The 144,179-nt window shown below is 39.3% G+C and overlaps 3 protein-coding genes across 16 annotated transcripts; 2 read left to right on the top strand and 1 right to left on the bottom strand.

Moving 5' to 3' along the window:
* Nucleotides 1–45,712: 45,712 nt before the first annotated feature.
* Nucleotides 45,713–52,163, bottom strand: LOC127420926 (uncharacterized). 10 transcript variants are annotated; one of them, XM_051663562.1, is made up of 7 exons: nt 51,124–52,163; nt 50,188–50,493; nt 49,936–50,034; nt 48,963–48,988; nt 48,826–48,866; nt 48,605–48,645; nt 45,713–46,747 (listed from the first exon to the last, which is right to left on the bottom strand). In XM_051663562.1, the coding sequence occupies exons 1-6, from the start codon at nt 51,179–51,181 to the stop codon at nt 48,642–48,644; spliced, it is 534 nt and encodes a 177-aa protein (XP_051519522.1). In that variant the 5' UTR covers nt 51,182–52,163; the 3' UTR covers nt 45,713–46,747; nt 48,605–48,641. The 10 variants fall into 10 exon arrangements, 5 of the variants coding, with proteins under 5 accessions (XP_051519522.1, XP_051519520.1, XP_051519521.1 ...); XM_051663560.1 differs by having other exon boundaries at nt 48,826–48,988; XM_051663561.1 differs by having other exon boundaries at nt 45,713–48,645.
* Nucleotides 52,164–63,741: 11,578 nt separating this feature from the next.
* sema4ab (sema domain, immunoglobulin domain (Ig), transmembrane domain (TM) and short cytoplasmic domain, (semaphorin) 4Ab) lies at nt 63,742–113,287 on the top strand. 2 transcript variants are annotated; one of them, XM_051663533.1, is made up of 15 exons: nt 63,742–63,945; nt 77,526–77,772; nt 98,628–98,788; nt 98,976–99,035; nt 99,277–99,375; nt 101,222–101,327; nt 102,056–102,178; nt 102,328–102,455; nt 103,435–103,616; nt 103,769–103,913; nt 104,680–104,869; nt 106,815–106,930; nt 107,941–108,098; nt 109,561–109,649; nt 110,503–113,287. In XM_051663533.1, the coding sequence occupies exons 2-15, from the start codon at nt 77,682–77,684 to the stop codon at nt 111,354–111,356; spliced, it is 2,502 nt and encodes an 833-aa protein (XP_051519493.1). In that variant the 5' UTR covers nt 63,742–63,945; nt 77,526–77,681; the 3' UTR covers nt 111,357–113,287. The 2 variants fall into 2 exon arrangements, with proteins under 2 accessions (XP_051519493.1, XP_051519492.1); XM_051663532.1 differs by having other exon boundaries at nt 110,488–113,287.
* A 1,973-nt stretch (nt 113,288–115,260) lies between these two features.
* LOC127420925 (high affinity immunoglobulin epsilon receptor subunit beta-like) lies at nt 115,261–137,527 on the top strand. 4 transcript variants are annotated; one of them, XM_051663553.1, is made up of 9 exons: nt 115,261–115,518; nt 123,622–123,749; nt 124,107–124,223; nt 125,136–125,192; nt 125,934–126,071; nt 128,484–128,534; nt 136,520–136,633; nt 136,946–137,011; nt 137,393–137,527. In XM_051663553.1, exons 2-9 carry the CDS (start codon nt 123,654–123,656, stop codon nt 137,525–137,527), a joined length of 774 nt encoding a protein of 257 aa, XP_051519513.1. In that variant the 5' UTR covers nt 115,261–115,518; nt 123,622–123,653. The 4 variants fall into 4 exon arrangements, with proteins under 4 accessions (XP_051519513.1, XP_051519516.1, XP_051519514.1 ...); XM_051663554.1 differs by lacking the exon at nt 115,261–115,518 and adding an exon at nt 122,061–122,168; XM_051663555.1 differs by lacking the exon at nt 115,261–115,518 and adding an exon at nt 122,157–122,168 and having other exon boundaries at nt 123,627–123,749.
* The last annotated feature ends 6,652 nt before the right edge of the window (nt 137,528–144,179 follow it).

Genomic DNA, 144,179 nt, shown 5'->3' with positions numbered 1-144,179 from the left:
CCTGTCCAAACCTGTGCTAAATATCCACATCTGTGCTGCCTTGCTTACTCAACTATTGGCTTCACAGAGTTATGACTCTCCCTCTGTGTAACGATGCGGCTGCAGGCAATGACGAAAACGATGACGTGAAGAACCAAAGTGCAATTTTAGACAAACGTGATATCCAAAAAAACCTAATTACAAACATGAAACATAAACCTGGACTTGACTTAAAACTTGACTTAAAACTTGACTTAAAATAAACTGACAACATTACATTCACAATACCTGACCAACACAATGGGAAATAGGGTTTAAATACATGGACATGGGAGAACACATGACAAAGATAACCAATGAACAAACAGAACTGATAACAGGATAACAAGACAATAAACCAATGAAAACAAGACACATGAACATGGAGGGAAAACAGGACATCATTGACTAGGGACACATGACATGAAACAGGAAATAAACTTTTCAAAATAAAAGACATGAAAAAAATGAATCAACAAAATACACATGACACTCTGCCAGTTTCAGCAGAGCATTTGTGGCATAATGTTGATTACCAAAAAAATTTTTTTTTGACTCAAACCTCATTTTCTTAAAAAAAAAAAAAAAAAAAAAAAAAAAAGGCAAAAATTGAGGTTACAGTGAGGTACTTACAATGGAAGTGAATGAAGCTAAATTTTGGAGAGTTTAAAGGCAGAAATGTGAAGCTTATAATTTTATAAAAGCACTTACATTAATTCTTCTGTTAAAACTCATGTATTATTTGAGCTGTAAAATTATTTATATCGTCATTTTTACAGTAATTTTTGGGTTTTAGGGTTTGTTGACATTACATCGTCATGGCAACGAAGTTGTAAAATTGGATATAACTTTATACAGAAAAGGTTAGTAAATGATTTTATCACAGTAAATTATGTTAACACGTAAAATGTTTACGTCTTGTGGCTATACTTTTGAAACAGTGAGTATTTTAAAGTTTACGAATTGGCCCCATTCAGTTCCATTGTAAGTGCCTCACTGCAACCCAGATTTTTTACCTTTTTTAAAGAAAAGTTGAGAAGAGTCAAATGTAATTTTTGTGGTAATCAACATTATGCCACAAATGCTGTTGATTGAGCTTAACTTGAATTAAACACAGAATATTTCTTTAAGCACATTTTACCTCCCAATATTACCTTATAATATTACTTTTTACTTTTACTGTTCCCTTTGTTTTCAATGGGAATTCGCATTACTGTAAAGCAGTCAAGTTTTACTATATTACAATAAAAAAGATGCTGTTGTACAATTATTTTTAAAATTAAAATAACAGATTGTTAAAGACAGTACCAAGGGAGAACTACTATGATGTATAAATACAGTACTTTACGATTAAAAAAATGTATATCTTTTTTTTTTTCTTGTAGCGGTAATGAGAATATAATAATGACCATCTTTTTCACATTACGGTAATGAGAATTGGGGGCTAAAATTTGTGTAATTGTAATGAAAATAATGTTGCAATATCTTAATTGCCCTAAAAATAGGCTTCATTTTCAATAGGCATAATGTAATTTGTTATTTATTTATTTATTTATTGAGTAAAATAGGACCAGGACATTTTCTTGAGAATAATAATTCCTAACATAGCATTTTTCTAGGCACTCACAACACTGGGACATTAGGACCCCCTGCTGGTCTCCCTAATATCTCTTTCAGCAGCAACCATAGTTCCCTATCTGTCACTCACTCGATGTTGGTGTCGATGTAGTGACACTAGGGGTCACTCTTGGGAGCCCGAGACACCTCTGGTCTTTGATAAAAGGCCAATGAAAATTGGCGAGTGGTATTTGCATGCCACTCCCCCGGACATACGGGTATAAAGGAGCTGGTATGCAACCACTCATTCAGATTTTCTCTTCGGAGCCGAACGGTCATGCTCATTGAGATGAATAGCACTGTTCATTCACCTCTGCTGGATCTGACGGCGCATTTCAGTGGTTTCTCCCTCCTCTGCACTGGTGCACTGCAGAGAATGCCCCTGGGCGCTTCGGCAGAAAAACTAGAGAGTATATCTTCTGAAAGAGCGTTTTTCCCCTCTAAAAGAGTATATTTCTCTAAAAAAGCGCACACATGGAAAGTCTTTTTAAAGACGCGTCTTTCTAAAGATGCCTTTCTGATCGTGTGTTATTCCTGGTTGCGGTCGTTTTCTCTCAATTTCGGATGGTCGTGATCGCTGTCTTTCGTGTCTGGGCGCGACCCACACGGAGGCAGCGTTTATGAATGGTTCATGTTCTCACTGCGAGAACATGACCATGGCAACGTTGCGGTCACGGCTTGCTTTCGTAAGAAAGCAAGCCACCCCAGTGGCTCCCCGCCCCGGTCCTCCTACCTACAGGTATGAGGTCAGTGCGGCTAGCACTGGGGGTGATTTGGGGACCTCAATGGGATCGCCTCCGCCGGGTATCCCCCCACGGACCTCCCATTCCCCAGCACGCTCGTCTGCCCCAATCGGGCTTCCGGATGAGTTCGCCGGCTCGTCGCACGGCGAGTCTGGCTTCTTGTTCGGGGCCCGTGAAGATGATGAGCTCTCGAGTGCAGCATCAGAGAGCGGGCTTGTCCAGTCGGAAGCAGAAGCCTCAGCTGGGCTTCCCCCTTCGGCGATGGTCGCCCAGTTACTGGCCGATGTCGAGATGATGGACATGCTTTCCCGTGCGTCCTAGAGTGGAACCCTCCGCTCTCCCCTGAACCCTCGTGGCTTGACGATTGGTTTCTGGGCTCGCGGCGCCGCTCAAAACAGCCGCGCCCCGCTCCAGTGCCATTCTTCCCGGAGGTGCATGAGGAGCTGACGAAGTCATGGGAGGCACCTTTTACTGCCCGACCCCGACTCCGCTGTTCCCCCGCTCTCACTACCCTCGATGGCGGGCCGATTCCCCCGGTGGATAAGGCGCTCACGGTGCACTTATGTCCGCAGAGCGCCGCTACCTGGCGTGGACGCCCTAAGCTCCCGTCCAAGCCCTGTAGGCTCACGTCGTCCCTGACGGCTAAGGCCTACAGCACTGCTGGACAAGCCGCCTCTGCCCTGCACGCCATGGCTCTCCTGCAGGTCCACCAAGCCAAGGCGCTGAAAGAACTGCACGAGGGTAGTTCCACCCCAGATTTGATGCAGGAACTGCACTTGGCGACCGACCTCGCCCTCCGGGTGACGAAGGACACGGCGCGGTCTCTCGGGTGGACGATGGCCACCTGTGGCTCAACCTGGTTGAGATGGGCGAGGCCGACAAGACACGGTTCCTTGCTGCCCCTATTTCCCAGGCGGGCCTATTCGGCGACACCGTTGAGGACTTTGCCAGCAGTTCTCAACGGTAAAGCAGCAGACGGAAGCAATCCGGCACATCCTGCCCCTGTGCGGCTCAAGATCCCGCACCCCGTCTGCTCGTTGCCAAGGGCGTCCCCCTGCGGTGACTGCATCGGCTCCACCGCAGCCCGCCCCTCCGGCCTGGCCCCGGCGTGGAACCCACCGCAGGAAGCCGACGCCACCCGTCTCACAGCCGGCGCTGAAGAACCCACGGAGGTCCTCGAAGCACCCCTGAGACGGGCAACCCAGGGACGAGGGTACCCACTTACGTGGAGCTGGTACAAAGACCACTCCATCCCCCGGTGGAGGGCCGGGTGGAAAATCTTTTGTTGCCTTTTTGTTTGATTTTGCCGCATGCACAAGTGGCTGCGGTACCCAACAGTTCAGCAGAAGAGCGGCTTCCTTCCTCCCTGGGTCACATACCCGGTGTTTACGGTCGTCACCACGACTACCGTCCACGGGCTTTTTCTTTCAGGATTGGCGCTCCAGCGGAGCCCTTTCCGCCCCTGAGCGCCCAGCTGTGGCACACAGCCACCCCCGATGTGGCAGCCTCCACGGGTTATGAGGACAGGCCTCTTCCTCCCCCGTCTCAGGCTGTTCCGGGGTTGGTCACAAGGAGCCAGGTAAGTGCTTCGATGTCCCTAGACTCAGCACGGCCACGACGTGCTGTGGCACCTTGCGCTCCACCCCGCCATGAGGCCCCACCTGCCGGTACGTCCGACAACGTTGTCCCCTTGGTCCCCCTCGCGCGGAATTTGGACGCATGGCTTGCGCTTCCCAATCCATCGCGGTGGCTGGTCCGGACCGTCCGACTTGGCTATGCGATTCAGTTCACCAGGCACCCGCCCAGGTTCAGCGGTGTTCACTTCACCTTGGTCAAGGGCGAAAACGCTGTTACCCTGCGCGCGGAGATCGCTACCCTCCTACGGAAGGGCGCGATAGAACCTGTCCCTCCAGCCGAGATGAAGAAAGGGTTTTACAGCCCCTACTTCATCGTACCGAAAAAAGGCGGTGGGTTGCGGCCAATCTTGGACCTGCGAGTACTGAACCGGGCTTTACACAGACTCCCGTTCAAGATGCTGACGCAAAGACGTATTCTAGCGAGCGTCCGGCATCAAGATTGGTTCGCGGCGGTAGACCTGAAGGATGCGTACTTTCACGTCTCGATCCTTCCTCGACACAGACCCTTCCTTCGGTTCGCGTTCGAGGGTCAGGCGTATCAGTACAAAGTCCTCCCTTTCGGCCTGTCCCTGTCCCCTCGCATCTTTACGAAGATTGCAGAGGCTGCCCTTGCCCCGTTAAGGGAGGTGGGCATTCGCATTCTCAACTATCTCGACGACTGGCTAATCTTAGCTCCCTCTCGAGACGTGTTATGCGCACACAGGGACCTGGTGCTCTCACACCTCAGCCGACTAGGGCTTCGGGTCAACTGGGAAAAGAGCAAGCTCCTTCTGGCTCAGAGCATCTCTTTTCTCGGTTTGGAGTTGGCCTTACGAACGAGCGCGCCCAGTCGGTGCTGGCCTGTTTGAAGGCGTTCAAACAGAAAATAGCGGTTCCACTGAAACTTTTTCAGAGGCTCCTGGGGCATATGGCATCCTCGGTGGTGGCCACACCGCTCGGGTTGATGCATATGAGGCCGCTTCAGCACTGGCTCCAGACTCGAGTCCCGAGACGGGCATGGCGCCACAGGACACACCGCGTGGCTATTACGTCGGTCTGTCACCGTCTTTTCAGCCCTTGGACCGACCTCTCGTTTCTACGAGCAGATGTTCCTCTAGAACTGGTCTCCAGGCGCGTTGTGGTTACGACAGACGCCTCCAAAACGGGCTGGGGCACTGTTTGCAATGGGCACGCAGCCGCTGGCCTCTGGACGGGTCTGCGACTGCGTTGGCACATCAACTGCCTCGAGTTACTGGCAATTCTGCTCGCCCTGCGGAGGTTCTGGCCGTTGATCCAGGGCAAGCACGTGTTAATTCGGACAGACAGCACAGCAGCGGTAGCATATGTCATCCGCCAAGGCAGTCTGCGCTCTCGCTGTATGTCACAACTCGCCTGCCGTCTCCTCCTCCGGAGTCGGCAGCACCTCAAGTCGCTGTGAGCCACTCACATCCCGGGCAACCTCAACACTACAGCGGACGCGCTGTCATGGCAGGTTTCCCTCAGGGGACCCTCAGGTGGTCCAGCTGATTTGGAGTCGATTTGGTCGGGCACAGGTGGACCTGTTCGCCTCCCAAGAATCCTCCCACTGCCCGTTCTGGTACGCCCTCACCGAGGCTCCCCTCGGCATAGATGCGCTGGCACACAGCTGGCCCCCTGGCATTCGCAAATATGCGTTTCCCCCAGTGAGCCTGCTTGCACAGACCCTGTGTGAGGTCAGGGAGGACGAGGAGCAGGTCGTCCTGGTAGCACCCTACTGGCCCACCCAGACGTGGTTCTTGGACCTCACGCTCCTCGTGACAGCTCCCCCCGACAAAGGACCTTCTTTCTGAGGGATGGGGCACCCTCTGGCACCCGCGCCCAGACCTCTGGAATCTCCATGTCTGATCCCTGGACGGGACAAGGAAGACCTAAGTGGCCTACCACACGCGGTGGTAGACACGATCACTCAGGCTAGGGCCCCCTCTACGAGGTGCCTGTATGCCTTTAAGTGGCGTCTATTCGCTAAGTGGTGTTCTTCTCGACACAAAGACCCCCAGAGATGTGCAGTCGGATCAGTGCTTTCCTTCCTGCAGGAGAGGCTGGAAGGGAGGCTGTCCCCTTCCACCTTGAAGGTGTACATTGCTGCCATAGCAGCACACCACGACACAGTTGACGGTAAGTCCTTAGGGAAGCACGACCTGATCATCAGGTTCCTAAGAGGTGCCAGGAGGCTGAATCCCTCCAGACCACCCTTCGTTCCCTCATGGGATCTCTCCGTAGTTCTTCAGGGTCTACAGAGAGCCCCCTTTGAGCCTTTGCAGTCAGCCGAGCTTAAGGCACTCTCCTTGAAGACTGCCCTCCTGACTGCGCTCACTTCCATCAAGAGGGTAGGTGACCTGCAAGCGTTCTCTGTCAGCGAAACGTGCCTGGGGTTCGGTCCGGGCTATTCTCACGTGATCCTGAGACCCCGACCGGGCTATGTGCCCAAGGTTCCCACCACTCCTTTTAGGGACCAGGTGGTGAACCTGCAAGTGCTGCCCCAGGAGGAGGCAGACCCAGCCCTGTCGTTGCTGTGTCCGGGCGCACTTTACACATCTATTTGGATCGCACGCAGAGCTTTAGAGTCTCTGAGCAGGTCTTTGTCTGCTTTGGTGCACAGCGGAAAGGAAGCGCTGTCTCCAAGCAGAGGATCGCCCACTGGCTCGTTGATGCCATAACCATGGCATATCTCGCCCAAAACATGCCGCCCCCGGTAGGGCTACGAGCCCATTCTACCCGTGGTGTAGCGGCTTCTTGGGCCCTGGCCAGAGGTGCCTCTCTAACAGACATCTTCAGAGCAGCTGGCTGGGCAACACCCAACACCTTTGCAAGGTTCTACAACCTCCGGGTGGAACCGGTTTCGTCCCAGGTAGTGGCACGCAACACAAGCAGATAAGCCCGGGATAGCCGGCCGGGTGTATCGCTTGCACATAGCGCCTTCCACCTCCTTTTGAGCTGAAGACGTGCGCTGTTAATTCCCAGTAGTGTTCAAAAAATGTGTTCCCTGGTTGACTTCCTCCGAGCCCTGTGGCAGTCGAGTTTTCGGAGAGACTCACTGCCGGCCCAGTACACTGGGGTAGGTGCTCCGCATGTGTTGGTTCCCTGTAAGGCTAAACCCCATGCGATCTATATCTTCCGCTAGTTCGTTTCCCTGCTGGCAAACTGTGTCTTCCTTGGACAAAGCCCCTCTGCCCCAGTCTCCATGTTTGTAGTAACTCCTCCCCCATTGGGCAGGATCTACCTTGAAGTCTCTCCACTTGGTTGGAAAGACCATGTGATGTATTTTTCCACTTAAAAATATCCCCCCCTCTCTCGGGGCGAGGTGTGGTCTCCGCGGTGTCCTCCCCTTGGGAGGGACACCCCCCGACTAGACCTGGCGGCCCAGTCGGATAATCCCCCTTCTTTTTTAGGGAGTGGAAAAAGAGAAGGGGAAAAGAGGCCACGACTGGATTAAGCCTGTCTCTATCTTTGGGTAGTCAACTTGTCCCCAAAAAGGGCCGTTCGACACTCATAACTGTGTTGGGGGAGGTTACGTGTCGACCTGGTGTGCTGGCTATGAGGCACACAGCAAGTCTGCCCACCACACACCGCCAGTTCACGTAACACCGTTCAGCCTTGTGGCATTTTGTATAGGGACCCCTAGTGTCACTACATCGACACCAACGTCGAGTGAGTGACAGATAGGGAACGTCATGGTTACTGGTGTAACCTCCGTTCCCTGATGGAGGGAACGAGATGTTGGTCCCTCCTGCCACAACGCTGAACTACCCGCTGAAATGGCCGGACCTTATATCGGCTCCACAGCGTAAAACCTGAATGAGTGGTTGCCTACCAGCTCCTTTTATACCCGTATGTCTGTGGGAGTGGCATGCAAATACCACTCGCCAATTTTCATTGGCCTTTTATCAAAGACCAGAGGTGTCTCGGGCTCCCAAGAGTGACCCCTAGTGTCACTACATCGACACCAACGTCTCGTTCCCTCCATCAGGGAACGGAGGTTACACCAGTAACCATGACATTTTCCCCAGGAGGTCTCCCATCCAGGTACTATCCAGGCTCAACACTGCTTAGCTTTAGTGGGTAACCAGGCAAGAGCTGCAAAGTGGTATAATGCTGGCTATCACCCACATAGACTGGATATTTCTCTGTATTTGACACAATAAATGAATGGGTAATTTTCAGTTTCTTTAAATAACATGCACAATTCAATTTAATTTTAAGTTTTATTTGAATGTATCATTTTCTGCATTTCCCTGGATGTGACTTGCACTTTTAAAACCACTGATCTACAGTGACTATATACAGTAGAATAGCAACATAATGACCAGCACAAATCTTCAAAAAGTTTGAATTTCTTTAATGTTTAGTATTTAGTTTTCCCTAATCTATTTTCAGAACACACATGGTTCCCTCTTATCGAGATTCTTTCACCGTTGATTCAGAGCAGTCCTTTAGTTCCACTTCAGTGTGTTGTGACCGGGGTTGAGTCTTCTCAAGTGCACATGTTCTGGGTAATAGAAAGGAGGAAAGGGAAAGCACAGTCCATGTGGACACACAGGCATGTCAGTGCCATCCATTTCACTAGGAGCCAAATCCTATTAACTGCTGACGAATGGGAAAGGGAGGTACAGTGTGATTGCATGGTGGAGTTTGCAGGACAGCGCTACACTAAGACACTTCAGCGACATGGTAAAGTATAACATTAAAATCTAATACTTATATCATTATTTTTCTCTTGTTTGTTGATGAATTTGATGATGACTTTTGTATCCCCTGTTATGTTTCCTTAAACTTGCTCTTTCATATTTTCTCTCTCTGCAGGTGCATCAGACTTGTGCCATGCTGTAATATATATATATATCTCTCTCTCTGCTTCATTTTTGGTCTCTTGCTTGTGATAACATTGAGTGCCTATATACAGAGTCAAAAAAAGAAAAGAAAAAAGGCATGCATGTAAAAAATAGTGTCAAAGATCAGTCATCTATATTTAGCTTTGATCAATAACTTGGCTTATTTTGGTAATTCATGTTGCATTGCTGTACATGGGAGGAAAGATGAGAGCAATTTAGTGACATTTACTGATATTTTCGATATTCCATATCTATTTGAAATGTTAATTGATATAAAAGATTTCCATGTTCACTCACTGCTGTGAACTGATTATTCCACAGTAACATGTTTTAATATTCAGTAATTTTGCAAGAAACTGTTTGAAAAGGTCATCAATTACTTGCCTATTGTCGAATAAAATATATCCAAATGTGTTGTTTGATACACTTCTTTCTTAAAACTGTACCAGTGTACTCCAAGAATGAAGGATTGTGTCTTATGGGACAGTCTGTTATTTGTGGCAGAGTCACAGACAGGAAGTGATGTTTTTCTCTTTTTAAGGCAGAGTGTTGTTGTTTCAGTGTGCTCTTTAATGTGTGGTTGCATGCACCAAAATGGTGTTGTGGACCTTACCTCATGTTGGTTAATGTCCACACATTGCTTTGTCAGTGGAAAATCATCTGTTTCAAAAGTACCACCACCAGGAAAACTCAGAGATGAATCATTTCAACCCCTCGATGTCTTCGGAGGAAGAGCAAAACTGCTGATTTTGTGAAAATGAAATAGGACAGAGGCATGCCTTTGTGTCTGCTTTGTGCCTTTGTAGAACAGATTCACGTCTCTATTAATATTATTTTATGATGATAAATAAACGACAATTATCATGATGTCCTAGAATTTGTTCAGTTCTCATGTAAATAATTTCTTTCAGGTCTAACTCATGGTGCCCCTTTAAATATGACCGTGGTAACATACTGCACAGTTACTCCAAAAGTGTTTGGACGCTTAAGATACTCTTAAAGGTATGAATAACATTGCATTAGATTACAAAATACCAAACCAAATGTAATTCATTTTAAAGAAAGACTTTACTTTGCAAAACATTTAACTAAAACGTGTTAGATTTGAAATGACAATACAAAAGAAATGTAGTGTTCAAAATCAAGGCAAAAAAAGCATTTGGACACTTTCAGAATGTCAAATGTTAGTGGAACATGTCATAAGTAATTTCTACACTGCAAAGGTGGCACAGAAGTTGCATCTGATGTGGAATATACCAAAAAAGGTGTATTAACACAGATTGTTCAATGCTGCTCGGAGGTGGCATAAATGCATTTACACAGCAATTACAAATGCATAAATAATGTTATGAGATTCATGTTTAAAATATGAAATTATGAACAGAAATATGAAATTAATTAAATTTGAAATTATATTTTTAAATATGAAATGTATGCTCTATCATGAACCAAATCAGCATCAGAACTGCCTTTTTTGATACTAGGGGCTAAGGTGGATCAGACCAGCCTAATTTAATCTGGCTTTTATGCAACATTGTGTGTCTCACAGAATTTTGAGCAGGCACAGAGCAGCCTTAACTCAGCTGTGTAAAGACGACTATAATTAATGTGATGAAATACACATGTGGTTCTACATTTGTGTAAACTTGAGGAGAACTGACTCCATACATCCACTAAAAATCACTTTGACACTTGCTTAAATGTTTTGGTAAAAATGGCTCAGAAATGTGAAGTTAGTTCTGAAAAGTTATACATAGGTAAAAACAATAACTTTTGGAGTAAACTATGGATTTTAGACAAGGAACAGTGCATATAAAGTAAACCTATCCACATAAAATGAACAGATGCTCTATTTCAGATTCTGACAACAATATGTGAAAGTCTTGTCAACAACAACTGAAAGAGCAAACCAGGACAGCAGGAAACGGGGGGGGGGGGGGGGGGATTCATAACACACAGCACATTTTTCTGAGTTGCTTTGTCCTGTAAAGTCTGCAGACAACATGTATGAATTCCTCTGGCTTGTCCTGTACTGTGTAATATCACTAGAAGGTAGTTTCTCTTTAGTTTCTCATTTACATGACATATTATAGATGGAACACAAATGCATTGTGCAACCTGTACTGATTTGTTTAATTACTGTATAGAATGTAAATAGAAGATTGAATCTTTAGGCAGTGTCTCACTGACTGGACTTTATTTCACATGCACAACTGTTCGTGATAAATTAAAAGTTAAATACAAATTATGTTTATATTATAAAATGTATAAATGTTCTTACCTTTGAATGTTAAGTTCATTTTTTAACATTGTACTGAGTAAGGCCAGTTACAGAAGATGATTCAGAAGAGATTATTGACTCTCTTTCAAATCATGAATGTGAATTTGAATTGTACTGGCCACACCCTATGGGAAATTTAATTGGAATTTGAATTTGAATGACAGGAAGAGGAACTAACTGGACTGAAATTAAAATTTTACAAATAAATGTAAGTCATCCAATAGAGGTGACTTACAAATATAGTGAAATACTAATATAAATAAAAATGTCTTAAGGTGGAATTTTAAACATTGATTATCAGTATTGTCAAATGGAGCTTTTTCAAGAGTTATGTGCATTATAACCAGTGTTGGCTGTATTCTGATTACAAAGTAATTAGTTAATTACATTTTAGTCAAAAAGAAGTGTAACTTTAAGTTTTTAATTTTTGTTATCAGATTACAGTTACTGACCTTCAATTAAGGTAATTATTTTAACTACATTACTTGGGTTACACATAGCCTATTTTTAAAATAATACTATTTATGTATAATACATTTAAAATATGAATTCATATGTTCTATACGTAGGTACATCTGTTTGCGTTTCTGTGACTGCTGAAGGGTGTGCGACAATAAAGGAGGAAATATAGACATTATTTTGACTTTGCTGAGCAGAAAAAGTGTTTTAGAAAATAACTTATACGTACATTAAGTAAAGTAAATAGTTATGTGATTACCTTAGTATGGAAACAGAAATGTGATTCACTTTTCCTCGAATTAAAATTATAATTACACTTCTTCATCCTGTTTGCTATATCAATTCAAGTTCTGTTCGAATTCAGAAACTGAATTGGAATTTAAAAGACATTCTCAATTTAATTATCAATGGTGCACATCCCTGGCCAGTAATGTAGCATATATGAGATTGTTTTATTTTTCACGTGAGCATTTTGTGATTTGAATTCCTTTGCAGTGATGGCTGGAATGTTTTATTAGTTCCCCCTATCAGTACAGGTGAGATCGGGTAACATGGTGATCAGTCACTGCCAACTGAATGAGGTGCAGTAATGTTGCCACACACTGGCCTTGGTGAGAGTTCACCTGGTGAGTGGAATAATATATATTCTGAAGGACTCATCCATCCCTCTTCAGATCACAGATCAGGAGAAGAGCACTGTATGTCAGGCTTCTGTCTACAGTGCAGTGGTACAAGACTCTGGGACGTATTATTGCATCACTACAGACCGTGAGCATATGTACCTTGGGAATGGCACAACCATAACAGTACAAGGTATTATTAACTTACACTCCAAAAACACATTCAAAAGCAGTTTTCACAACTATCTACTCTGATGATGAGTCCTTTTCCCCCCTCATATTCTTAATCTAGGGGACTGTGACAGATCTCTAGTTGTCTTCTTAAGGAGGAAGCGAGGGCCGGGTAAATGTCCAACGTAAGACTTTATTTTAATAAACTTTTCAGTGTCACAACAAATAGTTTGCTTTTCAGCACAACAATTTAACACACAGCTCAACTATGCTGCATGCATCTCTCTCTCTCTCTCTCTCTCTCTCTCTCTCTCTCTCTCTCTCTCCCTCCGGCAGTTTGGATTGCCCTTTTATCCCTCCCCAGCTTTCACTGCAACACAAATCAGCAGTTAGAGATGATTTCCAACAGGTGTCAATCCTTACCTTTTTTCTCGTCACTACAGGGTAATTCTGTATATCCCTGTGCACACATCTTACCTTCACCTGCCGGCTCGTATCCAAAGCCTTGGATTGAACCAAGCTTTGGTGAATGGAGGTTTGATTACAACCTGCATCCACCAAGGCTTGGTATGTACCCCCCTTTATACTCACAGGTATCCGGTACGCTCCTGCTCAATCGGGGGTGGCCTGCGGCACGTCGGAGATCCAGACCAATGTCTCCACCTCCATCGCAGGGCATCGGTCCTGGAAGTGCCCAGGCTCCCTGCAGCTTCAGCAGACCAGTCCAGATTTCACACCCATGGCAGCAGATTCACCAGCCTGGGGGGGGGAAGCGGAGAGGTTTAGGGAAGACCAGTGGATTGAATGGCCCACGGGACAGGGGAACCGATTTTGGGGTAGGAATTCTCCGGATTCCGGGGAATAGGAGGGAGAGGGGGAGGGAGGAGAGAGAGAAGGAGCTGAACCGACTCATCCGAGGCATTGGGTACGCATCAAAATTAGACACCGCATTGACTTTTCTATAATCCACACAGAACCGGACCGAGCTGTCACTCTTCAGGACCAGCACCACCGGGCTGGCCCAGTCACTGTGGGATTCTTCTATTACTTCCATATCTAGCATGGCCTTTAATTCTTCCTAAACCATTTCTTTTTTGTGCTCAGGTAATAGGTAATGATGAATACGTACCACTACCCCTGGGGTTGTTTCGATATGGTGCTCTGCGACGCTGGTAGGTGGCACAGGACCCACTCCGCTTTCCCTTTCAGTAGCCAGGCGATGAACTGTTCCAGTACCACCGAAGTACCTCCTCTGCATCGCGATCTTCAGCTAGCAGCCATCTTCAGCAAGTGTCACAGAGCTGTTGGGTGAATGTGAATGGGTGTCAGTGAGCGGAAGTGTTGGCAATGTTGCTCTGGGCTTCAGCCAACCCGTTGCACGATGGCTTTCTTCAGGTCTTTGTACACCAGGAGGTTGGATGCAGAGAGCTGTTGGGCTGCGAGTTGGGCTTCCCCGGACAAAGCAGTAAACGGGCCGCCCACTGAGTACAAGGCAACTTCCATGCTCCAGCCTCCGGGTCATCCTGAGCTCCCATCTTTGTCAGTGTGTTGTGTGGCAAAGCCATAGGTGGATCCGGGGTCGCAGCTAAAGACCCCTCCTGGTGTACCAAGCTCTGTAGCACCTGTTGGTCCTCTGCTTGAGCTTGGATTAGCACCTGGAACCGCTGCTCCTGTTCCACACGCAGCTCAAGCAGAGCCTGATGTTGAGCTTGGTGGATGACAGCGAGGGTCTTGATTACTTCAGCAAGAGGCGAGGACTCCATGACGGTGTTTTCTTCCTCCTAATCCCGGGTTTCGGCACCACTGTGACAGATCTCTAGTTCTCTTGTTAAGGAGGAAGCGAGGGCCGGTAAATGTCCAACGTAAGACTTCATTTTTATACACTTTTCAATGTCACAACAAATAGTTTGCTTTTCAGCACAACAAATAAACACACAGCCCAATCTCTCTCTCTCTCCTCCGGCAGTTTGGATTGCCCCTTTATCCATCTCCAGATCTCACTGCAACACAAAACAGCTGTTAGAAGTGATTTCCCACAGGTTTCAATGCTTACCGTTCTTCCTCTCCCAGCCTCGCTCTCCACAGATGTGCACATCACCACAGGGACACTATAGGGGAGATGTCACACAAGTAAGTTGTAGCACGGGGTATATTTCAGGTACTATAAGATTTTGTCTCCAAATTCCTAAAAAAAAAAAAAAAAGTCCAATAATTTCTCTAGCAATAGTTTTGTATTCAAACATCAAGCTAAGGATAACTTTTAGGAATTCTATCCTCTGAAATAAAATTCCAGTATTCCAATATTTTTTGTCTTTTGGGTAAACAAGTGAATAAAATTAAGTCAAACTGGCACACATTGTGGAAAAGTCCAATGATATAATGAAGTTAGAATTCAGCTGAATGGTTGAACTGTGTTCTCAGTACAAGGGTCTTTTCTCATAAATGTCAGGCCAGGGCAGACTGTCAGATATTTATTTAAGTTGTCACACACAGTTAATATGCTATATGTTTTATTTTATGTACTTTATATTACCTTTTTAATTTTTTGCTGCAGTTTTGTGGTTCATAAGTTTTTTCTTTTTTTTTTTTACTGTTTAAACTTTGCTGAAAAGGTTACCCCTTATAGTGGGGCATGTTGTCACAAAAAGTCAACATGTGCTAAATTTATTGAACTGTATCTTTTCTCCTGGTCAGTATCGGTGTAAATGTTAAATTGCTTTTTTGATGCTAAGCCTTTATCCCTTAAATGCATACCTCTGGTCTTTAGTGTCCCGGGACCTCATTCCACCTCCTTTACCTCATCCACTTTTTGGAGTTATGCCCCCACCTCTTTAGTATTCCACAACTATTCTTTTCAGAATTCCTCAATGAACTTTTCTATGATTAAAAAAAATAAAAATTAATAATAATTATCAAAATAAAAAAATTATAATTATAATTATAATTGCTTGATTACCAAAAGTGTATATGTTCGTTAGTGAACCAAGATTCTGTTTGTAATAGTGTCAATATATATTTGTGCTTCCAAGAATCATATTGTTTTGATTATTTCATATCTATATAAGTTTACTATCACAGGAGATCTATTGCTGTTTTTATTACATTCAAATGATTAGGCCTACTATACATACAAATAACTATTATCATGTTGATTTCCTGTGCATGCACATATGCAGTACATATTATACATGCTGTTTGTTACTTAAGGAGGTGCTGTTGTTTTCAGTAATTGAGTTGATTACATTTGACAGTGCTATATGATGAAGAAGCAGCAGCATGGAAGTAAACTATAGCAAGTTCAATGCACAAACTGTATGGTATGCCAATTCATTTGCCATTTGGGTGTACTGAAATTTTGTAAGTTGGACACCTATTTTCACTAGTCTCAATAAGTGCTTGAGAAAATATATAATGTAGATAATGTTATATGTATCTCTGCTCAATAGCCTGTGTGTTTGACAGCCAGTTTATTCTCTTAAAATTGCAGTGTGTCTGTAATGAATCCCGTTCTATCATTTGTTGTATCATCTCTTTCATAAGGGGGAAATAAAACATCAAAATATAACAATATATATATTATACTCTATTATCTTCTAATTGTCTTAATTTTACTCTAAAATTACTTTCATTTTGTAAATCGTTTTGTGATAGATATATGTGCAGGGTTGCTAAATGCCCGAGGTGTGTAATAATGATGAAAAACACCCATGCATTTAAGGGTTAAGGTAAACTGACTTTCAAAAATAAACCTAACGTTAAAATATTCACTGAAGTTAAGCCCTGATCTACCCTGGCTGTAATCCCTATGCTGTTTTATCTCAACTTTATTAGTATTAGTATAAATGTTTTTTGCCAAAATGAAAAGTGCATCTATATTGGCTGTTCTTCTTTGCAGCCGTCAGCACAGATTCAGCACCATCTGCTGAAGTCATGGCATTTGCCAGCAGCAACAAACAGGACTCCACAGTCTTCAGTGTACGATTGCAGGATTTGCTCCATCACAAGTCTATGTGTACTGGCTCATAGGCAGTAGAAAGGAGAGTGGAAAAACTGGGTTTAACTGGGAGGAAATCAGAGAGAACTCCTTTGTGATAACTCAAAATCATATTGCAGTATCAGATGAGGAGTGGAGGAGAGTAGGAGAGTGCACCTGTTTTGTGAAGTTTGGTGGATGGACGTTCGACAAAACTCTACATTATTATGGTAAATAACTTTCCAAAGTCTACCCTCATCTAGCTATAAAAATGAAACATTCTGTTATCATTCGAAAATTAGGTTCAAGGTGATATCTTAACAGATCTTATATTCTAAAATCAGAATGTTAGGATAATGAATAGCACAACTGTATTTTGTTTTTACAAGAAATGTTTTTATTGTGCTTTTCTCACAGCACTTTCAATTGTTTTTCCCCTTTAGATATCCAGGACACTTGTTACACTGTCGCGAATATAACAAGAATTTGGGGACTTGTTACCACTCTCCTCTTTTTCATGACATCACTTATATTAGCTGAATGCTACTATACCACAGACTTTTATAATTTGACCATTTGACCTGAAAACATGCTTTGGATAAGCTAAATATTTCTTTATTTGGAACCAAAATTAGCTGTAATTAAACAATAAAGTATTTATTTATTTTTTTTAATCTTTTTTTGACCCAAGGCATGGGGACAACCTTGTAAATTTACATTACATTTAAATTTAATCATTTGGCTTTTATCCAAAGCGACTTACAAAAGAGGAAAACACAAGTGAATCATCTTAAGGAGAAAAGTGCTGTATTACAAAGTTTCACTAGCATCAGAATAGTATTCAGGAGACAGGTGTTTGACAGGGTGTGCTGCTGAGAATGTATTGCTGATGGTTGTAAACTTGTTAGCAAAGAATGTGGCGAAGACAAGTTTGGTAAGTATTTGTTCACACACAGAGTAGCAATGTTAAATACAAATAAATTAATTAGTACAATTTAATTGTTTATTGAAACAAGACTTAAAAACACATGAAAACATGGACATTATCAATAATGAAAAAGGTAACCTCATCTTCAAACAGTATGAGGATAAATAATATATTTTAATGCTTTAATTTACATTTTTGCATACTCTTTTGCGTAAAGTGCATCTCCATGACATCCAAAAAAGTAAAATGGGAATCTGATGGGAATGTGAGCTTGCTTTTATAAGGTGAATATCTGCTTTTCACATAATTTATATAATTTCAGCAGCCGTGGAGTGCAGAGAACACCCCTGGGCACTTCGGCAGAGGGAAAATAAGAGAGTATATATTAAAAGAGTATATTTTCATTCACAAAAAGAGCGGCACACACGGAACATCATTTTAAAGATGCCTTTCCGTTTGTATGTTATTCCCGGATCCGGTCGTTATCTCTCCGCTTCTGACGGCCACGATTGCTGTCTTAAGTGTCTGGGCACTGCCCAAGCGGAGACATCGTTCGTGGATGAGTCATGTCCTCATTGCGAGAACATGACCATGGCAACGTTGCGGTCGTGGCTTGCTTTTGTAAGAAAGCAAGCCACCCCAGTGGCTCCCTGCACCGGTCCTTCTACCTACGGGTTTGAGGTCACGTCGGTTAGAACTGAGGGCGATTTGGGGACATCAATGCAACCACCTCCACCGGGTATCTCCCCACGGACCTTCCATTCCCCAGCACGCTCGCTTGCCCCGGTCGGGCTCTCGGACGAGACCGCTGGCTCATCTCAGGGCGAGTTCGACCAATCATTCGAAGCTCGGGAAGACGATAAGTTATTCGTAAGAAAGCAAGCCACCCCAGTGGCTCCCCGCACCGGTCCTTCTACCTACGGGTTTGAGGCCGCGTCGGTTAGCACTGGGGGCGATTTGGGGACATCAATGGGACCACCTCTGCCGGGTATCCCCCCACGGATCTCCCATTCCCCAGCACGCTCGCTTGCCCCGGTTGGGCTCTAGGATGAGTCCGCTGGCTCGTCTCAGGGCGAGTTCGACCTATCGTTCGGAGCTTGGGATGACAATGAGTTATTCGTAAGAAAGCAAGCCACCCCAGCGGCTCCCCGCACCGGTCCTTCTACCTACGGGTTTGAGGCCACGTCGGTTAGCACTGGGGGTGATTTGGGGACATCAATGGGACCACCTCTGCTGGGTATCCCCCCACGGATCTCCCATTCCCCAGCACACTCACTTGCCCCGGTCGGGCTCTCGGACGAGACCGCTGCCTCGTCTCAGGGAAAGTCACCCCAGTGGCTCCCCGCACTGGTCCTTCTGCCTACGGGTTTGAGGCCGTGTCAGTTAGCACTAGAGGCGATTTGGGGATATCAATGGGACCACCTCCACCGGTATCCCCCCACGGACCTCCCATTCCCCAGCACGCTCGCTTGCCCCAGTCAGGCTCTCGGACGAGACCGCCAGCTTGTCTCAGGGCGAGTTCGACCTATCGTTCGGAGCTTGGGAAGATGATGAGTTATCCGCAGGAAGCAGACGCAACCCGTCTCGCAGCCGGACGCTAAGAACCCGAGGAAGGCTTCGAAGCACCCCCGAGACGGGTGACCCAGGGGCGAGGAGACCCGCTTCTCTGGAGCTGGTCGACAGACCACTCCATCCCCTGGTGGAGGGCCGGGAGGAGAATCTTTTGTCGCAGCATTCCCAGGAGGCTGCGGCACCCAAAAGCTTGACAAAAGAATGGTTTCCTCGTCTCCCGGGTCACATGTCTGGTGCACACGGCCATCTTCACGACCACCGTCCACCGCCCCATTTTGGCAGGTATGGCGCTCCAGTGGCGGACCCCCTGCTCCTGTGCGCCCAGCTGTGGTACAAACACGCCCACATGGGATTGGTTCTGGTGGACTACGGGGACGAGATTCCTCCTCCCCCCTCCTCGGCCAATCTTATGGTGGGCAGCAGGAGCCAGGTAAGTGCTTCGATGTCCCTGGACGTGGCACCTCAAGCTCCGCCCCGCCTCGAGGCCCCACCCGCCGGTACGTCTGACGTGATCATTCCCTCGGTCCCCCTTGCCCGGAGTTTGGGTGCGTGGCTCGCTCTTTCCAACCCATCGCGATAGCTGACCCGGACCGTCCGACTCAGCTATGCGATTCAGTTCGCCAGGCGCCCACCCAGGTTTAGCGCTGTCCGCTTCCACCTCGGTGAAGGGCGAGAATGCTGCTACCTTGCATGCGGAGATCACGACCCTTCTGCGCAAGGGCGTGATAGAGCCTGGCCCTCCAGCCGAGGTGAAGAAAGGGTTCTACAGCCCTTACTTCATCGTACCGAAGAAAGGCGGTGGGTTGCGTCCAATCCTGGACCTGCGTGTACCGAACCGGGCTTTGCACAGACTTCTGTTCAAGATGCTGATGCAAAAACGCATTCTAGCGAGCGTCCGTCATCGAGATTGGTGCGCGGCGGTAGATCTGAAGGACGTGTACTTCTGTGTCTTGGACTTACCTTGACACAGACCCTTCCTGCGGTTTGCCTTCGAAGGCCAGGCGTACCAGTACAAGGTCCTCACCTTCGGCCTGTCCTTGTCCCCTCATGTCTTCACGAAAGTCGCAGAGGCAGCCCTTGCCCCGCTAAGGGAAGTGGGCCTCCGCATCCCCAACTATCTCGACGACTGGCTAAACCTAGCTCACTCTCGAGAGTTGCTGTGCGCACACAGGGACCTCGTGCTCCGGCACCTCAGCTGACTGGGGCTTTGGGTCAACTAGGAAAAGAGCAATCTCTCCCCGGTTCAGAGCATCTCTTTTTTCAGTTTAGAGTTGGACTCAGTCTCGATGATGGGGGTGATTGGGGCCTCACAAACGAGTGTGCACAGTCGGTGCTGAACTGTCTGAAGGCGTTCAGACGGAGGACAGCGGTTCCACTGAAACTTTTTCAGAGGCTCCTGGGGCATATGGCATCCTCAGCGGTGGCCACACTGCTCGGATTGATGCATATGAGACCGCTTTAGCACTGGCTTCAGACTCAAGTCCCGAGATGGGCATGGCACCGTAGGACACATCACGTGGCCATCATGCCGATCTGTCGCCACCTCTTCAGTTCTTGGACCAACCTTGCATTTCTACGGGCAGGGGTTCCCCTAGAGCAGGTCTCCAGGTGCGTCGTGGTTACAACAGACGCCTCCAAGACGGGCTGGGGTGCCGTATGCAATGGGCACACAACCGCCGGCTCCTGGACTGGCCCGCGGCTGCGTTGGCACATCAACTGCCTAGAGTTGTTGGCAGTATTGCTTGCCCTGTGGAGGTTCCGGCCATTGATCCAGGGCAAGCACATGTTGGTCCGGATGGACAACAGAGTGACGGTAGCGTACATCAACCATCAAGGCGGTCTACGCTCCCGTTGCACGTCACAACTCGCCCGCTGTCTCCTCCTCTGGAGTCAGCAGCGCCTCAAGTCGCTACGAGCCACTCACATCCTGGGCGACCTCAACACTGCAGTGGACGTGCTGTCGCGTCAGGTTACCCTCAGGGGAGAGTGGAGACTCCACCCTCAGGTGTTCCAGCTGATTTGGAGTCGATTCGGTCGAGCACAGGTAGACCTGTTTGCTTCCCGGGAATCCTCCCATTGCCCGCTTTGGTACGCCCTGACCGAGGCACCCCTCGGTATAGATGCGCTGGCACACAGCTGGCCCCCTGGACTATGCAAATGCATGTTTCCCCCAGTGAGCCTACTTGTGCAAGGTCAGGGAGGACGAGGAGCAGATCATCCTAGTAGCCCCCTACTGGCCCACCCAGACGTGGTTCTCATATCTCACGCTCCTCGCGACAGCCCCTCTCACCCCCCCGGCGAATTCCCCTGGGGAATGACCTTCTTTCTCAGGGACAGGGCACCATCTGGCACCCATGACCAGACCTCTGGAATCTCCACATCTGGCCCTTGGATGGTACGCGGAAGACCTAAGTGGCCTACGACCCGCGGTGGTAGACACGATCACTCAGGCTAGGGCTCCCTCTACGAGGCGCCTGTATGCCTTGAAGTGGCGTCTGTTTGCTAAGTGGTGTTCTTCCCGACGCGAAGACCCCCAGAGATGTGCAGTCGGATCGGTGCTTTCCTTCCTGCAGGAGAGGCTGGAGGGGCGGCTGTCCCCCTCCACCTTGAAGGTGTTTGTAGCCGCTATTTCGGCTCATCACGATGCAGTAGATGGTAAATATTTGGGGAAGCACGACTTGATCATCAGGTTCCTGAGAGACGCCAGGAGGTTGAATCCCTCCAGACCACGCCTTGTCCCCTCGTGGGACCTCTCTGTAGTCCTTCGGGGTCTACGGGGAGCTCCCTTTGGGCCTTTGGATTCAGCTGAGCTTAAGGCACTCTCTTTAAAGACTGCCCTCCTGACTGCGCTCACTTCCATCAAGAAGGTAGGGTACCTGCAGGCATTCTCTGTCAGCAAATTGTGCCTGGAGTTTGGTCCGGGTTACTCTCACGTGATCCTGAGACCCTGACCGGGCTATGTGCCCAAGGTTCCCACGACCCCTTTTAGGGATCAGGTGGTGAACCTGCAAGCTGCAACCTGCAAGCGCATCTATTTTGATTGCACGCAGAGCTTTAGAAGCTCCGAGCAGCTCTTTGTCTGCTTTGGTGGACAGCGGAAAGGAAGCGCTGTCTCCAAACAGAGGATCGCCTACTGGGTCATTGACGCCATCGCGATGGCATATTAGGCTCAGGACGTGCCACCCCCTGCGGGGTTACGAGCCCACTCTACCAGGAGTGTGGCGGCCTCCTGTGCGACCTCATCACTGCAGCGGATGCCTCTTTGGCAGACATCTGCATAGCAGCGGGCTGGGCAGCACCCAACACCTTTGCAAGGTTCTACAATCTCCGGATTGAGCCGGTCTCGTCCCGTGTATTGGCAGGCACGAGCAGGTAAGTTCTGGGACAGCTGGCCGGGTGTACCGCTCCCTTGAGGTGAAGACGTGCGCTCTTGACTCCTTGTCGTGTTCACAGACTGTGATCCTTGGATGAATTTCCTCCTTAGCCCTCTTGCAGTTGAGTTTGTGGAGAAACTCGCTGCCGGCCCAGTATGTGCACTAATGAGACCCTGTACTGAGGTAGATGCTCCACATGTGCTGGTTCCCTGAAGGCGACCCCATGTGATATCTTCCGCAAGATCGTTTCCCTGTCAGTAAACTGCGTCTTCCTTTGGCGGAGGCCCCTCTGCCCCAGGTCACCATGCTTTGTAGAAACTCCTCCCCCTTCGGGTAGGACCAACCATGGGACCTCTCCACATGACAAACTTCCGACAAGACTCGGTAAGACCATGTGATGTATTCCACTCAAAATACCCCCCTCTTTTTGGGCGGGTGTGGTCTCCGCGGTGTCTTCCCCTTGGGAGGGACACCCCCCGACGTAGACACTTATGGCTCCCAGTCGGTTAACAAATTCCACTCTTTTTGGGGAGAAAAGAGAGGAAAACAGGCCTCGGCTGGGCTAGCCTGTCCCTATTGTTGGGCAGTCGACTTGTTCCTGAAGGACCGTTTGACACTCATAAGAGCATTGGGGAGGTTACGTGACAGCCTGGTGCACTGGCCACGAGGCACACAGCGGTCTGCCCGTCACGCACCGCCAGCTCACGTAACATGGTTCAGATAGTTGTGCCGTTTTGATAGGGACCCCTAGTGTCACTACATCGACACAACGTCGAGTGAGTGACAGATAGGGAATGTCATGGTTACTTTCGTAACCTCCGTTCCCTGATGGAGGGAACGAGACATTGTGTCCCTCTTGCCACAATGCTGAAATGGCCGGGACCTGGTCTCGGCTCCTCAGCACAAAACCTGAATGAGTGGTTGCATACCAGCTCCTTTTATACCCGTATGTCCGGGGGAGTGGCATGCAAATTCCACTCGCCAATTCTCATTGGCCTTTTTTCAAAAAAGCAGAGGTGTTTGGGGCTCCCAAGAGTGACCACTAGTGTCACTACATCGACACAACGTCTCGTTCCCTCCATCAGGGAACGGAGGTTACGAAAGTAACCATGACGTTATAACAGCATGCAATACCTGTCAAATGGTAAGCCGCGTTACCTCACATATAACAAATGCTTAATGAGACTTTTTCAATAGTAGTAACCTATGAAAATGTACCTTAAAGTAAAGTGGACACATATGAAATAAATAAATAAATAAATGATGGAGTTGCCAACATAAGAAACCTATGCAAGAAAGTACAGTATGATTTCATGGCTTTAGTACAGTATATGATGTATGATGTAAATGAGCATGAGGACCTGAAAAGTGTTTATGCAAAGGACTTTAGGTAACTAGCACTAGGTAAATCTATTCTTTTAGCATCAACATGTCAAGGAAAGTGACACAAGTGAGTCAAGACATTACAGTCATGAATATAAACACAAAGTTGACTGCAGCAAAATAAAAGAATATTTTTTAATCTCACTATATTAGTCTATTTTTGCGACATTGTGACATAAATCATGAATTAGGGCATAGTATGTTTATGAATAAATATGAACAAGAGTATTTATGAAGCATTTATAACATGTTAGTTAAAATGCTCACTATTTGGCAAGTATTGCATGAAAGTTGCCCTTTTTATACATGCTATTATAAATGCATATCACTGATTTAAAATGCATTTTTATATTATGTATTAGTCATTCATGAACCCCTTTATGAACCCTTTACAAAGGGAACATTAGTGTAAAGTCTTACTGAAATTCTTACTCTGCAGGGCAAATCGTCTGTAAACAGTCCAAGGTTTGTTACCACAGTTATTACAAATCCAAAATAACATTCAAAAACAGGCAATAAAAGAGCAAAGAAAGTGAAAAGAAAAATTACAGAGAACACTGATAGCCTATTTCAAGAAATGAGCACTCATGCGGTGAACCCGAAGAATTGACAAACATGGTTAAGATGGTGTTGAGATGGCACTTACTTGTGTCATATTGAATACAATGCAAAGCGACAACTACATCTATTTATAATTACACCTTATAATTGAAAAACATCCTGAACAGTAAAAAAAATCGTACAATTATAATAATCAGCAAAACTACTAATCTCAGTGATACAGCGTAAAGTTCAATACATGAAGATTGAAGATTAATAAATCTGCGATTACTCCTCTTTTCCACCATACTACATCCAAAATATCGATTACTCTATCCAGGTCCTCAATCATCTGTGCCATGACTTTTTGAATTACTTCAGATGCAGATGAAATTCTGAAGTGTTGACTTTATATATTGAAACAATAAATGATAAATAAATAAGCCTAAATAATTAGCTTATCTTTCAAAGCAACTGGTACTTTTGAAGGAGCATTTGAGGACTGCTACTGTTAAAACTGGAAGATCAGTCTGTATGATGTTGTCCTGGCATGCATACATTCAAGATCATCTTTAAAGTCTTTCAGTATTTTTAGTATGTCTTTGTCATATTTTCTATTCTCTTTTCCATGCTTAATTTTCACATGTGACTCCTGGTAGCATAGTGGATCTCTTTCCATTGTGTGCAGTTCAATTCTGTGCTTTTCCCCTTTGGTGCGCACATGTCAGCTATTTCATGGCCAATGGTGCCATCTGGTGACCAGAGTAGGTTAGGTTGCAGGTGGATCTTTTAAACTTTTGTGATCTGTTTTATTCAAATTCTGTCTCTGTCTCTTTTCTGTTGTTTTCTCAGTCCACTTATCTGTACAATTTTGCAATTGCGCAGTGACAGTTTCAGTGCACTGTAAACCCGATAAGTTCTACTAACTCAAAAAATCAGTTGCCTCTACTTTTTTAAGTTTCAAAATATAAAAGTCTCAAGTGTGTATAACTTATTTTTCTGAAGGACTATAAATGTAATTCTTGATTTTACACTAATCAAAATATGTATAATGAACTACAACTCAAAGTTTAAAGTACCACAAACTTAACTGAAACACTTACACAACTTTTAAAAATTATGTTTTAAAATCATGAATATACTTTGTATTAAGTTAATTATTTAAAGTCATTTTAACTTACTTAATACTTAAATTATATAATTTTCTGTAAACATTTTGTGGCAACTGATTTCCTTGTTGTTGTTGTTGTTGTTTTTTAAGTTTCCCTAATATTTTGCAACTTAAACATAATAATTTTTCAACAAAAAAGCAAACTACATACAGTAAACATATCCTGAAAATGTAATGTAAAAAGACAAGGAGTACAATATTGATAAAATATGAGGCAGAACATTAATATTTAAGACATTTGATAGTCAAGCAACCAGCTCAGTCATGCTGACAAGAGACATGTCATACACAGAAAAACACAAACTTAGCAGCAGTATAGTTACCTATAATAAATTGTCTACAGCTGCACAGGCTTTGCACTGCCTTTAACTTTAATCCTTTTAAAACCACCGGTCTTTTACACTTTACTTTAAAGGAATATTCCAGGATCAATACAAGTTATGCTCGACAGCATTAATAGCATAATGTTGATTACCACAAAAAATAATTTATTTTTGACCATCCTTTTTTATTGAAAACAATGAAAATTGAGGCTACAACGAGACATGTATAATGGAAGCCAATATGTCCAATTTTTGAAGGCTTTAAATATATTAAAATTAGAATTTTATAAAAAGCAATTAATTTATAAAAGCAACTTTTAATTATTCTTATTACTATACTAAGTTGAAATTTTTTTTTTTTTTTGTGGTCATCAACATTATGCAACAAATGTTGTCAATTAAGCTTAATTTGTATTGAATCCAGAATATTTCTTTAAACTCTGAAAATGACTTTGGTCTTAGAAACTCTAGCAGCTTCTAATTTAAGATTTCAAAAGTGTACTACACATAATTGGATACAGCAACTGCTACAAAAGAAACTGAGGAATAACTGTTTCACACTCCAGTCTCTTTGTGTAATTTCACATAACAAAAGCAGTGGCGAATTCTCAGGGCCAGCAAAGCCTTCTCTTCTGGCCTAACTCTTCCTTTTTCATCCTTTCATTCTCAAGCACCTTTTTGCCTATGTATTTTTAATCGCTTTCCACTCTTAATTAATCTACAAACAAATGTGACAAGTTTGAAAAGTGAACAAAATGAAAAGTTTATCCAGTCAGAATATATTCCTTGATGCTTACAAACAAAGTGTAACAACTGATTCACAAATCGCATGCCTGAAGCAGCGCGTGAGTCTGAGCTCCACCCCCTCAGGCCTTAAGAATTTCCACAGAATCCCTCAACAGTGCAAATGAATGAGCAACTAAAGTCAGATTGTCAGATTCATCAGCCAATCAGATTGATTTATTTGTTATTGGTGGGTGTGATCTTTAGGATATGTCCCGGTCGAGGCCTTCTAGCTGGCCTTGAGTGACGCAATCATGCTTTAAGTGATGTAATTTGAAAGCGAAGAGCACGAGATCTTGCTGACGAGTCGACTGTCATTACTGCCACTATCGCCTTTGAGAAAGAGATCCTTATGGATTTAAAAACACGAGATGTTCTGCATGACCGTGTGATTACTTAATTTATTAAACAGGAAAGGAGGACTGATTTTCACTTCAAGCAAATTGGTAAGTGCTTTTTGCATTGTTATAGCAACATCAGGAGTTTTCTAAATGTAAATTAGGCTGCTTGAGCATTCAGTGTCGGATCAAGTTTTGAAAAGTAGTGCTGCGTACCATTCAACTCGGAATGTCGGATTTTACAGCTTCCTACTAGGAAAAGTGCAATGGAATGCATCTTGAAGTCAGAAGTACAACTTGTAGGCTCATGCAGAAATTCTCAACTCCGATTTCACCGAGATGCAGGGGCGTGATGTCACACAAACATGTCCACACTCAGGGAGATATACAAAGTAAGTGATAAACATTCACTTTATTAAGTAATATCAATAAATGTGTTATAGACATTACGTGATATTAAAACTTGTTTAACAAACGCCTGCAGAAACAGGTGTATAAAACATTATAATGTCTTTTGATAATCGTACACCTGAAGCACAAATGCTAGCGCTGCAGCATTGTTTATCAGTTGGGTTGCTAGGAGACATCGCTAATGAGAGTCAAACCCCTGCTAAGCTAACAGGAGGGTTGCAGTTTTGTTTCCTTAAACGTCATCTTCCGAATATCGGGGAATGGAATGCATTTATGGTCGGAGATATCAAGTAGGAATATACCACATCCAACTTGAATGGAACGCAGCATAACCTTGTACCCTGATGAAACGAAATTTATTGCAAGCAACATTTAAATCGCAAATATTATTAGATAGATTTTTCCAGGTATTATAGACCTCCTTGGTAGATTCATATAAAAAATTATGATTTTTGAATGTCTGTTCGGGAGATGTTCATTACACAAAACAGTCATGCTGCAGTTAAAATTAGGCTTGCTTGAGCATTAATTGCATTTCAAGTTCTGGCTTTGGTGCGTGGATATGTTTTTAAAATGTCAATTGGTATTACTAGTTAGCTGCGACATAATGTATGATGCTCAAAGGCATAGGGTGTCTTATTCATTGTGAAACTGTGTTTTCTTAATGGCATGAATCACACTGAAGGCCTAGACTTTAAATGCACGGCCTGCCACTGAACAAGTGGTACTTATGCCTAATAATCTTCTGAATAAATTGAAAAAGACTGGCCATCTCTTTTGGGTAACTCATATCCTGGGCAGGTAGGTAATGACTTCATTTTTTGAGAACAACAAAAATTCTGGTAACACTTTATTTTAATGGCCGCAAATAGATATCTAACTGACTATAAGTGACTTATCAACTGGCTTGCTATAGCTAGTAAACAGTGTTTCAACAAACATTCAGTAGACTATCAATAGCCTGTATATAGATAATGTATATTCAAAAAGGACTAACTACATCTCCTCACCTGCACAAACAAGGACTTTTCAACCTCTGCTGCCTTGTGCTTCACAGAAACCTGGCTGAGTGAAGCCATTCCGGACAGCGCGTTACATCTGCTGGGTTTCCAGCTGTTCAGAGCAGATCGCATCGCGGAGTTAATGGGGAAAACAGGCGGTAGAACATGCTTTTTTTATCAGTGAAAGTTGGTGTACAGATGTAACAATGTTAAAGTTGTGGATGTGCTGTCCTAATTTGGAAGCGCTCTTTATTAACGTTAAGCCTTTCTACTAGCCACGAGAGTTTTCCTCGTTTATTCTGATGAGTGTGTATATTGCGCCAAATGCGTGTTTGTCATATCTGCCGCGTTGCAACAGCTGGCTGATCAAATCACAGACATGGAACAACAATACCTGGACTCAGTTATTATTATTCTTGGGGATTTTAACAAAGCAAATCTCACACGTGAACCGCCCAAATACAAACAGCACATTACATGCCCCACCAGAGACAGGAACATACTGGATCATTGCTACAAAACAATAAAGGATGCATATTGCTCTGTCCCTAGAGCAGCTTTGGGACTCTCTGATCACTGTCTGGTTCATCTTCTTCCAACCCACAGGCAGAAATTAAAATCAACCAAGCCAGTAGTAAGGACTGTAAAGAGATGGAGCAGAGTGGGAACTACAAGCCTGCTTCGATTGCATGGATTGGAGTGTTTTTGAGGCTGCAGCCACAGACCTGGATGAGCTCACAGATACTGTTACATCATATATCAGTTTCTGTGAGGATAAGTGCATTCCTACTAGGACTTATTTAAAGTTAAACAATGACAAACCGTGGTTTACAGCAGAGCTCGGGCAGCTTCGTCAGGCCAAAGAGGATGCTTACAGGGGTAGGGATAATGTCTTGTACAATCAGGCCAGGAACACACTGAACAAGGAAATCAGAGTGGCTAAAAGAAGATACTCTGAGAAGCTGAAAAACAAGTTTTCAGCTAACGATCCTGCATCAGTGTGGAGTGGCATGAAACAACTCACAAATTACAGGACTCTTACCCCCAACCCTGTGGTGGGCCAACAACTGGCTGACGACCTGAATGTGTTCTACTGCAGATTTGAAAGGCCCAATCTCATACCCCACACCCACTCTGACCTTCATTTCACACAAACACCAACACCTCCTGCAACCCCCTTCCTCCCCCCTCCTGCTACTCAACCTGCGCTTAAGATCTGTGAAGATGATGTGAGCCACGTCTTTCAGAAACAAAAGACAAGGAAAGCTTCAGGCCCAGATGGCGTCTCACCAGCGTGTCTTCGATCCTGTGCTAACCAGCTGGCCCCCATCTTCACACAGATCTTCAATAGATCACTGGAGCAGTGTGAAGTCCCATGCTGCTTCAAATGCTCAATCATTATTCCTGTCCCAAAGAAACCAAAAATCACAGGACTTAATGACTACAGACGTCTGTGGTCATGAAATCATTTGAGAGATTGGTGTTGGCCCACCTGAAGAACATCACTGGACCCTTTCAATTTGCTTATTGAGCAAACAGGTCTGTGGATGATGCAGTCAACATGGGATTGCTTCATATCCTGCAACATCTGGACATACCAGGGACATATGCAAGGATCCTTTTTGTGGACTTCAGTTCGGCTTTCAACACCTTCATCCCAGCTATACTCTCATTTACCAGCTTTCTGACGGACAGGCAGCAGCTTGTGAGACAGGGGAAACTCACTTCCAGCACCTGTACAAACAGCACTGGTGCCCCCCAGGGATGTGTGCTCTCCCCACTACTCTTCTCCCTCTACACCAATGACTGCATTGCCAAGGACCCCTCTGTCAAGCTCCTGAAGTTTGCAGATGACACCACTGTCATCGGCCTCATCTGAGATGACGATGAGTCTGCATACAGAAGGGAGGTTGAACAGCTGGCTGTCTGGTGCAGTCAAAACAACCTTGAGCTGAACACGCTCAAAACGGTGGAGATGATTGTGGAATTTAGGAGGAACACCCCAACACTGACCCCCCTCACCATTCTAAACAGTACTGTGGCAGCAGTGGAGTCATTCAGGTTCCTGGGCACTACCATCTCACAGGACCAGAAGTTGGAGACACACATTGACTCTATTGTGAAAAAGGCCCAGCAGAGGTTGTACTTCCTTCGCCAGCTGAGGAAGTTCAACCTGCCACAGTCGCTGCTGATACAGTTCTACTCAGCGGTCACTGAGTCTGTCCTCTACACTTCAATAACTGTCTGATTTGGTTCAGCTACGAAATCAGACATCAGAAGACAACAAAGGACAATTTGGACTGCTGAGAGGATTATTGGTTGCCCCCTGCCCCCCCTTCAAGATCTACACACTTCCGGAGTGAGGAAAAAGGCTGTAAAAATCACTCTGGACCCCACTCACCCTGCCCACTACCTTCTGGCCGACGCTTCAGAGCTCTGAGCACCAGAACCGTCAGGCACAGGAACAGTTTTTTCCCTCAGGCTATCCATCTCATGAACAATTAAATTGCCCCATTGAGCAATAACTATGTGCAATACACAGTTTAGTCTTTTTTTAAAATATTTATCCAACACATCCAACCTCTTCTGCCATTTAATTCCTCTGGAAAAACAAAACAAAAATATTTGCACTGTACATAACATATTTGTATTTGCACTGTACATAACAGATCTGTATTAGATTGTACTACATATGTGTATGTGTGTGTATGTATGTATGTATATAACAATTTTTTTTATTTTGTATTATTATCTACGTGGTGGGGCAGTGGTGGCTCAGCGGTTAAGGCTCTGGGTTACTGATCAGAAGGTTGGGGGTTCAAGCCCCAGCACTGCCAAGATGCCACTGTTGGGCCTTTGAGCAAGGCTCTTGACCCTATCTGCTCCAGGGGTGCTGTATCACAGCTGACCCTGCATTCTGACCCCAGCTTGGCTGCGATATGTGGAAAAAAAAAAAAAAAAAGAATTTTACTGTATATGTGCAAATGTATAATGTGTGATAAATTAAATATGTCTTGCTGCTGTATTTGTATTGTTTTTTTTCCATCCAATTTGGAATGCCCAATTCCCAGTGTGCTTTTAAGTCCTCAGTTGTGTAGTGATTCACCTCAATGCAGGTGGCAGAGGATGAATCCCAGTTGCCTCTGTGTCTGAGACTATCAACCCATGCATCTTATCACATGGCTTGTTGAGCACACCTCACGCCATCCAACACAGCATCTGCACCCAACTCACCATGCACCCCACCAAGAACAAACCACATTATAGCAACCATGTGACTCTACCCTCCCTAGTAACCAGGCCAATTTGGTTGCTTAGGAGACCTGGATGGAGTCACTCAGCACACCCTGGGATTCAAACTAGCAAGCTAGTGAACTCCAGGGGTGGTAGCCAGTGTATTTTACCACTGAGCTACCCACGTCCCAGGTCCCATGAGAAGGCCAAACGTAACAAAACATGATACACATAGACAACAGGACATTCTGAGGCTGCATGCAAAGTTGCATCAAATTTCATCCACCTTATTTTCAAACGCGGAAGTATATAATATGACGTACTTCCGTTGAATTCTGTTTCATTAGCTGGCAGGTGAGGAACAATGTTGTGGGAGCACATACAAAACACAATTACAAACCATGATGGTAAATATTTACCACACCTGCAGGGTATAACTAGTGGGAGGATGAAATGAAGAAGTGTTCTGACATATCGTATGAAGATATATTCAATTTGTTCTAAATTCCCTATGTGTAAACTGGGAGGACTTTTATTATAAAATAATTTTGTTGTGTATGACGCTATTCCGCTATTGCGGTTTCCTTTCACTTTCACTTTCGTTTGCTCTGACATTTCTTCAGGTGTTAATGTGCGTGATTGAATGTAAGTTTATTCAGTTATACACAGTTATTAGTGATGTATGCTCATTATGTTGTGTTTAAATACTAAACTTGTGTTATTGAAATTTATGTTGTTCATGATGATTGTAATATGCAAGTTATGTACGGTGATTCACGTGCATACATTCGCTGTTATTAACCCTTTCCTTGCCATGATGGTTCACATATATTGCTTCAGTAACAAGTTGTTGTTTATGTTTATGTTATCAGATATACACTGATGTATATTTTATTCCGTTTATTTCAGAAAGATCATACTTAATACCACATTTAATGCCACATTTGATATCACCTTTGTGATCATATCACCGCAGCTGTACCACATGCAGTCCAAATTGGATCATTGTTGAGGCATCCATCTAATGCTTCGTGCCACCATTTGCTCACATCTGTGCTAGATATCTCCTCTATGCACTACTCAAAGCCTCTGTGATGCCAACTGCTGTGTAACGTGTAGTACTGCTGTGCATTCAAAGTCTTCAATTAAAGAGTGGAACGTTTCTCTCTCTCCTGTCACACTTCTTACCAGAGCCCCGTAGTGGATTAGCATTCTACCCAACTACCTTCATAATAAACAATTACAGTCCCTTACACAATTATTTTGTGTTGTCGCTCTGAGCAGATGGGTCTTCGATGCGTATTCATAAAAGACTGAGGCCTATCAATGCCTGCTCAGTGGGAAAGTCGGTTGAGTGCTGGTCCATGAAATGGACAACGAATTTGTGTTTTTAAAAGCAGACGTGAATCCCAGTCGAAGTGGAGCAAATGTTCACTCTGCCTAGGTCCTTACTACAACTAACGGGAGAATTGAGACAGCTGGTTGCTCCTATATCACAGGACAGGGCAAGTCCTGTAGTCATGCAGCTGCGATCCTCTGGAAGATAAGTTTGCTTTAGTAGCTACTTTTTAACTGCTGCTAACATTATTATACTATTGTTTTGCATACGGTTTAGCTAGCTGTGCTAAAGGTGTTTGAATTATAATCTGACATTTTTTCTACATTAAGTGCCACTCCCCCCATAAATGTTTGCCTTTTTTGTACGATGTTTAGTAGAGTTATTATAGTTAAGTAGGTGTAGAAGAAAGTGCATCCAGTTGACTAAAATGACTCTAAACATTCTACGATGACCTGGATATCTAAGAATCTTCCATGACTTTAAGTAGGATTTTGAATCAGTCTGACATTTATGTACATCTTAGTTCCAAGTTCGTCCAATTTTAAATGAATTTGAAGGTTTAACTAACTTTTTTCTTGTTTTCTTATTCATCAGAATGGTAATTCTATCCAATCCAAGTAAGTACAATGTTTAATTGTGTGTTAAGGGGCATCTTGGACAAAGTTACGTAAGCTAATACTGGTAAAACTAATATGCCTTTCCATTATATTGTATTCCCTTAATGTGCACATCCAATTGCATCTGACATATTAAACTGATATTTCACCTACAATGAAAATTCTGTCATCATTCACTCACCTGCATGTTGTCCCAAACCCACGTGACTTCCTTTCTTCTGTGGAACACAAAAGGAGACTTTAGGCAGAATGTTAGCCTCAGTCACCATTCACTTTCATTTTATGGACAAAAGATGCAATGAAAGTGAATGGTAACTAAGGCTAACATTCTGGCTAAAGTCTCCTTTTGTGTTCCGCAGTAGAAAGTCACAAGAGGTTGAGTAACGGACGACAGAATTTTCATTTTTTGTGAATAAACCCTTATACTTAGTTTAGGTTAAACAGTTTTTGAATAGCAGTGATCCATTAAAATTCTGTCTCTGCAATGATGACTGACGGCTGTGTGCACCGGGCAATTTATTAAGTACATCGGTCAAATCTGAAATGGTGAGATGCAGTATCACGGTAAGTGCAGCATAGGAAATTAAACCCTGTCCATTCATGACCTGTTAAGAAATATCATGTAAAGTATATTAAAGCTGTTATTTACATGCATAACTATTATATTTACATTTTGTGGCAGGTTCAGAATGCAGTGTCAAAGGGACTAACTGGGATGTCGTGCACGAACAAGCAGCAGCACTGGAACTCAGGGATTCAGCGGAATTTAGCCCCAAAGGGGCTGGCCGAGATATGTTTTAAGCACCACAAATTTATGGATGACTTGCCTGAGACTTCAGCTGCTGTTTCTTCGTCATCACCACCAACTCCTGCATTCAACTCCCACAGCAAGCTGAGGAAAACCTTATCAGAGGTTCATATACCTGTAGGTAGCCTTCTGCACAAATGCATGTCAGCTGAACCAGAATTTGTAGCAGCAGGCACCACACAGCAATAGCAGCCTCATGGTGAGCATGGTCCTGATATGCAATGTCATAAATGTATGTCATTTTACCACACATATGTTAAACTTGATGAGGGTAAATTGACCAACTTGAAAGATGTAACTAAAACACAAAGTGCCTCTCATGTATGGTACGATGCACGAAAATTGCGAATAACTGCTTGCTCTGCAAAAAAGGTGCCTTTGCGTTTGTCCACCAAGCCAGACAATTTTGTACGAGAGCACCTTTTCCCTAGGTTCCATGGCAATAGTGCTACTAGGTATGGTCAGGAGAATGAGGAATTGGCTCGTGCATGGATTGAGAGCTCTGGGTATGCTGTTGAGAGGAGTGGAATGATGTTAGCTGTAAGTATCCGTGGCTTTCTGCAAGCCCAGATGGAATATTAAACTCCTCAGAGCTGCTGGAAATCAAGTGCCATTTTTTGAGCAGAAACTGCACACATCTAGCGGAACTGTTTTCTGGCAAGCTCACTTATTTAAAGATGGTGGATGGCATTCCTCAGCTACAACCCAAAGGACCCCGTGGGTACTACCTCCAAGTGCAACTAGGCATGTTTTGCACTGGCCTTGAGAAATGTAAGCTGCTTGTTTGGGCTCAAACTGAGCAATTTATTATTGATGTGCCATTTGATTTTCAGTTTTGCTCTGAGGTTATATATAAACTGAAATCCTTCATATTCTAATTACCAATGATTTAAATTGTAACTGTAGTGGAATACAGTTACTTATATATTGTATTTTAAATACATAATCCCGTTACGTATTCCATTACTCCCCAACCCTGACTATCAATATAACAAGTTAGCGAAAACACAACTTTACTTTGTCGCTTTATGTTAACTAAATAGCTCCCATTATATCAACGAGGTTGTCCACACTGAAAGCATCCTTTGCGTCACGTCACACCGCATCACTCCCAGGTGCGGAGCTAGGGGCCATGGCCATATGCCACCCCTCTCGCAATGACCTTTTGATCATTGAAAAGCTATTGTAAACTATTTCAGAGGATAAAATTAGTGTTGAAAAAAATCACAATGAAATCAATAGGCAGTCTCCGCAGTCAATGCTACCACCATGTTTTGATGCACTCATCTTATTTATGTGAAATCTTTGCTGATTTTGATAGAGTAAAATTAACAATAATGTTTATTTTTTTACTGATATTCCAAAATGAGTATTTATTGTTTTAAAGCAACATGTGTTTAAAATGTAATTATTTTGTAGAAAAATAGGTTTAAAAATATAATTTTCTGACTATTATTTCATATGTTAGGCTTATATGGTTAAGCTTTATTTTTTGTATAAAAGGGCTGTCGAACAAAAACATTTATTATACTATTCATTGCTATAACTGCATGTTTGCCCTACATTAAAAAAAACAAAAAAAAACTTGGTTTAGTTGGGAAAAATAAAATATCGATATTTAACTTTGTGTGGTTCAAAAGTACTGATTAAACTAGATACGTAAAGTTTGCAGAGACAAGCTATCATTTTGATCTGAAAAAAACCTTGTCTGAAAGTTTAAAATAGTTTTAAATGCTTTAAGTTAGATATTTACAGGTTTTACAGCAAGAAAGAAAGAAAGCAAGAAAGAAGAGAGCATCTTAAAGCAGATTAAAGGACTTGTGACAGCTGAAGTTTAAAATCACGAACGTTGAAAAACAGACTCTTAACTCATTTTAACATTCTGTCAATGTAATGCAGTGTTTCTCAAACTGGATTACGCGTACCCCTGGGGGTATGTGAGGTGACAATGGGTACGCCAATAAAATTCTGAGATTTACCGTTCTTTTAATTTCATCACATTCTAAAATAACTTACAAACCCAGTTCATGTATTTCTCACTGGCAAAAATAATTTAGTCTGCCCTCTAGTGTAGAAACACCAAAATGGTTGTGTCATAAAGGACAGATAAATATGCAATGAAATAACCCTAAAAAAATGCATCTACTCATGCGTCGTGCATCACATAAGTATCTTTTTTCGCCAGCCCAGCACACTGATAGGTGACGTAGCATGTGATAGCAAGTAAAATTGACACTTCGCTGTTTTGCCAGACCCACATGTCAGTCATCCACGATTTTAGTTTGTCTGTTTGTTTGTTTTTTCGCAGTTTAAAACGTAATTTGTATTTAAGGTCTAGATGCATAGGGAGTTTTGATTCTGATGGTATAAGTTCATAAGCTTTGATGACAGGTGTCAGACATCTTGTGCGGCCAAATAATTTTCCACATTCACACACAGCAATTTTCACTCACATTTGCTCACACACTAGAGACCTGTTTTTACATTGTTGCATGATGTTTTTTCAGCAAATGAGCTCAACCTTTCTAACAGTGTCAAATATGACATAAAAACCCCCACCTGGAACTGAATGTGCAATTGCACATATACTTACCCGCAATGCTCGAAGTCGGCCGGCAATGCCGTACCTGCAGTGATGCGTAATTCCAGGCACAGGAACGCTATTCTTGCGTACTGCGATGTGAGGAGGAGGGAGTTTCAAGTTATGCAGTTATATCATATCTAGCATACCCATCTAAATCGGTAAGCCATTTATTCAATATGTATATGATTAATATAACGTACAAAACATGTACAAATATAACATGTTTAATATAAGGGAGTTGTTTTACAAAGATAATTGTGTTAAATATACATATTTTCAAAATAAATTGTGTGAATGTTATCTATGCATTAGAGAGGGGGTACGCAAAAGGATGATGAATGTTTGGAGGGGTTTGCCACTGTAAAAAGTTTGGGAACCGCTGGTCTAAGGGGTTTTTGGACACTTTGAATATGCTTAAATGATTCCTTTGCAGGGCTTTTCGATGGAAGAATAATAATGGTAGCCAAGCTGTAGGATCGTTCCAAACAGAATTTCCCCCAAAAATTACCAAATGACCACTATTTTTGAGCCCCACACCTTTCAGCCCTTTGAAGCTCTCACAATGGAGGGTAAAGTCTTTGAAGGAAATAGGGTGTAGGGATGCTCACTTCTTAATAGAACACACCCCATCATTCAGATGAGTTGAAAAGATATTGCAGTGCAAGCCAGAATTGCCTGAATTCTTTGCTAAATTTCACCAAACCCTTGCAGAGATACTGTAGGAGCCTACTATATTTGTTAAATTCATCAATATTTAAAGTGTTTGAAGTTAAATATTTCAGAATTTATGGTGATCCCTTTAAATATACACATTTTGTATGCATAATCTGTAGTATTTACACTGAGTTTACATGATGTATAACAAACGTTAAAATGGTACTGTCTCTTTAAGAACAGTGGCTGTTCAGGGAATGTGTTTTTGTTGAGTGGTTTCTTAACCACATCCGTGCAGTGTGTTTGAATTAATCTGACTGTACATAACAGAACAGTTATTAAAAGAGACTTAAATCAATGAAAATAGATTGCATAGATCTCAACTTCAAAAGAAAATTGGCCCTGGGGCCCTTGCTAGACATAATGCACCCCTGCTTTTACCCCGGTATGAAACCTTTTTTTTTTTTATGAACTTTATTCAAAACAAATTTCTGTTGTCATTATTTTAACACAAATTATGTTTATATTCAATCAAAATTGTATTTCTTGATCTTGAGACACTTTGTGACAAGATTTTCCTTAAGGTGTGCCTTTAGCCCTGTTGTACCCTACAGTATGTTCACGTGCAGGACTCACATGCTTACTCACTAATGCAATTGTTCCAGGATCTGAAGCTGGACTCCTCTGCTTGTGCATTGAAAACACGTTGAAGATGGTAACTAGAAATTCTTGCGCCGTGGAAACTCTTGTGAGAGCGCATATGGCCCGCTTGTAGCTAAAATGAATCTTGTGGGGAAAATAACCGAAAACGCACGTTTAATTGGTGCGCGCACCTGAAAAGTCTTCCGCCTGTTCTGAAAGTAAAGAAATATATTTATCTCCAAGAAACGTACATTTTGCTTAAGAAATGATTGAAAAGGGCTGGGTTTCTCGATAACGTATCTTCTTAACTAACGTCGCTCGTTTCCCAAACCAGTACGTATATCGCTCATTATAAAGTTGAACTTAAGTTCTTTGTTATGGGAGCTGTCTGATCCAAATGTGCTGAAACTTTGGCCAATATGTCCAGGAATCTGTCTTCTCAACATGAAAATAATGTGGAAATACTGACAATCCATGGAAATTGTAGGTAACCTTTTTGTGGCGCCGAAATGTATTAACTATTACGTAATTTAATTAATGATTGAAATAATGATGGTAAGAATGTGTTTGAGATGTATATTAATGCTCAACTTCATAGAGATTAATGAAAGTGATGCAATAAATGCACATAACGTGCATGTATGCTATGTGAATCATAAGGGGCTCTCACATAACCTAAAGTTTTGTTACTTTGGCTTGAAACTGAACAGATACACACAGAACAGGATTAAAATGACGGGCATCAGTACTGAACTACTCATAGACCTATCTAAATATTAATAGATTGTCTGGTTAGAGTTAAAGGCACTGTGTACTTGTAGCCTTACTGCCATTAGGCATCATGCAATTTGTTACTGCCATGTAAAAAGACTATAGATGAGCTGATTTAAACCAGCCATTGGAGGAAGGAAGAAGAGGAGGAGGAAGAGAGAGAGAGAAAGAAAAAGAGAAGAGCATGGAAACTTTCACCAGGAGACTGCAGACTTCTCAAACACATCGTAATAACGATGTAGAGGCTTTAGAAAGTAATGTATCAAATATGATATGATATATGGTTAAAGAGTCGCTCAAATAATGTAATTAGAAACCGAAAGGCTAAAGCGTCCTATAAGAGTGCTGGAGGCCCTCTTAGTCACAGGGACCTGTTGAAGGGGCCTTGAATAAGCTGTGGAGCCCACATATTTACAACCTGGTCTCATAGTGAAAACGTGACTCTATATACTGTGGCAGGGTGAGTAGGTGACAGACACAGTGGGTGTGGCATCAAGCCTAGGAGAGGCATTTATTGGAAACAATAATAAACGTAAAATGTCCAAAAGGGGTAATAAAGTGTCTGAGGGGAAATGGTGTTCATAATAAAAGGGGGGATCTGGCATCCTTGCGTCCACTTGTCTGATCCCTCCCAGCTCTGGTCCTGGGCGTGCGAGGATGCCAGTGTGTGCACACATGGAGATTTGAAGCCTGCTCCCCGAGAAGAGGTGCGCACTGCGTTTTAAAGACAGCGGTGATGAAGCATTATCCCCATCAGGTGTGCTTCATTCACCGCTGACCAAATGAGGCTTATTAATTATGCACCTTTTCTCACTCTCTCGCCCAACTCCCGTCATGAGCCTGGCTGAAGGGCGGCCCTAAGAGGCGGGGTGACGATGACGAGCCAGGGGGCGGATCATTCCGCCACAATACATTGTTGCAAAACCTGTTAAACGTGTCTCCAGTTACAATTCCCTGCAGTTTCCATGTGAAATGAACACTAGAGACGTTACAACAACTGTGTGTTTTATTCACTTTCACTCAAATCATGACTTTAATGGCTGATTATGACTTTATATATACTTATTTTTCTCTCTATTACACAGACCATGCTATTTTATGATATTGACAAATTTTTAATCAAACACATCTTTTGAAAAACAACACGTTTTAATGATTTTATTACAGACTCATCTACATACAGTCTATACACTTATTCCAACACAGATAGCTTGTATGGTAGCCCACCTGTAAGGGTGTTGGTCCGTGGTTCAAGTCCAGCCATGAACTCAAGCTGACATGTGACAATACAGAGTCATAGAAGCAGCATGAAATGATGTGGTTGCTTCAGAAAATGAGCTTTTTCATTTTGCTTCTGCATTTTAAAACTCTAATGGATATGTTTAGGCATTGATAAGGTAAGGATGTCTTTTTAACATCTCATATATATTTTAAAACACTAATGGTTAAGTTTAGGCGTTGATTTGGTAAGGATGTATTTTTTAAATGTCTAATTTATATTTTAAAACACTATTGGTTAGGTTCAGGCAAAAGTGTTATGTTTGGGAATTCTCTATAAAACTATGTCTGAATATGACACAATTTTACTCGCTTTTGGAGCCCCCAGCTGGACATTTCACTGGAAAACTGCAGCCAAACATGATATACAGCACGTAAATTTTGAATTGAAAAATTTCATGAGACCAGGTTACATATTTAAGCATATGTAAACATTTGTTTTCAATGTTGATGGGTCACGATACCTTGCAGCCAAGGGGCCCGGCAGTCAAGGGCTGTCACCCCAGACACCCGTAGGTGAATTATGGCCTGGTCCATAATTCACCTGTGGGTAAAAGGCTCCCACACCTGGGGTAAAAGGCTCCTACACCTGGGGTAAAAGGCTCCCACACCTGGGGTAAAAGGCTCCCACACCTGGTGTTAAAGGCCCCCGGGGGGTATATAGTGATATTATGTAGATACCGGGGCAACAGCTATTGGGCACAATTTGTCAACTTAAGCAAATACTTTTAAGACAGCAAGATGTTTTTTTAGTAACAAATTAAGATAATGTTTATTTAAAATAAACACTTCAGAAAATTTGGGTGCATCATTTCTTATTAATTTCAATTGCATTTGTACAACTAAACAAGAGGATACGTACATCAGAGTTTCTCTAGTTTGAGAAATAGACACCTCACATGTCCTCAGCTGACAGCTTCATTGAATTCTACCCGCTCAACACCAGTTTCATGTACAACAGTAAAGAGAAGACTCAGGGGTGCAGGCCTTATGGGAAGAACTGCAAAGAAAAAGCCACTTTTGAAACAGATAAACAAAAAGAAAAGGTTAGAGTGGACAAAGAAACACAGACATTGGACAACAGATAATTGGAAAAGAGTGTTATGGATCTTAACCCCATTGAGCTTTTGTGGGATCAGCTAGACTGTAAGGTGCGCGAGAATTGCCCGACGAGACAGCCACATCTATTGCAAGTGCTACAGGAAGTGTGGGGTGAAATGTCACCTGAGTATCTGGACAAACTGACAGCTAGAATGTCAAGGATCTGCAAAGCTGTCATTGCTGCACGTGGAGGATTTTTTGATGAGAACTCTTTGAAGTAGTTTAAGAAGTTTAAAAAAAAAAAAAAAAAATTCAAATTGTAATAGTAATTTTTCACATTATTTATGTCCTGACTATACATTGTGATCAGCTGAATGCCACTTTGGTGAATAAAAGTACCAATTTCTTTCCAACATTTTACAGTCTACCATGGATCAGCAACTACTGAACCTTCTTCTTTTTGTTATTATTATATGAAATATTCTTTCCTTTAATAAACATGTTATTTTGTTCACCTAATAATAATTAATTAATAATTTTCTTTATTTATCACACATTATACATTTGCACATATACAGTGAAATTCTTCTTTCCACATATCCCAGCTAGGCTAGGGTCAGAGTGCAGGGTCAGCCATGATACAGCACCCCTGGAGCAGATAGGGTCAAGGGCCTTGCTCAAAGGCCCAACAGTGGCATTTTGGTGGTGCTGGGGCTTGAACCCCTGACCTTCTGATCAGTAACCCAGAGCCTTAACCACTTGAGCTACCACTACCTTCTTTAGTGTGTCCTCTCCTATTTTTGACAGCCTTGTATATTATAAATATTATGAATATTATACATATTGCCTAAATTAACATTCTATTCTTGATAATAAATTAGAAAAGTTTTTTATGTTAACATTTCGCTGTGGGGTCTCTTTAAATTATCAGTATGCCTTTTTTATGATGTTTATGCATTCTACCACAACCCTTCTGGCAAAATTGATTAAGGAGAAGAAAAGGAAGACAAGCAAAAGAGGCTAATTACAGACCCACACAGACAGTGTGGGTCTGTGTGGGTGTGGGTGTACAGACCCACACAGACACCCCCACCCACCCCGCAAGATGCCGCCCTGGTCAACTGGTCGCCCATGCCTAAATCCACCACTGACGGCTGTAACTGTAATACAATATGACAATAAATGTGATTTGGGATTTGTATCGGTCTTGCACATCCTGCGTTTTCATCACACGCACAACTGCATAGCAAACACTCCTGAGGTAAACAAAGCGAGATAAAAATACCAGAGCCTCAACTGCTTCTTGCCTCTTTCACTTACGCGTACCTGTTCATATTACGTAATGAATATGAAAGAATGCAGCAAAGATGGCAATATCTTATAAGAAGGCTTTTAGCCATTGCCTTTGAGCAAGTAATTTTAGCAGCTGGCCTCACCAGTTGGTCAGACTTGTAACTTGCTAGTTCATCCTAGTCTCTAGTTCAGCACAGTGGAAAAGAGCATTGTAATGTGATTTTTGTAAAATTAACTTCAACTGTATTTATCCACTATACCCTAGTCCATATTTCTAAACAATAAAGCCCATAAACATTACACTGAATAAACAATTAATTTATATATAACCATGTTAATACATGTAATGAACATTTCATAAAAAAGTATGACAGGGCTGGGCTATGTAGAGATATCATCGTAATGATTTCACTGGCGATATAAAAAGAAGCAATATCGTGAATAAAAAGAGTTTAATGCGCTTTTTATTTGGTCACTTGATTTCCTAAAGAGTGCATCATTAGACTAATTTCACGATCCTTCAGGGCTGCAGAATTTATCAAAATAATATAAAAGCTGTGATATTCGTATGTGATTATTAAACCACAAAAGGCAGTGATTAAATTAAATTTATACATGGTATGTGTGCATTTCAGTTCAGTTTTTTGCATGCAAAAAAATGAATAAATAATATGAATATTAATAATAATAATAATAATAATAATAAATAATTGTATGAATTATACAAAGGGTGTTTGCTAAATGGAAACTATTCTGTTAGGTATTAAAGTAGGCGGATTATGCGATCGGCTACAATTTTATTTCACATGGCCGGCGGAACTCTTGAAATTGGGAAAATGGGCGGAGAATTGAAGTCTCAAAATGTTCCCCCTTCAGAAATTCCAAATGCCCCCTCACATATTTCATCATGGCGCCGACTCTTTTGGAGCATCTCACTTTGGTTGCGTAGCATCATAAACACAGCGTTTTTAGGTCGCTGTGTCAAATAAAATGTAGTTTGAAACTTGGAAAAAACACGCCTTGAGATCACAGCATTCGGAACTGCGCTCCACCTGGCTGTGCTTGAACGCAATAGCACGTCCTTATCTTATGCCGTCGCTAGTATTAAGAAAGCCTGAGTGAGGTTTGTTCTCTGTACAGTTGCATGTTTCCTATACAGCTGGAGTCTAAGGTTAGGGAATGCAGATGTTTAAATGGGTGAGTTACCGGAATATCAACTCTGAATAGGGAGGTACTGGGGTTGGAGTCTGGTCCGCATCTGAGGCCAATGCTTTGAATTTCTGCTAGGATCTGAGCATGGAGGTAAGTGGAAACTGGTGAGGGACCCATGGCAACTGCGTGGGGGGGTGCTGGAAGAAAAGTTGATGCTATTGAAGCCAGGACAGGATTGGATGTAGGCTGGACAGGACGGGAGACAAATTGCTGAGCTCCATAGATGTTTTGGTTAGCAGTAACGGAAGAAAAAGTGTGAGGTGGAAAAGAAAGGGGTGGGGCTATTGCAGAGGCAGCCTCACGCTTCGGTCCACTCCATGAATGGTTTGGTTAGCAGTAATGGATGGGACAGAAAGAGGGGGAAAGGAAGGAGACGGGATCGATTGCGGAGGCAGCCTCATGCTTCGATCCGCTCCGGGGTTGGGTTGGTTTGATGTGGTAGAAGGAATGAAATTAGAGGAAGCTATTTGTGAGGATGATCTTGGATGTAAGTCTGCTCTGGAGATGAATGGATTTAAATAGAATGGGGAAACAGGAGAGAGGGCTGAAAATTATGTGGCCAGCACCTGTTGAGAAGCGGGAGGGGGGATTATTAGTGACGAAGTGGAGGCGGAACTATAGCGTGTGGCCACTGTGGTCTGCAGGCTGGTTAGAGGGGCAGATGAGGAAGTGCTGGCAGCTACCTCAAGTCCTACTGGATGATGAAGAGGTGGATTATGGGCTTTAGAAGATGGAGAGAGGCGCTTGGTTTGCTTGGAAGCCTAGTAGAGATTTCTTCATTTCGTTTGTTTATGGCATGAATAAAGCTTGTATAGTTGTGCTTTATTGGTTCTTCGTGAGAAATGGATGCAGGATTTAAACAGGGCTTGACGAAGATTGTTAATGGAGCAATTTGCCATGGGAGGAATTGCAAGGCTTTCGGTTGGAGAAAGAGATGATTGTGATGTTGATGGTGTTTGTAATGTGGGTGCCTGCGGAGCGCTTGTATTTTGAGGAGATCATGAAGGAGGCGGGGAGCGTGGTCTTCTTGAGCAGCATTTGTTTTGCTGGAATGGTATGTGATGAGTTAGTCGACTTGGATGTTCGGCTGGTGAAGGTGATCCTGCAATGAAGGAGGGGAAAACTAGTCTGGTTTGCAATGGATGCAAAGGTGTCTCTGGAGGATTCGAGAGTTCATCATCCGAAGGAAAGAGCTGGATTTCCAGTGTGTCGGACATGGTGCCGTTGCAGAAAGGTCGGTGCTGGGAGAGCTGACTTTATGAAGAGGTAAGAGGTCGCTTTTATATACTGGTAATTAATTAGAAGATTAGATGGCCGTGCTCCTCCCGAACTTATGTTTATTAACTTATTTATGTCCAGGGTTTATAAAACAAACTGCTGCATATAGAAAAGTGTTACCAAAAGAGATTTAAGACTTGACTTGGACTTGTGACAAAAGACTTGAGACTTGACTTGGACTTTGAGTCATAGACTTGTGAACATCTCTGCTTTTAATAGTTTAGTTAGTGTGGCTTTCTCTGTGCTGCATATGTAGAAAGGTCAATGCAGACTGAGCAGGTGTTCAGTTTTGTTGGTTAACTCTGTCTGACAATCTTGTTGACAACTGCTTGATTCGATCTAACCACACGGGAGTGAGATGAAAAGAGCACCATGTCAAGAGAAGGACAATGCTTAACATCCACACCTTCACTTACAAACCGACATTTTTTCTCCACCCAGCACTTAAAATACAGACAGGGGCACAGCTACCCATTTACGGGATGGTGGGTGGGGGTTGCAATATCAACATTGGTGCCCAAAGTGTTTAACCAAAATCAAATGATTTGTGTGACACAAGTATAATTCAGATTGGAAATACATGCAATGCATGATTAGAAGTACATAAATAATGCATTCTCTTTCTTAATTGACACAAGCACTTGTGCATCAGTGTATCATAAGGCCTGTGAATACTGCATCATACAAAAGAGGAAAACATCTTCAGTCAATGTGATTTTCACAGTTTTGCTCTAATTCATCAATTGGCATTAGAGCAATTTACAGTTTATTTAAAAAATGTTTATAGAATATGTGCCATCTAATTTCATGATCAACATATCATAGCATGCTCAATGTGGTTATTTAGGTTCTGTTGGAATGTCAAAGGAGAACATTATCTCAATACACTGGTAAAAGGTAATGTTGGTGGAGTTGTTGCAAATGGGCACTGAAAGCTGGTGTGCAGTTGTGTTTCATGAGACCCTCATCTCAAACATCCTGTTATGTTTCTGTATGCATCTCCTTTGATCTAACCAGGCAGCACTCAAGTAAAAATAGAAAGGCTGCAGCAAGACGACCATACTTTTTCTTGTTGGTATACACTGTGGTTTTTCAACCCTTCACAAAAAAGGTAAAAGCACATGCACACAATCTCAAACTTGAGCTTAAGTCTTATGTCATATATTTTTTTTAAGTATTACATTGCAGTCAAAGATGTCATCATATAATGGGACACTGATACAGAGGTATATATAGGTTTTGCTAAGAAAGAAAGAACAACTGAGAAACAGCTCTGCAATTCTGTGTTGCATAAATCTAATTCAAATTGGCTAATTTGTAGCTCCACCTGAAAAAATAGAAAAGGTGAAGTGCTGAACTGCCATTAAGAATGAGGTGCAGTCATTGTTTCATTCTTCCATGGAACAAAAAATATATATTAGGCAAAAGGGACCAACAGAAGGCATATCCAACATTTCCCACAATCATTTATGTATTGACTTACAGGCAAATACACAACTCTGGATATAAGTATATGATAGCCTATAGAGTGGCAATATTAAACCCAAAGTTAAGAAATTAACCAACAAAATTAAATTAGAACCAAATAAGTAAAAAAAAAAAACATTTTTAAATAAACAAAGATACATACAGGAAAACATGATAACACTAATAAATATTCATGAGCATGAATATTCTAAAAACATGAAAAAGTAATCTAAATGTAAAATAAAACTATTATTGTGTACTGAGATATACTGTATGTTTTATCTCTTAATTTTGATTTCTATCATTTTGGCATGCTCTAACTTTCCATGCACTGACACCCTGAAAAAAAAGAGCAAAGAAAATCTTAGCAACACGAGAAAGCTTTCTTTGCAAAGGTTACCATTTGCTGTTTTACAGAATTATTTTAATTTTTACACAATACAGTACTATGCAAATGTCTTAGGCACATAAGATGTTTCACAAAAACATTTGTCTTAAGATGGTTATTTTTTTATCTTCAGCTTTAGTGTGTCAATATGAAATATCAATTTTAGACTTCCAAAGATTCCTTTTGCAAATAGAATAGAATAGAATAGAATATAAGAGTCCTACAACAGATGTTATGGCCCCCACAGAGCCCGGATCTCAACATCATCAAGTCAGTCTGGGATTACATGAAGAGACAGAAACAGTTGAGACAGCCGAAATAGATAGAAGAACTGTGGTGAATTCTCCAAGAAACTTGGAACATCCTATCTGCCAACAACCAAGAAAAACTGTGTCCAGGTGTACCTATAAGAACTGGTGCTGTTTTGAAGGCGGAGGTTGTCACAACAAACATTGATTTAGCTTTTTTTTATGTTTACTGGACTTTGTATGACATTAATTGATAAATGAAAACTATTTATTTCATTATTTTTGAAGACATCCTCACTATGCTACATTTTTCACAAGTGCCTAAAACTTTTGCACAGTACTGTATATATATAATGTATATATAATATTCTGTTTTTACCATCATTCTTTTTATTGACTTAAACACTGTTCCACACTGAGACATGGATCCACAGAGGAACACTATATACAGTCATGGTTAAACGTTTGCAAAAGTTTGATACAAACAAATGTATATAATACATAATGTACATAATATATGCATAATAATAATAATACATAAACAATAATCTGCTATAGACAGTTGTATAGGTTTTGTGTTTGGCTAAAAAACATTATTTTTGTCAAATTTGATAGTTGAAATTGTAGTGAGAGCACGAACAACACCTCATGCAGTTTCACTACAACTCCACCTATATCATGTGCAAAATATTTATTCTTCTGTTAGGCTCCAAAAGTAACCATAAATTAAAAATTAAAAAATAAATAAAAGTACCATAAAAGTAATCCATTGGACTCTCGCACAATATTCCAAGTCTTTTGAAAGGAAATGTAGTTTGTTATTCACTGAAAATGAATTAGTATGGGCTAATTTTATGGTACTTTCATGGTGCCTTTTAAAGATTTTTGAAGCTTTAATGGTGCCATATAGAGCTTGAAGGACGTGGCCGCTATAAACTGTAATTGTATGGAAAAGAACTTCGTAAAGATTTTGTTTTATTATTCTTCTTCTTTTGTGTTTCAAGGATAAAATAACAAGGGTTTGAATGATGATGAGCATGATGGCGAGTAAATAATGACATAATTTAAATTTTTGAGTGAAGATTACTTTAAATTTATTTTGTTATTACATGACTTACGTATAGAATGTATACTGTATGTGCCTTGCTACAGAAGCTGCAGATGTTCAGGTGCTGAACTAAGTATAAAACTTTGTCCAGTATCAGCACTGAACATTATTAAATGTTACAAAAGTATACACTGAAGACAGTACTGGAAAAATAATAACTGCAATACGGTAGGACAGTATGCCATTCCAAACATGCTCTACATCTCTCAAGGTCTTGGAAACAAAGGGTGTATGTACATCATAACAGACTTTACAGGACAGTCAAAACCAATTTACTTGAGAAAATACTTAATCTCAGTGTAACTGATTTGTTATTGAACAAAATCATTTGCGGTTAGTTCTTTAACTTTTTCAATTTTTTGTATTTATTTTTTTGACAAAAAGTGCATAGTGGCGTATTTTCTGAACAAAGATTGCAAAAGACTACATATGCAGAAATGAATGCTTCTTACCATTACAGACGAACTGTCTGCTGTCAGTGTGCTCTGTTTACCTGTTGAAAGGCAAATAAAAAGAGACATTTATTATGTGTTGAACGTTTTTTCCCTATACATGTAGACATATCATTACTTGTATGTCATTACTGTACATAGGTTAATAGCTATTATTGCATACATTATAATACATAGAAAACATTAGGCTATGCAGTTTAATAGTAGAAAAGCCATGTTACCATATTTCAGAATTTTGCGGTGGGCATCTTTTCTTGAGAACCTGAAAAAAAAAAGGGTACATTTTGGTACTATTGCTTCTTATTTGAATCATACATTCATGGTACTGTTTTAAGTCTTGGGTATACAAAATACTTACCCTTTGGACGTTTTTTGCATGCATCTCTGAGAATTGGAATGTAGGAAATTACATTTATAATTGAACAGATTACAAAAAACATGCAAAAATCTCAACAACTAGACCATTTTAGCATTTGCTCCTTTTCCTTTTATTCTTCTAAAGTATTGATTTCTTCCCCCTTTTTTTAAATTCATACCCTAATAAACTTTTGTTCTAAATAATGCACATTTTCACCACATGTGATTAAACCAGCACATACATATTCCAAATTAGATATTGTTTTGGGTTTGTAATATCTAAGCCCATGAGGAAGCCTATGTATCTGAAAATTGCAGAAAAAATATGACTTTCTTGATTCAATATAACAAACCTGACACATGCGTTCAGTTCACCATCAATTGAATAAATAAATAGGTATATATAGGCATATAAATATATTCATATTTTTATTATTCCTCATGTCACAACTCCTGGTTTTAGGTGTTCAGAACTTGCCACTTTGTTGCATTTTAAAGGAATATTCCAGGTTCAATACAAGTTAAGCTCAATCCACAACATTTGTGGCATAAAGTTGAGTACCACAAAAATTTATTTTGACTTGGCCATTCTTTTCTTAAAATAAATAAATAAATAAATAGCTGGGTTACAGTGAGGCACTTACATTGGAAGTAAATGGGGCCAATCCTTAAATTTGATATACTCACTGTTTTTCAAAGTATATCCACAAGACGTAAACAATATGCATGTTACAGGAATATTTAGTGTGATTAAATAAAAATAAAACCTTTTTCAGTGTAAAGTTATATCCAATTTTTATCATTTCGTTGCCATGACGACACAATGCAGATAATTAAAAAAATAAAAAAGTTTTAACAGAATAATTCATGTAAGTGCTTTTAAATTATACAATTATAAGCTTTTACACTCTCAAAAAATTGGCCCCATTCACTTCCATTGGAAGTGCCTCAGTGATACCTCATTAAATTCTTACCTCGGTATAAACACACAGAGATAATGGCGGTTACAACCACGGTAAGGACTGCTGCCCCATAGCTGCCATATAGAAGCCAGGAGCATATCTGTTCAGACTCTAAATGAGCACAGCACAATTATTTTAGACTATGTAGTTTGATAAATAACTAATAGTGGACAATGTTCAAGACTTCTAACTAGAACAATGAGTGGACAAAAACATGTAGGACTAAAATCTTGCACCTTTCTTGCTCTGTCATCATTTACGTACCCCATCTCTTCAGAGTTTCTGAGGTGTTCTTGCCATTATATTCAACGACGCATTGAATTTCATCGCCTCTAGCCCACTCTTCAGCAGGTACAGAAATATGTGCATGTGTGAATTCAGTGGCTGAATCAGTGGAGTTTGTCCAGGCTGACTCGGTCCATCCTGTGTGCTCTTTCTGACCTATAATCCAGAATACCCGGACCTGAGACGGGACAACGCTGATCACAACACACTGCAGCGGTATAAGTGATTTGTTGGTTTCTTGTGGTGAGTATAGGATGGATAGTTCTAGTTCATTGGATATTTGATCTACAAACAGAGAACAATTTATAGAAATGTAATAGAGTTAAATCATCGAGTGAAAATGACATTAGTTTCAGTACGATAACTGTAACATGTACCTGTAACGATCACCTTGGTTCCATTGCCGATGATAGCTATTGAATTATGTTGGCCAGTACAATAGTAAAAGCCTGAATCTTTCAGAGTTGCTTTTTTAAGAGTGAAAAATCAAGTTTTATCATTAGGCAGAGGGTAAATATTAGACTCGCTGAACCTCGAGGGCACTAGTTTACCAATCCTGAGATTCACCTTGAACAAAGTAGCTGCAGAATAGCAATACTGAACTGTCTGGTCATATACACATCTTATTTCAATGGTTTCACCAACTGAGGCATATATGAGCCCCAGTGATTGAGTCACAATGAATGAGAGTGTAGCTGTAAACAGGAAAATAAAATTACAAGTTTAAAAACTAAAACAATGCATGATCTGGAAATATATTTAGAATACTGTTCATTAAAAGACACTTCATTACTTGATAGATGCTTTTGTATAGGCCTATTACAACTAGCCTCTCATTAAACAAATGAATACATTTAGATAATTGTGAAAAGAGGTTCTTAACTAAAAATGTAAGCAAAAAAGGCAGCTACTTACTGTGTAAAGCAGAAATGCAAAAACATAATAGCATCCAATAGCATTGCGCAGTACCCATGTCAACAAGATAATGCAATCTAAATGTCAAATGCCATCCAGTGAGTTTCACTGAAAATGGCCTGTAAGGAGAAAAGCAATCCTTTACAACTCTCCTGTGGATGGGCCATCCTTGTATATATAATTCACTGTTGCAAGGTGATAGGGGGAAAGACCTGTTTCACATCAGTCTTCCCAGTGGTACAGGGCTCAATACAATGGTATTAACTTATCATGCTGGTCATGATGCTTATGGGTAACATGCTGCAAAGATAAAGTAGCATCAACACTATGCTTTCATTTAATTTAGTGGTTCTTGAAATGGAGCCATAGCTTGATATTACCATATCTCACCACTTTTGACTGTTTGATGCAGTTCTTTGTTTCTGCATTTTATAGTTTTAAGCCTTGGAAATACACTTTCAGTCAATGTGTCAATCTTCTCAGAAGGCTATTGTTATCACTGGCACCGTAGAAAAAAAACACCTTTTGCTCACTCCCAGTGTGAAAAGCTCCAAAGGAATCCATTGTTTCTTTTCAAAATGCACATCCAGCTGAGAAATTGTGCCAAGAAATCACGTTGTAATAGGAACCAAGGCAGTCACACGGAGAATCGCACGATGTGAATCAGGAGTGTCAATCAAAAGATAATATTTGCAAAATGTGCAAATAATAAAAAAACAGTGTTTAAGAGTGTACATAAAACCAATGTCATTTAAAAAACAGACTAAAAGCTAGACGGTTTTTGGTACAAAAAGCAGAACCCACTCAACAATGGAGTCTGGAGTTTGTCACGTCAAGCAGCGCTAACAACCACATTGTAATTCTGCTCCAAACACAATCTGTCCACTAGTCTAGTGCCTCTAGTAGCAGAAGGCTTTTATATTTGCACTAAATTTTTCCCGCATATACTATTTGAAATGTTCCATTTATAGAAAATCAACTCTTGCCTTTTCAGTCACATTATACAGATAAATAATGATTAAGAACAAGAGTTCTGAAGAGAAACCCACATAGCAAACCCCCCCCCCCAAAAAAAAAATATTAAAAAGATGAGTAAAGCAATAAATAAGTTCTTTAAAATTCTGTGATGGGAGACTGACCCACGGGCTCACCATGACACACGTTAAGTATGAAAGGCCTATGAACTCATGAAGATTGACTCAGGGGCCAATAAGGACATTGTATTTTTGTAAAGCATCCTGTATAGCATACCCAGACAGGAGCTTCAAAATGATGGGCATTTGATATCCACAGGTTCATACTCAGCATAGAACCCACAAACACTGTCAGTATTGCTTTTACTGTAAATTAATTTGGTTGGCTTGCTCTATGTTGCACATTTAATACCGTTTTTATCCAGAAAGGACAATACTTAGCAGGTGTTCTTCTTGTCAGTTGCTCTTTTTAACAATGTGCAAGATAGATGCTACCATTTGTTTTGATCTAACCACACAGTGGTGAGAGAAAAAAAAAGAGCAGCATGGTAAGAGAAGAAGGCCAATGCTCAACGCCCTCACCTTTGCTTGGAATTAACAATATGGTAATATTGTAAAGTGTTACCAATGTTCCTTTCTGAATATGTGTTCTAAGCAATTCACCAAAATTCAAGTGATTTTCACAATCAAGGTTGTAAAGCACTACAGGCTGCTACATACTAAGGAACAAAACAAGACTGAATGCAATGTATCAACGATATGGGAATATAGTACTCAGTGTTACTGACTTTTTGCTGTAATTCAGTTCAATGTCTGACTCATATTGTTTACTATGTTACATTTAGAATACATATATTTTTGCAATTACATTCCTTAAAAAAATGTGAGCCCATTTATTGGTAAACAAATCATAACACCCACAAAAATGTAGTTATTTACATTGCAGTCTTTAGGAATGCATATAGATCAATGGTTATGGCATCCTCATCTCTAGCATCCTGCTATGTGTATGCATGACATTGTTTACTTTGGTCTAACCACATGGTGCTCAGAAGAAAACAGAAAGGCCATCATGATACCCACACATTTTATTGTTTACTGTGGTTTTTCAACCCTTCACAAAAATTACACTGTACATATGCAAAAAATCTCAAACAAAGTGTTGCATTACTGTTGAAGACAACTTGCATAAAGGTATCTCTGGGCCCATGGGCTTGCCGTTCCATGGATGCCCCCTTGTCAGTCGATCAGCTGTGGGGAGGGATGGGGGGAGGTTAAAATTGTTATATTAAGGAGATGTTGCTATCTGATCTAGGTAGCAAACTTAAAATTTGTTTTGTTGGTGTAACCTTTTATGTTAGGTTGATGTTAAATAATATTGTTGCCCTAATAAAACCAGTTAAAGTAAATGTTACCACATTAAGCAAACTTTTAAGAAAACATTTTTTTTTTCTTAAGTGCAATGGCACAATGGGTCACTGATGCAATGTTAACCGATTTACCTCTGCTTTACATACTGTACATACAATGGCACAGGATGACCTTATTTTGATTCTGCACAAAAAAGGACTTTGAATAATCTGAATAATCTTTTCCTTTTCACTTTTTTTTTTTTTTAACATTCAAACAAAACAAAAAAATAAAATTAGTTTTATTTTTTTGTTTTGTTTGAATGTTAAAAAAAAAAAAAGTGAAAAGGAAAAGATTATTAGTCATTGCCTAAATCATGTGAAAACAGAATGTTTACATTTGTAGACTTTCCTCTGATTTTAGGTGAATTTTTGCAGTTCTATGTTGCACAAATCTTATAGGGTCCATGTAAGGGGGTTCGAGGAAAAGAGGAGGCGAGAACCGGCTTGACAACTTAAATAATAATTTAATAAACAACTTAACCATAAACACATAGTACAGCTGCCTGCAATTCTCTCTCTCTCGAACTGTTGTCCCCGGCCGCCTTTATCCCTCGCGCGCCCCATCAGGCTGATTGGGGACCGGGCGTGCGTCATTCCAGCCCGGCCCCGCCCTCCTCGGCTCTACAGTCCAAAACTGCATAAACCACATCCTGTTAAGAAAGAAGGTAAAGATTACTGATATGTCATTATGAGTAAAAAATGAAAACTACCATAAACAATATGGTTTCTTCACAATCATTCAAGTAGAGATGCAAATGAATGCCTCAGTCTTTCTGCTCCATAAGTTTAAGTAAGAATGGTGACAATTTAATAGTTTAGGCTAAGGGTTTTCAGAGAAAGAAAAATGTGTTCATAAATGTAAAAAAACAAACAAACAAAAAAAAAAATGGTAGCACTTTACAATAAGGTTCCATTCATTAAAATTAGTTGACAATATTAGTTAACATGAACTAACAATGAACAATATCTTTTTTACAGCATTTATTAGACTTAGTTAATTTTAGTTAATAAAAACACAATTGTTCAATGTCAGATCATGTTAGTTCATATGTGAAAAATACAACTTTTGATTTTAAAAATGAATTAGTATACGTTGGAATTAACATTACCTAAGATTCATAAATGCTTGATATTGTTCATTGTTAGTTCATTTTAATTAATGTTGTTAACTAATGTTAACAAATGGAACCTTTGTAAAGAAAGATTTCACCTCTACTTTGCAGACTTTTGGAGATGGTCTGTCCATTACATTCAACAATGTATTTAATTTCAAGACCCCTACATTATTATGGAGGGTTTGGCATTGGGATCTACATGTGAAAATACAGTACAATTGCGTTGTTCAAATAAATATTGCAGTGATTAATACAAGTGAAGAAATAAATATTAATGATTGTAAGTTTCAACCTCTGGTTGTGCACGCACCCTTGATATTAACGACAGTGCCATTGCCAATGTAAGATAAAGAACCGTAAATTCCAGAGCAATAGTATGTGCCAGAGTCCTTCAGGGTGGCATTAGTGACGGTGCCAGTGCACCGTTGGCTGTTATGATTCTTGAGTTGCAACACAGTTGGGTCACTTTGATTATCCTTCTGTAGGGTTATAGCTTTCATCTCTGCTGTACTTCTTGATACTTTAAACCAAGAAATCCTGTTACAAGATATCAACAGACCCATTGTGTGGCAGGTGAGATTAATATTGGTACCAATCGGCACCTCCAATAACCCTGGAAACTGCTGTAAAAACTGTAAACAGCTGTAAAGGAAGCAAACATATGGATTAAACAGAAAACCCAAATACAATACCAACCTAATACCTGGCTGCTAACTGATACATTTACAGTTGGTAGCCTATATGATCTGCTACAGAATGTACCATATATATGATTATATATAACAAATACAGAAGCTGTTTTACGTTTATATATACTGTATGAATTCAGTCCGATTCCAGCCTTGCTGAAGCACCCCCAGATCATCACTGATCCTCCACCAAATTTCACAGTGGGTGTGAGACACTGTGGCTTGAAGACCTCTCCAGGTCTCTGTCTAACCATTAGACGACCAGGTGGAGGATCGGTGATGATCTGGGGGTGCTTCAGCAAGGCTGGAATTGGGCAGATTTGTCTTTGTGAAGGACGCATGAATCAAGCCTTGTACAAGGTTATCCTGGAAGAAAACTTGCTTCCTTCTGCTCTGACAATGTTCCCCAGCTTTGAGGATTGGTTTTTCCAGCAGGACAATGCTCCATGCCACACACCCAGGTCAATCAAGGTGTGGATGGAGGACCACCGGATCAAGACCCTGTCATGGCCAGCCCAATCTCCAGACCTGAACCCCACTGAAACTCTCTGGAATGTGATCAAGAGGAAGATGGATGACCACAAGCCATCAAACAAAGCCGAGCTGCTTTAATTTTCGCACCAGGAGTGGCATAAAGTCACCCAACAGCAATGTGAAAGATGGTAAAGAGCATGCCAAGACACATGAAAACTGTGATTGAAAATCAGGTGTTATTCCACCAAATATTGATTTCTGAACTCTTCCTAAGTTAAAACATTAGTATAGTGTTGTTTAAATATGAATATGAACTTGTTTTCTTTGCATTGTTCGAGGTCTGAAAACACTGCATCTTTTTTGTTATTTTGACCAGTTGTTATTTTCTGCAAATAAATGCTCTAAATGACAATATTTGTATTTGGAGTTTGGGAGAAATGTTGTCAGTACTATATAGAATAAAACAAAAATATTCATTTTACTCAAACATACCTATAAATAGTAAATCCAGTATACACCTGTTAAATACTGAATTTATATGGAATATTTCATAGCCATTGCTGGTTATTTTATTTTATGGAATTCATTTGGTTATTTTTGGGGAACCAATTCATAACGTTCTTGGAATGTTCTCCTAAGGTTCTATTTTTATAGCCATAAATGTACTTTCTCAGAACGTTGCTGGTAGGATTTTTGTTTGATAACCTAATTAGAACTTATACAGAACATTCTCTAATGGTTATTTTTAGGTTTTATTTTTAGAACCATAAACAAACTTTTCCAGAACAGTGCAGGAAGGTTTTTTTGTGTGTGACAACTTAATAAGAACGTATGTACGTTCTCCGTGTGTGTGTGTGTGTGTGTATGTGTGTGTATATATATATATATATATATATGATGATATATATATATATATATATATATATATATATATATATATATATTCATAATTTTTCATTATTATATAGGCTATTTATTTTTTTATAAACGTTGCAGAGAGGTTGACAACAATGACTGACTTTAATGCAATACGTCATTTAATTAAATGTAGAAATAATGATCAGTGTATTGAATTTGATGCATTGTAATAAACAGATGTAAAACGCATACAAGAATCATATAACACATCTAAATAAACTAGTTTTAAAATCATATAGCCTATATTTGAAACATCCGGAATCCATCGGTTTACACCAGTTAAAGTCATTTTAAGGGCATGATCGGGTAGCTTATTAAGGTAAAATAATAATAATAATAATAATAATAATAATAATAATAATAATAATAATAATAATAATAATAATAATAATAAATGGACACAACTTGTGTGTGCAAATATGTGTAAATGACAAAAATCTTTAATGACAAATTCACTTGTCATTAAATTACATGCACAGATTAGACCTAAATTCAAGTTAGACCTAAATACATTCTAATATAAAACATAAACACGACACAGGGCTTTACTATATTCAGGCACTCGTATTTAATATGTTAATTGTAATGCCCGTATTCTACAGACCAATGGACTGCAATTAAATACTACCGCAATCTACTACTGATGCTGACAATATCCGCGGGGTGTCTATTCCAGTGTCATTATAGCATGCTCTTTTTAAATATATATTTTCAAATTGGGACAGATTAAACTAAATTTACAAATACATAAATCGATAAATAATTATTAAAATCATTAAATGATTTCAGACTGCATCACACCCAAACATTGTTACACTTGCACTGGCCACTTTGATTGCGCACATTAGTCCTATATTTAAATCAGACAATGATATCATATACACACCATACAATTCATTCTAGTCTAACAGATAATGAGCAACATTGCAGTAACGCGCACAAGCAACAATTTGCGCGCAAAAGCCAGTTTCGAGGTCGGTGCTAAGCCTGAAATCTTCTTTGCTCTTATTAGTAATCTCACCGCCCGCTTGTCTGTGTTCGTTTGTGACCTACTGTACCTATAAGCCTGTGCCAGTCATACCGACGACAGTCTTGGTGATTATTGAATTCAATGACTTGCATAATAAGCGCAGTAAATGTCTGAATACAGCAGCGGGGACGGGATTTTGGAGAGCTGCCAAAGTAATCACCTGAGTGAATAACGAGATCGACATTTAGGCGGCTTAAATAAACACGGAATGCCAGGACAGTCGCGTTTCTCTTCGAAGTTCTTCTGAGGAACAAATTATGTTGCATTGTATCACTTCTGCACGGATGTGATATTAAGCGTTTGATTTGGTGAACTTGTGACTTCATGATAACACGTGTGGCCCTGCTGAATAGTGTAGCCTTCCTCTTTTATTTTAGATTACCACGAACGTTATATTGAGGTGTCAACCAATTATAGAAGCCTTTGCGTGGATCTTGGACAGAAGGAGAAATCGAGGTCAATGAAGTTACAATAGCCTAGTTTGTTGAGAAAGCCAGGTAAGTTTACTTTTTAATATTTTAAAATAGGTTGTGTAAATATGAATGCTATTAAACCACACAGCAAAATAAACAAATGAATAGCCTACTATCCATTAGGCCAATGCACATATTGAAAAGTGTGTGATACCGATTTTCAGATAAACCAATGTGCCTATGTAACGGGAGCCAGCTGGTACATGCTGTGCAGTGTGTAAACCTCACTCCCCTGGCCTCAAGAGGTGCACTAGCGATTGACTGTAGAGATTTTAGCCTTTAGCCTCCTTCTCAGCACGCCTGCCTCCCATGCCGGAGACGGCGGTTCGAATCCCGCTTGGAGCAGGTCGAGCAGGACAAATTACAGTGGTGCCGTGACCCGGATGGGAGTGAGGATATGGGGGGTGAGTGTAATAGTAGCCAGCTAGTATGTGCTGTGCAGTGTGTGTAAATCTCACCCCCCCTAGCCTCGAGAGGCGCACTAGTGACTGACATTAGAGGTTGTAGTCTTTTGCCGCCTTGTTAGCGCCCGCCTCCCACACCAGAGACTACGGTTCAATCCCGTTCGGAGCGGGTCGAGCAGGACCAGCTACACATATACAGTATTGCATAGTTTTAGATATGCCTTCTGTATTTTGACAGCATAATACATAATGCCTAAGCCTTTTTGAACAAACATGTCTCGTAGGGCTTTGGGCTATACGTGGAATATTTCTGTATATTGTTCAGACATGGTCAAGTAGTGACGGTTTGGTCTTTAGCACAAACCCCTCCCTCATATTTGCACCATGAACACTCCCATTTTTAATTAATGTGCAAGGCAGCACTGGGTTGATATTCCTCAAACACTGGGGTTTGTTTGTTTTAATCCTAAAGGAAATGGGTGTTTTTTTTAGTTTTGGTTTTTGTAAACGTTTCATTTTAAGAAATGTAAGGTTAATATTTGAAAATTATACATGTCCATATCGCAAATGACATCTACTGTATTTGCAAATGGAATTGTGATGTGGCTTTATTTTTATCTGTCTTACATCTACTTTGCATATTACAGTCAACATCTTTCTCCCATCTATATTCAGGTTTACAACTATTTCTACTTAATTTTTATTATTTCATTTGATTTAATTCATTATCATTTGACCTAAAACTAACACTATTATTTTGCTGTCTTGCAAGCAATGTAGCTATTTCTTCAGGAAATGCAATTCTTTTTAACTGATAAAGAAAAAAATATCTCTATCATCATTTCAAAAGGGAACAAGTTATCAAAAAGGAACTAACTGGTGAGGGGAAATGGGGGAAGATGCCCCCTTTATGAACAAGACACATTTACTTGATGATAAGAAATAAGATATTTAGAAATAAGTTTGGCATTTACAGGATGATGATGCATTCTCCAATATATTTTCACAGGAAATAAATGGAAACATTTGCTAATTTAGTTGTCTTAGAACAAAGATTTTAATTATGACAAAGGGCAATCTTACCACTTGGCCATCTTAAACTTGTCCCAGCTTGTCATCTGATTTTTACAGAATGTATTCCATAATAAACAACATTCTTTTATATTTTCACAGTTTAGTTGAATATTTGAATAACTGAATAATAACAGAATCCCAGTCAAAGAGAGAAAGGAAAACATAGTATATGCTTTACAGGCCTATGGATATGTACAAAATTAGAAGTCTATATATTTTTAATTGAGGGGATGCCATAATAGCAATACTGTTAATTTAGATTAAATGATTCCACTTGTTTAGCCTTTCCAGGCTATAATGATTAATTAGGGTATATGTTTGAAATGTAAATGTATTAAACAGTAACCCAATGAATTATAATAATTATTACATTAATAATAGCATCAGCATCAACATGCCACTAGTGGCCTTCTAACTTTAACTTTTCACCTCAAAATAAAAACTATATATATATATATATATATATATATATATATATATATATATATATACACACACACACACACACACACACACACACACACACACACACTGGCGGACAAAAGTTTGGAATAATGTACAGATTTTGCACTTATAGAAAGAAATTGGTACTTTTATTCACTAAAGTGGCATTCAACTGATCACAGTGTATAGTCAGGACATTAATAACATGAAAAATTACTATTATAATTTGAAAAAATAAAAAATAAATTCAGAACTTGTTAAACTACTTCAAAGAGTTCTCATCAAAAAATCCTCCACGTGCAGCAATGACAGCTTTGCAGATCCTTGTTATTCTAGCTGTCAGTTTGTCCAGATACTCAGGTGACATTTCATCCCACACTTCCTGTAGCACTTGACATAGATGTGGCTGTCTTGTCGGGCACTTCTCACACACCTTACAGTCTAGCTGATCCCACAAAAGCTCAATGGGGTTAAGATCCATAACACTCTTTTCCAATTATCTGTTGTCCAATGTCTGTGTTTCTTTGCCCACTCTAACCTTTTCTTTTTGTTTTTCGGTTTCAAAAGTGGCTTTTTCTTTGTAATTCTTCCCATAAGGCCTGCACCCCTGAGTCTTGTCTTTACTGTTGTACATGAAACTGGTGATGAGCGGGTAGAATTCAATGAAGCTGTCAGCTGAGGACATGTGAGGCGTCTATTTCTCAAACTAGAGACTCTGATGTACTTATCCTCTTGTTTAGTTGTACATCTGGCCTTCCACATCTCTTTCTGTCCTTGTTAGAGCCAGTTGTCCTTTATCTTTGAAGACTGTAGTGTACACCTTTGAATTAAATCTTCAGTTTCGTATAACCTTCATTCCTCAAAACAATGATTGACTGACGAGTTTCTAGAGAAATCTGTTTCTTTTTTTGCCATTTTTGACCTAATATTGACCTTAAGATATGCCAGTCGATTGCATACTGTGGCAACTCAAAAACAAACACAAAGACAATGTTAAGCTTCATTTAATGAACCAAATAGCTTTCAGCTGTGTTTGATATAATGTCAAGTGATTTTCTAGGACCAAGTGATCAATTTAGCATGATTACTCAAGGATAAGGTGTTGGAGTGATGGCTGCTGGAAATGGGGCCTGTCTAGATTTGATCAAAGACGACTTTTTTCAAATAGTGATGGTGCTGTTTTTTACATCAGTAATGTCCTGACTATACTTTGTGATCAGTTGAATGTCACTTTAGTGAATTAAAGTACCAATTTCTTTCCATAAGAGCAAAACCTGTACATTATTCCAAACTTTTGGCTGCCAGGGTATATATAGATATACAGTTGTGCTCAAAAGTTTGCATACCCTTGGAGAATTGGTAATATATGTACCATTTTTAAAGAAAACATGAGTGAGCAGGCAAAACACATTTCTTTTATTTCTTATGGGATTCATATTCAACTGTACGTTATAACAGAATGGCACAATCATAAAACAAAACATGGTAACAATGAAAAAAATGAAATGACCCCTGTTCAAAAGTCTGCATACCCTTAGTTCTTAATACTGTGTTTTGCCCCCTTTAGCATCAATGACAGCGTGCAGTCTTTTGTAATAGTTGTCTATGAGGCCCCAAATTCTTGCAAGTGGTATAGCTGCCCATTCGTCTTGGCAAAATGCCTCCAGGTCATGCAAAGTCTTTGGTTGTCTTGCATGAACCGCATGTTTGAGATCTCACGTCGAGTAGCTCGATGATATTAAGGTCAGGAGACTGTGATGGCCACTCCAGAACCTTCACCTTTTTCTGCTGTAACCACTGGAGGGTCAACTTGGCCTTGTGCTTAGGGTCATTGTCGTGCTGGAAAGTCCAAGAGCGTCTCATGCGCAGTTTCGTGCAGAAGAATGCAAATTGTCTGCCGGTATTTTCTGATAACATGCTGCATTTGTCTTCACTCCAAATTACAGTGTGCCAGAAGCTGCGAGGCGTGTCAAGGTGTTATCGGGCATATTGTAACCGGGCTTTTTTGTGGCATTGGTGCAGTAAAGGCTTCTTTCTGGCAACTCAACCATGCAGATCATTTTTGTACAAGTGTCGTCGTATTGTGCTCCTTGAAACAACCACACCATCTTTTTCCAGAGCAGCCTGTATTTCTCCTGAGGTTACCTGTGGGTTTTTCTTTGTATCCCGAACAATTCTTCTGGCAGTTGTGGCTGAAATCTTTCTTGGTCTACCTGACCTTGTCTTGGTATCAAGAGATCCCCGAATTTTCCACTTCTTAATAAGTGATTGAACAGTACTGACTGGCATTTTCAAGGCTTTGGATATCTTTTTATATCCTTTTCCATCTTTATAAAGTTCCATTACCTTGTTACGCAGGTCTTTTGACAGTTATTTTCTGCTCCCCATGGCTCAGTATCTAGCCTGCTCAGTGCATCCACGTGAGAGCTAACAAACTCATTGACTATTTATACACAGGCACTAATTGCAATTTAAAAAGCCACAGGTGTGGGAAATTAACCTTTAATTGCCATTTAAACATGTGTGTGTCACCTTCTGTGTCTGTAACAAGGCCAAACATTCAAGGGTATGTAAACTTTTGATCAGGGCCATTTGGGTGATTTCTGTTATCATTATGATTTAAAAAGGAGCCAGACAACTATGTGATAATAAATGGCTTCATATGATCACTATCCTAAAAATTTTATGTTTTTTTTTCTGCACGATCAGTCATATTTTCAAACTCAATGCCAAAATTACACAATTTCTGCCAGAGTATGCAAACTTTGAGCACAACTTTATTATACACACACACACACACACACACACACACACACCCTGCATTAACACATAGACTTAATATAAAACTTTGAATATCCAGCATAATTGAATGTCACAGATCACTATTTTCCATTGACACAAAATTACATCAGTTAACCTCAAAGCTGTTTTGATGGAATAGATCTCACAAATGTTGGTATTCAGATGAAATGTCAAGATTAAGAGGAGCATAGCTATTCAATAAATGTGTCGAGATGAGATTTAGTCTCAGATATTGTCAAGAGAAGGGGGCGTCTTCCCCCCTCTTTCCTAAGTAAGTCTGTAAGGTTTATAGTTCTTAGTGCATCCTGGAGTAAACAGTAAAACTATACATTTAAGATGATAAATGCGACTGCATTTTTAATTAAAAAAAAAAAAAAGAAAGACTCCACAATAATAGACAAACATTAACATGTAAGTGTAAATCACCTGAAAGTATCATTGTATCATTCTTCATTATCCTAACTGTTAAGGATCTAACATTGTAACAGGTTCAATTCTATAAAGGACCAAGAAATTCTTTTTTTTCTTCTATGTTAATAATATTTCACCAATTGTCCCTAAACGAGGCACAAATGGTAAAAAGTTACCGGTAGCTCGGGACTGCTACAGTTGTGTAGTTCCAGCAAAGGTTAGGCCTATAATGTACGTCACTTACATAAACTGTGACTGAGAATGGTGAATGATAAATTAATGTGTAAAACAGGCAGGAGGCGTCATGCTGCTCTGTGTCTGACCGCTAGATGGCGCCAGTGTAACGTGTGTGTGTTTCCCCCGTGAACATGACGATTACAGATCACAGCACGCACAGACACAAAGATACTGGCGGTCACATGAGGACGAGCTACTCTTGAAAATAACGAGTTTAAGACTAAACAGCGGCTTTATGCTTCAGGTTTTTTATTACATCGAGTGGTAACTCCGATTTTACTGCTTGTTTAAAAACAATACACATGGACGGAAGACAATCATAACATACACGAGCACAGTATAACAGAGGAGACGCACCTTTGGATGTGAGTACAATCATTAAATCATTGCACAACCTTATGAAAGTTAAAATGCATTGGTCAAATGTAGAATTTGACCCTACGGATAGTAAAGACTTTTACTGTTATGAGTAAAAACCTCACCTGTTGTTGTAGTGTTCAGTAAATGACAATAAAATGTGTTTGTGCTGAAAATGGACGGTTATTCACGTTATTAAAGCGCCATGCAGAGTTCAAGAGTTGAGTTGTATAACAATGTAAACTCTTGTGTGTGTGTGAATCATACAGATGATTTAGCATTTGAGTTGTGGTGAGATATGAAAGTATGTTGAACTTTGGAGAAAAGAGAGATGGCGGGAGAAAGAAAAACACATGCTTCTGTATGTCCATGTTTGCAGGATGTGTGTTTTAGTTTTGACTGGTGAGCTTGTTGGTTGATTCTCACATTTGTCCAGGTCTTGTCGGTTGCTCACAGTGAGAAATGGGCTATTAGTTCACCCAAAAATGATAATTCTTTCAAGGGCTGTCACGATTATGAAATTTGGCTGACGATTAATTGTCAAACAAATAACTGCTATTATGACGATTAATTGTCTGTCTGAGGGCTGTGACGATTAATTGTCTGTCTGAGGGCTGTGACGATTAATTGTCTGTCTGACGCTGTGACGATTAATTGTCTGTCTGACGCTGTGACGATTAATTGTCTGTCTGAGGGCTGTGACGATTAATTGTCTGTCTGACAGCTGTGATGATTAATTGTCATATAAATTGTCGTATTTCTATAGGCGCATGTGTGCTTCATCTTTCTAAAGGCGCATTTTTACATATTTAATTTAAAATATGTAAATCAAATAATACAATAGGGATATAACTAGGGATGGGCATTTTGGTCATTTTGTCTACTCAAGTACTCTGACTAATTACTTGAGTACTTGTTGAGTACTCGAGGGGAGATTACATCATAACTGTATATATAATAACACGTCTGACAAACGTCGTAGCGCTTTGCGTTCACTATCAACGTTTATCTTTGTTCATTTATATTGTCATGGGAGTTTGACGCGAGCCTCTGCTGACGGCGCTCACATCAGAGCGTTTGGGAAGCATTTCACACACTCTTCCAGACAGGAGCTGCTCTGGGTTCTTGGAGTTCTGTTGAATGACACACAAACGTGCGCTGTTCATGGCATTTATATATTTGCTTAAAATTAACTTATTTGGGAATTAAAATGTGATTGGAATTTAAAGTGCACAATAATCGCGGTTATCTCAAATAACCATGGTTAGAGCAAATAACCGTGATCAGACGGTTATTTAATAATCGCGACAGGCCTAATTCTTTTGTCATTTTCTTACTCTTATACTGAAGAATGTTTTAAGGATATATGATGTTTATATCTATGCAATGCAAGTCAATGTGTTCCAAAACTTTCAGCCTCTAAAAAGTACATAAAGGCAGCCTAAAGGAAATCCATACTTGAGCGGTTTGTCCTAATCTAAGTGTTCTGAAGTGATACGATTGATTTTGGGTAAGAAACAGACCAAAATGTATCTTCTTTAGCACCATAAATCATGACATCTGTAGTCTCCATTGCACATTCGTGAAATGCGCTCAATTAAGGCCAGGGTATACTTTGTTTTAAAGTGCAGTGATCTGTCTTGCGGACAGTTGAGAGCTCGGCATTTCAAAGTATGCTGTTTTGGCTGCGAGCGCATACGGACACGTTCGACGCATGCGCACTAGGGATGGGCACGAGTACTCGGGTACTCGCACATGGCAGCAGTAATCGATCATGTAAACAATGATCGATGGTGATTATGCATGAAGTAACTTCTCCCTTAATTGGAAATTCAGTGACAATTACCTGACAACTAAACACCATGAAGTAACACACACCTGCATCTCGATGAAATGGACGAAATTTCCTTACAAGTTTCCAAGTTAGAAGTCTGACATAGTGTCATTCCGTTGCACTTTCCCCAGTTGAAAGGTGGAAATTCTGACTCTCCGAGTTGAATGGAACATTTCATGAATCATCACAGCAACAACAATACGGAGCATCGCGACTTTCCGCAGAGGAGCAAACACTTGGGGAGACACACTCCAGGCGTGTGGCAGTGGACTCACCGCACTTGGAGTGTTTCCAACAACTAGACAGAGCGCATTTAGTGGATGCATCGTCTTCAAAACTGAACTTCAACTTAACGTGCGCATTAAAAATGCGATGGTTATGGCTTCTCCTGTTTAGCCAACCGCAATTTGAAAATAGACAGTTCAGACAGTCACTAAAAAAAAACTGGTGTGCGCTTACTAAGATTACTACTGTAACCTGAAGGAAGAACAGACAGACGCGCATTGTACACATCCTTTCATTGAGTTGGGCAGTGAATCTTCTCCTAATGTGATGCATTATATATTGATTATGCAATCTTTTGTACATTTTGTAACAGATTATTTTATAACAGTCTACAATAATGAATAGATGATACACTGGAACAACAAGACACAATGCAGCAGCCAAAGATATTTGTCAGACATGTTATTATATATACAGTTATGTACATGTAATTGCCCCTCAAGTACTCGACGAGTAATTAGTCTGAGTACTCGAGTAGACAGAATGACCAAAATGCCCATCCCTAATGCACACTACGAAGCTGTGAAACTATTTAGTACAGCCAACTGTTGTCAACACTGTTTGCGCAAACTCCGCGTTCAGCCCTGTTTTTTAGACCTGCTAACAGTCCGCATCTTTACTCGCTGTTGGCTAAAGAGTATCACAAAGCAGTCGTGCGCATGTGTCGAACGTGTCCGTATGGGCTTGTGGCCAAAAGAGCATGCTTTGAAATGCTGATCGCTCAACTGCGTGTGAGACGGAGCGGTAAGAGGAAAAACAAAGTATACCTGAGCGTTACACCTCCTTGCACTTGATGCATGCTCAGAGCTTATCTTTGGGTGAAGTAACTCTTTAAGAGCACATGTGCAACAACATTACAACTTGTTTTGAAAGGTGTTGATTCTGTATTATTTCACATTTCCACTTAACCCTCTATCAACTCTAGGGACTGATCAGTTGGTCTTAATGTGATTTCTACAAACAAGATAAATAATAACGTAAATAATATCCTGGTGCTTTGAGATAAAGTAAAATATCTAAAATGCCGCATTGAGAGTGGCAGCCTGTTGCAGCAGCTCCTGGAGTCTCACTGTTTCTTATCGCTTTTATCTAATTTTTTTTTATATATATTTATTTATTTTATTTTTTTATCTATTTGCTGATCTACCTGGGTTATCACTATGGTTCACGATGCTGAGCGGAGTGGTGTTGTGTTTGTGAACACACGCAACCAGCTATTAGTACTCTCTAAACCAGCGCTTCTGCCCAGATCTAGACCTGTGATCCTGGCAGAGCTCAGGAGGAGAAGCCGGGGTGTAGAGCTGGAGCAAAGCTGAGAGTGAGGAGGAGGAGATTTAAATCCTTGGTTCCGGCAATTGTCATGGGGAACGTGAGGTCTTTTGGAAATAAGATGGATGAGTTGTGTGTACTGATTCGGACCCAGAAGGAGTACCGGGAGAGCAGTATTTTGTGTTTTATGGATCACAGTGCCTCCATACCCGGCTTCAGGATTATTCGGGTGGACAGGGACGTTGCGCTGAGTGGTAAGAAGAAAGGTGGAGGGATTGCTGTTTTTGTGAATGAAAGGTGGTGCAATCCCAGACATATTACTTTGAAAGAACGCATCTGCTCTCCTGTCATTGAACTTTTAGCCGTGGGAATGCATCCATATTATTTGCCATGCGAATTCTCCTCCGCCATACTAATCAGTGTTTATGTTCCACCTTCAGCTGACGAGGCAGCAGCATGTGATGTAATACATGCCACTGTTGCTAAGTTACAGTCTCAACACCCTGAGGCTTTTGTTACCATTACTGGAGACTTTAACCATGTTAATTTGGACTTCATTCTCCCAACCTTCCATCAGTTTGTTGACTGCACTACACGGGAAAATAGAACACTGGACCTTTTGTATGCTAATGCTAAAGATGCATACAGAGCCACTGCAATACCCCCACTAGAGAGATCAGACCACAACCTCATTTTGTTAACACTCAAGTATGTTCCTGCAGTTCAAAGGCAGCCTGTTTCCACAAGGACTGTGAGGAGGTAGACTCAGGAGGCCAGTGAGGCCCTGCAGGACTGCTTTGAAACTACAGACTGGGAAGTGCTCTGCAAACCACATGGGGATGATATAAATAACGTTACTGACTGTATCACAGACTACATTAACTTCTGCAAGGATACCACCATTCCCATCAGGACTGTAAGCTGTTTTCCCAAAAATAAGCCTTGGATCACCAGTGACCTGAAATATCTGCTGAATAAAAAAAGAGAGCCTTTAGGTCTGGTGACAATGACGAGCTAAAAAGGGTACAGCATGACCTGAAGGTGGGACTAAGGGAGTGTAAGGACTCCTATAGACAGAAGCTGGAGAATAAACTCCAGCAAAATAACACCAGGAATGTGTGGAGGGGCATGAAGCAAATTACAGGCTTCAAAATCAAGAACCGTCAGCAGGGAGGCAGCCTGGAGAGAGCCAATGAGCTGAATGTGTTTTTTAATAGGTTCAGCACAGGACACCCAGCTGGGTCTTTCCACTGGACCAGCCTTCCCACCGTCTCAGACACCAAATCAACCCCTGCTTTGCCCCAATCACCCCTTGCGGAGCAAACATAATCGCAGCCCCCCAACTCCAACCTCCACAGTGATGGCCATGCCCCCCTGCATGACTGTGACGATCGGCCAGGTTAGGAGACAGCTGGAGAGACTTCATCAAGGCAAAGCTGCAGGCCCTGATCGTATTAGTCCCAGGGTCCTGAAGTCCTGTGCTACCTAGCTGTCTGATATCTTGTAATACATCTTTAACCTGAGTCTGATGCAGGAAAGGATACAGGTGCTATGGAAAACATCTTGTTTAGTACCTGTACCTGAGAAAGCTACTCCATCTGACCTCAATGACTTCAGACCAGTTGACCTAATGTCACATGTCATTAAAGTACTGGAAAGACTGGTTCTGGCTCACCTTGGACCACAGGTAAAACCTGTTTTAGACCCTCTTCAGTTTGCTTATCAGCCTTATGTGGGTGTGGACGTTGCTGTCATCTACTTGCTGCAGCATGCTCACTCTTGAATGGTTGTGGTGGCACTGTGAGAGTCATGTTTTTTGATTTCTCCAGTGCCTTTTAATACAGCGTGTATACTGTCTCCTGGATTGCTGACTATCTGTCGAATAGACCCCAGTTTGTGCGGCTGGGGAGCTCCTTGTCTGATGGTTAGTAACACTGGAGCGCCACAGGGGATTGTCCTGTCTCCATTTCTGTTCACTCTGTACACCTCAGATTTCCAGTATAACTCTGAATCATGACACCTGCAGAAGTTCTCTGATGACTCTGCGGTGGTGGGGTGTATTAAAGATGGACGGGAGTCGGAGTACAGGGAACTGGTGGATAACTTTATAGAGTAGAGCAGCAGGAATTATCTGCTCCTAAATGTAAACAAGATCAAGGAGATGGCGGTTGATTTTAGGAGGAAAAGAACTGTGACCAAGCCCATAGACATTATGGGTGGGGTGTTTAAATTGTTGAGCACTACAGGTACTTAGGTGTTTACTTGAACAACAGACTGGACTGGAGGACCAACACTGACGCTGTGTACAAGAAGGGGATGAGCGGCCTTTTTTTTTTGCGGAGGCTCAAATCATTCAATGTATGCACCAAGATGCTGGAGATCTTCTACCAATCTGTGGTTGCAAGTCTGGGCTGTGGTATGTTGGGGGTGTAGCATCAGTTCCAGAGATGCCAGCAGGATTAATAAACTCTTTCACAAGGCCGGATCTATCATTGGTCAAAACCTGGAGACGTTTGAGTCAGTGAGGAGCAGAAGGTCACTGAACAAACTGCTCTCCATCATGGAAAATCCATCCCATCCCCTCTATGAAACACTACAAAAACAGCAGAGCTCATTTTCTAACAGACTTATTCAGCTCTGCTGTCATAATGAACGTTATAGGAAAACATTCTTACCTTTCACCATAACACTTTATAATAGCTCACCTTTGTGTGACAGGTGAATACACTATTTTACTAGCTTCTGTACATATTGTTGTTATCATACCTATATTGTATTTATTATTATTACTGGTTTTAATGTATATGTTGCACAGATCTTTTATTTGATATTCAGTGTTCTTTATGTGGATCTGCAATCTGCTTTTAGTATTATTGTTATTCTTAATCTGTTGACTATGCTGCTGTAACATAACAATTTCCTCAGTGGGATCAATAAAGTATACAAAAAAAAAAAATTTGCCATAAAAAACTAAATGTATTCCTGGTCAAATCTGTCTGTTCTCTCAACATGATCCAGAGGCACAAATCACCCAAATTCCGCATGCGTGCCACCTCTTTTCTCTTGGTTTTGTTTTCATTTCTTGCTCGGTGCACAACAAACCTTACATCACAACCTGCCTGGAGCAGTATTGCCGGTTGTTTTGTTGGATAATATTCAGAAAACAAACATGCCAAAAAAATGTGCCATTCTTTCACCGCACCTTTGCACGTCAGCGTTAATCATGTTATAACATACATCAGCACACTAGCACACACATAACACCAGTGCTGCCTGGTAATCGTATCAGTTGTAGTCATGGAAACTGTGCATGGGGATCAAAGCTTTCAATGGGAGAGCAGTTTTCTTCCTCTTCACTGACTCATCGCTTTCCTCCACGGATCAAGACGAGTTACCTTGCACACAAATGCCACCACCGTTTTCCCCTCAGAGTATCATTGAATGCTGTTCAGGAGGCAGATTTTTCCGCATCATCTTGACGTAAGGCTCATGCTTGTTTGTTTTTTTTCCCCATCACATCATGTTTTGCAGCATCATAGGTTTGCTCAGTTTAGTTTATAGTTTTTTTCCCCCTATTTTAAACTCTTCTATTACAGCATTGGTTCTTTGCTACATCAAATGTGCTACATTTTTGTAACTTTATTTTTTTTTAACCTTTATAAGCATGATTTGACTATTTATTGGGTTAGATGACTACTTCAAACCTCATGAAATTTTAACGATCATATAAAGGAGTAGTTAGCCCAAAAATGAAAATTGTGTTTATTTTATCACCCTCATGTAGTTACAAACCCAAATGCAAAATTTTCGAAGAATTTTGATACGTGCCAGAAAATATTCCATAGGACTTGTCGCTATATTCCTAGTGTGCTGCATTCATGCAGCTCTTTACCATGCAGTGACAGTTCATAGTGATCAGGGTAATCTTCCACTAATCTTCAAAAAAGTTGTTTGAACTCATTGACGCCAAATGCTGTTGGTGCTTATGTGTTGTAACTGAAAATAGATGCCATTTTGAATATGCAGAATGGAGAATGAGATTTGAAAGCTGCTGCATATGGGAAGCTTTTCAGTAAAAAAACTTAAAAATCTTCAGTCTGTTGCTCACACAAAGTTATTGTATGGTTTCAGAAGACTTGAAATTTAATGCCTAAATCATATGGACTACTTTAATGGGGTTTTTTGGTCCCTTTTGGAGCTTGATAGACATGGTCATTATGAACTGTCGTGGGGTTCTTGATATATTGCTGGCCGATAATTGGGCATGAAATATTATCACGCCAGTAGTGAAATTATCCCCAATTGTTTTGACCATACTTATTTATGATAGCCTATATTTGCTTGTGCCAGTTAGTGTTAATGTATCGTCTCATTTATTACATTATTACATGTTTCTCTTTGTTTAACCTTGTGATTTTTCAGATTACCATAATACTCACATAAATGGACATGATACAAAGTTTACCGTTAATACTCATAAATGGGCATGATGCAAGTGTAATATCATTTATTTCTCATTCAAATCATCATACATACATAGCCTCTTACGCTCTGCAGGATTTTTGGGCTGCCGCCTAAAAATTTTCACATTCAAATTTAAAAGCTCCCCTTTTACACATACAGTGAACTAATTACATCAAATTTTTCTCATTTTACAGATAACCCCCTACATTTTAAGAAATTATTGCAATAATAAATAACATTGTATATGTTTGCAATTTTATGATAAACAATTCATTTTTTTAAAAATATTTATTTTTATTTCTAAAGTTTAAAAGCATGCCATTTCAGTTCTGTGTCCTCTATTTTCAAGCAAAAAGTCTTATTTTATTCCACTGGATGTCAGCAAGTACGAGAATTCTTTCTAATTTTTTATCACCTCTATCACCTTCCATCACATTCCACTGATCTGAAATGTAGGTGGTGCTCTGACGCGTTTTAGCGCTCACCCATAGCGAACAAGTCTTTTTTTGAAGTGCTAAGAGTTTCCACACTGTTTTGTTGATTATCTTGACTTCTGAGAAGCCCATTCTAGGTGTCATTGGAAAACAGAGAATCCCAGCTTTAAAGTGATGTGCAACATTTCATTTTCTATAGATGGGAACCTATTTTGCTGATGATTTGTTTCTCATACTATTTCTACCGAACTTCATATTTGGGGGGGGGGAAGGCTTGTAGACATATTGGATCAAATGGACACAGAATAAAGCCCCGTTTACACGACGTATTAAGATTAGAGATGTCCTGTTACCATTTTTTTAAGAATACTCGCTTTTTTTGATACTCCCTTTTCAGTACTCGCCAATACCGATACCTGTTTTTTTTTTTTAGGAATTCCATAACAGATCAAAATCATGTCTAAATAAATGAATTCCTTTAAACTCTAATCAAATGTAAATACTGTTGAACAACTAATTTTCAACATAATATTGTATTATTTTTTATCAAATGAAATAAAGTGCTTTTATACAGAACTTCTCAGCATAATCCAAAATACAACATTGGAGTTATTTTTGGTCAAATAAAGTACTGCATAACAGAGCATCACAGTTGTGAGATATTGCTGAAATATAATACAAGTACAATTAATTTTTATTATTAGTAGTAGTAGTAGTAGTAGTAGTAGTATTACAGTGAATATTACATAAAGTGATATATTTGTGTTGTACTTTTTCCATTTAAATTGAGCTTTTATTTTTGGTGTAGCTTTTTGAAGTGTTTCTGTGTTGTTTTGACGGTCGCTTCTCACTTCCAGAAATGCAGGTCGCTTCGTGACCCATGCTCTGTCTCGTTTTGAAAGCTGTGTGCTCCAGAGGTTGCATTTGTCTCGTAGCTGGTGTAAACAGGACCAAAGTTATGGCCACAGGTAAAGTGGGACTACATCATGGAAATCAGGAAAAACACACACAAATTCTCTACAGTTGTAATTGTACATACAGAAATGCATGTAATGGCTTTCCCTTATTAGACTGTGGCATGGATGTTTTGGCTCAACAAACAGCTCTGTGGTTAAACCTATTAAAGAGACTTGTCCAGGAATGGACAATGGCAAAGATTTTGCACCTTGGGCTCTGACCTGTAAGCAATACTTCCAGGCACCTATCAGTCTCAATTAGAAGAGGCTACTTGATGGACGCCTGTCTGTGGGTATTGAGTAGTGAGTAGTTTTTAAAATGACAGCTCTCAGTACATGTTCAAGAGGTACTTGTTGTTTTTTATTTTAGTTTTTTGGAAATCAGAGCAGGTGGCAGTGCAAATCCAAAGTGTTTAAGTGAAATCTCTGTCGTAATCAGATGTTGATGTTATATTCTTCTGCATATGGGACCACCTAGTGGCAACACATTTTTTGAAGCTCATGTTGACAGCAGTAACTGTCCTCCCATAGAGTTAAATTGGATACTCAAATTTCCATGTAAAGTTTTTATTTGTTTTCATTTAATATAACTGTTTATTTTCTTTAGATAAAAAGAAGAATATGGAAAACATAACAATAAATGTCCTTCATCTGCCACCGTCACTATCCGATGCATCCGGGTAATTTTATACTTGTGTTTTTGAGAATTGCAATCGAACTCCGGCCGTGGAAGATGATGTCGAACGAGTCCACGAGAACACAAGAACACAAAGAACGCACATTGAGGAACAGCCAAGGTTGTTGGTTATTCAGAAACATACAAACATTTTGATATCCTACCCTAAATTCTTGTTTCAGTACAAAATGCATCAAAACAGGAATGGAAATTGCATTTGCCAGACTATTTCATGGGGTGTTTTACATCTCTAAGATCTTCTTATAAACTGAAGAACCCTGCTGAATGATCACTGAAAAGGTGGAATAGAAACCCTGTCTGGTGCTGTCACACTAGACGATTGCATACGTCTCTAGAATTTTACACTTCTCAGTAGATTGTGTAGCACTCATCTGACCTGTTCTCACCCATGTGATTACTATCTGTTGGTTACTAGCATCTGGGTCTCATGCTTTATCAGATGTGAATGCCTCTATTGCAGTTATCTGGATCTGCTGTCATATGACAGGAAGTCAAGAAATCCCATTCAGCTCTGTCAGGTGGCTGACTAGTGCATCAGGATTGTACTAGCACTTCTTTTAGTTTCAAACATGCATCCCGCTAGAAACATCACAAGCATATTGAAAATGTACACCCCCATTCAAACATTTGGAGACTTTAATTGTAGAATTATTTTCCACATTTTAATAGTTTTGTCATTAAAGATAAAGTATGGAAATTATGGCCGAAAATGACCAACAAATGGTCATAGCATTTCCAAATTAAATCAAAACTGCATTAAATCCATCCAAATATATATCCATCCATTTCAAAAAAATATTTTGTAGCTTAATTTTGTAGCTTTTGTAAAGCAATTCATATAGGCAAGTTTTATATTTGTTTACAAACTAATTTAATGATTTAAGCCTTTAGAATAAAATTGTAAGACCATGAGAAACATAAATTCATGAATTCAAGTGTGTCCAAACTTTGGCTGGTAGTTTATAGTTTGTTTTGTGCTTCAGTGCATCATAGGAGATAGTTCAACCGAGGATAGATTTTTGGGCCTGGATCAAGAGTTTTATACTGTTTCAAAATAACCTGATACTGCTACATGAATCATGTTTCCAACATGAGCAAACCTGATAAAATGCAACCACTGGTAGTAACCAACCAATGAGTAAATGTTCAAGGAACTAATGGTGTATTGGGCAATTGTTATATGACTGTTCTGGTTACTGCTAATGGGTGGATATACCAGTGGAAATAGAGACTTGTGACAAATGTGTGCTAATCCCACAACCTAAATTATGAATGAGTAAATTGGGTTTGTATGATGACAGGGCGGTTCTTTGGTCAGGAAGGTTGCAGAATGTCATTGTAATGCGCAAGAAATAAGAATGGCTAGTGTGTTGTGTAGGTGTGTAGTTGTTGAAACAAGTAGCCCTCAAACCAATGGATCAAAGTAGTGGCAAAACTTCAGTTTCCATCCTCTCTTTTCACAATGACAGCTACTCATGTCTCTTGGTATTGTGCAGACACGTCATTACTATGGCAACTGATGTCAATATAGCAGATATTGACTACACTGTCTGAACACTGTCTTGATTTCATAACATGCAAAATGATTTAAAAATTGGATTTGTGTGTGAACCGAGCCATAGAGACTAGGTGGTGGGCTGTTTTGACATGAGCCAGTAATCAACCTCCTAGCAACTGCCCTGAAAACCCTAGCAACAGCACAGCAGTGTGTAAAAACAGCTGCGTCCCCAATTGCATACTTCTGCACTAATATATGCCATTTTGTAGTGGAGTGAATAGTTTATTCACACTGAAAAATGCAGTGTATAGTGTGTCATTTTAGACAGCCTCAGAACACCTTATCAACCATATCGCAGCACCCTGACAACCACCCTAAAAACCCTAGTATTTTTATTAACTGAAAACAAAGTTCATGTGATTCTCTTCCAAACAGATGGAACGGTGTTCTTTTTTGTTTTCTTTTTCTTTCATGTTAGTCTTTTATAGTCATAGTTAGGCATGTGACTGTATCAAATTTTCAGTCACGATAATTGCTGAAGCTTTTATCATGGTATACAGTATTATCACGGTATTGAGTTACATTACAAAAAAAAAAAAGAAAAACAAAACAGGTTGAATAATTAACAAACTTTATTGTTGTTCTCTCAATGAAAAGTTTAATTACTTTTTCATTACCAAACTGCCCTTTAAATTAACAGATAACAAAGATCTTTGAAAAGAACCCTGAACATTTAAAAAACTACTATCAACACCATAGACACATAGCCAAATATAACATTTAGTTGATGTCTTAATATTTAAATTGTCATTATGCCATTGGGCCACTGATCATTACAGATCAGGACAGACCTTGTCCTGTTGAGGCTATTGATAAATTAAGGCTAAACTAATGTTATCCAGCCAGCTACTAAGCTACAACAATAGTATGCATGTTTTTTCAGGATAACAAGCCAGTTGCTAATATATAGCTAGGCGCTAGCTACACATTTATAACCGCAAGGTCACTCTCACTGTATGGCAACGTACGATTGCGTTGCGTTTCAACTTGAAATTAATGTTGAAATCGTCATTGTGCCACATTTTCATTATTAATTACAGAACTTAGTATTATCTGATTCCAGCTGTATTTTAGTTGTTACTACTAGACGCAAATATTACTGTGTAGCTTGCGGAGTTTTAGTGAACTATTTTTCGGGCACTTGAAAGCAAGCGAAACATTATCTGCAAATGGCAACAACAGTTCACTTTCCTTGTCATCTTAGTTGTCACTTAGCTAGGTGTCTCTTAAAATGTTGTCTCTCAGTTTTCAAAAACAGTTTGGAAAAACAAGCAGAACTGTCACAACTTTCCTTTATCTCGCTGAGTTGCACGTAATGATTGTCCTGCAAATGTGCGAGGCGTTCCCGCATTTCGCTGCCTCTTTTCTGCCACATGTTTTACACAAAGGGAAACTATCTTCCACCACTCTGCATTTTTATGGAACCCAAAATACTTCCACTCTACCAACTTAACCCTGTTAAAAGGCGGATAAAGTGTCGGCTGCGTTCCTCCTTCAGCCATGCTTCTAGTCCATGCTGGTTTGTTTACATCAGAGTGCGCATGTGTTATTTGTGCCACATACATGCAGTGTTGTGAATCTTAAATTGATGGGATAAAATCTACTGTGCGATCAGAAAAATCTAAACAATTTTGCTAAAAGGTTATCTAGAATTATTTATGGTATTTTGACGTGCCAACAATAACAATATTGTGCATATTAATTACCGTGATATACCGTATAACTGAATACCATCACATGCCTAGTCATAGTATGACGTTGTTAGTCCATTATAGTCTAGAGAGCACTCCACATCAATAAGTGCTGAGTAAATCTTGGTTTGCCCAAGGCAAAGGATATGAGTCAATATGTGTTTTGTTCTTGAGTTACAGGGATTTTCATCATACAGCCATTAGATTGGCAGCAAAATCACAGCTAATGGCACGACGGCAATCATGTACTTTTAGATGTCGTCCATTGACTGCTCTTCTTAAATGAATGCAAAATACTGAAAGAGGAAGAGGCTGCTGTGTCTTTAGAGGAAGTAATAACTTAAGTAACCTGTTGCCTTCCCCTATAGAGTCTAACATGCTCTCATTTGTTCCTGTGTAGATGAGATGACGGCAGACTACTTTTGCTGTTGGAAGGGGTGTTGCTGTGGGTTACTAGGAGCTGAAAGGTCAGGAACAGAAGAACCCAACACTGACCGATAGACCAGTCTCTGGGATTTGGCTGTTCTGCTCAGCGGCCTCCTGATTTACCAACAGGATGGTGTATTTAGTGTCGCTCTGTGCCTGTTTGTCCTTTCTGATTGTCCTCGGCACATGTCATGTCATCCCCCGCCTCTCTTTTCCCATGGGTAAGTTTATAGAAGTCTTTTTATATATATATATATATATATATATATATATATATATATATATATATATATATATATATATACACTTTAAAAGATTTTAAGCTGACGTCAGAGCAAGACATGCAAGTTCATTCATGTGCCAATAATATGTAAATAAAATAACTTGCAGACAGTTAACTGCTGTTTTCCTTGTTTGCGTTCGTCTGTAGTAGTAACTAGGTTAAATAGATTAATGGAAGGTCTTTTGTACAACTGTGGTGCAAAAATGCTGCCGCTCAATTAGCTAGAAAGCAAGGAGCCTTGCAAGTATTTTAATTCATATGTATATTTACTGTATGTATATGTTTGGCCTAACATGCTTCACATCATCATATCATCAACATTTGCTGCTACTTCAAATAAAATATAGAGTCTGTAAAAATACTCAATGTGTTAAATGTTGTTAAACATTTAATTATGTGAAATGCAGTAAATATGAGTAGTTTAAAGATATTATACACTGCCCGTGCTAATTTTTTCACAGTTTTTTAAGTCATTGTTTGTCTTTTGATGAAATTTCCTTTAAAAATAGTCTTACTCTGACAAAAATGACATATATTTTTAGACAACGAAAATAATAACTTTAGTTGATGATGATGTGCAAAATGGACAAAAAGTGTCAAACTGTAACAGACCAAACTTTAATCAAATATTCAAACAATTAGAAAAAAAACAAAAAAACATATGAACATTTTCTAATGTAAACATGTATCAAACATATAACTATGCATATTGTCCTTGTTGTGAAACCTGAGCTCCAGAAATAATAGTGAATAGACTGAAGTATAGCTTTTTAGAAGTTAGCCTGTATTCTGAATTCTTCATGCTTTAAGACTAATTTTCCATGAAAGGATATTACATTGCGTGTAGCATGTTTCTTACGGAAACAGCATATTCACAACGCATTACGCAACGCAAATTACACATTCTAAATAGCGCATCATTTAGTTCAAGTTCACCTGTTCATTCGCTTCACTGTGCAGATGTTAGTTGTTATATTACATATACTGTATGTTGTGGATATATTGATTAAACTCATGTATAAATAGGATGTGTTTTAATTAAGTATTTACCGCGTTTTGAAGCAGTTCATTCAGCATGCTCAGCCCAAGCAGAAAAATCCCCAACATACTAGATTAATGTATTAGATGAATCCATATCTAATATCTTCTTCTACAATACACTATAAAAAAAAATCCTGTTGTTTTTACAAAAAAAAATCTGACAGCTGTGGTTGCCAGAATAAAATACAGTAAAAATGTAAACAACTTTACAGAACAACCTGTAAATTTTACAGTTTAAAACTGTTGTAATTTACATGACCACACTGGCACTGAAAAAAATAAAATAAATAAATTCTGTTAAATTAACAGTAAAATAACTCATAAACTTTATTAACCTTCTGAAACTGTAAAAATCTGCTTTTCACTTTATAATGTATTGTTAATCACCGTAAAAATTACTGAAGAGCACATGATGACTTGATGTTCATCAATAGTGGCTCTTCAGGAGTAATGACCAATAAACATGTAGAGACAGAACTCAGTGTCACTCACACAAACACTAAACACCATCAGAGTAACACATGTGAAATTAAAATAATGCAGTAAACATTAACTAAACGACATCAGATATAACACAGAACACCCCAATGTACATAACTGATATTAAAAATAAGAAGAAACATAACTATTCCCATAAAATATAATGAAATGAAATGGGTCATGCAGGGAATTCTGGGAACGTCCGATTATTTGTTTTACTGTAATTTTAACAATAATTGACTGTAAAAAGTACATGTAATCTCTTGTTAAACAATGTCAATTTTTATCATTAATTACAATGGAAAATCACACTTTTTACATCTAAAAATGTTTATTGTAAAAACTACTGTATTGTTTTTAAAAATATATTACAATATTTTACTGTATGTTTTACAGTTAATACTCAAAGTTTTTTCTGTCGAATTTTTACAGTCTTTTACCGTTAAAATTACAGACATTTTTTACAGTGTATATACAGATTCTCAAGACGTTTCTTCTTCTGTTTACATCTTGCACTTTTAATATCTTGCAGTATCATTTCATCTTGTCATATTTTTGTTAATAAATATGCTTTAATAAAATGGTTTAATTATCATCATGATGCGCCTTTTTTGTCTCGTCTTCATTATTGTTGACGAAATCAAAACACCTTCATCAACGAATGTTTTCGTCAGTGATTTTGTTTTGACTAGATTAACACTACACTGCAAAAATAATTGAAAAATGTATTTAATTGAGTGTAGATGAATGCACATGAATGATAGAATGTAGAATTACTATATTTAAAAAAAAGTTTAAATCTGATTATAATAATGATAACAAATTATTAAAAAAAAAATATACACTTTCACATACTTGACAGGTTCTGTTTAGTTCTATTGCTTGTTCTGGCCACTATTTTTGAAGGCTTATTTGTTTGTGATCTTTTCTTAGAGAAAGGTATCCGAGTCCCTTTTTTTTTCATTTAAACTTTGAGGATTTATATTATGTATTAAAGAACTTTATTTAAAAATAAACAATTTTCTGCCACACTTTGTCATTTAAGTGTTATTACATTGAATCGAGATTATATCGAATTGTAAACCTCATTATCATGTATCGAACCGAATCGTGAGATAATCATATCGTCCCATACCTAGTATTCACTTTCTACAGAGATTGACAAATAAATAAAAGTTAGAATCACTTCAGCTTTCAAATCAACAATAAAACAGCAGAATATAAGGACGTACTGCAAATGGACTATGCCCCACATTGTGCCGGACAGTTGAGTAAAAAAACATCTCCCCAAACAAACTGTTAACAATTGAAAGTAAACAGATACTTTACATACAGAGATACAACTTAACCGATTTATAACTCAAACTGTTATATTTAACTAAACCATAATTTTGAACAGTATGCACAAAACGTTTCATTGTTTATCTTTAAATATCAAGAGGCCTAGATAAATTCACTTGAAGCAAACAAAGCTCTACTTTTTCACTGTCAAGAAAAGATAACAAGCATAGAGCTAAAGAGAGATCATAACAAATATGTTTTGATGTAAATCATATTTATTGCTCTGGTTAGAAAGCATAGGGTGGAAGTGGAATGAAAGACCTCGTTGTTTTTCTTTTTGTCATCAAATTGCAGCAGTCCACTTAAGAGGAAGGATCTATCCTTCACCTCAATGGGTGCTTTGATAAGTTCTTCTGAAACTTAAGGTTTCATTTCTCCTGTGGCCTTTCCTTTTATTCACTAACTTAAAAAAAAAAAACAAGGTTCTTCTCTCAGGTTGTCATTGATTTTGCACTTTTTGTTTTTTTACAACAAATGAATGCCTTGCAGCCTATCTGTCAACTAATTTGACCATGTAAATCATACATTGATTAGTGTGATTTTTACTGTGACTGATTTAGCCTCATGAAAATTATGGTCACAGAGAAGGAAGTAAAAATGGCTTACTTTGGAGAAACGAAGTAAGCAAGTAAATGAATGCGCTGATGTAGGTGAAAACAGTTGTTTTGTTTCTTTGTGGCTTTTTTTTTTATTTTTTATGAATAGAGGCCCTTGTTCTCTGAACCACAGTTATTTGATAATAGGCCAGTCTGCGGGTTTTTAAAGCAAAGCTCAGTGAGGCTGACCTGGCATGACTTTTCTGTGAGAATAATGAGAATCAGTTGCAATGAGCTGCTTCTTAGCGGAAGTAACCATCCGGAACGCATCAAGAACAGAGAGACAGGGCTGCAGATGCTTACTCATGATGGTTTGCTGATTCAGAATCAGTCATTTGACATGTGAATGTTTGCTGCAACTTCACATGCAGCTGGTTGTAAGTTTGTGAGGGTTAAAGGGTTTATTTGAGGCTTGTGGAGTCCCTGTGGCCCTGCAGTACCAATTACAGCCAATGCCAGGATGAATCAGGTCACACTTAAGCAGGCTACTGAGGATGATTTGATGCTGACTGAGTTCTAAACTTACAGGATGCTCATAGTACAGTGAACTACATGTCAAAAGATAATGAAAAATTGGATTCTTCATGATAAACGAATCTTACATAACTAATCATGAACTAGATGATTTTGTAAATCCAATCAGTTAGAAAAGACTTGGAGCAATATTCCAGGACAGTCTGGAGGTCTGCGCTGAGTTTGGTGCATGTAGTTTGAAATTTTGGCCTTGGTTTAGGAATTTTGAAAAAACCCTGAACAAAGTTTGTAGAATAACAGTATGTTCGCTTTGTCAAGCCAACATAATTAGGAAGCAGGAAGCAACAGATGAACAGATAGGTAGCCAAACGAACTTCCTCTACACTGCTGTTTTGTCACATTTATGCTTTTTTTAAAAATGATTATTATTAGTAGTAGTAGTAGTGTTGTCTGGTGAAATTTACAGTTGATGTAACTAAGACGTAAATGGTTCCACCCCCTGGATGTACTCTATTTGGGAAGTCTGACAGAATGAATGAATTGGAATGAGAATGAAATGAATTGGCATGAATGGCCCATCGATGTTTTGGAACTTGTGGGTCTTTATCAATGAACTAAAGCACTTAATCAATTTCTCTGGTCTCGACTGAGAGAAGGTAGCCTGGGGTTGCATAATTTCACAGCCTTGTGCTGACTGTCACATCCATATTCTTTACATGCCTCATAGATGAGAGAGCTTCCCATATGAGAAATGATTATTATTTAAATTCTTTGAAACATTTTTGAGACCAAAACCACTATTATGTGTCTCTGAGAAGCCAAGCTTTCCTTCTAAATTCTGTTTCCTTCTCTCTCATTCGCTGGAGAGAATAAGGTTTAATACACTAAAAAAACGTGATTAGAGCCACTATTACATTTAGAACAAATAGTTATTTCATTAAGGGTGTTTATTGCATTTACAACTAAGTCATTACATTACATAGTCCTTACTAAAGCAGTAAAGGGTCTATATAAAAGAACCAGTGGGCATAAAAAACTGTAAATGTATAACTTTTGATCCTAAATGTAATAATATACTTTACAATAACATTTTTTAAGGGGTTACAAGTAGGTGTACTGATGGCTAATAATTCATTTATGCATTAGAAATCACTGATAATGCAGATAAAACAAAATGAAGAGGAGTAATAAGGCCAACTGGCATGCAATATTTGTCAAATAGTGATTTTATTTTTTTTACTCATTTGTAACTTATTTTTAACTCATTTTATGTTTAATAAACAATTATCAGATTTAAATCAAAAACATCAAATGTCGTAATTTATGATGCAGCAACAATAGGCTATTATAATTAGAATAAAAGTGCCACAGGTGTCAAAAGAACAGTGCAGATTCATGTGCTAAAAGTCTGTGCTAAAAACAATTTTCTCCGATAACTGACAGAAGGTGGTTTGGTATATTTTAGGAAAACTAGTTTAAGCTTGCATTTACATTTTATATAATGTATGCATTATTAAAACTGTAAAACAAGGCAAGCATGTATTTTTTTCCTTGTAAGGTCCAGTTAGGAAACTCATTCAATATTTGTCTTTTGTTTTATGAGCTTGTTTATTTTTCCATTGTTACTTGATTTTAGCACATCAATTATGACCAGGCCCAACAAAATCTGCGGAATTCTGTGGAATGGATTTAAACGTGGTGAAATGTGTTTGCTAGAGCTGAGAGTACTATATTCGTATTGGTAGATTAAAGCATATTCACATTAGCAAAAATATTTAATGTGAATTTTGTGAATGGAACTTTGTGAATGACGAGCGTTCCAGTTTTGTGGAATTCTGCGGATCTTTCAGTGAAGTTCTGTTGGCGGAGATTCTGTGTGGGCCTGCTTATTACTGGATTAAGTTACAATTACATAGACATTGTCATGTGAATGCTGAAGTGTAGTAAAAAATAGGAGGAGGAGGGAAAAGTGCTGATGTCCTGCTCACTCGGAAGGGTGCTTGGAGAAGACAGCTGGTATGCCATGACTTAGGCCTGGGGACTAGCATCCCTATAGAGCAGAATTATTTCTTCCCCGGGTTATGACAACTAACAGAGAAGGCATTCACATGTTCTCAGCCAAATAAGAACTGCATTTGGGGCTGAACCGTGTTGATTTTGATGTGACTTAGCAGTCGATAAACTTTGATGTCAGAAAGCTCGCTTCCTTGACTTCACTATCCTTGCCGTCAGCACTTTCCCAAACACTCAGCGAAGGCCCTGATAGCGGATTGTTTCTGCAAGCATTGGCTGGAATTTTTGAGATGCTCATTACTGAATAGTTTTGTTGCATAACGCCACCTCTGTCCATCTCCCCCAGAGTGCTGTATGAAAAACTTTGGATGAGTTTTTAGAGTTTGTTGAATACACCGTTGAATATACAGTTCTGGCATCTGTCTATCTGTCCTATTTATTTTGACTCTTAAACTGCGCAGACCTTTGTTCAATTACGTTTTAAGCCGTGTGAAATGTATTTACCCAGTCCCATGCTTACAAAATTATTGAAAGGGATTGGTGTCAAATTAGAATGAAAATGTATGCAATATCTTCAGATTTACATTATTATATTTAAAGAACCAATTTAATATTGGTCGTGTTTCGTTAAAAACTAAGATTTAACTTGTTAAAAAAATGTATGGCAACATTCTACAGCCTGCAGTATGATGTACTAGATGTATTCACTAACTTCATGTAGTTTCTTGTGGTTTGACATTTTATTTGGATATTTAAATGGTTTTAGACTTTCAGGAAGTGTGTAGCTATTAATGAATGCGATAATGAACACTTTCTCACAGTGAGCAATTTGTTTTTGAACTGTGGCTTGGTGTTCTCGGTTCAAATACGGCAAAGTTTTTTATATATATATACACACACACACACACACACACACTACCGGTCAAAAGTTTTGAAACACTTGACTGAAATGTTTCTCATGATCTTAAAAATCTTTTGATCTGAAGGTGTATGCTTAAATGTTTGAAATTAGTTTTGTAGACAAAAATATAATTGTGCCACCATAATAATTTATTTCATTATAAATCTAAAATTTAATAAAAAATAAAAAAAGTTTTTGAAATTGATGACTTGAACCGAATAATAAAGAAAAGCAGCCAATAAGTGCAATACTACTTCAATACTGTTTAAAAAGCATCCCAGGGTGATACCTCAAGAAGTTGGTTGAGAAAATGTCAAGAGTACATGTCTGCAAATTCTAGGCAAAGGATGAGTACTTTGAAGATGCTAAAATATAACACAGTTTTGATTTATTTTGGATTTTGTTTAGTCACAACATAATTCCCACAGTTCCATTTATGTTATTCCATAGTTTTGATGACTTTACTATTATTCTAAAATGTGAAAAAAATGATAATAAAGAATGAGTAAATGTTTCAAAACTTTTGACCGGTAGTGTGTGTGTGTGTGTGTGTGTGTGTCTATAAACTGTGTATGAATATATATATATATATATATATATATATATATATATATATATATACACACACAATTACTTGAATATGTGTCCTATTGTGTATTTCCATATATATTTTCTATTCACTTTTATTTTTATTCTATATTTTACTATTATCTCTATCTTGTTGCTGTATTGTTTGTGGACTGGAAGCTTCTGTCACCAAGACAAATTCCTTGTAGGGGTAAGCATACTTGTCAATAAAGCTCATTCTGATTCTGATTCTCTACAGTGCACAATATAGTTAAAAAATTCAAGGAATCTGTTCAAATCTCGGTGTGTAAGACAAAAAACACTTCTGAATGCACGTGATCTCTGATCCCTCAGACGTCATTGTCTTAAAGTCATTCATCTGTAATGAATATCATGAACATGGGCTTGGGATAACTTTAGTAAACCTTTGTTAGTTAACACCACTCGCCGCTGCATCCACAGATGTAAGTTAAGGCTTTACTATGCAAAGCAGAAGCCCTACATCAACACTGTCCAGAAGCACTGCCGATTTCTCTGGGCTCGGTCTCATCTTAGATGGAAAGTATATCAGTTGAATCATGTTTTGTTGTCGACGAGTCCACATTTCAAAAAGTTTTTGAAAAAAACAGCCGTCGTGTTCTCTGGGCCAAAGAGGAAAAGGAACATCAAAGCTGTTATTAGCGTCAGGTCCAAAAGCCAGTGTCTGTATGTGCCAGGGGTGTGTCAGTGCCCATGGCATGGGTAACTTGCACATTTGTGAGGTCACCATTAATACAGATATGTAAAAATTTTAGAGCAACATATTCTGCCATCCAGCACTGTCTTTTACAGGAACGTCCCTGCATTTTCCAGCAGAACAACAGCAAACCACATACTGCCCGGATTACAAGTGAATGGCTGTGTGAGCAGAGAGTGTGGGTGCTAGATTGGCCTGACTGCAGTCCTGACCTGTACCAACTGAGAATGTGTGGTGCATTATGAAGCACACCATACGGCAACGAAGACCTCGTACAATTGTACAGCTAAAGACCTACATAATGGATGATTGGGGGAAAATTCCACTTTCTAAACTTAATAAACTTGTGTCTTCAGTGCCCAAGTGCTTAATAAGTGTTATTAGAAGAAATGGTGATGTTTCACTGTAGTAAACACTCGACAGTCTCAACTTTTTTGGAGCATGTTGCAGTCATCTGATTTGAAATTAATGTGCATTTCCAGAAAAAAACAATGAAATTCACAAGGTAAAACATCATATAATGTGTAGCTGTAGTGCTTTCAATATAGCAAAGGGTGAATATAATTTACATTCACTCCTTTTTGTTTTTATTAGCATTTTCCATACTGTCCCAACAGAATTGGGGTTGTATTATTTTGTGGTTGTCTGTATTATCACCAACCATGATGCATTATTTTATTTAATTTTTTGGCACTTTATCAAGATAAAATTTGTATGTGATCAGACAAAATGGAAGCAAAATTTTTGCATGACTATTTTTCATAACTGGTTATACAAGGAAAGATGTAATAATTTGCAGAAACTGTTGCGCATTTACAATTAAACATGCAACTGCATTAGGTGGGCACACTACTTCAGGTAGATTAGGATGAAACTAGTATATTGTATTGTGGGTTTTGTATTTGTATTTTGGGCGAAATGACCAAAATCTTATATCACGTTATCACTAATTATATATCACGATATTGTGATAAAAAAAAAAGAAATCAATAAAAATTGGTTTATATATTAAATGACCATATTGTAAAGCCTATTTTTTTTTTTATCCAGTCATTGAAAGAAATACTTAAAGGTGCTGTATGTAAGATTGACAACAAGCATTTGAAATGGGTGCTGCAGTTCAAATTCAAAATATTGGATAGTTGTCTGCCCCGCCCCAGACTCGAAGCTCATGCGGGTTGCCAGAATGAGGACACGGCTGTGTCTTGCTGCTTTAAAACCAGGCTGCACATGAAACACAGAGTATGAATGCAACTTCTCAAAAGTTGAATTTGCTCAAAATGTCCATGGAGGTGGAGTGGTGTAGTGGACTAAAGCACTGAACTGGTAAGCAGAAGATTGTTGGTTCAATTCCCACAGCCACCACCATTGTGTCCTTGAGCAAGGCACTTAACTCCAAGTTGCTCCAGGGGGATTGTCCCTGTAATCAGGGCACTGTAAGTCGCTTTGGATAAAAGTATCTGCCTAAATGTAAAATAGATAGCTAATTTTAGGTGATGCTCAATGCTTACCTGTTAAGGAGAAAATTAGCCAACTCAGCATCCGTTTTAAAGGATTTCTGAGCTTTAAGCTGTCTCCATCTTCCGAAGGCATCACCAATATTTATCCTTATTTTACTACGCCTCTGGTTATGGTAGTTTTTAGATGGATGGCGAGGCTTTTTAGGTTGTGTGGAATCTGTTATCTCTGATCCAGTTCGTTTGCTGGCTTCCATGGCTGCAGCACACAGTGTTGTTTGCCTGCAAACTTGTTCAAATCTGGCAACCCGGCAGTGTCGAAATACTATTGGTGAGAGGGCAGTGGGCGGGATCACACAGGCCAAAACAGAAACAGAAATTCCGGCTGGAATGGAAACTTCAAAGTAGAATATACTGGCTGTAGCATTGTTATCGGAGAAGCCAGTATTTCATCAATGACATATTATGGTCATTTTATGATTTAGTACAGTAAAAATATTACAAAATAGTACCTTTTAAATACATAAAGGAAAATTACTTCCTCTTGTATAATTTTCTCTTTATTTGGAACTTGACAAACATAGAGTAAAAAAAAGAAAAATCAATTGGTGGTATCCAAAAAGTGGTAATCAACCTTACCACTATGCTAAATTTCACATTTCAGTCTGATGTTGTTGACAAGTATTATTATTAATATAAAACTTTCCTCAAGAAACTCGACATCTTCTGAAATCAATGCAACAAAGGAAATAATCCAGAAGTAAAAAAGAAAAAAGAAAAAAACACTTCATTAAGCTCTTAAGTAATCTCTGTAGACAATATTTAAATATCTGAAAGCAAAGCCGGTTGTAATATCTAACATCATTCAAACTGAAAACTCAATTCAAATGGGTCATGAAGTTTGTGCCACGACAGAGAGAAACCAGATTGAGTAGTGCAAATGATCACAAACTCTGCGTTCTTCTGTCTGTGGAGCCCAATCTGGAAGCCTGCTGGACTTGCGTGCACTTTCATGCTTCAGAGATAGCACGCTCGACAATCATGTGAAACACAGCTGTGAGATGTGAAGCATATTTAGATCACGAGAAGAATGCCATTGAATTTGCTCAGTCTCACGTGAAGCCGCTCCGCCTTCCATCTTCATTTGTCCGACAGAATGTGTACCACTTACGTGTTACATGAATAGAATGAGGTGCACGTTTCTTGCCACGCAGTGCCGATTTTCGTAACTGCGATATATATGATAATCAAAAATGTATATTGTAGACAAATTTCTACCAGTTTATCGTGTCTACTGGTATATCGCCCACCCCATATTGTATAATGGTGAAAGTCTGTTTCACATTTCAAGTCTTCAGAACATTTTGAGCACCTTGCGAGTGTAGGTGACAAATCACACATCATTAGTTATTCATTTGCTTTCATTTTGCCACTGATAGCATTTTATCAGCTTTTTACCATGTGGCACAATTACTTTTAGTCTGAACCAAGGAGACCTAATGCTTGGAGTGAGCTTTTCACTAAAAGAGTAGTTCACCCAAAAATACAATTCTGTCAGTATTTACTCACCCTTGTGTTATTCCAAAACCACATGACCCATATGACTTTTCATCTTCTGTGGAACACAAAAGGTAAAAGATACATTTAAAAGGTAAAAGTCTCAAGAGTGTTTTTTACCATGCTGTAAGTGAAGAGTGACTAATTTCAAAGTCTTCTGAAGAAATATGATTTAAGTCGTTATTCACTCTCAAATCAAATCTTATCATTAATAAAGCGCAAAAGTCAAGTATGGCAGCTAACGTGTCAATAACAGTTCATATTTTTATGTTGTTTACAAAAAGTTTGTTTAGAATTAGGACTGGCGATTTAGCACGTTAATTCAGCGTGATTAATTAGGGTCAATGACATGATGCTAATTTTTTGGTGCTGTTCTGTTGAATTATTCAAAAACAAAACAATTACTTGAATACACCTCTTCTATAATGAACATGTTTTCAATTGCTGAGTTTAAAGTCATTTTGATATTTTTTCTGAGGCTTAATGTAAAATAAAGTAGTGGAACCATCTGTAGACGGTAAAAAAAAAAGTCTCATTAAAATCTGAAATTCTTCATAAAAGAAGCACTGACATGAGTAGTGCAGAACAATCTTTCATTATTATTTCTTAAAGAACTAAGCAGTGAAACAATTTTATTTTAAAATGATTAATTTTTGAAAAAAGTTTTTGTACCAAATCAGACTATTGTCTGATGAACCTTAGAAAAATAACATGCTAAAAAATTAACACAATCATGCCACAGGAATGTAATATGGAATTTTCTTACCATCTTAGAAATTCAAGCTTGAAGTACCACTTTTATATTTTTATAAATCCCAGTCATCAGGGGGCAGTAAGCGCAACTCCAGCTGAACAGGCAAAGTGCCGCTGTACAGACAACAAACCACACTCACTGACAGCAGACTGATCAAGATGAGGATGTGTTCTTGCATTCCAGCACAGCCGGACGGAGTGCAACTCCGAATGCAAGGATCTCGAGATATGTTTTTGTAAGTTTCAAACTAAACAGCGTCCTAAAAATGCTGTGTTTATGACGCGACACAACCAAAGTGTGACACTCCCAAAGGCGTCCATCTGATGCATGTGTATATCTATGCATCCTTAGAATACCCCTGATAATAAGTCTGCTTTACCATGGACAGATTGACGAATTCAATTGCAACATAGAGATTTGCCAATGATAGGCTTAGTGTATGTTCAATGATATGAAAAAAACAAAACAATACATTGCCTTCTAAAGCCACTTTTTGTATTGACTAATCAATGCTATACTTGTCTGCCACAATAATGAAATGCATTTTAATTATCTGAATTATTATATTTATTTAACATATATTAATAATTATGTAAATATAATTGTTTATAATTATTCAATCAGCAAATATCAAAATGTTTTTTTATTTGGGGGCCTTTCTTGGAAACATATGCAACTAATTTGATTAATCATATATAATGCAATTAATTAAATAAAAAAAATATATATATAAATATATATATATATATATTGTTTGACAGCCCTACTTTTGAATGGCTGTCAATGGATACTTTTTGCCCTCAGAATGATGTAGTTATGGAGGGGCTTACTGGCCCATGCCAACCAACCAAACCTTGACGTCTTATCCCCAAACCAACACAAACTGTTCAACCGCTCGACACGCAACCCACGAACAACATTACTGCTTGCGTTAATGCCTGCCTACTGTGCCTAGCATGCTCGTTTCTGAATGTAGATCCTGGGCTTGGGTTATTAGATATATCACCAATGGCAATAATAGTGCTGACAGGCGCCGTCCACCCCTCACGGCATGGTGCTTAGATGTATGCATTGTTTAGTTGTCAACAGAAAAATCAATCAACAATTCATGTAGCCACCTATGTTTGTTGATCCCATTGTTCTCATTGTTCTGTGTTGACAAAGGCTTGTATTGTGGTTTAGTTATCAGCTTTACAGTAGAATTTTTGCATGCTTGCACACGTGTATGTTTTTAAAGGATTAGTGGCCTTGAATCAGCGGTTTCACTCACAAAAGCTCAACGTGAGGTGGATGTCTCCATGTGTCTTTATTGCCTTTTCAACCTAAAGGAATAGTTCACCCACAAAGTTCACCCTCATGTTGTTCTAAAGCCCTTTGACTTCTCTTGGAACACAAAAGGAGATATTTTGAAAAATGTTCTGGTCTTTTTTTTTTCATGCAATTGCTAAGAGTAGGGACTGTAGCTTTCAAGCATCAAAAACGATGCAAAAGCATCGCAAAGTAGTTCATATGACTTAGTAGTCATAAGTAGTTCATAGTACATTAAATATAAGTTTCTGAAGCCATTCAATAGCATTATGTGAGGAACAAAGCAAATTTTAAGTCTTGATTCAATGGATATCTTACATTGGGCGAATGAGACAAGTAACAATTTCTGATTTGTGAAGGAATCTTTTGAGTCGGCTCTTTTCAATGAATTGGTAGATTTGATTCACAAAACCTGTCTGAATAATTCATTCATGACTGATCCGGTTCTCGTGCAGTGTTGGGCAAGTTAATAAAAAAAGCAATCTGCTACAAATTAAGTACTTCACCCAAATTGTATTAAGATTACTGACTACCTAATCGATAATCATATTTCTAATTACTTTTAAGTTACGTTCCAGAACACTTCTTCACATAAGTTTGTTTTACCATTCAACAAATGTAAAATTATGTCTATATTTCTGCCTTGTTCATTATTGCACGCAGGTCATTCGCTCAGCACCACACGTTTCTCCATTGACTCGTTAGTGACTCTTCTGTTGTCACAGAAATGCAAACAGACATCCTCGTGTTTTAAAAGTATTCTACATACATAATATTTTAGAAACGTGTAAGTAGTGCACTTAAAAGTGATGAACGTAATTGAAAGTCTGTAACTGTAATCTGATTGCATGAATTTATAAAACAATGCATTACACTTCTTTTAAACTAAAAAAGCAATTAGATTACAGCAATAAATTCCTTTTGTAATCAGATTACACCCAACACTGTTCTCAAGTTCAACTCTGAATTTCGTTATCTTAATTTAAAGGAGCATTTTGGGTGATCTGTTTGAAACAGAGCGACGCTAAAGGCAGCTATACAGTGCGTGCACAATTATTAGGCAAATTGTATTCCTCAGGATTAATTTTATTGTTGAACAAACACAGTGCTCTCAGTCAATCCAAAATGTTATTGAACCTCAAACCTGAATGTTTAACAAAGGAAAAGTGAGTTTTGTCTTTCTCAGGGGAATATATAAGTGTGCACAATTATTAGGCAACTAAATTAAAAAATAATTTCTCCCTACTCAATTGTTTATTCTCAATTTTTAGAGTAAGCGCAACAAATAAGTAACACAAAATGACAATTAAATAACATTTTTGGCCTTTCAAAAATATTCATGGACCAATATAGCCACCCTTTTCAATAACTGCCATGAGCCTTCCGTCCATGGAGTCTGTCAGTTTCTTGATCTGTTCACGATCAACTTTCGCTGAAGCAACTACCACAGCCTCCCAAATGCTGTTCAAAGAGGTGTATTGTCTTCCCTCACTGTAAATCTCATGTTTGAGAAGGGCCCACAAGTTCTCAGTAGGATTTAAGTCAGGTGAGGAAGGGGGTCACGTCATTATTTGGGCATCTTTGAGGCCCTTGCTGGCTAGCCAAGCAGTGGAGTACTTGGATGCATGTGATGGAGCATTGTCCTGCATAAAGATCATGACCTTCTTGAATGCTGAGGAATTCTTCCTGTACCACAGCTTGAAGAAAGTACTTTCCAGAAACTGGCAGTAGGTTTGAGAGTTGAGTTTCAGTCCATCTTCAACCTCATCCTTAATGATAGCAGCCCACATCAGTACCCCTCCTCCACCTTGCTGGCGCCTGACTCGAAGTGGTGCCCTGTGTCCATTAGTGATCCAGCCACGGGCCCATCCGTCTGGTCCATTAAGAGTCACTCTCATTTAATCTGTCCATAAAACCTTTGAAGAATCTGTCTTCATGTATTTCTTTGCCCAATCTTGACGCTTCAGCTTGTGAATATATTCAGTGGTGGTCGTGTTTCAGCCTTCTTGACCATGGCCAAGTCTCTGAGCACTTGACACCTTGTACTTCTGGACACTCCAGGTAGGTTGCAGTTCTGGAATATGGTAGCACTGGAGGATAATGGGTTCCTGGTAGCTTCACGTTTAATTCTTCTCAAGTCTTTTGCAGTTCATTTGTGCCTTTTCTTCTCCATGCGTTTTTTGCACCCCAGTTGATTATTCGCAACAAAACGTTTGGTTGTCCGGTGGTCACGCGTTAATAGTTTAGCTATTTCAAGAGTGTTGCATCTGTCTGAAAGGCATTTTACAATATTTGACTTTTCAGTGTAAGTTAAATCTCTTTTTTGGCCCATTTTACCTGAGGTAATGAAGCTGCCTAATAATTATGCACACCTTGATATAAGGTGTTAGTCACTTTCGCCACACCCTCCCTCATTACACAAATATATATCACCTGGAAATTATTGAATCCAATAAGCATTCAAGTTTATATGTTTTGGAGTTGGAAAATTTGCATGGAAATAATGATAAGATCAGAATACTCACTTGCCTAACAATTGTGCACGCAGTGTAACGGCTGGTTTTTCACTGGTAACTTGTGGATTTAAAGGGAAATAAGCATACGATTGGAAAATTTAATAAAGCAAATGCATGGACATGCACAATAGGGAAACAATTATGAGCAGCATGCACACTAGAATCTCAGTTACAGATACTGCACTAAAATAATTCTGCTCTAAACGTCATGTTTACGAATAATTAAAAGAAACTGTGTGTCAGTTTTTACTTTTTTGCACTTTCTTATAATTCTGTAATACACAGACTTAATGATTGATGTGTGTCTAGGGCTGGGAATCATGAGGAATTTAACAATTCTTGTTCCGATTCCTCTTAATGATTCAGGTTCCTTAACAGTTCCAGTAACGATTCCAGTAATTCTTTTAGTACCATTTTTTTTTTTAAGAATTTTTTTTGGAAATGAGAAATACAATTCTTATTGTATTTACTACCCTCTGCTGTCTGTTACCAAAGAATGAGATCATTTTGTTTATCTACCTCTTATGAACATTTTCACTTTATTAACAATAATCATTTTCCAGAGAGATAAGGAATTATATCACTAAAACAATATTCATTCAAATAAGTTGATGCTCTCTGTACAAAGCTAACTTATGTTGATATGTTGATGTTGACTATGATATACAAATGGTCTCCTTTCCATACTTGAACACTCATGAAAATTCATTACAGACATGAAAACCATCAACGCTCCTTTTACTATGATTATTCTGATAGATGACTGACTATTGCTTTGGTCTGTGACTTGTTTCAAGCTACTGCATTTATAGCCAGCATTTGAGAAGGGACCATTTTAACAAACTTTGTGATTTGAACTGTAATATGATAAACATAATTGCTGCGCTACTCTGCGTGTTTCCGCTTTTACTCCCGTCAGGGCGCCACTTGCTCACACAGCGCTTTCTGACAGGGTCAGTTCAGACTATATTTTTAAAAATGCAGCCCATAGCGGCATTGTGTTTGTGCAAGAACATATCGCAATTTTAATCTTATTAAATCCATCATCAGACATGTCTAAACAAATCGAGAATAAACTTGATTGTTCCAATATAAACTCAGCAAAAAAAGTTCAGTACACTGTATTTTAAAGATAATTTTGTAAAAATCCAAATAACTACAGATCTTTATTGTGAAGGGTTTAAACAATGTTTTCCATGCTTGTTCAATGAACCATAAACAATTAATGAACATGCACCAGTGGAACGGTCTTTAAGACACTGACAGCTTACAGACGGTAGGCAAGTAAGGTCACAGTTATAAAAACTTAGGACACTAAAGAGACCTTGGATTGAGAGTTTGTAGGCATGTTGTAAGGCAGGTCCTTAGCAGACATCACTGGCAACAACGTCGCCTATTGGCATAAACCCACATTTGCTGGGCCAGACAGGACTGGCAAAAAGTGCTCTTCACTGACGAGTCGCGGTTTTTGTTTCACCAGGGGTGATGGTCAGACTCGCGTTTAACGTCGAAGGAATGAGCGTTACACCGAGGCCTGTACTCTGGAGCGGGATCGATTTGGAGATGGAGGGTCCGTCATGGTCTGGGGCGGTGTGTCACAGCATCATTGGACTGAGCTTGTTGTCATTGCAGGCAATCTCAACGCTGAGCGTTACAGGGAAGATATCCTCCTCCCTCATGTGGTACCCTTCCTGCAGGCTGATCCTGACATGACCCTCCAGCATGATGATGTCTCCAGCCATACTGCTAGTTCTGTGCATGATTTCCTGCATGACAGGAATGTCAGTGTTCTGCCATGGCCAGCGAAGAGCCCGGATCTCAATCCCATTGAGCACATCTGGGACCTGTTGGATCGGAGGGTGAGGGCTAGGGCCATTCCCCCCAGAAATGTCAGAGAACTTGCAAGTGCCTTGGTGGAAGAGTGGGGTAACATCTCACAGCAAGAACTGGCAAATCTGGTGCAGTCCATGAGGAGGAGATACACTGCAGTACTTAATGCAGCTGGTGGCCACACCAGATACTGACTGTTACTTTTGATTTTGACCCCCCCCCCCTTTGTTCAGGGACACATTATTCCATTTCTGTTAGTCACATGTCTGTGAAACTTGTTCAGTTTATGTCTTAGTTGTTGAATCTTTATGTTCATACAGATATTTACACATGTTAAGTTTGCTGAAAATAAAAGCAGTTGAAAATGAGAGGACGTTTCTTTTTTTGCTGAGTTTATATATCTACTGTGGTTTTTGAGGGAAGACTGTGTAACAGAAGCCAGTCATGGGCTGCTTTAGCAAGTGTTTGTTCTGAGCAAGCAACACCAACCACATTCACTTTTACACACAAACGTCAAAATTGAGATGAGCAATTCATACATTGCAGACACCACCGTGACAATTAAATCTAATTATACGTCGACCAAAAGTACAAGAGGCATGCATGACAACAAAGAACGTAAAGAGTCTCGACTATAAAGAATTAACTGGAAATTACATTTTCCAAACGCTTCAAGAATAGGCTTCTCTGAAATGCCGTAGTGCCTGTCATCTCAAGAGAGAGACTTCACACCTCTCTGCTTCCTCAAACTGCTCCGTTGTATAGTAAGATAAACTTGTGTCAGATATGTCTGTGAAAAGCACATTCTGAGCTTTGATAAGCATTGAAGAAGCAATAGCCAAATATCCTGCTTGTTCAGGGCAGGGTTAAATTAATGTTATCTTGAAAAGCCAGCTCATGAGGTCCAGCTGTAGCTCTGCCAGTCAGTACACTTAATGCGGGTAATATTATTGGTGTTCACTAAGCAGAATTACCATTGCTCATGCTGGGGTCAGGGATTTAAACAAACCCCTTACCCTAAATATTACAAATTGGCACACTGGACATGAATGACACCTCAAATTGTGCTGCTTGAAGAGCTGTCTATGCTTTCTACAACTGATGTTTGCATGGCAGATGATAAAATATGCAAAAAGATCCCATAGAAAAATGTAAGTCTGGTTTCAAGTATTATCGCCCATTGACTCAGAGGATTCACTCTAATCGAAACATCTGCCTGTGACATTCTTTGTCAGATTTTGGCTTCTGTTTACAATTAATAAGCACTTATAGGTTCACTTAGTGTTCTTGTAGTGGTTTGGCTGCCCCCTGGTGTTCCTTGAGTATTTGATCCCATTTTATGCCCTACTTTTTCCCCTCTAGTTCTGTGTACTAGAAAATAATTTCCTTGAGTGTTTATTTATAATACACATCTCGATGGCTCGCTTTATAGGAGAGCAGCAGGTTTGACATAAATCTAATGCAACACCTGTAATAATATTTTACATATCAGCTGATGTCAATGGCAAATAAATGTGCTTGGAGTAATGTAACAGTTCAGTGATAAAGCCACAGTACATTTATCTAATGTAGCTCTTGGGATCACTGTATTATAACAACATTGAGCAATTGCGCTTGCCTGCTTTCATTAACTCATGTAGTGACCAGAGGTTGAGCTAGAAAAATCTTTATCCATCACTCTGAAGGACTGAGTTGAAAAATTTCCGTCATGGTCTTTTTTTTTTTTTTTTTATCCGTACTTCTTATCCATACTTTTCATTTCATAAAAAATGAAGCTACATTCAGGGGGGTAGCATCCATTTATAATGGAATATACAGTACATATCAGATAAAGGCTAATAGATTTATGACTAAAGCATGAGTATTTTGAATCAGGAGTTCTAGGGTGGAAATTCTAGCTGTCAATCAACTGCTGCGATAAAACAATTTAACCTTGTAACAATTTTGAGTTTGAGATTCCACTGGTTACAGAGCTAGGGCTAGTAGAAATCTGGTGGAAAGCCTACTTTATTCATGCATTTTGAGAAATGAACAGATCAGTTTTTGTTCCAAGAAGCTAGGACCATCCTGAGCCGAGATATTGAGGTTCCCGTAAGTCACTGTATAACCAAAATGTGTCGTGTGCATGACACAAAGATAGCCGTCGAGGTTAAACCAGGTAAAATAAAAATAAAAAACTGGTGGTTTTGCAATACCAATACATAGAGGTAATTACTCAAAGTTTTTTTTAGGAATAAGAAAAATGGTCAAGCATCCAACTTTACAATTATTGGACCACTTGAGATGGACTAACCCTATAGTAATTAAAGGGATAGTTCACCCAAAAATGAAAATTCTCTAATCATTTACTAACCCTCATGCCATCCCAGATGGGTATGACTTTTTTCTTCTTCTGCAGAACACAAATGAAGATTTTTAGCTCTGTAGATCCTCAAAATGCAAATTAATGGTGACCAGAACTGAGCAACATAGGCAACAAAAGGAAATATAAAAGTAATCCATGCGACTTCAGTGGTTAAATCCATGTCTTCTATCATATCGCTTCTGAAGGTGTGGATTTATACACTGAAGTCGTATGGATTACTTCTATGCTGCTTTGATGTGCTTTTCGGACTTTCAAAGGTCTGAGCTCCACTCACTTGCGTTGTGAGGACCTACAGAGATTACATATTCTTCACATAGCTGAAATATTCTTCTAAAAATCTTCGTTTATGTTCTTCAGAAGAAAGAAAGTCATACACATCTGGGATGGCCTGAGGGTGAGTAAATGATGAGATCATTTTCATTTTTGGTTGAACTAAAGCTCATTCTATCCCTTTAAAAGCTATGAAAGATAGTAAATTAGAGTAATTTAGATTAAATGCTCCCCGTTCTCTGCTTTATATTGATATTTAAATATTGTACATTTAAAATATTTTTTTCCGCTTTACAGTAATTCGAAAAACATTTTTTTTACATTTATTTCATTAATTTTTTTATTCATATTGTTTATTTTTTAATAAAAATTATAATACAGTTTTAAAGTTTTCATTTTCTTAATGGAAAGAAATTAACCTTTTTTTTTTTTTTATTTAGTGGAAATATGACATTCCTAGACAGGTTTTGAGATTTACCCATCAATGACTTGAAAATAGTGGTAATTAGTGGAAAGTCTGAGAAAAAACCATCCATCTGTAATATGGATTATTAATAGTGATCATTGTTTTTTCCTCTGTGTTGCAGGTAGTCCAGGTCGTTCTCTCACTGTCTTCACAAATCCTGATGTTTACAACACCACCACGCTGTTGCTTAGCAACAATGAGGACACCTTATTTGTCGGAGCACGAGACACCGTTCTCTCTATAGATGTCAGTCACACTGACACTATGACCATGAAGAAGAAGGTCAGTGTGGTTTTCTGTGGTACTTGGTACATGAATGGCTGAAGGATATTACATGTATGACATATATATTTCAGCAATCAGAGATTTAACATAATAATCCAAATAACTATGTGATAAGCTTTGTTTGAGTGTGATGAGTGCACAAGCTTACCCCATTTGCTTATTTCTTTTTACGTTCCTATTTAAGATGGACTGGTCGCCCTCAGAAAAAGACCTAGCTGATTGTTCCATGAAAGGAAAAATGAAGGTATGGAAATACATGTTAAAGATAAATTCCTATGCTTATATTCCTGTATGGAGAAAGATTTGAGAGGTAAAGTAATACAGTCTGTAAATGAAGCAGTCAGTGATGGCTTTAAATGAATCATTATCACTAGGTTTGACAACCACTTTCATTTAGTCATTTTTCATTTTTTTATTTTATTTTATGTGAAATAAACTGGGAAAATGTCTTTGTTTCTTAACCGAACACCCCTCTCCACCCCTAGCCGGATTGTTACAACTTTGTGAGGGTTCTGCAAGTGCTCAACTCCACCCATATGTACACCTGTGGAACGTTTGCCTTCAGCCCACGCTGCATCTACATCGTAAGACACACTACATCCATCTTTTTAGCTTTCTTTTATTAGCTTTTTTTTTTTTTTTTTTTGGTCCTGCTTGTCTTTCTATTAACTAAAGTCAGCATGAAATCTTAATTGACGCTGCTCACTTTCCCAGTACATGTTACTCATCTTATTGTGCACTGTTTATCAATGCTCGTTATTGCACGGAGTAAAAAGACTTTGTAATTTTTCAACAAAATAGAGTAACTTGCTCCGCCTCTGAAATGACTTTCCCTGTTGGCTGACATCAACTGGGCCGTGATTACTTTTGGTTAACCAATAGAAAACAGAAGTAGAAAAATGCTACAGTTGGGATACGCTGAGATGCTCTTAAAGGGTGACGTCCTGGTCAAAAGGCCTCCTCAAAAGTTGGTGCCGGCAAACTCGCATTCAGATCTTACTTAATTCTGGTATGGAACAACCACTTTTCACAATCCAGTCAACTCATGAAGGATAAAATCAAGTTTTACTCAGAAATACGTCACGTTACGGAAGTTAAATGGGTTGCATATGTTTCATGTTGACTTGACGTGTTCATGGATCCATGTTTGTGTCGGGATATTACATAACCCTGCTGTGTTTTAAATATGTTAATATAACATGCTTCATAGACACTTATTAGTAAGTTATTAGAAGTTGTTTTAATTGTTAAACGCTTTTGTGGTAAAAATGTACCTTTGAGAAACTTGCATGCTTGTCCCTCACCATTGACCAGTCTGTAATCCTTTCATGGGAACACAGCAGTCTTGAGTGCTGGTCCCTCACTCTGCGTGTGTGTGTGTGTGTGTGTGTGTGTGTGTGTGTGTGTGTGTGTGTGTGTGTGTGTGTGTGTGTGTGTGTGTCAGTGTCAGTAGAGAGATGTGCAGGCCACATAATCAGCCTTGTATGAGAAACCATCTCAGCCTTTGAAGGATTTTGTTAATGTTCTCACCATCTATTTGACACACAAAATTGTGCAGGGCAAAAGTGTAATGTGTGTATATGGTTGGATATCAAGAACTGGTTCTTATTTATAATTGGATTTGTTTAAAAAATAAATTAAGTTCTAAACCAAATTATTTTTATAATGTTTGGTTCCATTTAAGGAATATTCCGGATTCAATACAAGTTGAGCTCAATCGACAGCATTTGTGGCATAATATTGATTGCCCCCCAAAAAAATTCGACACATACAATGGAAGTGAATGGGGCAATTTTTGGAGGGTTTAAAGTCAGAAACGTGAAGCTTATAATTTTATAAAAGCACTTACATTTATTCATGTATTATTTGAGCTGTAAAGTTGTTTAAATCGTCATTTTTACAGTCGTTTTAGGGTTTGTTGACATTACATTGGCCCCATTCACTTCCATTGTAAGTGCCTCACTGAAACCTCGATTTTTGCTTTTTTTAAAGAAAAGTAGGGGCAAGTCAAAACGTATTTTTGTGGTAATCAATATTATGCCACAAATAATGTTGTTTGAGCTTAACTTGTATTGAACCCGGAATATTCCTTTAAGAGTTCTTGACCATGTGTACAGATCCCTGCGTTAAAATGCTAGCTATTAATATTATTTTAAAAATGCCGGTGTTTCTTGTTCAACTATTCAGCGTGACCAGTGTAGTTTGATTCACAATAAACGACTCTTTTAAATGAACTGGTTGAAAAGACTCATCTTTCTCAAACTCAAAAGTTACCAGTTCATGTGTACTTAAGGCTTAAATCAGTGTAATTACTGACTGGTTGTTAATATAATACAAACTTTTAATAAATGTTGTAATAATATGTAGTTTGATTCTAAACAAAATTAATCATTTTAATGGTCATTTTATAAATGTGCTCCCCTCCCACAGAATATAAAGACGTTCTCTATGGCCACAGGCCCCAGCGGTAAGCCCGAAGAAGGCAGAGGTCGCTGCCCTTACGACCCGTACCAGAAGAACACAGCCATCACTGTAGGTAAGAATCCCTCCACTGCCTGGAGCACGTCAATCAGACATGAAAGAGAGAGAAAGGGAAAAGCAAAGAAAGAAACGGTGAACAGACACCCTTAATCCTCTTGCTCTTACGTCCTAACCCTGATCTACTTATCTTTGGGTGGTGTGACTTCAGAAGCCTGAGAATATTTACTTCACATTTACCACTTCAGCTGTGACACAACAATAAACAATCATTCAGTTAATCCAATCAGGCTTACAGTCTAATTAAAGTCTAGGTGAATCCCAATTGGCACACTGTCCATCCTTTTTTTAATGTCCTAAATAAGGATTAACACGTACTTAATAATAGTGCATTGAAAGTAGTATCCATAAGGTGCCTGGATGGTGCAGCGTTTGGAAGTATGCATTTGTGCATGCTTATTTGGCTAATATTGCTCCATAATAAAGTATCATAACAGTAGTCTATACATGCACCTCATTACAAGTCTTTTGAAGTCATACGACAGCATATGACTATTTACGTCATAACTTCATCAATGGCAAACATTGGTATTCATGTGTCACATGACCTGTCGTGACACGGCATGTTTGAAAATAGGTGACTGCACATGATTAATCTTTTAGGGTAACACGTTTAGCTAGAAGCTGACGACTGAAAGTATGAATGCTTAGGAATGATTGATGCATGTTTTTATTTGTACAGTATGTGATTTCACACAATATAATAAGTTTCATTGTGTGTTTCAGATGGAGAGCTGTACACAGGAACAGTAGCAGACTATAGAGGGAATCGACCAGTCATCTCACGACACTTGAGTGAGGGCAGCCATGTTGATCTCAAACTGGATGATACACTTGGGTGGCTAGAAGGTATGAAAACATTTTTTAATGCTGTCTTATTGCTGCCTAAAAAGCAAAGTAAAAGCAAATGAGATTAGACTGAACAAGAGGGCTGTGTTTTCCTGACTACTCACAATTTATGCATCATTTATCTTTTTTTCACGATAATGAAATTCTAGATCCTACATTCATCAGCTCCACCTATATTCCCAGTGAGGAGAAGGTTTATTTCTTCTTCAGTGAGACTGGAAGAGAGTACGACTTCATTGACAAGTTTACTGTGTCTCGCATCGCCCAAGTTTGCACTGTAAGTGTTTCATAAAGTAATACATTTCTAGTATGTGCGTGTAAATTCACTGAGCACTTCATTAGGAACGCTATGGCCCTAACAAAGTTCCCGATGTGGTCTTCTGCTGTTGTAGCCCACCTGCCTCAAGGTTCGACATGTTGTGCATTCTGAGATGATATTCTTCTCACCACAATTATACAGAGGGGTTATCTGAGTTACTGTAGCCTTTCTGTCAGTTCGAACCAGTCTGGCCATTCTCTGTTGACCTCTTTCAAGGTGTTTCCATCAGCAGAACTGCCCCTCACTGGATGTTTTTTGTTTTTGGCTCCATTCGGAGTAAATTCTAGAGACTGTTGTGTGTGAAAATCCCAGGAGATCAGCAGTTACAGAAATACTCAAACCAGCCCATCTGGCACCAACAATCATGCCACAGTCAAAATCACTGAGATCACATTTTTTTCCCCATTCTGATAGTTGATGTGAACATTAACTGAAGCTCCTGACCCATATCTGAATGATTTTATGCATTGCACTGCTACCACACAATTGGCTGATTAGATAATCACATGAATAAGTAGGTGTACAGGTGTTCCTAATAAAGTGCTCAGTGAGTGTATACTTGTGTGTGTGTGTGTGTGTGTGTGTGTGTGTGTGTGTGTGTGTGAGCTTGTTTGTAAAAATAGTTTGAAAATACAAACAGAAAAACAGCTTGACAATTATGCACTTATGATTCCCCATATAGTGCACAGTAGTCTAGTTCCGGAACAAAAAAATCCCATAAATGTTTCCCTTTTTTTTTTTTTTTTTTTTTTTTTTTGTTGGGCTTGCACTGTTGCACTCTGTATATACTATACATCTTGCACTCTATATCATTTATAAAAAAAATATATATTTTTTTTTTTACAAACTTGGGTGACTCAAAAAACAAATGTCTAGAGTGAAAGGTTTTAATCTGGAACATTCCTTTAAAATGTCATTGGTGTTCATTTCTGTTTAGAGTGATGTGGGTGGGCAGCGAACTCTGCAAAGACGCTGGACCACCTTTGCCAAGGCTCAGCTACTGTGTCAAGCTGACCAAGAACTGCCATACAACGTCCTGCAGGATATTGTCACCCTTCCACCACCAGAGGGCACTTCTGAGGACGAAACGCTGTTCTATGGGATTTTTAGTTCTCAGTGGTGAGGAAACATGCTTAGATTTATTATAAGAGCTTTTTTTATTCCTATGAAATTAGGAAGGGTTTATTTGTTTTGTTTAAATAAAAGTAACCCAATCTTTTTCTCTATATGTATTTATTTATTTTTTTGCTTTTTTGTTTTGGTGTTCGTAGGCGGGTGAATTTGGGTCGTTCAGCGGTGTGTGCTTTCAGCCTCAGAAGCATTAAAGAGGTGTTTGCAGGAAACTACAAGGTTTTGAATCGGGACACTCTAAAATGGAGCACACGGGTGCAGGAGAAAATGGCAAACCCTGGAGAGGTTAGTGTCATAGCACCCTGTGAGTGAAGCTGCATTCAATGAGTTCAGTCTCATGAAATATATCACAACATTTGTCTGTTTTGGAGAACAAACAAAAAATTATTGACGAGCATAAATATGTAATGCTTAGTCAGGAGAACAGGGATGGATCAGGACCTAACTCCTCCTCGATCAACTTTTCTTAAAGTGTTCTCAGGGGTTTAATGCTTGTCTCAGTTCATACTCCAAAGTTTTCCACTCCTCGTAACCAGTGAACTAATGCTCGTGGAAGGGTTGAGTCCAATACTTGGTCTACACGTGGGAGAAGAACTATCTGGGCTTTCCAATGTTTTTTTGTTTTATTTTGGTTTGGTTTTTGTTTTATTTTTTTGTTTTTGATTGTTTTGTTTTTTTGGTTTGGCTGTGTGTGTGTGTGTGTGGGGGGGGGGGGGGGGGGGGGGCTTTTTGGTTGCATTTATTTTATTTTTTGGTTTTGTTTCCATTTGGTTTTGTTGGTTTGTTTTTTGTTTTGGCTTGTTTATATATATATATATATATGTTTTTGTTTGAAAAAGTTTGGGTTTTGTTGGTTTGGTTTTTCTTTTGTTTTGGTTTGATTTGTCTTTTTGTTTCATTTGGATTGTTTTTTGTTTTGTCTTTTTGTCTTGGTTTGTTTCGTTTTGTTCCTTTATAGTTCTGTGTTGATCTAAACAAATTCTCTGGTTCTGTTAGAAGGTTGTCCTTAACTCTATCAAGCTGGTCAAAGTTTTGCTCTTTATCTCCACAGTGTGGCCTCCATAATGCATCAGACAACACACTTCGCTTTGTTAAGGAGAACTTCCTAGCTGACAAAAGTGTTCCGCCAGTCAATCAGGGCCTGTCAATGGTGTCTCCTGATCAGAGATACAGCAATATCGCAGCTCAGAGAGTGCGGGGAGCCCGCGGCAGAGATTACACTGTGCTCTACTTGCTCACAGGTAAATATTGGTGTATCATAGTCTGTCGGTGTTCAGTTAGACTGCATGATAATGCAAGAGTTTAAACCTTTGTCAGTAGGTTTATTGAAATATCTGTAAAAATTGGCAAAGATAGCAAGGCCAAATGCATTGCTAATCCATTCTGTTATACATCTAAGGACTGCACAGTTTTTTGCAGATAGTATTTCATACAGCTCCCATTTATTGGCATAGCCTCAACATTTTTTTTAGCTTATCAAAAGGGAGTGCGGCTTAAACAAGCAGAAGTATGTTATACTGTCTTCCTGTTGACTACTTAAGACTAAAACAGAGTTTTAGTTACAATTCTAATTTGCTGTTTAGTAGACCTTAAAGCAACACCAGTTGCATGAACAGTCCTCTTTAAAGGGATAGTTCACCCAAAAATGAAAATTATTTCATTATTTACTCACCCTCATGATATCCCAGGTGTGTATGACTTTCTTTCTTCACCAGAACACATTTGAAGAAAATCAGTAGGTCCTTAAAATGCAAGTGAATGGTGATTTCTCTTTTGAAGCTACAAAAATCACAGACAGTCAACATAAACGTTATCGATATGACTCCATCAGTTAAATTAATGTCTTCTAAAGTGATAAGATTGCTGTTGGTGCAAAAAAAGATCAATATTTAAGTACTTTTTAACTATAATCCAACGCTTCACGAGAGGGTGGAGTCCAAGCTGTCTCTCGTGTGACGTATTCGTGTTGCCATGATACAGATGTAATCTCACATTCTCCACTCAGTTGAGACATCCAAGATGAGCACACAAGTGCATATTGTGAGTAAAGAAACAGATAAATACAGATCTAAACCAAAACCAACCAAGCTACTGTACAGCATTCCTCCTCATTGTAAACAGTGCTGCTCTTCAGTTCTCATGTGATTCAAACGGCAATGTGATTACGTCACACCCGCGTACCACTGCTCACCAGAAGCATGCTTTAGAGTTAAAAAAACAAAACCTACTTAGATATTGATCTTTTTCGCACCAAAAGCGATCTTATCGCTTTAGAAGACGTTCATTTAACCACTGGAGGTGTATGGATGAAGTTTATGATGACTGTCAGTGATTTTTGGAGCTTCAAAAGACATCTCCATTCACTTGCATTTTAAGGACCTACTGAGCTAAGATATTTTGGTAACACTTTACAGTAGGGTTCCATTTGTTAACATTAGTTAACAACATTAGTTAACATGAACTTACAATGAACAATACTTATTAAGCTTTTATTAATCTTAGTTAATGTTGCTTTCAACATATACTAATACATATTTAAAATCAAAGGTTGTATTAGTTAACATCAGTTAATGCATTATGAACTAACATGAACTAACAATAAACAATTATATTTTTATTAACTAACATTAGCAAAGATTGATAAATGATGTAACAAATATGTTGTTAATTGTTTGTTCATGATACCTAATGCAATGCATTAACTAATGGTAACAAATGGAACATTTTTGTAGTGTTACCGATATTTTCTGTTTTTCTTCAAATGTGTTCTGCAGAAGAAAGAAAGTCAAACACATCTGGGATGTCATGAGGGTGAGTAAATGATTAGAGAATTTTCATTTTTGGGTGAACTGTCCCTTTAAGTAACATTTTTAAGGGCACAACAGTGATCTTGTAAAGGTTTACCTTATGTTTGGACCCCCAACCTTTTGACTAACGTCCCTTAAACTAACCGCCACTACCCATTTTAGTTGGTGCAATACCTATACTCATATACCGCAATGTAATAGACTGTGAGCAAGCCGAACCACTCACGTTTTCCTAAACATCAAAGAACTGAGTTTGATTTTGTGCCTTGTTTTCTTTACTATTGTTCATTTTAGTTGTCTTCCTTTAGAGGTATCCTTTTTGTGCATTTTAATTAATCATAGTATTGTCTTAACCCTGTTTCCTTTGTTCCCCTGTTAGACTCAGGCTACCTGCACAAAGCTGTGGTTCTGGAGAAAGGAGCCCACATCATTGAAGAGATCCAGGTGTTCCATCAACCTCAGCTAGTGAAAAACCTCCTGATTTCAATCTCGAAGGTACCTGTCTCTTCACGTGTCATTTACTGGCTTTACTCAGAGACTAACTGTCAATGTGTGTCTGTATTTATACATACTCTAACACAGGGCATGTTACAATCAATTCATACACAATATCTGACTCTTCTACCAGTCTGTTAAAGACAGTTCTCTTTTAGCTCTGCACACGCTTAACTAACTGCATGACAGTTTTAACCTCCTGAGACCCCCGCGTGACTGCTGTGTTCTTTTTGCATTTCCCTTTTTGAGTTGCAACTAGTAGCACCTAATAAACAAGCAAAAAAATAAATTCTAGAGCAAATAGAATTGTTGTCCACATATGTGGACAGCGGGACTAAGTTGTGAAATTTTAAGTAATACCAAGCTATAGAAAATCTGATTTTCATCAAATAGTTTATTATATGTCCAGGAGTGTTAGTTAGTCATGTTTTTGAGACGTTACAGACATTACAGCTGATTTTCTGTAAAGCTGCGCCCTTAGGAGCGCTTCATGGAAATCGACATCATGCTGTTGTGCCACGTGACGCGATGCGCCAGAAGTTTGACCCTTAAATGACAGTGGAGAGTCTTGTGAACAGTATTCAGTCTGTTTTAATTCATTTAAATTATGCGTTGCATATAGCGAAGCCAAAATAAAACGTCCACACATATGGACGTGGGCTCGCACGAGGTTAAAGGAGATGTATGCTGGACACTTGTTGGCTGCTTTTCCTTCACTGTCCGTCACAGGTCATCAATTAAAAAGATTTTTTTACCCAAACTTTATGACTGACATTCAGGTTATTTTCAAAATAAAACCACTAGTGATTTGATTTTTTTTTAAATCCGGTCCAAAGTGCCAAGAGTTACAGCATTGTGTAATATTCTTTTACTCATAATACCTGCATAATATAGTTGCTACACAACGTTACTCATTGCCTAATTCATGTCACACCCAAGTCCTTACATTACATTGGTAAGAGGGAATCTGCTACTCAAATGAAATGTAAGTGTTCTCCTCTCTCCTTCAGGGTGTAGTGTTGATAGGCTCTTCAGAAGGAGTGGTTTCAGTACCTGTGTCCAACTGCTCATACTACTGGAGTTGTGCTGAGTGTATTCTGGCCAGAGACCCCTTCTGCGGCTGGGACCCTGTGATGAAAGTCTGCACAGAATTAAGTCAGAACCAGCTGTAAGTGTAGTTATGCGATGGTATTTTTAAAATGGTCTTAGGTCTGTTTTTATTTTTTGTGGTTATTTGAGATTTTCATTATCATTAATCAGGTATAAATTATTGTCCAGAGTTCCAGACCACTACTGAAACAGCATGTAGATAGCGTTTTTACGTGGTAACTGTTATTTTTCTCAGCGCTGACCAGGATGGGCCAATCACAGTTGTTAAATATAGCAGGATGTGGATTTTAAAAATACTCTTATAGAGACTGCTGAGGCAGATTTCCATTCAAAGTTATGAATCCTTGCAGATATCAGTTTTTAGTCAAAATAACTTTCCTGTGTAAAAATGTCTCTAATGAGATTTAAAATGTTTTTAAATTTAAATGCTGATTAGTGGGGAATTCGGTCTTCTGAGACGTCAAGTGCCCTGTGGAGGAAAAACAAAGTCTCATATGACAGTCAGTGGCTGACAACATTTGCAATTTGTTCAGTTATCACTTTTTATTCATTTTTTATGTTTTAAAAGTATATAGGCATAATAAAAAATTGTATATATTGATTTAACACAGAAAGTTACACAAAGTAACAGAACAATGTATGCCTAGTAACAGGTTTCATTGTATATTGAAATAAACATTTCGTGACATAAGGGTTGAAAGTAAATTAAGTTAATCTTTTCGATCAAATTATTGGGTGGCGCGAAAGTTTTTTTTTTTTTTTTTTTTTCAAAAGGGGGGCGTGACCGAAACTATTTGAGAACCACTGGTTTAATGTGTTCCGGTTCCAGATTTTTTTATGCGTTAACATGAATAGCCTCATCATTTCAGTTCCGATAAAACTGTTATGTCCACAATACACATTTTTCAAGATAGGAAAACACAAGAGTGTGTTCTGGCCCCCAAAAAGTATTCGGACACTTAAGCTACACTTTAATGCCTGGATATCAGTGTATTTGATAACACAGTGTCAAACCAAGATAGAACAATCAAAAAAGAAAGATGGCATGCACTTTTCAAGCAAGTAACTTCACAAAAATAAGTTTGAAGTTTCTAAATAATATACTGTTCAAAAGATAAAATATTCAGTGACTTTCTGGTTGTCAAATGTCAGTGGAATATGTTCATAGTTTATGTGATGAAATACACCTGTGGTTACTCTGCTAGGACACCTGTGTAAACATGAGGGGAACTGACTTGAAATATCCAATGAAAAGAATCACCTTGACACCAGTTGATTAAAAATAATAGAAAAATGGCTCAGGCAATTGAAGTTAGTTCTGAAAAAAGGTCTAGCATCATTCGTTTGCAGATGCCAGTTGATTTGATATATAATGAAACTCATACATTTTTAGATGTGGCTTCGGTGTCCAAATAACTTTGGGGCCACAGTAAGAGTTAAAAACAGTTTGAAGTTGGCTTAAGCACTGCATAGTTGGGCTTAAACTGATCGTTCTGCCACTTTTCATTGTCCTTTCACAGTGTCCAGGATGTAGATGGGGGTAATGTATCGGATCAGTGTAAATCTGTGACCCCCAGGTCGCGCTCGGGCCAGGGCCGATCCCCCTCAGGTGAGCAGAATTGATGTGTAAATGTTTCCATGTTTAGACATCAATACATGAATATGTCTGTTATGGGGATTTATAACTTTAAGGTCTAAATTTCAGTCCTTGTTTTAATTATACATGATAATTTCAGTTCGTACCATTTAATAAGTATACTTAGATCTTTGAGTGAGTTTTGTACTGTTTATGGCACTTTCCTTGAAATTTAGATTTACCTCAGTGGTCTTGACCATCTTGACTTTATCCAGCAATTAAAATCATACAACAGAGACATTTTTAACTATTGTTTTTCATTAGAAAAATCTATTTTAATATTATTTAAAGTAATATTCATTACATGTTAAGCTCAATCAACAGCATTTGTGGCACAATGTTGATTACCACAAAAAAATGTTTTGACTTGTCCCTCCTTTTCCTAAAAAAAGCAAACATCTGGGTTACAGTGAGACACTTACAATGGAAGTGAATAGGGGCCAATCTGTAAATGTTAAAATACTCACTGTTTTAAAAGTATAGCCAAAAGACATAAACAAAATGCATGTTAACATGATTTTACTGTGATAAAAATCACTTACTAACCTTTTCTGTATGAAGTTAGAACCAATTTTAAAAATTCGTTACCATGACGACGGTAACTCTGTAATCTGGGAAACTCCGTAATGTCAGTAAATCCCTGATTTTATCACACTAAAATCATGTTAACACATATAATGTTTATGTCATGTGGCAATGCTTTTGAAGTGAGTATTTTAACGTTTACAGATTCATGAAAGTGCCATAAAAGACGTCTGTGTCGCTGTTGTGGTGTCCTGTTTATGCTGACTTTTGCCCCTGACCTCCTCAGCTTTTTGTCCTCCAGGTGAGGTGGTCTCTGTGTCTTTAAACGAGGTGGTACACCTGCTGTGTCCCGAAGCGTCACACCTCGCCAAGCGCCACTGGGAGCGTCTGAATAGTCAGCTCTCATCCAAAATTTACATTCAACCAGACAACGGCAGCCTCAGTTTTGTTGCAACTCCATCCACCCTGGGACATTACCTGTGCCAGTCTGAGGAAAACGGCTACACCCAAATCCTCATCGTCTACCACGTTAAACAGAAAAGCAACCCCACCATTCAACCAGTCGCCCCGAGCCGCCCACAGAGTACCCCGGCCGCTGATGCAGGCAATAAAGCCCCGGTCTCCACAAACAGGTGGACGACACCCACACGGACCGAGTCGAAGCCTAAAACTGAAGAGCCTGAGCCCACTGTTGCTCACAATGATGCGCCGGCTGTCACCACACGGAAAAGCAGGAACTTTACTCGCTGGTTTGAATCAGAAGAGGAGAAATCTCGCATGATCGAGCCTGGTGGAAACCTCCAGCTCGCTGACAAGCCCAGCTACCTGCAGGAACTAGTTGTGGTGTCCGTTTTGTTAGCTCTGTGTGTCAGCGCCTTGCTAACTATCGCCCTCTACAGATTTCGGCAACCGTGTCACAGCAGGACGGTCCCACAGACGCTCTCCTCTCGCATGGATGCTGAGAGGGGCGGAGCTGCAACGCCCCAGGAAAGAGAGACTCTCCGAGGGCACTCGCCACGTGGGGAAAAGCGGAATGGACAAGCACCCAACGGACAGTCACATAACGGTCAGACGCACAATGGCAAATCTCCCATTACACTGAGCAACAGTATGCTGACCGGCTCGAATGGCCATCTACCCAACACACCCATTTGAGGGCAGATACCCTGTGTTTAAATGATATTCCTTTTTCTGAGCCATATTTGTGTGTTTGTGCTGTGTCGGACCTTGAGCTTTGTTCCTTTACCACTTAACTGGCATGATCACTTTGCACTGGGAAAGAAAAGAAAACTGGTAAAAAAAAAAAAAAAAAAGCACATTGCAACCTTTAACAAACCTTTGGAGCTGTAAGATTCAAAGATCTGCTCTCAGACCTTTCTAGAAGTTGGTACAATTGTAAATTTTCCAGTTTGTAAATATTTAAGCTGTAATTTATGTGACAACTGTTTCTTTCAGTGTAAATTGTATCATAGATCTTATACCTCTCTCAAACCACTTTCAGACAAACTCAAAATGAGATCAAATTTCATGTTTTTTAATTACGCTCAACTTACATTTTTTAAAACTGATATTTTAGTCTAATCAGTTCAGTTAAATAAACCTATATTTCAAATTTACTTTTGATGGACCTCAATGATAAGACATGTTTAGAGAGATGGCATAACTAATTAAATTATCATACGTCTTTTATTAACAGGTTGCTGAAAAGTGAAAGTACTTTGGTTTACTTTGTCAGCTATTTTAGTCTATGTGGGTGATTCTCACGAAGCCAGTCAAGAAAATGTCCTGGTCTTATTTTACTCCAAAATCAAAAGAAACAAGTAAGAAAATATTTAGCATATAGAAAATGAAGCCATTTTTTTTTTTTTTTTTTACCATTATTATTTATTATATTGTGACATTATTTTAATGACGGATGCGCACATTTTAGCCCCAAATTCTCTTTACTGCAGTGGGGAAAAAAACTGATTTAATATTTAAAGTACTTACACATCATAGTAGTGCTGACTTGGTATTGTCTTTTATTTTTTGCTGATTTTATAAACAAAACAAAACAAAAAACTGTGTACATCATTGTGCATCATTTTTACTGTAATACAGTGAAAAAGTGACTGTTACGGTAATTAAAATAATCACTGAAATAATTAGGAATAGTACAAGTAAAATGTCCAGATGCGTATTGAGAATTTTGGGGGGTAAATGTGCTTAAGTATCCTGAAAATAATGTCACAATGCAAAATATCTTAAATGTAGGCTTCATTTTATTTATGCAAAATATGATTTCATATTATTATTGTTATTATTATTATTATTATTATTATTATTGATTAGGGGTTAAATATGACCAGGACATTTTGTTGATGGGTTTCATGAGAATCACCTATGCCTTTATTCTATTTTCTTGTCTAATTCCTAATTTTGAACGTTAAGACAGCATTCTTCTGTTTAACACAGATTTTGTAATTTTATTTTATTTTTTATTTTTTTCAAAGTCTTGGCACCAGTTGAAAAAAAAATGTAAGCTTTCCAAGACAAAGTGGTTTAATTTAATTGCTGAGAATTTTGTATGTTTATTGTGTAAAGAGTTGTGCAGAATCAAGTATGTGCAAATACGGGTACTTGTTGATTTGTTCATTCAGTTTGGATATTTCTCTATCATTTATTTCTTAAAATATCCTAATATAGAAATGATACTCAAAGTATTATTATGGTACTCTGGACCTGATACAGAAGTGTGTAGCCTGGTTACCTCTGTCGAATATTTGGGCTGACTGCAACCAGTTCCACTGTAGTGAAAGGGACTGAACCATTCACTTGTCTCTTAGTTTGTTTTCCCCGGGCTGCGATGTAACGCTGAATGGTACAGAGTTGAAATCCTCATTATGGGGAAATCACTTGTAAATTGCCAAATGTTAATTTTATAAACCATTGATGGATAACATGTTTTGTTGCTAGACAGTTCTTTCTGTGGTTCAAAGAACAATTACATTTTTGTCTTTAGCTGGATAACAGTCCACTATGCCCAATATGTGAAGCCTTTCAAAGGAATAAATGCATACACGTGCACACCACTGTTTTTACACAATTATTTGATCTTTATTTTGTATTTAAAAGTAATAGACAGTTTGAAAATAAAAGATTTTTAAATAGTTTGGCTGCAACACGTTTTCTTAAAATTGACAGTCTCTATAACGTTTACTTTTTGCTATCACTAGGTTGCACCAAAGGATGCCAGCAAAAGTTTAAAAATAAATCTGTAGTGACAGATCTGTTTAGAGATTATAGTTCTGACCTACATTAAATTATATTAAAAGAAAATCTTGAAGATAATAACTAGGCTTGGTGTAAGGTCACTATTCCATCATGCTGGGATCACCCTTACAAACATTTACCATTAAAACAGTTTTCACCAAAATGCCATAGCAAGTTATATTGTTACTTCAATTAAACTGTTACATTTTTTATAGGGAACCTATACATTATTATATTATAGTAATATCTACCACTGTTATAAAAAGAAGAAAATAAATTACAGAATGAACATAAATCAATTACAGCTAAATTACAGAAATATTTTGAAAACCACTTACACTGTTTGAAAGAGATCCCATGTTTATTTATTATGATTTCAAAGTATGGCATGGTTTAGTAACTATTGTATTTTGGCAGAGATTATGGTTATATTAAATATTTTTAAGGGCTGACAGGCCAGTGCAGTCCTTTTTGTTGCTGGCATTTATTCTACAGATTGTATATAATATAAATGTATATCAAATTGAAATGAAATAGGCTAGTATTGAATTTTGGCAGGGACCATATAGTCACACTACAAATGTGTATATATAAAAGCATTCTTCTTGATTCTTTACAGTTTTGTACCACTGTATGTTTGTGGGCAACAAGGCTTTTTGAACACAGTCATGGATTTCATTTACTTACCCTCATGTTGTTCCAAACCTGTTTGACTTTCTTTCCTGGAGCACAAAAAGAAATGTTTGGGGACACTGTTTGGGAGTAGGGATGACGGCCTCAGTCACCATTCACTTTTATTGTATCACCCCCACCCCCCATATAAGGAAAGTGAACGGTGACTGAGGCTTACATTCAGGAAAGCATGCCATTTTGTGTTCCATGAGAGACATTCTTACAGGTTTGGAACAACATGAGGGTGAGTAAATGATGACAGGATTTTTATTCCGGGGGTGAACTATTCCTTGAACAAAACAAGCTTAATATTTTTCCATTTTTAAAGCAGACGTTTGTCATTTCTGCACCACTAGCATCACCAAACAAAATTGCAAAAAATAAATGTTCCTTTCAAACAGCTTTTTCCCTGTCTGTCATAGGTCGCACAAACAGATAGTCCTGCCCTCAATGGCCGCCATTGGTTGAGTCAACATAGTTGTGTAAGGCTGGACAGGCCGCTCAAAACAAACATTTCTATAGCAAATTGTATAGCCGCAAACAGGGCCGTATCAAAGTATTCAGGGCCCCCTTACTGTAAATTGCTCTGGGCCCCTTTCCTATTAAAAAATACAGTTTAGAATTTGATGTGGGCCCCCCTGGACCTGTGGGCCCCTAGAATCATTACTACATTTCACCCCACCAGCTACAGCCCTGGCCACAAACACCAGAGACACAATGTTTACATTTTATGAGGAAATTAACCTAGGAATGGCTTACTTATAGTTGTCTGATCATATTAGGGCGGGATAGGAGAAAGCAGGGGCATAGATTCCAGGGGGGATGGTGGGGAGGTAACCACCCCAATAATCAAAACAAGCAAGTACTTAGTCCTAAGTGCATTACTGCTTAGTCCTAAGTGCATTACTGGAAATGGGATTTCTGTTCTTTTTGAGAAAAATAGAGTGTTAAAATGTTGATGATAATAATTACATATGATTTTACAAGATTTATCTTCATCTCAACAACTCAAAAAAAAAAAAAAAAAAAAAAAAAAGGTTCAAATTGTGAGCGAAGGACACCAGTGGAGCATCTGATGCTTTTATCAACTGTGTCTATGCGCAACACGCGTGCTTCGTTGATTATCAGAAGCAAAGCGTTTTCATTCATCACGTCACTAGTAGTGTCTTTGAGGAGTGAGTTCTGGAAGTTGCCATAGTGCCGCATCACTTACAGTCTGCCTCCATCACACACACACCTCACTGCGGTACTGCACGCGAGCGGTTTGTCACACACACACACTGAATTAACTAGTTCTTTCCCTTTACCCGCATCGCAGATGGAATAACTGAATGCCGTTCTTCATTTAAAGAGCAAAAGATAAGGCAACGCATTTTAACTGAGCCGAGGAGAGGTAAGCTTCATCACAAACTGAAACACACGCGTGTTTGAATGAATCTCTATTTGGGACAGGGCACATGTTCTCGGCCCCACCTATGACGGTGCTCAAGGTTACAGTCCGTGTCAATCTGGAAACGCGTTAGAAAGATTATTAATCGGACACCCGTTCTGTTTATAAACGTTATTCATGTCGCAGTTATTAACATACTGGGAACTAAAGTTGCATGTTGTGTCATAGTGCGGGCCACTGCAGATGTGCATGATGCTGCACGTTTTTTGTCTTATTGCGTCTATATTTGGCTCCTCTCGAATCTATATCAAATCTCTGCAGCCGCAAACATCTAATATCAACTGATCATGTGAAATGTCCAGCGCTCACTTAGTAATATAAAGTCTTAATACAAAGACTATTTTTTTGCACTTTAGAAATGTGCAAGGATTTTCTCTCAAATCGATTAAAAATGCAAATGATGTCTCTGGACGTTCTACGGATTTAGTGGAACAGAATATATAATATTAGTGCTATAATATTGACTAATGTTACACAATGGGTTGACTTGCATCATACTAGAAACCTAGAAAGAAATGAATGTTGTCCTGTGGTGGGGCCCCCACAAAGGTCCTCTATGTTGTAGCCTATTCATGGAAGGGGCTTTTCAGTTTTTTAAATGTTTAAATAAATATTGTTTTCACTCTAAAGTTTATTTTCATGTTGCATTAATGGCAAAGGCCTACACTTAAAGGAATAGTTCCCCCCCCCAAAATGAAAACGATCTCATTATTTGGGATACGCTCTTATGCTATCTCATGCCATTGTAACAGGTGTTATATTTATTTATTAATTTCACACAAAATCTCTCTTTTTGTTATTATCATTTGTTATATTTATATAATTATTTTGTATTCTGGAAATTCTTTTAATATTGATTTCTTTTATTTGAGATGTCATGTTTCTATGGTTATATGGTACTTTTTCAGTATTGTTAAAAATGGCGCGTGGCTCCTTTAAGACTTATGTTCCGGTTCCGGTTGCTCTCCTTCAGTTCGCGGTAAGCGCGACTGAAGAGAGGTTAGTTGTTCCAGCTGTGAGAGAAGGCCACAGATTCGAGCTTATTTTGATAAATTTGTTTCTTTATTCATGCAGAATAAAATCTGGCCTGAGTAATTCCTGTTGCCCGGTCTTGTTCATTTATCCACACAACGCAGAGCTAAACGAAGGCCGGTCACATTGGTGCCGTGACTTTTATTTGATGCAAGTCATCGTAGATCCTCCTTGATCAACGTCAGCTTGGTCGCTGGGGTTTGCTGCATTCAAACGTCCTAATTCTGCCTGTACCTGTGTGTAAAAAAAAAAAAAAGGTTGGACATTAGACTGTACATAATTCAAAAAAAAGGTTGAAAGTTCATATTTACAGAAGAGAGAAAAGAAAAAGAAAAGGTTGAATTTGTAATACCATTTTGTTTGATTATTTGGTTGCTATGATCATTATCTGTTCTAATTTACTTTTGTTGATCTGTAAAACTCAAAATGTCAAAAAATAGTGAGAAGACAAGTTACTCTCCTAATGATGGGTTTGAATTGGGTTTTGCCAGGGGGCGTATCTTTGGTGAACTTGAACAGACACCACTCAGAAGGACAGTTAATATTGGTTCTCCTGATTTCTGTTCTACCCGTAACCCCGGTAGAGTACATAATACTGAATCAGAAAAGTGTGAAGGTGCTGCTTCAGACAACCGAGACTACAGTAACACTGACTTAAGTAGTTTAATCACACAGCTTGCTCAACAAATAGGGCAGTCAATATCTGATCAGCTGAAAAAAAGCAGTGAAATAAATGAGTGTCCTGATATTCAAACGCAGAGCATAGGGACGAGCCAGGTTCTCGTGGAGTCACCTTCTCTAAATTTGACTGGTATGAAGTTGGTGATGAAGCCTGATGTTAAGGCACCTCCCTGTTTCAGAGGGGATGGATCTGACAAATTATCAGTACACGAATGGGAAGAATTCATGGATGTTTATTTGAGGAAGAAAGGTGTTCCTTTAGCTGAACAATCCGATGAGATCATGTCGAATTTAATGGGGAGAGCTAAAGATGTAATCAAGATAGCACTACGCAGCAATCCATCACTGAAGCCTAAAACAAACCCAAGGATTGTCACAGACATACTCAAACAGCACTTCAGCGAATTGTCATATTCATCTATGCCGCTTGCTGACTTCTATGGCACTTTACCTGTAGCAGGAGAGAATGCAATGGAATATTGGATTCGGCTTAATAAAGCTGTTGATGTAGCTGACGAGTGTTTGAGAAGACAGGGCAGAAGTATTGAAGATCCTACCCGTGAGGTGACACAAATGTTTGTTAAGCATTGCCCTGACCAATCTCTTTCTGCTATCTTGAAGTTCAAGTCTGCTGATAGGTGGACGGCGGCTGAAATACAAGAACGTCTTGATGAATATCAAGCTGAGAAAAGAGCACAAATGAAGGCACAGTCTAACCATTCTGCCTTTACGAAGACTGTAGCTACCAATGCCCAAATGTCAAATTTAGATGATGGAACATCTGGGAATGTGCCGAAAGTATCAGCAGGTCAAGGTGGGCTGTCAGTTACACCATCAGTTCAGACAAGTGACAGCTGTACTCAGTCCCTTATCAGTTTGCTCGATCGTGTGCTGAAGCATAACATGCAAACCCCCTCTGTACCTGTAGATTCATTTAGGCATGGGAATGCGAGCAGGAAGTTTTGCAAAGTGTGCAGAGGCATGGACCATTCTACAGTTGCACATTGTAGAAGAGATGGTTTATGCTTGTTTTGTTTTGAACATGGACACAGAAAAAGAGAGTGTCCGAAGTGGAGTAGTCATGACAGTCTGGAGGTAAACTACTCGCCACGAGGAGCTGGTCCTTTAAACCATTAGACCCACATTTGGAGAGGGGATGTGTGGGTGAGGATCAAACCCTCATAAGTGATCTGGAACAGCAGTATGAGAATGCATGTCATACAGCATCTGATGGTACTTGCGTGATATACGCACAAAACATGCAGAAAATAAAGGCTTTTGATGATCTTTTCTATACTTCTGTGATTGTAAATGACCAGTTCCACATGAGAGGAATGCTTGACACTGGCTCTATGTCTTGTACTCTTAGTGAGACAGCTGAACAAAAGTTGTTGGCTGAAAATGTTGTCTTGGACAAAAGATCACTACCTGAGAATATCATTCTTGTCGGTATTGGGGGTAAGACCGCACAGCCAAAATGTTTGTACGAAGTTAGTATGAAAGTGTATGGCATCAGCTGTCGAGTTCCAATTCTTGTTGTTCCAGGACAACATGATGATTTAATTCTTGGCACCAACTTGATCAAGCATATTGTGAATCAAATGAAGAACACAGATGAGTATTGGGACTTCATATCGCAAAGCGCTACACAGTTATCACCGGATGGTGAACACTTTTTGGATGTGATGTCAAATCTCACTCGCTGGCGACATGATGAGATCCCTAGCAAAATCGGAACAATAAAGCTTCATCATGCTGTCACTCTTGCTGCTAGACAAGAACATTTAGTGTGGGGAAGATTGCCCAGCGACACTTTATTGTCCCTCGGGAGTACCATTCTTGTTGAACCAACTACCTCCAAGACTATGCCAAGAAACATCATGGTAGCTCGTGTGATAACATCTATGTGGGGTGATAGGTGGGTACCTATGAAAATAACCAATTTGTCAGACCAACCTGTCACGCTAAGAAAGAATCGGAAATTGGCAGATGTTTCACCTTGTTTGGCTGTTGAAGATTTCCCAGTTTTGCAGGGCACTGGAAAGATAAAGGAGGTTAGTTCAGAGATGCAAGCTTCTCCAAATTATACTTCAAATTTGAGACTGCAAGATGTTGGGTTAAGTGAAATTGACATTGATCTCTGCAAAGTTACTGATGCATCCAAAGAGAAACTTGTACAGTTATTGGTGAATTACAATTGGTGAAACACAAATTACAATGTGTTTTCAAAGCATCCCTTAGACTGTGGTGAGGCTAAGGAGTTTGAACACCGTATCCGACTTACAGATGAGAGGCCTTTCCAGTTGCCATATCGGAGGATCCCTCCTGCTCATTACCAGAAGCTGCGTCAGGTGTTAACTGAGATGGAGGAGCAAGGGATAATTAGAAAATCGGTAAGCGAATATGCATCGCCTTTGGTGCTTGTGTGGAAAAAGGATGGAAGCCTCCGCATCTGTACGGACTTCAGGTGGCTTAATGCGAGGACACTCAAGGATGCTCACCCACTCCCTCATCAGTCCGACTGTCTCGCTGCTTTAGGAGGTAACAATTACTTCAGCACCTTGGACTTAACCTCCGGATTCTACAATTTGCCTATGCATGAACAAGACAAAAAATACACCGCGTTCATTACTCCTATGGGACTACATGAGTATAACCGCATGCCACAAGGCTTGTGCAACAGCCCAGCTTCGTTCATGCGGATGATGCTTAGCATTTTTGGGGATATGAACTTTAGCAGTCTGCTCTGCTATTTGGATGATTTACTTGTGTTTGCACCCACGGAGCAAGAGGCTTTAAGCAGGTTGGAAATGGTTTTTCAGCGGCTTAGGTTATATCACCTGAAACTGAGTCCCAAAAAATGTCATTTCTTGCGTGATTCAGTGAGATTCTTGGGTCATATTATTTCTGGCCATGGCATCTCAGTGGACTTCACGAAGGTGGATGTTATATCCAAAATGTCCAAGTTGCAACTTATGGAGGAAGATGGTTGCACTCCATCAGCGCGAAGAATCAAGTCATTTCTAGGAATGATTTTCTACTATCAACACTTCATCCATAATTGTTCTTCGATCGCCAAGCCTCTCTTTGCTCTAACTGCGGGTCAGAAGAGACGAGGTAAAGAGAAAGTTAGTAAGCCTGTTGGCACATTCAGAAAGCTGAATCCAAGTGATTGGACGGAGGACTGTGACATTGCTTTCAATACACTCAAGGAGAGGTTGTCGAACTGTGCTGTGCTAGCACATCCTGATTTCTCTAGGCCTTTGATTCTCTCAATTGACGCATCTTTAGATGGGTTAGGTGCTGTGCTATCCCAAGTTCCAGCAGGGGAAGAAATAGCTCGGCCTATTGCCTTCGCCAGCAAGACCCTAACCGTGTCACAGAGGAAGTACCCTGCGCACAGGCTCGAGTTTTTGGCTTTGAAATGGAGTGTGTGCGAAAAGTTCAGCCACTGGCTCAAGGGGCACAGCTTCACAGTTTGGACTGACAACAATCCACTTACACACATTATGACTAAGCCAAAACTCGATGCCTGTGAACAAAGGTGGGTTTCAAAATTAGCCTCTTATTCTTTTGACATAAAACATATTGCAGGAGTCAAGAACATTGTGGCTGATACCTTAAGCAGAGATCCATTTGCAAGGTCAATTAGTCATAGGCTCATGAATGAGAGTTACAACCGCTTACTTACCGAAGTTGATGCTGTAGGAGAAGAAGGAATACAGGATGTGTTTCGTCTGAAGGTTGAGTGTCACAAGATGAGTGATCAGGTTGGATGTCAGTCAAGTTGTCATGTGCAGTCATGTGATCCAGTAGCCGTCAAGACACTTTGCCATGTCCAAGATGACTGGGAAATGGCGACAGTGACGCGAGCAGTTCAGTTGGTGCAGTTAGTTCAGCAGATTGCAGCTACTAGCCAAGGTGAACAGCCTCTACCCATGTTCTCTCATGATGAGTTGGAAAGAAGTCAAGAGCTCGACCTTACCATTTCCAAGGTTCTCCCTTTTGTACTTCGTAAAAGACGCCCTTCAAGAAGAGAGAAAGAAAAGCTCGACTACAGAGCTTTAGCCCTTGTCAAGCAATGGGATCACCTAAAAGTGTGTGATGGGATTCTGTACAGGTTAACTAAGGACCCAATAAGCAGACAGAGAAGACATCAGTATGTTCTGCCTCATAGCATGGTAGAAAAAGTTCTACACGGTCTTCACGATCTTGCCGGTCACCAAGGACAGGCTAGAACAGTTCATTTGGCAAGACAGCGCTTCTTCTGGCCCAAGATGGAGAGCGAGATCAGAGAATATGTGAAGTGTTGCAAGAGGTGTATTCTGGCAAAAACACCTGAACCAGCTGCTCGAGCTCCATTGGAAAGTATTCAAACTTCTGCACCTATGGAGTTGGTTTGTCTTGACTTTTGGAGTGCAGAGGATAACAAGCAGCGTTCAGTGGATGTGTTGGTCTTGACAGATCACTTGACAGGTGTGTTCTCTTTCATGCTTTTGATAATATTGTTTTGAATTTATGTAAAATGCTTTATTTTATTTAGTTTTATTTTTCTATTTTTTAATGAAATATGTTGAACACAATTGATTTTGATTTACATGAAAAGTGTAAAATGTGTTCAGTTCGCGGTAAGCGCGACTGAAGAGAGGCTGGTGTTCCAGTTGTGAGAGAAGGCCACAGATTCGAGCTTATTTTGATTAATTTGTTTCTTTATTCATGCAGAATAAAATCTGGCCTGAGTAATTCCTGTTGCCCGGTCTTGTTCATTTATCCACACAACGCAGAGCTAAACGAAGGCCGGTCACACCATCTTCTTTCTTCTGCGGAACACAAACGAAGATTTTTTAAAGGATGCGTGAAGTGTTTTTTGCCCATACACTGTAAGTCAATGGTATCCAAAACATTCAAGCTCCAAAAAGGACATAAATGTAGCATAAAATTAATCCATAAGACTGAAATCACTTGGGTTGGAAACAAACTAATATTAAGTCTCTTTGGCGGGTTCATTAGAGATGCTCTTTCACCCACGTTGTTGTTCTTGATGCAGGTGCAGAGCTAATACATAGCCAGATACTGTGTTGCCAGGTTTGCGGTTTTCACTCCCATTTGGACTATTGGGAAAATGCAGACATGAATTAAAATGTTTAAGTTGCAGGTTGAGTTTTTTTAATTTATTTATTTATTTTATTGTGCCACAGTCGCCAAAAAGTTGATGATAAACACTATGAAAATTCAACTTTGGGCCGGACGTCAAGATTTATAGTGAATAAGGGCAAAGGGATATTTCACCCAAAAATGAAAATTTTCTCATAATTTACTCACCCTCATGCCATCCCAGATGTATATGACATTCTTTCTTTAGCAGAACACAAATTAAGATTTTTAGAAAAATATCTCAGCTCTGTGAATGGTGAATGGTGATCAGACCTTTGTAGCTCCAAATATCACACAAAGGATACATAAAAGTAATCCATATAATTAAAAGTAATCCATATCCAGTGTTTAAATCCATATCTTCAGAAGCAATATAATAGAAGTGGGTGAGAAACAGATAAAAATGTAAGTCCTTTTGTTACTCTAAATCTCCACTTTCACTTTTACATCTGAAAGTCACATGTGGTGCCTGTTTAGTTTCACTTTCACATATGAAAATGAAAGTTAAAGTGGATATTTAGAGTAAAAAAGGATTAAATATTGTTCTGTTTCTCACCCACACCTATTACCTGTATATTGCTTCAGAAGAAATGGATTTAACCACTGGAGTTGTATGGATTACATCTGTTTCCTTTATGTGATTTTTGGAGCTACAAATGTCTTATCACCATTCACTTGCATTGTATGGACCAATAGAGCTGAGAAATTTTTCTAAAAATCTTAATTTGTGTTCAGCAGAAGAAAGAAAGTCATACACATCTGGGATGGCATGAGGGTGAGTAAATGATGAGAGAATTGTTATTTTTGGGTGAACAATCCATTTAAAACACCCAAAGCAATCATGTCTCTTCAGAAGACATGAATTAAACCACTCAAGTCGAATAGAGTACTTTTATGCTGCCTTTATGTACTTTTTGTACCCCATTCACTTGCATTGTATGGACAAAAACAGCTCATACATTCTACAGAAAACTTTGTGTTCGGCAGAAGAAAGTCATGTTAGTTTGAGATGGCATGAGAGTGAGTAAATAACAAGCAAATTATAATTTTTAGGTGAATTATCCTTTTAACGTCTGTATTGATTCTGTCTTCATCTCTTTGTTTACCCTCTTAAGTTTAGTTCCCTTTCATATAACCTGTTCTTTCACTCATAAACACAAACCATATTTCTGATATTAGCATAGACACGCCTCAAACTGACTGACATCAGCATGGGCATCGAGAGTCAGGGCCCCACCCGGCCTGCAGGAAATCTCTTACCAAATCAAATGAGGACATTTCAGAATGTGGAGCCAAAAGCCCTTGGGGTGAGTGTCAAATTCAACAGTGCAACAAACCAAGAAATGCATTGAATGCAGAGAAAGTAGGCTATTTATTAGTTTAGGTCCAATAATATCGTATGAACAATTTTATGCTCATTTCCACAATATGAATGGTTAAATTAAAGAAGAAATAAAAAACAACAACTTTAAATTCTAGAACGGCTCTTTAATAAATGTATCATGACCAATTAATGTAACATAAAAATAGATGTCACACGTCCATAAAAATACATTATAGGTTATTTGATAAATTATTCGACTTGTTTTTCAGTTATTAAACCTTCACCTTCTCAGCTGCATATAATAAATTCATTAATGTCACTGTTCTGTTGTTTCTTTCAGTCCATTCAGATCATCATTGCTGTCTTGTGTCTGTGTCTGAGCATCACCATTCTTCAGCTCTATGAAGAGGTCCACTTCTCTCCCGATGTCATTGTCGTAGTAGTGATTGTTGTTCAGGTAAGATGAATTTCATTTTATGTGAAAATGCCCTTAAAGGAATAGTTCACCCCAAAATAAAAATTCTCTCATTATTCATTTACCCTGATACCATCCCAGATGTGTATGACTGTCTTCTTCAGCAGAACACAAATGAAGATTTTTAGAAGAAGATAGAGTTCTGTCAGGTCCTTATAATGCAAGTAAATGGATGCCAGCACTCTGATGGTCCAAAAATCACATTTAGGCAGCATAAAAGTAATCCATGCGACTCCAGTCGATCAATGAATGTCTTCTAAAGCAAATCGATACGTTTGTGTAAAAAATAAATCGATAATTAAAATGTTATTAACTTTTAAAAAGTTCTTCCTGCCAGCAGTTGACACATCACTTAGCTGTCGCGTGACATCTCATGAGTTCACATGAGGATTCAGAAGTGGTGCTTTTTTACAACAGAAGAACAAACGTCACACGAGAGTTAAGCCATTTCAAACAACATTGTAGCGCTGGACGGAAGCGCCGATTTAAAATTAAAACTTTTTAATTATCGACTTGTTTCTTAAATAAAACCTATTGATTCTCTTCAGAAGACATTCATTGATCAACTGGAGTCGTGTGGATTGCTTTTATACAGCCTAAATGTGACTTTTGGACCGTCAGAGTGCTGACACCCATTTACTTGCATTATAAGGACCTGATAGAGCCCTATTTTCTTCTCTTCATTTGTGTTCTGCTGAAGAAAGACAGTCATACACATCTGGGATGGCATCAGGGTAAGTGAATAACAAGATCATTTTCATTTTTGGATGAACTATTCCTTTAATAAAACACAAATGCAGGACTGCCTGATTCTAGACAAAAAAAATTGTTTTTTGAAAGGTGCTACTAGGGATTTTGTAAACTTTAATTGTTTTTTAAATCTGTTGTTTTCAGTTACTTGTGTCTGGATCGATTTTAATCCATGCTGGAAGGTTCCCTTCACTGTTCTGGGTAAGTAAAGGTAGAAAGGTTTGCAGGATAAATAAAACTACCTACTGGCTTACGTAACTGCTCTGAACCTGTGATCGATGTGTTTACGTACTGTAGAGTATATCAATTCCTTCTCAATTTTTGGAAATGTCAGTAAATGGACAGTCTGTATTGCCTATATTCCGTTTAATCCTTTGTTCTGGAAAAGACCATTAAATACTTCACAGTTATTGGAATACTCCTGTAATCAGCATAATCCATAAACTAAGACACTAAGACATGTTCTTTTTCTGTTATTATGTCCTAGAAGCTCTGAAGCTCTTTTTTATGTATTTATTTATCTTTTATTTTTTGCACAATGATTTTTGTATGTACTATATATTGATTTCTGTTCATTTATTTTCATGTTTAAAAAAATTCTGATTCTGATTTTGAAAATTCTGCCACTGCACGTGTAGATCTAAACTAATATTCAGTTTCAGGGGATTTTCTGAATGAGGTGTTTATGATAAGGAATCAGATTAATACAGGCATATGCCAGCTGCCTTATTTGGATTTCGAAAAAAAACAATTGGCTTAATCTGATTATGGCAATCGTGTACATGACACATACATAATCAGAATACATGAACAAATTCTGATTAATATAGGAATATTCTTTTGCATGTAAATGCAGTCATTTCAGACTAAATAAATCCAAATCTAATCTGACTTAATGAATCAAGCTATGTAAGCAATGCTGTAATTGTTGTCTATGTGAAGGTGAAAGCCACACTGGTTGCTCACCTGGTTAGTGCAGCATTTTCTACTGCCGTTCTTGGCCTGCTGTCCCGCCACCTGCCTTACCGCCAGGACACGTACCATTGTGAGCACTGCAGGAGACTGGAGATCTATGCTGTGGTGAGCACACAAAACTGATACTCTGCTAATGCTCCGCTGGTGGGGTTGCATTATGCATTCATGCATTTCTGCTATTATAGTTAATAGAAGATGAATGCATGTGGAGTTTTAGGTAGAGTGGGAATGATGAAACATTTTAAACTGGGAATGATGTGATGAACTGGCTACATCAATTTCTTACGACAACAATCTTGTTACAGTTTTTTCTTTAAAACATTTCCTTGATGGCTTTTCAAAGGGCTGTACCAAAGTGCAAAACATAGGATCTTCAAAATATTAAACATTAAAGAACAAAAGAGGGAAACATAATCTGATGCATGTCTGTCAAAAGACCAGGCTCATACCTTCAACCCAAAATATGTCATTCAGGTCAGAGAGTCTTTAAGAATGGGAATAATGAGAAGTTGAGTGATGACTACAAAAATGGATACAATTTGCTGGAAATATTTGACCAAAACTGAAAATGCTTTTACAATTATAAACATCAATAAAGTCTTTTTGGGTGACTTTTGCTTTGATTAAACTTTGTGCAAAGGGAGAGAAACGTTCAAAATTGTGACAATGCCCTTCTTATTAATATATTGAACATACTGCAAATCATTTTGGAAAGTGTACAAAATCTTTTTAGCCAGTATAAAGAGCTGAAGTTAAGTTGTTGGGATGAATATAAAGGCTTTTTTAAGACATTCAGTTGTGAATAGTCGTTTGGTGTGGGTTAGTGTATATGTAGCTAATATGTTTTGTTAAATTTGAGAATAATTTCACAAATGGACATGAACATTTTATGTTCAGTGGTGTATTTTTTGGTTTAACATAATTGTTGAGATATTATATTTTTTAATTATATATTATTTCTATTTCTACAAATCTAATTATTATTATTTTTTTTTTACATTTGTCCTGTTTATTTATTATTGCTTTATAAAGTATTAGTGTGTGTATTATCGTTTTTATTGTTTCGATTATTTGAATTAGATTTACTCATAGGTTTCTTGCATCTTACATTTAATTAAATTCAAAAAATGGTGACCCTTTGCACTTGGTACAGACTTTTTCCATGCTAGAGAATAAAAACAGTGCCCTTCCGAGGTATTTGGACTGTGACACTATACTTTTCATCACGAAGCATTTCTGATCTTTTCAAAAAAATTTGGCCATTCCTTTTTTTTTATTCTTTTTTTTTTTTATTTGGCATGCCCAATTCCCAATGTGCTGTAAGTCCTCATGGTGGCGTAGTGACTCGCCTCAATCCGGATGACAGAGGACAAATCTCAGTTGCCTCTGCGTCTGAGACTGTCAATCCGCACATCTTATCATGTGGCTTGTCGAGCGCGTTACCGCGGAGACCTAGCATGTGTGGAGGCTTCACGCTATTCTCTGCGGCATCCACGCACAACTCTTGGTTTTGACCACGCGCCTCACTGAGAGCGAGAACCACATTATAGCGACCACGAGGAGGTTAACCCCACATGACTCTACCCACCCTAGCAACCGGGCCAATTGGTTGCTTAGGAAGCCTGACTGTAGTCACTCAGCACTCCCTGGATTCAATCTCGCAACTCCAGGTGTGGTAGTCAGCGTCTTTACTTGCTGAGCTACCCAGGCCCGCCATTTTGGCCATTCCTAATATTTTGTAAGCATGTGCTCAGCCATATCACAGCCTGCCACCTTAAAGGTGCACTCAGTTATTTTTTTTTCCTTTTTAAAAAAAGTTTACTCCAATTAAATGAATAGTAATTTTGAAAATATATATGTAAAAACATGAGCACTCACATGAGATGAAGACTCCAGTCATATCAGTAACCTTATAAAAGCTGTTTTATTCTACACGGAGAGGGTCCGCTCATGGGGGCTGCCATGTTAGAATCACATGACCAGCCAAACTCCACTTGTTTAATCTCAGTAACTGCCCTGTTATTGGACACTTTCACTCTTGGATTCAATTAATCATGACTGTGAATAGTGAATTTCTACAATGGCATCGGTAACTGAAAACTATTGTGTTTGATTGATGCTGCATCCACACCAGGTGTCAGTGCGAGTCCAAGACGATATATATATATATATATATATATATATAAAAATGACTGGGTGCACCTTTAACTCTGGGTTAAGTTTTGTCTGACTGAATTGTTTTTGCCAAGCAGCATTTTAATAAGAGCTGTCCAATTACTTTCATGTTTGATATCACAATCTCAGAAGTCCAAAAGCTTTCTGAGGGCACTGTAGTTTGTCAAGGAAGCCAAAAAACTGTAACAGTTTTTCTCGATCGGTTAATTAGGTTTGCTGGGCAGAATTTCAAACTATATTTACAGTGCATTTAAACAGAGCTGCAATGCTGTATTTGTTAAGTGAGCCTGGTCTTTGATTCAATTCAACACCATTTTGTCTTTTGTGTCTGCTTTTCCAAAGCAACAACATTGTTACAAGAAGTGCACTTATACTGTCGAGAGAAATTGTAAAGTAAGTAATTCTGATCTTTATGTTTTTCTTTGTATGAATGTGCTCTTTTGTTGGTAATGTATTTAACATGAAAAAAACATGAACTGAAAGTGACATCATAGTTTCCTAGATGTATTACAGTTGTTGAGTACATTTTGGCTTCAGTTCGAACACAAATTGTATTTCTTGACTCAACAGACACAATACAGCATCTATATTTTTTTACCAAACAATTATCGTCGGTTTTATGTATATTTGTGCTTGAGCCACCTAGGCCAGGCGTACACGGTGCAAGTTCTTACACTCGGGAGGTCGTGTGCCCCTGCACACGTTACGAGTCAGTTTATCTGATAATCGTACAGGTGCAGTGGTACACGACACGACTTCACGACCTGGCAAATTCCGGAGCAGTCACATGAATTTTCACGCTGTGTGATTTCATAACTGCATACATCAATCATAATGTCAGTGGGTTGCTGCCAGTTACTGCATGATAATAAAGCACACAACATGTATATGATTAAAAAGAAAGTGTGGAAAATTCACTCACCGTTTCTGTTGATTACACTTGGATTTAATCTAAGCGCAAACATGACATTTAGTGCAGATTTCTGAGTTATTTTAGTGGAGTAGGCTACCTGTATTATTCAGCTTTAGATGTAGGTGACGTCCTTCTCATCTGCGTCACTGCTTGCATGTTGATAGCAGACATGCTGAAGAAGATCCGTGAGGTCTTATCCATGTGAATACGCTTTAAAGCCATTTTTAATTTGACATTTTTTATAAAAAGCGCCTGTGACCGTGTTTAAGCTAAGGAAGACTGCGCCTTATACCGGAAAGTATTCACAGCGCTTCACTTTTTCCACATTTTGTTATGTTACAGCCTTATTCCAAAATGGATTAAATTCATTATTTTCCTCAAAATTCTACAAACAATACCCCATAACGACAATGTGAAAGAAGTTTTTGAAATCTTTGCAAATTTATTACAAATAAAAAAATGAAAAAAATAAATAAATAAAAATCACATGTACATAAGTATTCACAGCCTTTGCTCAATACTTTGTTGAAGCACCTTTGGCACCAATTACAGCCTCAAGTCTTTTTAGTATGATGCTACAAGCTTGGCACACCTATTTTGGGGCAGTTTCTCCCATTCTTCTTTGCAGGACCTCTCAAGCTCCATCAGGTTGGATGGGGAGCGTCGGTGCACAGCCATTTTCAGATCTCTCCAGAGATGTTCAATCGGGTTCAAGTCTGGGCTCTGGCTGGGCCACTCAAGGACATTCACAGAGTTGTCCCGTAGCCACTCTTTTGTTATCTTGGCTGTGTGCTTAGGGTCGTTGTCCTGTTGGAAGATGAACCTTCGCCCCAGTCTGAGGTCCAGAGCGCTCTGGAGCAGGTTTTCATCAAGGATGTCTCTGTACATTGCTGCATTCATCTTTCCCTTGATCCTGACTAGTCTCCCAGTTCCTGCTGCTGAAAAACATCCCCACAGCATGATGCTGCCACCACCATGCTTCACTGTAGGGATGGTATTGGCCAGGTAATGAGCGGTGCCTGGTTTCCTCCAGACATGACGCTTGCCATTCAGGCCAAAGAGTTCAATATTTGTTTCTCATGGTCTGAGAGTCCTTCAGGTGCCTTTTGGAAAACTCCAGGCGGGCTGTCATGTGCCTTTTACTGAGGAGTGGCTTCCGTCTGGCCACTCTACCATACAGGCCTGATTGGTGGAGTGCTGCAGAGATGGTTGTTCTTCTGGAAGGTTCTCCTCTCTCCACAGAGAAATTCTGGAGCTCTGTCAGAGTGACCATCGGGTTCTTGGTCACCTCCCTGACTAAGGCCCTTCTCCCCTGATCGCTCAGTTTGGCCAGGTGGCCAGCTCTAGGAAGAGTCCTGGTGGTTCCAAACTTCTTCCATTTACGGATGATGGAGGCCACTGTGCTCATTGGGACCTTCAATGCTTCAGAAATTTTTCTGTACCCTTCCCCAGATCTGTGCCTTGATACAATCCTGTCTCGGAGGTCTACAGACAATTCCTTGGACTTCATGGCTTGGTTTGTGCTCTGACATGCACTGTTAACTGTGGGACCTTATATAGACAGGTGTGTGCCTTTCCAAATCATGTCCAATCAACTGAATTTACCACAGGTGGACTCCAATCAAGTTGTAGAAACATCTCAAGGATGATCAGTGGAAACAGGATGCACCTGAGCTCAATTTTGAGTGTCATGGCAAAGGCTGTGAATACTTATGAACATGTGATTTATTTCGTTTTTTATTTTTAATAAATTTGCAAAGATTTCAAACAAACTTCTTTCACGTTGTCATTATGGGGTATTGTTTGTAGAATTTTGAGGAAAATAATGAATTTAATCCATTTTGGAATAAGGCTGTAACATAACAAAATGTGGAAAAAGTGAAGTGCTGTGAATACTTTCCAGATGCACTGTATAAGACCCATCCCATATTCCATGTTCAAGTGAAAGTCTGTGTAAAGATGACATTAGGCAATGTTTACTATTGAGATTTGATTTTCTTTATAATTTTTATTATGAATCATCAAACATGTCATGTGTAACAATACTCACATACAGTAACTAACTCTGACTTTTCCACACTATATTTAAAGGCTTTATTAAATATGATGCCATGCTGTGATGTAGAAAAGTTGATAAAAGTAGATAATAGTAACATTACACTTGCTTGTAGATGTCTTTATATATGAACCCAAGAGCATCATTGACATACTGGTGCAGAATATGTCTACAGCGCCTATTTGTAAAACTAATATTGCAGGCTTTCTTTTATCATAAGATATCAACTACAGAGCAATACAATTTAATTACAGTATACCCCTAGAGCCAAAATACATACGCTCTAAAGTAAAATATAATAATGTTCTTGACAATCTGAGCGTGTAGTGGGACAGAGAAAATAATAGACTTTACATCATCATCATCTAGATATATGAATCCAAGAACATAATGTAAAATAGGTAAAGTATATCGCCTATATCCAGAGTCCATCTGTAAAATGTATAATATTCTCAAAAGAAGATGGTGGTGGGTTTGAGTAAATGATGGACTAACTAAATTAAACCACATCATGCTTCATCATTGAGATATGAACCTCAGTACATAGTGATACACAGGTGCAGTGTATGCCAGTGCCTGTTTGCATGGCTAATTTATTTCTAAGCAGTGTACTCTACACAATTCCAGCAAGAAATGTACCCTGATATACATTTTGTAAATTTATGTGGGACTGTAATTACAATAGTCATTTTTTTAAATGGGGAAAAAAAAAAAATTCTTCTGCTTTCATAAATTCACAGTATGCCCACCTCTTCAGACACTACTACACCACTGCATAGAAGGACTCCAACACTAATGAAATTTCATAATGACATCCTGTTCTGATGTGTTACGTTTGACATGTGATCCTCGGAACACTACCACCCACAGGTACAATATATGCTGCCTATCGGCATAGCCCATAACGTCATCATTTCAAATATTCTCCAAAGTCTGAGATTGTGGTGGCACAGATGGACTCATACACAAACAAAATTAGCAAATTCATCATATTCTGATGTGTTATATATGAAATATGATCCTCAGAATACCGCCACCCTCAGGTGAAATTGTTAATTTTGTTTGTGTATGAGTCCCTCTATGCAACCACAATTTCAGATTTTTGAGAATATTTGAAATAATGTAGTTATGGGCTATACAGTTAGGTGGCATATATTGTACTTGTGGGTGGCGGTGTTCCGAGGATCATATTTCAAACATAACACATCAGAATATGATGAAATTGCTAATTTAGTTAGTGAATGAGTGCTTCTATGCCACCACAATCTCAGATTTTGGAGAATATGTGAAATATTTAGAATTTCGATAGTCAATTATTTTTTCTATCCCACCACACTCTTTATTTTTGAGAATATATTTGACTGTTATGGGCTTTGGATAGGTGCGATACTTTACCTTTGTTGTATTATCTTCTTGATTCATATTTATAAAGATGCACCAAAAGATGATTTAATCTTTAATTTCAGTAGTCTTTATTTTTCTATCCCACCATGCTTTCAGATTGTCAAGAATATTATTATTCTTAATGTTAGAACGTATGCATATATTACATATGTACGTAATTATTATATTGTATTGCTCTGCAGCTGATATCTTACAATTCAAGAGAGTTATACAATACAAGATACATTAACTATATGTGCTTCTAGTGTTGGGGAGTAACAGAATACATGTAACAGGATTACATATTTAAAATATAAGTAACTGTATTCCACTACAGTTACAATTTAAATCATTGGTATTTAGAATACAGTTACATTCAAAAAATATTTTGGTTACTGAAGAGATTACTTTGCATTTTATTGTCATTTGTTTCATTTAATATTTAGTCCTTTCAGATGGAAAACATTTATACATATAAATGATGCGATCCAAAGTGCATTTGAACAGCGGTGAAACACTTTCTTATGATGTGTTACATTCAAACGAGCAGACAGAGAAGTAAGTTTGGAGCAGAAGAAATAGAAATAAACCTTGTGTAAATTGTCAGCTTTACGCTAAGCTAAAATGCTTTTTCTAACCATTTTACATGCACATGTTACCAGACACGATCATATTTTTTTATCAAGAAAATTCATGTTGGATCATAATTTCTTTTTTTCTAGTAAGACCTTTGATATTAGGGCACAAATCATATTCTTGATGATAATTTTTTTTTGTTTTCCTGTAAAAATATCTAAAAATCCTTAAAACAAGATCAATTTGATTTATCTTGTTTTAGAAACAACACTGCATAAGATATTTAGGTTTTTCAGAGAATGTATTTTTAACATGTGTATTTTGTCACTGTACTGGCAGAGTTTTTATAGTCAAAACAAGTGAAAAAATCTACCAGTGCTGAAGAAGTAATCCAAAATATTTAGAATACGTTACTGACCTTGAGTAATCTAATGAAATACATTACAAATGACATTTTACAGCATGTATTCTGTAATCTGTAGTGGAATACATTTCAAAAGTAACCCTCCCAACCCTGTGTGCTTCACATATAGGCGCTTTAGACATATACTGCACCAATATGTCGATGATGTTCTTGGGATCTTAACTAATGAAAACTACAAGCAAGTGTAATGTTACTATTATCTACTTTTATCTACTTCCCTACATCACAGCAGGGCGTCATATTTACTACAGTCTTTAATTTTAAAAGAATTAAATGTTCTTTAATTTAATAGCACGGAAGTTCAGAACTACCTACTGTTATCACACATGCCACGTTAGAAAATTGTGTGTCAACAGTCTATTTAAATACCTGCCGACCACAGCCTCAGATTTTCAGTGCAACTGTACCTTTAAAAAATACAGCCAATGAAAATAAGTGGGAGGCCCTATATGCCACCCACCATGTTTTAGGGTGGAATGGTTATTTCGGTGAATAAGGAGCTGGATCTAGTCTCATCCAAACACTTGTATATTTACAATATATATAAATATATATACGACAGACAACACTTCACAGCACACAACAATACTTCTCGGACTGTTAAAATACTTTTTACAAGACAGAGTCTTAAGTGTATATACAACTAACAGTCTTGGAGACAGTGTGAGTGTTTGCAATCCAACGTGAGCTCACCAGTGTATTTACAATCCAAAAAAGTGCACGTAATCCAACCCAAGGAGAACAGTCATGGAAAAGTTAAGTACTTCCACAGATTTTGATCCTCAATTAATAGTACTCCACAGTCCAAGCTTAGTCCAGTGATCACTGAACCGTCACCTCCAACAATATTTAAAGGCATACCATGCAATTAAAAGGAAGTTAAAACGGACATAGGCAGACATGTAAAACATTATATCAAAACACTATTGCAATAAAAATACATTTTTGAACATAGTGTAAATGTTAAACCATGTACCTGTGTGGCTATGCCACATACACCTTTGCCTTCGGCGTCTGAGGAGAAGTAATCTATAGGAAGCCACAAGTTCATTGTCCATGAGTGGGTTATCTTTCTAATGCATGGTTAAAATGACTTTAAAGTTTATTTCATGTGGCTAGGCCCACCCACGTCGGCACTAGCATAGCAGAGAATACAGGGGAGACCTTAGAGCGTGGATGGACTATGAACCAGACTGGGCAGCATGAGGTAGGCAGCGCACCTCCCACCTGGTTCCGATAATACCCAGCGTTGTTTTGCAATTGTCCTTCCTTATAACATTCCCGTTCCCTTTCGTTGTCATTCTTTTATGGTCATAGCAGAAAGTTTGATGCGTTGAGGTTGATTTTTGTTGAAATGATGGGTCTGTCATGGCAGAGATATTTTTCGTCCAAATTTCTCGTCCATTGGCCAGCAGCCCCCTCGTTCTTCCCACGGATTACACAGGATGAGACAAACTTCCAGACCTCCTTCCTGACTCTCAGCCACCAAGCAGCTTCCAGTACTCTCAGGAGAGTCTTTAATGGTCCATAATGTTTCTCCCTCGTCCTCTCATGGAAGCTCTGCAGTAGGTGGGCCACCAGCACCTGGGGAATAATGACTTGTCTTTTATACCTATTGTCCCTCTGTTTAGCCCTCATATACAGGATACCCGGGTCTGGCTGGTCTGAGTCTTGGTGGTAGAGTGGGTATCTTTTAGCTCGTTGATGGTGATGTCATCTGCTTGGGCTCAAAGAATTTCCTCCCTGGTGAAGGAAAGGCTGGCCAATGGATCATCATTCATAAATCTACAGGAGGTGTCCTTACTCCCTCCTTCACCAGGGGTTCTGTCAGGGTTGCTCTGATCAAAGATGTTCTCCTCGCTTGTCACCTCTGCTCTCCTTTCCCGGGTTGAGAGCATCGAAGAATCTTTTTTCAGGTTGGCCAAGTTGATGTACAGAGTCATGGGTTGGTATAGTGGATGAACTGTGGATGGGACCCAGATGATTCGAACTAGAGGTAGATGTAGATGAGAAGGGTTGCTGTGCTGTGAGGGTTGTTGATGAGAAGGGTTGCTGTGCTGTGATGGTTGGTACTCGAACCTTAGTCTCAGCTTTTTCCCCCACTGTTGATCTCTTCGTAGAAGACAGTTCACAACCTTTCTCTCTAGTATTTCCAGAGCAACATGTATGAACTCCTCCAATTGTGTCATTTTACAGTCCACAGCCTCACTACAACCCAACTCACGATTGACAGAACATAGTGAGTCTTTAAAATCATTTTCCAGTTTAAATGTTTTTTTTTTAAGAGCCTTCACCTCAGATCATAAATGTTCGCATTGACATTGATTGATAGTATTAGCAAAATCACTGGTAGCTCGATCGTTGTGGCCAATCATTACAGCTTTATGAACACTCAGTTTTTATTGATTTTGTGAGTTGTAACACCTTCTCCTGATTGGTTGACTTCAGATAGATCAACAAATCGGCTCATTCAACCACTCACACACCTGCGGCCAAATATTTTAGACAGTTTTAAAAATTATCGGGAGGTCCTGAGCTACTCGGCTCTGGTCGTATTTCCTCTCACACGATGCGAGCCTCAACCACACGAGCACCAATGATGCGATCTCTCCCGACTGGAAAAAAATCGGTCGGGAGCTTGCACGACAGCCGAAAATCACACTGTGTACGCCCGCCTTTAGTAGAGTGGCTAACAGTGCAGTAGCATGCGGTAACAGTGTTTGTTTTGAGGGTTTGTGTCATTAAGATTGTGTTGTCAGTTTTGCACTTTGGGTCAGTTGTCTGAAAATGCTCCAAAATGAAAGAAGCTGTTAGATAATGACTTGTGAATATTCAATATGCCTAACTGATATGCTTGTCTGCATATTTATAAGTTACCAAACAAATTAAGTATTGACTGACAAAGCCACCATATATGCCTTATGTTTGTGACATAGTTAGACAGGATTCATGGCAGAGAAATAAAAAATAAAAAAACGCAATGCTTATTCTTTCATTTTCTATCCGTCTCATTTTGGTGGCCTCAGCTCTTGATTGATGGCTTCTTGGCAACCTTGGTGCTGTTTCTGGTGGTGGAGTTGACCATCTGCATTGTGACTATTTTGTTTGGACTCAGTGCTCTGGCTAAAGGTGGCCTGCAGGTCAGTTAAACATGTGTACAATAAAATACTAGACTACATATCCCTAACTCTAACCTTAACCAGTGCAGAGAGAGAATATGTGATGACTGATCAATTTGGAAGCAATGGTGGTGTTTAGTGCAATTAGTGTGGTAGATTTTTGGTATAGCTTCATGTACAATTCTTCACACCATTGTGAATTGTAAATATTACATTTGGTGAAACAACTGCAGCTCTGTTCTATATTTGTTCTATGCTATCTGTTTCTTAGAATTACCTTACAAATCTGTGTTTAACTTAAATAATACAATGATAACCCCTTCATTTCTGCAGTTACCTGGTTTTGGACAGCATTCGGCCCTATTTCAGCCTGAGGCGGCCACCCCTAACCAACCCCAGGTACAATAACACTACCCTTACAAAAAAAAAAAAAAATGGCTGTAGTACAAGTGTGGTATACTGGATGCAGTTGTATGGCACAGCTAAAAATATAAGTGTAGATTTTATAGTTATAGTCACTGCTACAGTGTAGTTGTACCTCAGTTTCAGACCAGTCCAGCATAGCAACACTGGCACAACCAATAGTGTGAGTTTGGGGTGGGACTGTCTGTTTTCCACCCAATGGAAGACTGGGAAGTGTTCTGGAAACCTACTTGCGGTTGAGTCATTAGTTTTACAATTCCATATGGTGCCATTAGTGGCACAGAAATTACACACTTTAACTTTGAGCAACCAAACTTCTGTCTCTTCCCTTTCCCTTTCAAACTCCAAACTCTGTAGGTGGAGGTGATGGTCTCTGAGGTGGAGCCGATGCCAGAACGTGAGCCTGAGCCAAAATCTGAGCCAACAGAAGAAATCCCCAGCCCCCCGACTGAACCTCAAGTGGCCCCCATTGACTCTATAACAGACATTTGACACTTACTGTTCATGTGCTCTGTATGAGCATGCAGAGATCAAAAAGGGTTTTGCAGTGGGCTTTTTTTTTTTTTTTTTTGCATTTCAGTGGTTTATGAATTCGACACAGTAGGACTTTGCAATATAGTTTGATGTCATTATCCTTAACGATGTGTTACCTGCTATAAAAGGCTACAGTCCATCTGTGGCTGTCAGCTGATATTGTTAATCTCTCATGCCCAATATTTACACCTGGTAATACGATGCAACCTCTATCTGGATAATGTTCTGGGTGATGAAAAATCACATTATTATAATATGTAAATGCAGTGAGACAATTGGTTAAAATAAAACCCCAACAGGCTACTCAAAGAATGAAAAAATATTGCAAATTTGCATAGTATGCAAGGAAAACTTTACAAGGAAAGCATGCAATTAAATCAGTTGTTAGGAAATGTGTTAACTGGATGGCTAACTGTAGATATAGGGCTCTATTTTCGTAAGGGCGCTAAGTGCAGCGCAATGCTGTATCCAATTGTCAAGAAAGCACTAATTCTAATCGCAATTTTCATACCAGCACAAAGTGCAAGTTGGCGTGGGTGTAAGTGTTTGCGCTATCTGTGGGTGTATGCACGCAAACTGTGAGTATGTTGTATGTAAATGAATTGCTATTTTCCTGAGAAATTCTCAGTCAATATCATTGTGTGTTTCAGAAGCACCTCTATTCTCAGTGCAATGTCTAAATTCAGTTCCTATATTTGCTGTTTGGAGATTCCACCAGCAGGTGGAAGTCTTAAAATATAGTGGAACATCAAATTATGTCCCTGACAATCACTTTTGTAGCCATTTTATAAAGAACTTTTTTTTATGAGATTTGTGTTCAACTTTCTAGAGGTGAAGGTTTATTTTGCAATTATTGTATGTATGATCTAATTTGTATTAATATTTTTCCACCTGTAGTTGTAAAGTGATTTTTAAGTCATGGCAAAAGAGGCAGGTGGAAGAAGTTGGAGAGGGTAAAATGTTTAGATTTAGGGAGGTGATAATATATTTTTATTTTATTTTATAATTTTTTTATTTAGTTTGAAATTTAATTTAAATTTAGAAATAATTTTTGGTTTAAGTTTTTCATGTTTCAATAAATTAAGTTTTTAAAGCAAAATTAACCATGAGAAGTGACATGCGTGCAAAAATCCACAGCATAACCTGAAAGGCCGATACAGCCATGATATGTATGTCACTTGATAAATATGATTAATAATACTTACATTCCCTATAATTTAACGGAGCGTGCAAATCCTGGTGAGAATCACAATTATATGTGAATAAAAGGAGTGTCACTGTCATAGAAATACAGTATGCCTGACATTCAACAAGGACGCAATTTATGCACAAAAGAACGTAAGTCCATATTTCTATTCTTCTAATTCATTCCATACAGACAATTTACACTACCAACTTCTTATGAATGTGCTGTCTTGGTTTATATTTCTGGTGCTTGACAGGGAATGGACTGTATAACAGGACACTGACAGCCCATTAGCACTTTGAGCTAACACTCTTAAAATAGGGCCCATAGATTCTATGTCATTACCAGGTTTAAATCATGTTATAACTACAGAACCGCACAATACGTTGCAGGTAATCTATATGTTAAGTAAGAAATGGCATCAGACTGACCACTGATCTGCAACAGTAAATACGCATAACAAATGGGGGGGGAGGGGGGTTGCTACACTGTAAAAAATAAAAATTTGAGTAAACTTAAGGTAAGGCAACCAGCTGCAAAGCATTTTTGAGTTTACTCAACTTTAGTCAAATTAGTTTAACCAACTTAACAATTCAAGTTGGATTGTAAGTTCCATGAACTTAATACAATAAGTTCAGCGAACTCAAAAATATAAATTATTACTAAGTTCAATAAACTTGCATTTTTAAGTATAGCTGACCATCATTTTCAATATTCTTGAAACTATGGTAAATATTATTTTTAAGCAGATCTGCATTTCAACATAAGATCATGTATCAGCCCCACCTAGAGACCAAATAGTTAGTCTATCATAAAAGGTGGTGTAGATTACAAGTATTTCAAACTTTTAGAAGTTAAGTCAACTCCATAAATAAAGGAACTTCATCAAAGCAAACACTAATCACCTGATGGTGACTTTAAACAAAACAACTTTTACAGCAACACTTAATTAAAAACACAAATTTGAAACAGATTATTTAAATATGATTTATATGTCCTCATAAGTCGGCACACTTTGACAAAACACACTTAAATAAATTTAGGCTCAGGGTATTGTGGGTAGTGTCTGTCATGTTTATGTGTTTTGTTCTTGTTTTCATGTCTTTTATTTTCAAGTTTTGTTCCTGTTCCTGTCATGTCATGTGATTTCCTGTTCCCTCATGTGATCTTGTCATGTGTTTCCCGTTCATGTCTTGTTTTCATTGGTTCATTATTTGATTACTTTGTTATTAGTCTTGTCTTTTCATTGGTTTAAATTCATTTAGTCTTGTTATCTTATAGCTTAGTCATGTGATTGGTTGTCTTGTTTACCTGTTACACATGTCCTTGTATTTAAGCCCTCATGTTTGCCATTGTCTAGTGTCAGATATTGTGTATGTAACTTTGTTGTATCTTGAAGTCAAGCCAAATTAAGTTTAAGTCAAGTCATATTTTGATTATGTCAAGTCTATAGTCAAGTCATGTCATGTCAAGTCACGTCTAGTCTAGTCTAGTCATTCATGTTTATGTTTTGTTTTGTTCACGTTAGTAGTCAGGGTTTTTGGATCTCACATTTGGAAATAAACTGCACTTGGGTTCATCACATCACCATCGTCTCTTCGTCTGCCTGTTTCCAGCATCGTTACAGAATACCTGACCGCCCATAATGAACTCAGTAGTTCAGCTCCTTCATCTATGTCAGGGGAGTCGTCCCCTGGAGGAGTATGTGGAGGAACTGTGCAATCTGGCCTGCAGGGTGTATTTGAATGAGGTGGTCCTCAAGGACTGTTTCCGTTTCTGACTTAATGAGCTGATTTCCTCTTTGATGCCTGACAGTCGGTGAAACGATGGCCTTGTTCAGTATATTGACCTTGCCCTACTGATGGGTGGTTCACCATTCACTGTAAGGGAGACGGCCAATGAGCCAATGCCCATGCCTGCCATGGCCAACGAGCCAACGCCCACGCCTGCCACTGCCAATGAGCCAAAGCCCACGCCCACCACGGCCAATGAGTCAACGCCCATGCCTGCCACGGCCAGCGAGCTGGAATCCTCGTCCGTCCCAGAGCCAGCATTGGCAGCCTCGTCCGTCCCAGAGCCAGCGTTGGCAGCCTCGTCCGTCCCAGAGCCAGCGTTGGCAGCCTCGTCCGTCCCAGAGCCAGCGTTGCCAGCCTCATCTGTCCCAGAGCCTGTGTTACCAACTTCGGCCTCCCAGAGGTAGAGGAGGAGAAAGGCTTCCGTTTCCAAGTCTCTGCCCATGTACACGACCATGGAGGTCATACCCAAGTCTGTGTCTGCACCCATGACCACAGAGGTCGTTCCCGAGTCTCAGTCCATGTCCACGACCCCATAGGTCATTCCTGAGTCTCTGTCTACGCCCACGACCCCAGAGGTCATTCCCGAGTCTCTGTCTACGCCCACGACCCCAGAGGTCATTCCTGAGACTCAGTCCATGCCCACAACCACAGAGGTGCTCCCAAGACTCTGCTCATGTTCACGACCACTGAGGTCTTTTCCCAGTCATCCAGGACTCTTAGTCTTGAGCCTACCATGGCTCTACCTGCCACGGCTTTGTCCCTTGAGCCTCCCATGGCACCACCTTCCACGACTTTGCTCCACGTCATGGCCACCAACCCCGAGTTCCACGTCATGGCCACCAAGCCCGAGTTCCATGTCATGGCTGCCACGCCAAAGTCAGCTCCGTGCCATGTCACAGCCACGCCAGAGTCAGCTCCGTGCCATGTCACAGCCACACCAAAGTCAGCTCCTTGCCATGTCATAGCCACGCCTCAGCCTGCTCCGTGCCATGTCACAGCCACGCCTCAGCCTGCTCCATGCCATGTCACAGCCACACCTCAGCCTGCTCCGTGCCATGTCACAGCCACACCAGAGTCAGCTCCGTGCCATGTCACAGCCACGCCAGACGCTGTGATATATTTGGCTTGAAGCGTGAAGCATCTGCATGTTTCCATTGATCATGGTATAAATCATGGGCAGGTTGTACTTGCTTGTTTTGATTATTGCCCCCCCCCCCCCCCCCCATCCCACCTGAAAATTACGCCCCTGCTCATCAGAGTTAGTTATTAGAAATCTGTGATATAACCTGATGACTTTTAGTATTTATCTTAAACCTATAGGCTCTCCAAAAACAATTAACAGTATCTTGACAGAGTAATGAAAACTGGTCTGAAGGGAATAAAAAATGTTTACACTTACATCTTGTGAAAGGAAAAGAAAGAAAAATATGAATTTGTGCTCCTCGCTGTTGATCTCAAACTTTAAGAATCACTTCCCTATTGATATGATGTACTTCCTGATGTCATTGGTGCACTTTTTATTTTGAGCATCTTTCTGGTATGTGAATTCATTATATGAAATAAAAAGCTAACATTCATAATCCAAGGTAGCCTAATATATCTTACAGATCTAACAAAGCTGAAGCATTTTTATTGTTCTGCTTTACCCAAGATGTGTACACATCATTTCACATTTTTATTTACTTTCTCACCTTGTTTGCACTAGTTTACCTGATGTCTCAGTCCAGATATGTTCTAGTCTTTTCACTCCATATCATCAGTTATTCTTTCATTCTCATGTTGAGCATGGTGCTATGACTTCAGTTTCCATTAGATGGTATCAAAGAAACTGGTTTGACATTTGTAAAACAATCTTATAGTGTTTGAAAAGTATTTTAGGTGCAAAATGCACTCATTAAACCACTTTGTGCACCAAATATGTGAGATTACTGTGTCTAAATTTACATTTTGACAGTAAGCTGATATTTGTCATAGTGGCTTTAATTAAGGGTACTCTTGACACACACACAAATAAAAAATGTATATACACACGCACACACACAAAGATAAATGTGGACAGATAAACATTTCTCTGAGATCCCATGTGTAATCAGACTTGGAGTCAAATATTGTAAGGAAGAGCACAACACTCAAATATGGCTACAGTAAACTGCCCTACAAAGAAAAAATGCAGTAAGAAACGATACAAAAATGAAAATGAGAAATAAGGAAAAAAGTTTTTTTTATTTTTTTTATTGTCCAGCCAAATGTGAATGAAAAAAAAAAAAAAACCTCTTTTTCACATATATCACAGGACAGATCATAGTCTAAGAGACCCTCTTTCGGATTTTCAGTAACTTGGTTATAACAAAATGTTAGTGTGTTTTGCCTTTGCTGGAAAATAAAGTTCATGTTCCTTATACCATGACCACATTTCTGGTTGTATATACACTATATTGCCAAAAGTATTCGCTCACCCATCCAAATAATTGAATTCAGGTGTTCCAATCACTTCCATGGCATGTATGGTGTATAAAATGAAGCACCTAGGCATTCAGACTGCTTCTACAAACATTTGTGAAAGAATGGGCCGCTCTCAGGAGCTCAGTGAATTCCAGCGTGGTACTGTGATAGGATGCCACCTGTGCAACAAGTCCAGTCGTGAAATTTCCTCGCTACTAAATATTCCACAGTCAACTGTCAGTGGTATTATAACAAAGTGGAAGCGATTTGGGAATGACAGCAACTCAGCCACGAAGTGATAGGCCACGTAAAATGACAGAGCGGGGTCAGCGGATGCTGAGGCGCATAGTGCGCAGAGGTCGCCAACTTTCTGCAGAGTCAATCGATACAGACCTCCAAAGTTCATGTGGCCTTCAGATTAGCTCAAGAACAGTGCATAGAGAGCTTCATGGAATGGGTTTCCATGGCCGAGCAGCTGCATCCAAGCCATACATCACCAAGTGCAATGCAAAGCATCGGATGCAGTGGTGTAAAGCACGCCACCACTGGACTCTAGAGCAGTGGAGACGCGTTCTCTGGAGTGACGAATCACGCTTCTCCATCTGGCAATCTGATGGACGAGTCTGGGTTTGGCGGTTGCCAGGAGAACGGTACATGTCTGACTGCATTGTGCCAACTATGAAGTTTGGTGGAGGGGGGATTATGGTGTGGGGTTGTTTTTCAGGAGCTGGGCTTGGCCCCTTAGTTCCAGTGAAAGGAACTCTGAATGCTTCAGCATACCAAGAGATTTTGGACAATTCCATGCTCCCAACTTTGTGGGAACAGTTTGGGGATGGCCCCTTCCTGTTCCAACATGACTGCGCACCAGTGCACAAAGCAAGGTCCATAAAGACATGGATGAGCGAGTTTGGTGTGGAAGAACTTGACTGGCCTGCACAGAGTCCTGACCTCAACCCGAAAGAGCACCTTTGGGATGAATTAGAGCGAAGACTGCGAGCCAGGCCTTCTCGTCCAACATCAGTGTCTGACCTCACAAATGCGCTTCTGGAAGAATGGTCAAAAATTCCCATAAACACACTCCTAAACCTTGTGGAAAGCCTTCCCAGAAGAGTTGAAGCTGTTATAGCTGCAAAGGGTGGGCTGACGTCATATTAAACCCTATGGATTAAGAATGGGATGTCACTTA

This window comes from Myxocyprinus asiaticus, chromosome 30 (assembly GCF_019703515.2).
Source record: "Myxocyprinus asiaticus isolate MX2 ecotype Aquarium Trade chromosome 30, UBuf_Myxa_2, whole genome shotgun sequence".
Lineage (NCBI taxonomy): Eukaryota > Metazoa > Chordata > Actinopteri > Cypriniformes > Catostomidae > Myxocyprinus > Myxocyprinus asiaticus.
Note: the sequence above shows the minus strand (reverse complement) of the source record. Positions and strands in the feature narration are given on the sequence as shown.

Coding starts and splice junctions, on each gene's coding strand:
- LOC127420926 (XM_051663558.1), bottom strand. CDS start 51,181: ATGGGTACTGCGCAATGCTATTGGATGCTATTATGTTTTTGCATTTCT. Junction 50,035..50,187: donor AGAAACTCTGAAGAGATGGG/GTACGTAAATGA, acceptor GTGCTCATTTAG/AGTCTGAACAGATATGCTCC. Junction 48,989..49,935: donor CTCTGTGTGTTTATACCGAG/GTAAGAATTTAA, acceptor TCCAATTCTCAG/AGATGCATGCAAAAAACGTC.
- sema4ab (XM_051663532.1), top strand. CDS start 77,682: ATGGTGTATTTAGTGTCGCTCTGTGCCTGTTTGTCCTTTCTGATTGTC. Junction 77,773..98,627: donor CCGCCTCTCTTTTCCCATGG/GTAAGTTTATAG, acceptor TCTGTGTTGCAG/GTAGTCCAGGTCGTTCTCTC. Junction 99,376..101,221: donor GCCCACGCTGCATCTACATC/GTAAGACACACT, acceptor CCCCTCCCACAG/AATATAAAGACGTTCTCTAT.
- LOC127420925 (XM_051663553.1), top strand. CDS start 123,654: ATGGGCATCGAGAGTCAGGGCCCCACCCGGCCTGCAGGAAATCTCTTA. Junction 123,750..124,106: donor TGGAGCCAAAAGCCCTTGGG/GTGAGTGTCAAA, acceptor TGTTTCTTTCAG/TCCATTCAGATCATCATTGC. Junction 137,012..137,392: donor CCACCCCTAACCAACCCCAG/GTACAATAACAC, acceptor CAAACTCTGTAG/GTGGAGGTGATGGTCTCTGA.